Source organism: Sceloporus occidentalis, unplaced genomic scaffold (genome assembly GCF_023333645.1).
Source record: "Sceloporus occidentalis isolate IW3139 unplaced genomic scaffold, rSceOcc1.0.p SCAF_360, whole genome shotgun sequence".
Classification (NCBI taxonomy): Eukaryota; Metazoa; Chordata; class Lepidosauria; order Squamata; family Phrynosomatidae; genus Sceloporus; species Sceloporus occidentalis.
The window spans coordinates 273,308-417,486 of NW_028317340.1; the positions used below are offsets into that span (position 1 = coordinate 273,308).

The window sequence follows — 144,179 nt, forward strand, 5'->3', positions numbered from 1 at the left end:
AATACGGTATATTTGTCAGAATTACTGGCAGGTTACAGATAACTGATGAATATTAAAATTTATTTAAGTATTTAATTAAAATCTGTACTTCTAGTTCAATTAGAAAAAACTATATATATATATATATATATAATTTCTTTTGTGGGGTATTTTCTTTTTTATATACATTAGGATTGATAATGATTGGAAACTCTGTTCTGTGAGACTCCACAATTGGTTAATCATTGGTTTACAATGCATGCAGTAATGCACTGCGACAATTAAAGTAATTTACTTACAGTGAAATTTGGGATTTATAATGTTGGTAGAAACTGATTGTGCTTTAAACAGCACCTTTCTTTATATTTTACTTTGAATTTAGCAGTATCGGCACCCCTGAGAGATTCAGCAGCACAACTGCAAATGAGCTGCACCTCATGAATCCCCAGGTTGGTAGTTGTGAGAATATCTATTGAGTCTCGGCACAGTTACCAGGTTGGAAGCATAAGCTTTGTAAATAGAGCTGATCACGCTTAGTAGTTGTATTCAGTCTAGCGATGCAACAGCTGTATTTGACAGGTAGTTGTAAAACAATTAGTGATCTGAAATCCATGTCGAGAAGGGAATTCTGATTACAGACCACATGGGGGTGCAGAGAGACCAAATATTCAAAATGACCCTTAAAACATTGCACACTCATCCACATTTGGTATTTTATGTGTACTTGTACATTGTTCCTATTTATACATGAATTATGCACAAAATATGCCCGGAGATTAATGCTGATCTCTATTACCATAGAACTTTAACAATTATGTAGGAACTTGGGTGCCTGGAACACTTAAAGGGGTAGTCTACATTCCCTAACAGCCCCACTAAATAAGAATGCGTATTAAAGTACTTTAATATGCATTCTTCTAAAACAAGAAAAAACCTAAGCACTTGCCAGAGGTAGAAGATGTAGCCCTATACTTGCCCTTTCCCACTGTGGTCCAATGATTGTTGCATTGATTGGTTGCTTGAAGCAGCCAATCAGTGGCAGGAAAGCACCATCTGCAGATACGCACTGAGGGTCTGAACAGACCCCTACCCACGATGTTGCTGAGCTGGTGTTGGATCTGACAGGTGGTAAGTAAATCTTCTGCATGGAGATTATTAGTAGTGTTATTTGGTACAGCAGATGTATTTGACAGGTAGTTTTAAAACAAATAGTGATCTGAAGTTCACAGAGCAAAACATTCTGATTACGGATCACAGGGGGTACAGAAAGACCAGCTATTCAGAATAGCTCACTTATTACATTTTTTTAACGTTGTATACATGTTGAAGAGTTCCACTCATTGGTGCGCATGTGCAGAAGACCCATTTATCTATGTAACTGCAACAGTAGGCGTTATTACACACCAGCTAATCGGAGCCTGATATTTTTTTGAAGTACTGCTACACTGGGAATGTTTTAAATGCAAATCTTACACAGCATCATAAAGCATCGACTAGCACCAGAACCAGTTCTCTATATATACCTACAACATTCTTCTAATGAAACACCAACATCCCATTTGGGCCTGCCCACCAACCCGTCTAGAGTATGAACCTGCAAGCAGGATCCTCATCTTGTTTCATTTGGTCCCTGTGTGTGTGATACATTTAAGTAAACCGGGTTTCGTAGATTATAGGGACAGTTTAGTGTCACTGACTACCTCACTAAAGAAGAAGAGGTTGTGTGCTCGTGTGTGTGTGTGCACGTGTTTGGTGTTAGAGTGAATGTATGGGTATTAGTATGAATGTGTGTTTGTCGGGGGTACACATATTTACAGTCTTGAAGCCACTGAGGAACTGCTCCTCAGTTCTCCTATCTTTGAGTTCACCTACTTTTTAGTACATTTTAGATCGCTATAAATTTGTTCTGTCACCTATAAATGGGCACCAATAATGATAGAATATTCCACACATTAATTAAAGTATAGGCTATATGTAAGATCACAAATACACCAGCAACAGTGAGAACATAGTCATCATCTTTGGCAAAGTAAAAGTAGGCCAATGTGAGAGCGCTTTAAACTTTCATCTTTTAAAGGAAAGTTCTTTGAGCATAATATTCAGAGCCGTATACACCAGTGTAGGTTAGCATTGACATAAATTTGGTTGTATTCAATTTTGCTCCAATAAACATCCTGTGGCTGTAGACCTGGAGGCTGCCATTGTACTAATTTGGATGACTTTCCCAGCTCAAACACCACACTCTGCTGATTCTTTATGGCAGTGCTAATGAAGTCTGTTTCTCCATAGAGTTCGGTTAATCAGAGTGTCATGCTGAGTGATTAAAGCCGAGTTATTCTGTTGTTTACCGCAGGCAGTAAAAAGTCAGGGTGTTTTTCTAGTAGATTGGGCAAAGACCACAAGCCTAGAACACATACAAATGGTTAACATACAGCAGCTTGAAACATTATTTTATGCAAAAACATTGTTAAAAAAGAAAACTGCACCATGTCTTTAAAACCAATTATTTTAGTATTAAAAATGGGGGGACATACCATTTAAAGATTTTTTTCATTCCATGATAATTTGAAAATTATTTCTGCAGGCAAATATGCCTCCTTGACTTTGTTTATAGTGATGGCATTACTTGTGGCACTCTGAGAAGGGCAGGGGTTCACCAGTCCCTGAGTGCATCCCATGGACTATGCTATTGTCATTAGCATGTTTGATCAAAACCCCCAAAAAGCTGAAAATATAATGATGGCCTGGGGTATGACCACCATAAAAGTCTCATTGTTAAAGAAGAACATTGATAATGAAGTTTCTACTTGGACAGTTATTAAGCACAAGATATAACTATGCCCAGAGAGTAACGCCAATCTCTGTTACCATCAAATTTCAGCAGTGGTACAACCACATCTTTTTTTGTAGGAAATCTAACATTTGGCTGAATGGAACATTTCAGGGGATAGTTTACTGTCCCTAAAAGCCCTACTAAAGTAGAATGTTTATGTGTTTATGTACTTTAATATGCATTCTCGCAAAAACTCCATGGCCCAACAATTCTTGCAACTGATTGGCTGCTTGCAACCACTGTATGGCAGGAAAGCGCTCTCATTCAAATCCATTGTAGCGCTTTCTGCACGTACACACTGGGGTCTGAACAGCCAGGGCTGACGGTGACTGATGGTAAGTATAGCATGTGCTTGGAGATGTGTTTTTTCTGAACACATTTATTTCACAGGAACCAGATGGCCAAATGCATACAAGTGGGTTCTGCAGAATTCCCCCATGCATTTGCAAGCGGAACACCATGAACACTTTAAGGGGCTTTATATGTATCACAGTGCCTATGATGGCTGGAGTAACTACCTTAGTACCCAGGTCTTTACTTCACCAACAGAGATGTACTGAAATATCTGAAAGAGGACCCTTCCACTTTTGTTATTTCCTATAGTACCATTTGATCAGGGCCGGCCTTAGGGGTGTGCGACCTGTGTGGCCGCACAGGGCGCCATGGCAACAGGGGCGCCTGCCCGGGACATAAATGAAAACATCGTTTTTTTTTTTAACTTTATTTAACATCCTCCATGTTAAATAAAGTTTTTTTTACTTTATTTAACATGGAGGATGTTAAATAAAGTTAAAACAAACAAAAAACCCCCCGATGTTTTAATTTAAGTCCCGGGCAGAACGGGAAGACGGACGCCTCCCACCGCAGGACTCAACAAGGTAAGTAAGGATAATGAGAAGGGGCAGAGGGGGGGAGGCAGTGAGAAGGGGCAGAGGGGGGGAAGGCAGTGAGAAGGGGCAGAGGAGGGAAGGCAGTGAGAAGGGGCAGAGGTGGTAGATAGTGATAAAGGGGGAGAGGGGATAGATAGTGATAAGATTTTTTTCCTTTCTTTTTTTGGGATGGGGGGGCGCCAGAGGAGTAGTCCGCACAGGGCGCCAGCACACCTAAGGCCGGCTCTGCATGTGATCACCATTTAAAGAAATTATCTTCTGATACCTTTCTTTACTATCACTCTCACTTTTGTTCAATACCCTCAGCAGAGAGGAGCTGCTGTGGAGTCCCCGCTGAGGTCAATAAAGGCTTAACTCAGGAGCACAACAAAAGGGAATCTCGCTGAATTAGAGTTGCTGGTGTATGAGGACGTTGATGGCCCCTACTCACCCTTGAAATGCCAAGTCCGCCTTCCATTACTTTATTAAATACCAAAAGTTGCTAGTATTTCATTTTGAGACTGTATAAAATAAATATGTGATGGAAAATACATTTTCCGTATATGAACAAACTCACCTGGGTACAACAAGAACTGTAGGCTGCAGTTTAAATTATTTCTCGCAATAATAAAAGTGTCAAGTGTGTGTGGTGATATTATCCCCAACTCTTTTATACACTTAGTGGACCATGAAACAGTCTCAGATGATTAAAAAAAAAAAAATATATATATATATATATATATATTCACTTTAATACACTAGTCTCTGTAGAGAGATTTACGGTATTTATCAATTTATCATACCTCAGTATATGAACCCTTAAAGACTTCATAAAAGAAACGAGGGCCACCATCAGAAACGTTTAGGAACAGAATCACCCTAAATCCCACATTTCTCCATGGGTTTTTTTAAAGCTGTTTGTTCCCACGATACAACATACTTTAAATTAAAGACACCCTCTTTTCAACAGGGTCCTTCATTTAAAAAAAAGGCCCCCCCCTTTCCTCCAGGGCCACCCATGTTAAAGAACTACCAGTCCCTCCTGGCCCCCTGGTCTCTCTAAATTAAAAAATAGTATTCAAGGTAGCAATTTAGGAGAAGTGCACCGCTCCCTGGGCCACATTCAAGCCCAGACTGGGGTAACACTAATTGCTGTGCTATACACATTTCACTTTGTTTAAACGCCTGTTAATCTGTCATTTGTAATCCAGTTATAAAAGGAAAATCAACATCGGAAGCGGGGACAGACATCTAGGGCAGCAAACTAGAGCATTTCATGCATGAAGTACGTGTCAAAGAGAATCAAGATTCACCCCGACTCTTTATTTTCACAGGATGGAGGGAGAAGGTGAATACGTGGATGCGCAAGGGCTGAGATGGAGAGGAGCATTTTATGACAAAGCTGCGCCAGGACTGAAGCTAAAATTGGAAATGTAGCTTGTATCAGAACAAATTACTTTGTACCTTTGGGGTTTTGTGGTACTTGGTTTAAATCACCTGAATGCTTAGTGATTTAAAGAAGGTTAATTGCAAAAAAAAAATGGCCGACTGCAGTTTACCAAATACCAACAGGAGATGATTCTGAACTCCCCAAGTACCTTCAGCACAAGTTAAGTCATCTACTGTGATGTCTTATTATAATACACAATGTGCAGCAGATGCCGTCTACATCAATAATACATTTCTCAAGGATCGGAGGCTGGTCTGAGGGAGAAGAATGCATTATTTCCACGCTGTCAGAACATTATTACATTTCCTATAGCTGTTTGAATTAATAGAGATGCTTATGAAAAATACATACTGCAGAGTATTTGAAACAATGCACCTCGTGCTATACATTTTAAAGATTGTCCCCTGTAAACCTTCTCTTCCTGCAGCACTAGATCACCTGAGACTGGCGCACATATCTCCGACACTTGAATTTCATAATCTATGATTGGTGGCATCAGCTACTTTTATTTTTATTCTTATTGCATATGTAGTTAAAGCATATTATCGCAGAAATAAACTGACCTGTCTGTGTCAAGGATTAGGGAATTGTACATTATTCTAGGTATACAGAGGGAATGAAGTTTGATTTGGAAACCATATGCAGTTAGTAACAGATGGTGTCTCTGACCTGCTTCTCTCATTTGGCTGCACTATGTTCTAAACTGCAACAGACTCAGACTGTGTGTTTGATACATAAATAAATATATATATATAGATAGATAGATAGATAGATATATATATACTGTACAAACACACACTACCATTCAAAAGTTTGGGGTCCCTTATAGAAAACAAGATAATTTCTAGCTGTGCTAACATAATTGCAAAAGTGTTTTCTATTGATCAATTATCCTTTTAAACTCGGATCAGTTTAAACTCGGATCAGTGAACACAACGTTCCATTTTAACACAGGAATAATGTGAGTGATAAAGGGCCTTTGTATGCTTATGAAGATAATCCATTAAAAGTCAGCTGTTTAGTTATTTACAATATTAACAACATCTACACTGTGTTTCTGATCCATCTCATTTTTTCTTAATGGACAACATTTGCATTTCTTTCAAAACCAACCTAGTATGTGTATATATATAATGAAACACAAAGAAAAGTATAGAGAATTCTGCTTGTACACCTTGTGTAGTTCTTCAAGACTGCAGAGGAAATAATCTTGATTAGCTTTATATAGTTTCAATAAGATAACACATGCGGTAACACATGCTCGTTTTTTGCTTGAGAAAATCGTTTATGCTCCCAACCTCATTTGATTTTACATAGAGCTTTTTCGAGTGGCCAGAATGCTGGAGCCACATACGCCGATAAGCCATAACATTATGTCCACTGACAGGTGAATAACACTGATGATCTTGTTATCATGGCACCTGTCAGTGTGGGGGGGGGATATATTAGGCAGCTAGTGAACATTTCATCATCAAAGCTTATGTGTTAGAAGCAAGAAAAATGGCCAAGCATAAGGATCTGAGCGACTTTGACAAGGGACAATTTGTGATAACTATGTCAGAGCATCTCCAAAACTGTGGAGCATCTTGTGGTGTGTTCCCAGTCGGCAGTGGTCAGTACCGAAAGTGGTCCAAGGAAGGAAAAGCAATGAACCGGCAGCAGGGTCATGGGCAGCCAAGGCTCATTGATGCACATATATATATACAATATAATTGCATGTATAAGTAAGAAACCATACAATGTTATACTATTTGAAATGATGTACATAAAACCAGTTAGGAAAATCCTGATAAAAATATTCCGACCTCTGGAGAACTGTGGTTCTTGGCCATGCTCGGAGTTGAGGCTTGCATCTGTTTGTGTAGCAGGTCATTGCTTCAGAAGCTTCAGTAGTGACTGGCGAGGGCAAAGGTGTGGTGCAGTGCAGCAGTAAACAGGGAGGAGGTCCTGTAATGTGTGCTGGGATCCTCTTTAGCATCTCATCACTGTGCTCCCAACACTATTAAAATGCATTAATTGCAGGCTTTCGGTTTGTAGCATTAGATTTATATCTATTAAAATGCACGTTGTGAGCGCAGATAATCAGGCATGATCGTATACTGTAGGTGTTCGCCATTTATACATCTTTTTTTTTATCACTTATCAGATTTTGCAGCAAAAAAAATGTAAATGCTGTTAACCCATTCCCTGCCAGCACTTTGTTCATCCTGGTGCAGAATTCTGACAGCAGCAGTGTAAGAGTTACGAATTAGGAATGAACTTTCCCAGGACTTGTGACTTGAGGGAGTAGACAGAGCAGCCTTGTTCAGTGTCTGTGTTCTCCTGCCTCCCGAAGTGAGCACACAGATTTGATTGCTGAATCTGAAGGTTATGTAACAAGAAGAGGAGTACGTTAGTTCCTCTTGCCTCTGAAACCAATGAGTAGCTTGTGACAGTTCTAGCCCAAGAGCATTGATATGGAGGAGGGTTGCAGTCCTCCTTCTCTCTTTACATGCACCTCCAGTTAAGACAAAGCTGTCCACAAAAGCGAACCTTGAACCGCACACAAGTGACCTATGGTGAGTTTTCCTTTAATTATTGTTTTTCTTATTGCTAGCCATCATTTAAAAATCACAACAGCCGAATTGATCATAACCTTGACCAAAGTATTTTGAAATAATATTTAACTTCATGCTTTTTTTAAAAAGAAAAAAATCAAATTTGATATTTTTAATCCAGCGACATCCTGGCATGCAAAGGTTTCATAAAAATTCATATACATTCACACTTGTGCATACATATGTAATATCATCATTTTAAAAGTGGTTGTGTATGAACATATTTTAATATATTTGTGTGTTTTTCTATAAGAAAAAGCGATATAGCCTTATAAGCCAAGAGAGAAAGGAGTCTTTATTTGAACTATTTTGTTTTAGTTTCCTACTTTATAAGACAAGATGCAGATTTACACTAGAAGGTGGTCCTGGTACAGTTTTAGGGGTAAATGCCGCTTCTCATTGTAGAGTTGAAATTGTTTTTGAATTAATGCCAGTCTAGAGACATGCTTTCTGCTTTGCCTGCTGCATGCTTTCTTCGTCAAACGCAGGTTGGTCTTTTTTTATACTCGGCTTTACTGGTGTACAGCTAATAGTGTCAGGTGTAGTGCTATTTTAGCAAAATCATTCATTTTTTTTAGTTTTCTAAAAACTAGCTAATTAAAATCACACAAAAATCGTGATTATAATGAGATATTCCTTAATGGAACAATTTTGGATTTGTTGGAATGTGCTTTTTTCTTTAGTATGAGTTCAATGCTAATATTTCAACAAAGTTACTAACATACCGTTATAAGTAGAAGTTCTACGTTGTAGCTGGCATCTCAATACCATGCCGATTTCCTCACGTTTGACAAGATTCAATGTCAATGTCAACTGATTTATTAATAACAATGTAAACGTAGAAGGTGCTGACCAGGCCCAAAGTGGAACATAAAAATTGTTAGTTGAGTGGTTTCAGTAACTCACATGAACATTCAGTTACACTCGACATACTAAACTCATGGTAAGAAGTCTCCTTGGACTCTTGCAAGTTGTAGTGTTGGAATCATAGTATAAGGACTGAACATGGTCTCTCACTAAATTAAGTTCTTTCATCTTGGGGGTTTATTCACTAACCTGTAAATTTAAAGGTTTCATGTAGCTGACTTGAAATGCATCATAAAAGACAAGGTGAGCCTGTGGTTTTTTTTTGCAGATTGGTGAATTTGTCTAATTGGACTTAAGTATGGTACTTATGAGATAAACTCACTTACTAGGTTACTATACGACAATGCATAGATATGTAAATGAAATGAAATATTGCAGCTGTAAACCCATAGTTTAATGAATAAACCCATATATGTCAGAGATAATCTATGCATTAAATTTATATTTTGTTACTTACCGGTATATGAAATTAATTACTGGTTGTACAAAGACACACTCTCAGGTCAGAGCGGAAAACTTGACGTGGGTGATTTGAAATTGTTATAATCATGTCCAACAAACTTTTAGAAAGAAAGACAGTTATCTGAAGAGGAGATGGACAGGGGATTTGGGTTTTAAAGGGAGGCCGCCCCTCCTAAACAGGGACAAAGAGAGCAAGGGAGACCTCGGAAATTGGACAAGGGGCAACAGTACATCTTTAGGTGTGCCAAGAGTTGCTCATCCCCGCACTAGACCATCACAGATCAGATCAATTAATTCATTTTTAGTTTTCCTATAAAATATGAAACTTTACTTCAAAATACTGCTTAATTATTTTAAATAATTCAGTGTAACATTTTATAGTTACAACAAGGAATTTAATTCACTATCCCTATTTTATTTATTTTTTTAAAACCCACACCAACCACATACTGCTAGTTGCCATGTAGAAGTTTGGAAATACGCAGCAATATTTCTGGAAAACAATCCTTCAGTCCCTGCAGATTTTGCATCTTCATTCCCCGAATTTCCTGTGTATTTAATCACTAGTGTCTCAAAAGAATGCTGAATGTTTACATTATCCCAGCATGGAGGTTAAAACTTGTATTACGCTGAGACATCCATTTTTGAAGAACTCTTAACCTGCATCTCATATTATATTGATCAAAAGCTAATATTTAACAAACAGAACCTCAAGGGAACATGAATTCTCTATTTGGTGTATATAAATACTTAGAGGATATTTTCAAACCTTTTCTGGTCAGATATTAGGTGAATGTTTGGACGTGAGTTAAAGATGCTGTTCCAATTAGACACAAATGTTACTTTCTTGTATATTAAACAAATAAACCTTGTCAGATCTCCAGTTTTGCTCTTTTAATCACATAAAAAGTAACATAAAAAGCATGAGAAGCATTCGCAAATGTGTGGCAACAACCTAGTACTGCTTGATTTTGTGTGACATGACAAATAAGTGTTCCTGATAAAAGTTTTGATAAAGAACTGATAAAGATTTATTTCTGGGCGGGTATTCAGCAGTACGAGAAATTATGTTTTAATGCCGCAAGTAAATGCCAGCCAGGATTGTGAAGCCACATGTTGGGCTTGAGGCCAACTCAAGCCTATGCTGGTTCACAAAGGTACAGAGAAACATGATGGGTTTCCTTATGCAGTGGGTGAACTTGTCTTAACAAGCTGAGCCCATGGTCTGGCTTGGCTCCAGCTCAGCTTGTAACTTACTCAGCTTCTAACTTATACCAGTTCCCACTTACATCATTAACCAGATCTTGAATTACATCACGGCAGATTCACAAATTCATCATATTTCCTTCTCATGAGTATGCTTTTTTTGATATTCACTTTAAACAACCATACCTTTTGTATTTTATGGACATGCTTTGAAGAACACATAGCTCTAGAGCTTGTGTAAAGCTTTATATTGGAGGATATTTAATGTTAACTTTATCACCTTTCCTTTGTACTTTACTTTCTGTGTCAGACCTTAGGTCAGCAATATAACCCATTGATTTCCATGTAAAAGACATATCTACCTTATATCGTTGAGGCTCATATCATCGTTTTCCCCAGAACCTTGCCAGAATGTAAGACTGAAGACTTGTACTCACATATAATGTTCATTGAAGGCATCTACAATACAGTATATAAATGTACTTTTACAAAATGTATCCTTTGTGGTTGCCAATGCTTGTTTCCCCCAATCCCTTGTACATGGATACCTGGAGGTTCCTCTGCTTTCAGTGATCTTGTGGGAGCAAGGAGATCACTGCCTGCCGCTTGTAGACTCTTATGCTGCATTAGGACCTGGGACTCTTAGAAATCCCAAGGGATTCTAGCATCTCTTTTAGTTGCAAGATAGTTATATATTCATTAAAATAAATCCATATAAAATCAGGACACCACTGCCATATCAGTTAAAAAAATATAGTGGAACGCAGCCAACCCAAAGCAATTATCTAAAACAGAATCTAGGGACTTATCTGAAATTAAAGACTACTTTATTAAAAAGGCAATTTACAGCAAAACAGAAGATAAGTTTTAAAGGTCAAACACTACAAAAGTATGTATGGGTAAGACTTAATATATTTCACTAACTCTAAATTATTGTTCATTTATTGTATGGAAAGTTGAACACGATTATTGTATTGTTAAGACATTTGTTCAGAACTTCAGGGGCTAAACATGCTCCTGGATCCTTCTTTGAAACACTGATGTCCCCTGTAAATAGTTTACTTCACACTAGACAAGATGCCTCCTGTGAATATACATATATCTAGGCATAGTAAGTGCAGCGAAATTAAATACTATATTATGCTTAATGCCACATGTATTGCAATCTTACTGCTAAATGCTAGTTTAATGGGAATAAATGTGAATCAACCCAAACAGATAATCACAATGTTGTATATGTCACAATATGTATACAATACACAGTTAGCAACTATGGGGGATGCAGCTATTAGGCCTCAAATATCACAGATGAGTCAACAGCTCTGCGCCCCCAGAATCTGTTGTTTTTTGGGGGATTCACATGGATCCCACAGCGTCCCATTGATCTGAACATCATAGACATAGACAGCGCCAGGTATGTCGTCACAATCAGTCACTATGCGTAGACCAGTTATGGAGCAGATGAGAAAGGTCTGCATCTTTCAAGCCGCAGGCATACCTGGGAACTTTCCAGGGTAGGTCGCTGGAGAGCTCCCTCTTCTGGAGGAGTGGTTTCATGTGGTGGTCTGGCTTGCTATGCATTAGGGGGGTAGGATGGGAGGTAAATTGGCCTGGGAGGAGGCATGATGCAATGCCTCACCACCCTCTGGTTGAAACAGAATGGTGGGCCAAAAACCCAGGGAGTTCTTAATTATGGCCTCCTGTTTCCTTACTACCCCACCAATAATAGCCCTCATGTGAACCTGGTGTAATCCAAAATTGACTTACATTCATCAATAAATAGCAAGTTTACTTTAGGTGAAAGGGGTGCTCTGTCTTTCTATGACACACTTTATTTTTTTTTTGTAAAATTCAATTTGAATTACCCATCATTTTGTGTTGGCGCCGACTGAGCAGAATCTGTAGGGACTAACATAGGCCAGTAAAAGAATGGCACAAAGCCACAATATCCCTAGCAACCTTGTGTGAATTTCTTTTTTCAGGGTTTCCCTCTGAGGTGAAGGCTGCCACTTAGCCCGTGGTTTCCTGATCCTTTCAAGTTTATAATCATAATTCACAATTCACGCTGAACCTATTACATTTATTAATTAGAGCGAAAATATTGAGAGGCTATCTGAGCTACTACTCCAGAGGTGCACAACAGTGGTGGTACTCATCTCATATTGTTCAGTCAATATGTGTCGCCGTTAGAGTAGGGTGAATAATTAGCAAAAATGCTTCCACAAGGGTTACTATAAAAAGCAGACATCTTCACCAGTTTCTGTGGAAGCAACGACAAGTCTGAAAGTGGTGCATATTTAGGTAGTAAAATATCAGGACAAGAATTTTCCTAAAGGAATTTGTCCAGGTAGGAAAGTGCTACTTTCTATTTTGCTGTACATAGGTTGAGCGATTTTTTTCATTAAGACAAGCAATCATCAGGCCTCCTGGACAGAAACTGGATAGAATTAGATGACAATACATTTATTTATATAGTGTCAGCAGATTCCATGCTACTGTTACAATTAGGAAAAGTAAAATATTTAATGAAGACAATTTAAAATGACAACAATATCAACACATGTTAAAACATACTGGTACAGAAGGACAAGAGGACTCTTCCATCGCTAGCTTACATTCTATTTTGTGGTTGAGGGTGTGATGAGACAGTAGGAGAGGACTGCTTGGGTGAAGATGAGTTGATTGTAGCAAGAGTGTTATGGAGAACAGTGATGACTTTGCAGGTGGGCATGGCAGATGGCTTATTTAGGATGCTGGTTGAGAGTATTAGGAGGAAAGGTCTTATGCTTCTCCAAAAGGATGTGTTTTTTTTGAGCGTTCAGTGCTACCCAATCCCTGCACATCGATAGCTACTTTTTGCCCTTTTACCTACCCATCTGCCACCACTTACACACCACGATCAGCCCCTCTTCAAATGGCCTTGGTGACCTGGAGAAGAGACCTCTTCAAAAACACATTGCAATAGTAGCCATACCTAAAATTGGGTTTGCCTTACATTTTACAGGATCGATAGCAAAGACAATTGATTTGATTTAATTTGCGGAATTTATGTAGAGAACAGCAAACACTTTGTGTAAAATAGCAAACGTAACTCCAAATTGTTATTTTTTATTACATTTGTGAATATGCAGTCTCTTCCACAACAAGCCCTGCTGATTCAAGCTGCAAATCTTCTAATATGTATGAATAAAAAAACTACTTTTTACTATTACTGTAGTACTTTGATTACAAAAAGAAACCAGATGTTTGATTTGCTAATATCTTAAAAAGTGTTAAATAATCAATTTAGAAAACAGATGATTTTCCTACTTGGAAAAGGTACCTTGCTGGTATTTGAATCTGTAGTTTGGAGTAGCCGTATTAGTCCAGTGTCCAGAAATGCTTTTGCCTTGATATAGGGAGGACTCCCGAATACAGTTAGTCCAATTAAAAAGGTATTACAAGATTCTGCAACATTCTGTTATTTTGCATTGGTATTTGAATCGAAACAAAATTTTGTTATCATTCTAGTAAGTATTAGAATGTTGCAACTGTTTACTTCAAGTTGCACATCGACAAGAAAGGCCGTCAGTAGTTAACCAATAGAAATTCATTCTTATGGTGATTTGAATTCATTTTTATTCTTTTGGACATTAAAAAGTAAGTCACTAGGATTGAAACCAGCCATCAAAGAGGTCCTACATCCCATTTATAAACAGAACTCAAATTTAACTAGCATGTTGCTGCATGTGAGTTCAAAAGTTGTTTTGTTCTTCTACATAAAGCTCAATAATAAATAATTTATACTTTTTCTAAAAACAGGAATTGGATCTCATGAAACACCATTGAACTCACATGCTAGTTACTGCTGCCCCATAAGATGCTTTCAGAGAACAGTATAGCTGTGTGTGAATGGAGCATCTGAGGTATGTCTTGTCAGACGCAGGGCGAAAAAGCTATGGACTCAAACAAGCAAGAAGGTAACATTTTTCCAATTACCTTCAGTCAATGTATCACTTGTTTTATAAATGCGGATGTCAGATCAATTTGAATAAAAAATGGCAATAAAGCTGCGAAGTTGCATTTAAGACATTTTATTAAATACACTTTAAAATGCAAAATTGTAATAATACTCTGCTTTGCTGTTTGTAGTATCTTGTCCATTGGAAGGAGCAATTATGTCATTTTATTATTCCAAATTGTGGCCCTTTAAACATCGACCTATTTAAAACAAATCTACTAGGGAAGAAAGAGAAGTGAATGGCAGCCGTAGGAAGCTGGATGGAATATGGATGTACAAATAAGACTACAAAGTTGCATTCATAACTACATATTTAATATAGTGATCCAGCTGTTGTCCCTCTGGTATTGGATTGAAGATTGTTCACCAAAAAATACTAAGGCATAACTATTGGGGATTCCTTTTCACTATGTTGCTAAGCCCGCCACTATGTCCCAGTACCCCAAGTTTGGCGAGTCCTAATTTTCCATAGCCATATTGCTTAACAAGGAGATGAGGTACTGTATTGCATTTTAGCCCAATGAGACTGGGAATACGTTAATTAATCATTAGTTAAGGGAGTCATTATTTCCTTACTTCTTGGGCTACATACTTTAGAGATATAAATGATCACAGGATTTGAATCTGAAAAATGTTATATTGCATTCTATGGGGTAATTTGATTAGCAGAAATATATTGATCTCAGATAACTTAACCTACCCCTGAATTAACTTCTCCCTATGTAGGTCACCTGCATTTAGTTTTAGTGATATACGGTGGTCAGCATTAAAATAGAAAACGGTAAACCATACAAGCCGAGTTGAAGATTAAAAATAAAAAGGTCCCCCCAAGTCTTACATTACATTTAGTTATAAAGCGCCAGCAGATTCCGCAGAGCTGTTACAGTCAGAAGAACAATTTATAAACACATACAATAACAAACTGGTGCAAAGGAGAAGAGGGCCCTGCTCTTGCGAGCTTACAATCTAGTCGGTGGTTGAGGGGGAAGTGAGACAATAGGAGAGGACTGCTTGGATGGGGATGAGTTGATCTGGTTCTGATGATGTGTTGAAGCTGTTGATTATTCAGATGGCTTGATTATGATGATGGTTGGGAGTACTGGGAAGGAATGTTGTACGCTTCCCTGAACAGGAGGGTTTTCAGATTTTGAAAGTTGCGTACGAGGCAGAAAGTCTGAAGGAACGGAGAAGAGAATTCCACAGGAGGGGTGCGGCGCGGGTGAAATCCTGAATACGAGAGTGGGAAGAGGTAACAACAGTAGAAGATAGCAGTAGGTCGTGAGAGGAGTGAAGAGGGCGGGTAGGGGTGTATTTGGATAGGAGGATAGATATGTAGGGTGGTGCCGAGTTGTTGAGGGCTCTATAGGTCAGGGTTAGAAGTATAAATTTGATTCTGAAGGGTATGGGGAGCCAATGAAGTGATTGGCATAGCGGAGAAGTGGATGAGGAGCGGCGGCAGAGAAAAATTAATCTGGCTGCAGTGTTGAAGATGGATTGAAGCGGCGATACTGTATGAGTAGTGTGTAACTCAGTAACTGATTCGTATTTATGTGGTATGAACAATAAGATCATATAATTAAAGGTGAATGCTAACATATAGAAGAACAATTTCCTTCTGTGAGTTTATGCGTCCCACACATGTGCTGGTCTGCATCGAGTGAAATGTACCTGGGATAAGAAGCTGATGTGGTCATTTTATTGGTATGACCCATAGACTGACTTTAAGAAACTACACATTTTAAGTATATAGCAATATATGTTAATTCAGTGAAATAATTTATGTTTTTATTGTAATTTCTTTTTTTTCCTTACAGGAGTGACAGAAAATGCACCAGTAAGCACTCTGCCAGCACAAATATATCAGGTAACATGGGCAATATTAATGTGTACCCCTATTTCCATATAACATATTAAAGTGCAAATAGTGTGCAGTATCTCAGGATAACCCTACGTTATACGTATAGTCTTCAGCTAATATTGTATTAGTTGGTATATTATTAGAAGTTGTTCCTTAAGCTATGTGCATCACAATAATCTGCATGTTATGACCAACAGTATACATGACGTGATGTATTGTCGATTACTATGGAATATGAAGGGCCAACCTGTATCTCCTGTAGGAAGGGTTTAATTGGTCCTGCATTGTTCCTAGTAAATAAAGAACGATATCTTTAAAGTCCTCTTATGAAGCAGCCTTTCTTAATCAATAGTTATCAATGATGAGATGGTGACTAGACCTGATGAAGGCCAGCACACCCAGCCACCCACTGGTCCTACCATGCTGATGGGATTCCTCTTCATCAATTCCTGTCTTTTTACAAATCTCAATAATATGGGGTCATAATCTTGGCTCCCTGCCTCAGCACTGCAAAACATAATATGGAAGTCTGGGATAGCTGAAACACAGACCTCAGTATTGTAAAAGGGCCAATGAAGGACAAAATGTACATCTGGGGTTGTTGAGGAAATTTGCCTCATGTTTTGGTTCTAGACTTCCCTTTTGGGCAGGATCAGCAATATATATATTATATATATATATTTTGATATAAGTTGTGTTTTTCTCTGTAATGGCAAAAGAGAACAAACAATTTGAGATGCTTCCAAGTGGGGGCACACCGTAGGACAGGCTGTTAAGCAGTTCTCTGTTCTTGGTGAGCATCTCATACTCTTTTTGTATTGCATTTCACCCTTTGGGGAGCTTTTGGGGTTCACCCCAAGTGTAAAGGCGAGTCCAGACGTGGACCCCCTTTCTCTATTGTGCTAAGAGGGATACCAACCTTACCCCAATGATAATGCCAAGGAAGGAACTTGCCTCACGTTTTGGTTCTGGACTGACCTTTTTCACAGGATCAGACTGATATGTAGATGGACATTTTTTCTCTATAATGGCACAACAAAGCTTAGATAAATCTCTAAACACCCAAGTTGGTGAATACTCTTATCACCTATTAACATTAATGACCAGTGTTTGTGATTAATATATACAACAATAGGAAGTAATGAAGCAGCTAGAAAGTATATGTGGAGAAGTGGATGATGCAAAAGTGATAGGTTTACTTTGTTAAAGGCAAGAAACTGGAAAGTATATGAGATAAATGTTGTAATTTATATATGTAAATTCTGTTTGGAGGCTGCATTTACATGCCAATAGCTGAACAGAAATATACCTGAGGTGGCTAGAACATAAAAAAGAAGCATGAAAACATTCTAGAGAACAGTGATCATGACAAGAGGTCTAGAAGAAAGAATTAAGTTTTTAACGCTTTTAAAGGGACTTAACCCAATTCAGAGCACCTATTCCCAAAAGGGCAATAATGCACCAAATGAAATGAGTTGGATGTAGCTTCTTTATTAATAAGTGTTGTTTTAGTTGCAGGTTTTAGCCTCTGAACTGAAGTCTGGATTCACAGAGGCGATGCAGGAGCTGTCCCGGATACAGCATGGAGAATATGGTCTAGAGGAAAAGGTTAAGAGCTGCCGCTGTCCCATGGAAGAGAAGGTCACAGAGATGAAGAACTCACTCAACAACCTAAAGGTTATTTCAGAAGTGCCATCTGTCTGTATACAAATATCATGCTCCAAGGATTGCGTTAGTATCTATTAGACTTGGGCACCAGGGGGCTCTTCGTGTTTGTCTTTGTACTCGTCTTTGGAGAAAAAAAAACCTTCGTATTCCGCGAATATTCGCCCGTTCCTGTCTTCTTTTCGGGCGAATATTCGTGGACATTTCTCCCGGCTGCGTAGCAGGGGTTAATACGGGGTTAAGAACACATCGGAGCAGCAGCAGCAGCAGATGCATTTGCGCCGTGAAGGTACGTGTGTGCGACTCTATTGGTCGCCGGAAGGGGGCTGGTCTGGCATCAACAAATGAATTGCAGAACTGCAGAATGCACCTCATTAGTTGATGGCAGGCGATCCCCCTGCCGAAACGACCAATAGAGTTACACACACGTACCGAGGTGTACTGTACACAAAATGACCTAGACAAATGCTCCAAGGAACTTGGCCTCCGTTTATCATACACAGTCACACATCCATAGATGTTTAATAAAAGAATAGGGATTCATTTTTAAATTGATTTTGGACCACTTGTAATACATGCCTAACATTTGCTACCTATTTATAATGGCATACTTTGCAACAACCCAACTTTTACTGGACAGGACTGGAAAAAAGAAGGACTGTCCACAAAAATGTTGGGTGTGTTGGCAGGTATGCGAATGGAAAAATGTTGGACAAGAACGAAAAAATAGCTTAGGGTTAAAGTACGGTTATTTTTAAGATTATTAGCAGTGCACTGTTTTGGTTAGAGATGTATTATGTCTAAATAATAATTTAATTTTAATTTTAATGGATTTATTTAATTTTATTTTAAAGTTATATTTATTATTATTTACTTTATTATATTTATTTAATGTTGTAGTGCTACCCTACCCAGCTATACCTATGTGCACTAGCATACCTAGTTTAGCTAAATTTGATGGGACAGGAAAAAAGCAGGACTGTCCCTGAAAAAGTTGGGTCTGTTGGCAGCTATGTGAATGGAAAAATGTTATAGGGTGAAGTGTGAGTTATAGCGTTAATGCTAGTGAGTGTAGAAGTGAAGGCCAGGGCATATAACTGTGTTATATGTGTTATTGTGTGTGTTATGTTTGGTAGGTTGTGTATCAGATGGAAAAAAATGAAATGGAAATGGAAAAGGAAATGGAAAAGGCGAATGAGTGGGCAATTGGCGACCCACTCACCTGTTTCACCCCAGGGCAAAGCATCCAAACAACTGTCAGTCCTAGACGTTTGGCAGCGGACTTCCAGTGCTCAGACACAAGGCCCTAGCGTAAACTGGCTACTCCGGCGGAGGTAGCAGGCGTTGCCACACCGCAAATAGACGCAGCCAGGGGGGAGAAACTGCCCTTACCATTAGGGACATTTTGGGCATGACTCTAGCCAGGAAGCGAACTGGCAGAAAAGAGACGCTGGCACCAGCAGAAGCAGCATTGGGAAAGGTGAATGAGTGGGCAATTGACGACCCGCTCACCTGTTCCACCCCAGAGCAAAGCATCCAAACACTGTCAGTCCTAGACGTTTGGCAGCGGACTTCCAGAGCTCAGACACAAGGCCCTAGCGTAAGCTGGCTACACCGGCGGAGGTAGCAGGCGTTGCCACACCGCAAACAGACGCAGCCAGGGGGGAGAAACTGCCCTTACCATTAGGGACATTTTGGGCATGACTCTAGCCAGGAAGCGAACTGGCAGAAAAGAGACGCAGGCACCAGCAGCAGCAGCAGCAGCATTGGGAAAGGTGAATGAGTGGGCAATTGACGACCCTCTCACCTGTTTCACCCCAGGGCAAAGCACCCAAACACTGTCAGTCCTAGACGTTTGGCAGCGGACTTCCAGAGCTCAGACACAAGGCCCTAGCGTAAGCTGGCTACACCGGTGGAGGTAGCAGGTGTTGCCACACCGCAAACAGACGCAGCCACGGGGGAGAAACTGCCCTTACCATTAGGGACATTTTAGGCATGACTCTAGCCAGGAAGCGAACTGGCAGAAAAGAGACGCTGGCACCACCACCACCAGCAGCAGCAGCATTGGGAAAGGCGAATGAGTGGGCAATTGACGACCCGCTCACCTGTTCCACCCCAGAGCAAAGCATCCAAACACTGTCAGTCCTAGACGTTTGGCAGCGGACTTCCAGAGCTCAGACACAAGGCCCTAGCGTAAGCTGGCTACACAGGCGGAGGTAGCAGACGTTGCCACACCGCAAACAGACGCAGCCAGGGGGAGAAACTACCTTGAACATTTTGGACATTTGAGGCATGACACTAGCCAGGAAGCGAACTGGCAGAGAAGAGACGCTGGCACCACCACCACCACCAGCAGCAGCAGCAGCATTGGGAAAGTTGAATGAGTGGGCAATTGACGACCCGCTCACCTGTTTCACCCCAGGGCAAAGCATCAAAGTCTGTCAGTCCATGGCGTTTGGCAGCGGACTTCCAGAGCTCAGACACTAGGCCCTAGCGTAAATTGGTTACACCGGCGGAGGTAGCAGACGTTGCCACACCACAAACACGTGCAACCAGGGGGAGAAACTACCTTAAACATTTTGGACATTTGAGGCATGACACTAGCCAGGAAGCGAACTGGCAGAGAAGAGACACTGGCACCACAACCAGCAGCAGCAGCAGCATTGGGAAAGGCGAATGAGTGGGCAATTGACGACCCGCTGACCTGTTTCACCCCAGGGCAAAGCATCAAAGTCTGTCAGTCCATGGCGTTTGGGAGCGGACTTCCAGAACTCAGACACTAGGCCCTAGCGTAAATTGGCTACACCGGCGGAGGTAGCAGAGGTTGCCACACCACAAACACGTGCAACCAGGGGGAGAAACTACCTTAAACATTAGAGAAAGAAAATTAACCTTCCAAGCTAAGAGCTGGGTAACCCGACTTGGGCAGATTGAATTTAAGAAAGGCAATCTGCTCCATCAGATGAGGTGCCATGCGTGAGCGCTGTGGACTCAGTATGTTTCCAGTCATAGAAGACACGCGCTCACTTTGAACAGTGGTTGGCGGACATGATAGAAGCTGCTGCACAACCCGTGAGAGTGCAGGCCACACACTCTTCTTTTCATCCCAGTAGCTAAGAGGATCAACATTAGGTGCAGAAGGAACTTCACAGAGGTAAAGTTTGACCATTTCAGCAGCACTACTCTCCTTTCTGCTGCTAGCTCTGTCAGATGGTCCAACTATACTCCCAAGTGCCTCTTCCCAAAACGCAGCTGCTCCACCCAGCTGTCTGCTGCTGATGCTGCTGCTAGGAGTAGCAGACCACATAATCTCTTCCTCCTCCTGCACCTCTCCCTCCTCGGACAGCATTCCCATTTTACGCTGCCAGTCACGCACCTTGTTGACCAATTGCTCCCGGTAGATACTGAGAACATTGAATTTCAAAGCTAGCTTTCCCTTAATTCTTGGATCGCAAAGGCACGCTAGCATCATTTCGGGACTCTCTTCCATGCGTTTGCGAAGGTGTACTTTTAGCAGATGCTTCAGCTTCCTGACTATGGCTGCTACGTCAGGATGTAGAGTGCCACCTTGAACAGCCTCACGGTTTTCAAGGAACACATCCATCTTGCTGCCTAGATAAGAGAACACTGGGATTACCTGGGCCAGACTGGCAGTGTTTGAGCTTAAATTTTCAGTGGCATCCCTGAATGGTTTAAGGACTGCCACTAGCTGGGCGATCACTGTCCAATCCTCCCTATTCAATGGAGAGGTAATCCCAATATTATGCTCTGAGGCAAGATTATGGATTGCCCTCTGCTGCTCCAAAATCCTCTCTAGCATGTCTAACGTGGAGTTCCACCGTGTACTGACATCCTGACGTAGGCAGTGTACGGGAAGACCTGACCTCTCTTGCTCTTCCCTCAAAAGTTGGCTAGCCTTAACACTATGGTGAAAGTGCCCAGCGATCTTTCTGCAGCGGGACAGAACTACTGCTGCCACATTAGTTCCTTCTGACATTGCTGCCTTCACTACAAGATGGATGATGTGGGGTGCACAGCGCACACCAACAATATGACCATCTCGCAGCGCTTTCACCATATTGGCACCTCCGTCAGTTACCACAAAACCAACTTCAACATTGGTGCCCGCCTCTGCTCCCACCCAAAGGCTAAACATTTTCCTCATCGCATGCAGAATATTTTGGGAAGTGTGCTTTTCATCCATCACTTCTGCATGGAGAAGGAATGATCTGTAGCCTGCTGCAGCAGCTTCCTTGGGCACACCGGGCTGCCACCAGTGTGCTGTCAAAGACAGCAAAACAGTTAGCTTCACTGCTTGCTGAAACACACAGCACTTATGCGGCTGCACTCACTAGCCCAACAAGTTCACTTCACTGATGGACTGAGGTGAGCAAAACACTAAGGGTACTTTTAATAAAATTAAAATAAAATGTAAAATAAATGAGAAAATCTTTGCAAAAACAGTTAACGTCACTGCTTGCTGATCAAAAAAGAACACAGCACTTATGCGGCTGCACTCACTAGCCCAACAAGTTCACTTCACTGATGGACTGAGGCAGAGCCGGCCTTAGGCGTTGTGGTCACTCCTGTTTGCAGGGCCGGCCGAAGACTTAACGTCGCCTGGGGCGAAGTTTAAAATGCCGCCCCCCGCCGACGCCGGGGGGGGGCGGCATTATCTACCCCACCCCCACTGGTACTTACCCTTAAACAGTCCTGCGGCGAGTCTCCCTGTGCTGCCACGGTGCCGGCTTGTAATGCTGAGCGCCGGAAATTTCACGTCACTTCCGGCGCTCTGCATTACAAGCCGGCACCGAGGCCGAACAGGTAAACTCGCCGCAGAGGAGAGAGAGAGGGGCGCCGAGCGGGTAAGCGAAAACCACTCGGTGCCCCTCTCTCTCTCCTCCGCTTCAAAAAAAAAAAAAAAACCGCTTGCAAAGTGCCGCCCCTTCTGAAGTGCCGCCTGGGGCAATTGCCCCAGTCGGCTCCATTGTAGGGCCGGCCCTGCCTGTTTGAAATTTTGGCGGCTGCGCGGCAAAAACGAAGACGCTCCCTATAATGATAATTTTGCAGGAGAGGAAAATCCCCTAGACATGGGGCAACCCCTTTCAACTGATGGTCAAACGAGAAGACGGTACAGTCTACAGACACTGAAATATGGATCACAGGGTGGCTGGGAGGGCATATGAGCACACTATAGGGCTCAACATGAGCAATCTGATCAGAGTTGCATTGACCACCCGATGCATGAGTTTGATCACCACTGGAAGATACAACACAAACATAGGAACTTTTCCTTGAAGTTGAGATCGCAATGTTTACTTAGAGACCTCACGGGGCCTGAGAAGATAACTTAGGTGTAACTTTTTGCCACCACGGGCGATGCAGACCTGTGGCTCTGGTCAAGTGATTTATGTGCACAAGGAGTGTGTATCAGGTCGAATTCAGAGAAAATACTTCATTTAACTTGTTCAGGCTGTTGCTCCGAACAGAAGGCCGGTGAACGTGCTTTACAACACACAGTGCTTTACACTGTGTGTTTATAACCAAACCTCATTATTTTATTAATTAACAATGTTAAGTTTGTTCACGCTCCATTTACTTATAAGCATTACCAGTACACAAGTACATACAGGGTGCTAGGTTGTGGGATTAGGAAGGCTCCAGGTAACCCCATGCGATTAAGCCTTTGACACTCTACTAATACAAGTCCGTTTTTGCTGATTTCTGCTGTCACAGTTGACAGCATATGGGTTTATGTTTGGTATCCATAGCGTGAATTCAATATTCCCTAGTCAGCTACAGGGCTTTAATGATTTGTCAACATGGCATGAGCACTTCCCGTGCTGCAAGGAGGGAACTCCACTAGAACATGCTGAGAGGGTTTTGCCTACACTAACTCTTCTGAAATCTTACAGAATGGCAGATATAATTAAGATAGTATCTCTCAATGCCAGGTGATCATACCTGGGAACTCTCCAGGTTTGACCCGGAGATTGCCGGATGAAGCACCGCTTCTCCGGTCTTGACACGCCCCACTCCCCGCCCATTTTCTCTTTAAATGGGGCTGTTTCCGCTGCCGTCAGCTAATCACTTCATTAAATCGGAGTAGGCATGCTGTCTGAAATTAGGGATGGGGGTACTTTTTTCTTTTTAAGGTTTTGTTGTGGTTTCTCGTTCTTTCTTTTGGGTTTGTTTATTAATAGATACTTGCAGCGGTGTACTAGGGGGGAGGCGGTCCACCGCTGGTGCCACTCATCAGGGAGATGCACACTGGCACATAGAGTTCCCAAGTCTTCCAGAAATTCCCTCTCTCTTAATGTCTTCCTAACGTCTCCTCCTACCACTTCTGTGTCCCTGATTTAGGTTAAATGGATAGATGTGCATGTAGAAATACGTTCTACATGGTATTGCCAAAGAAGACGGGAAGAAATGTATACCCACTTTTATGAACATGTATGCATTTGTTACCCACCTGTACCTTGTTTCAGTCAAATGTGCTTGATTGATGGAGAACTTCTTGTTATATTGCACAATATTGTAAAAAATCCATAGAAATACATTCCAGAAAAACATACCCTATAATTCCCATTACCTTCTGGCAACAATAACTAATGTTAGTAAAGTCTCACTTCTCATTTCACTTCAGTTTAGACCTTTAGTAGTTTCAAGATCCTAATGTATATAACCACGCAAAGCATTTCTCTGAGACAGACTAAGCAACTATGTTACGGCTAGGATTTCCATAAAGTAGGGTGCCATTTTTTAGGGCTCCACAAGTGATTAAGCAGTTGTTATTTATATATCACTGAATTAAACAGATAGATTTTTAAGGAGGCACGTATGTGCATTTTCCTTCATCACTATCATTTTCCTTTTTCAGGAAGAGGTCAACACAGCAATGGCAATGATCCATGCAATAATAGCCAAACAGGAGGAAATGCAGCAGAAAATCGAACAGCTTCAGCAGGAAAAGAGAAGAGAGTCTAGGAAAGTAAAAAACAAGTGAGTGGCACTTTTCAGGAACATTTACTATCATGATTAGTAATATTATTATTTATTAATTTAAATAGTGTTGTCATATTCCATAGCACTGTACAATACATCCAGTTATGATTTCACTATGGAAAAATCTGTTTGACTTTACTTAATAGATCCCATTGTCACCTGTTCAGCTGATTGCATTCTGAATTTCAATATTAAATGTTTCAAGAAATTGTTTCCAATCAAGTGACCATTCGGTGTTGTCTACAACAGGTGAATAGTTTTGGTACCTTGGCCCTTTTAGGCTACATTTTTATCACATTGGGCCGCAATTATAAAGAGCAATTCTGGAGATACAATGCAAATTAAGCAATTAGCAGGGGCATTCCATGGTGACTTCTTCCCATTTAGAACCATAATTACCAAAGATGGACCATTGTTTACAGAATTAACGTTTGTCTGGGGAGGGCTGAGAACCCAAAACCTTTGGACCAAATCAAACCTTGAATCAAATCAGGATACTATGAACCCTAAAACAAATCTCCAAATTATATCTTAGAAACAGAACATTGTCATGGAAACATTAGATTAATCAGATATGAGTACCTAACCTATGACTGCCTCTTACTATACTTACACCCATACCAAGCCTCATACTCACCACCAACTCAACATCCTTACTCCTCCAGTGGTCCACTTGGTTGTTCTTGCCCCCAGGCCAAAAGGTTCCAGCCCTTCTCCCCAGCACCGTCTCCTTAGCCCCTACTTCTCACCATCTTTTTCTTGTTGCCTGTGTCTGCCTTGTGGTAGATGGATCAAAGGGCATGAGGTGCTACATGCCCCTACCGCTTTGCCATCATGTAGTCATGAACCACAAGAAGAGTGCTGGCAGCCAATTCAATGTTTTTTTTGCTCATAGTAATGAGAGTTTTAAGAAAATGTAATTTTTCAGAAATAGTTTAATTTAGAAAATTCTGTAACTAGTGTAGTACTAGTGTAATCACCTTAGCAATAGGACAGAGAGACTGGTTTACTAAAGTTAGGCCATGGTCACTGACAGAATTTTATTTTTTTTGTAAATATAATTTTTATTAGTTTTCAAGGAACAACAGAAGGACAGGGAAAAAGGGAGAGGGCAAAAAGGGAAATAGGGAGGAGGAGTACAGGTGGATAGGACGGACGGGAGGAGGGCACAAGGAGATAAAACTGGGCACAAATACCCGACGCAGCGGGCAAAGGCAATACAGAATCAAATGTAACACCGGCATCTGGACAGCCATGTAGACACAGCGGTCCTTACAGAGTGGGAATAACAAGCAGGCTTATCAGAGCATGAGCAAACAAGAAACGGCGGCGTCCAAGGAAATAAAGGCGGCGTGATAAGGCATAATACATAGGACAAGTAGACCTCCCCACCAGCCACCAGGGAGGGAAAAAGGAATCAAGGCAAGGAACCAGAGGGAACAGCAAGAGGGAAAAGAAGGAGACAAACACACAGACAAGACACCAGGAAGAGAGAGAGAGAGAGAAAGAGAGAGAGAGGGAGAAAAAAACAAACAAAAAAAACCACAGGGACGGAGGTCCCACCCGGCACCCAGCAGCTCACAGCACAAAGTAGCGGTATCACTGCAGCAGGAGAGATTTAGTAAGAGGGTCCGCCAAGAACGAGAGCCAGTGAAACCACGTCCGGAGATATTGCGCATGACGGTCCTCAGATTGCAGCACCAGCTCCTCAAACACCCTGATTGACTCGACCCGTTCGATCCATTCGCGAAAGGAGGGCGGAGAAGCGTCCTTCCAGTGGAGCGGTATAAGCGACCGTGCAGCAGATAGTAAATGACGGGTCACCGACTTTTTGAAGCCAGCAATGGACTGAGAGGTATGACTGAGCAAGTAAAAACTAGGCAGGAACGGTGGAGGGTCATCCGAAAGGCGCTGAACCGTCTCATGGGCACTCGACCAGAACGGAGCAATCTTAGAACAGTCCCACCAGATATGGAGTAGAGTACCAGGAGCAACACCACAGCGCCAGCACTTGTCAGAGGAGTCGGGAAAAGCTCTATGGAGCGCCACAGGCGTCATGTACCAGTGGGTAAGAAGTTTGTAGGAAGTCTCCTGCGCCTTCGTTTGTCTGGAGCACTTGTGGATCAGAAGAAAGATCTTGTCCCAATCAGACTGGTCCAGCGTAATGTGCAACATCTGTTCCCATAGACTTTGAAAACGTAATGGCTCGGCTCTCGGGTGCTGAAGTATGAGTTGGTAAAGTAGGGAAACACCATGCGCCGGGAGTTCAGATCTGGTGCACAGTGATTCAAAACGAGTAGGAGCCCTAGCGGGCGTGCCGGACCCCAGGAGGGACGAGAAATAACTGGAGAGTGACAGAATTTTAATACACTTATGTCCAAATGACCAAAAGCTCATGACCAAAGCTCATTTCAATTTAAAGAATCCACTACATCATTTTGAAATAAAGCCTTTAAATGTATAATATAATTAGGTTTGAAATAAGCAGCACTGATATAACCTGGTTTCTCATGTACCCTGCTTCGAATTCCCTTGTGTTTATGAAAATAGGTCATTAACTTTATAAAAGTTAGTTCAATTTGCTACAAGTAAGAATAAGTGTTTTAGAGAATTGAAAGAGAAGTTAAAGGCCAAATTGCTGAATGTTGGAAGACACAGGTTAGCAATTTGTATGCAATTTATTTTTAGGCTAATTATTAAAATTTAACATAACTGTGAAAATTCAGGCCTTATTGGTCCTAATTAAAAGAAAATCTCAGCGGGAAGTGACACATCATTCATGTTTTTTTAATTAAAATTTTCTAATTCATTGTATTGAACATTGTTAATACATTTAAAGAATCAGGAAAAAAATACACAGTAAAGCACATTGTAATTTGTGAAACCTTTGTGCTGAAGTAGGAAATTCAAAGAATGAAAAAAATGTGTTATTTTTTTTGGAATCTGTGTGGTGAAGGGCAATTTGATTTTAGATTGTGCTTGTCTTGTTCACGGCAAGCAAAATCAATTTGAAAAATATTTTTGTTTTCTTTTTTGCCTTATTTGTTTTTGGATAACTAATTTGGTTTCCCAACCATACGATTTGGATATTTTTGATTCAGAGACAAAATTAAGGGGCCATTCCCAAAGCTTCACCTTCTGGACTCGCCTTTTATTTACACCAGCAGCATTTCAAGGTTTAAGAAGAGATACAGATTCAATTTTGCATTGCAGGACCACCAGCAACAGCAGCAATACGCCAATGAATACACACATCCACCAGCATGCTACAGGACTGAATTTCTCTCAAAATTGTACTGTTTTGGTGACTTGACCCCTCAGACTAAGAAAGAAAATAAAGCATTAGCAGCAGTAGTAGTAGGGCACTGGACAGTAGACTCATCCATCCCCATGTTACAGGTTCCCCAGAGGAAGGAAAAATATTAAGCAGCAGAGGCATGACAGAGGGCAAGCTCTGCCAGACATGGACACATCCAGATTGTACAGGGTTGTACAGGACAAACTTTCCTCCAATATTAGATTCCCCTCCTTCCCCTCCCGCAGAGGTAGGGCAGGGCACAGAGTGGGCACAGGCAGACAGACAGATCCAGCCACAGTAGCAGATACAGGGCTGGGCACAAGGCAAGCTCTGCCAGACAGAAACACCCAGATTGTACAGGATTGTATAAAGCTACATTCTCCCCAATATTAGAAAAAAATGACCCCCCAGAATAAGGAAGGAGATTGAGGCACAGAGACATACCCAGTCACAAGACAGAATATCATCCGCATATTAGAAAAAAGAAGAATAATTTATTTATGGAAAGACATTGAGGTGCAGAGGCAGGAAGGGCACATGGCAGTCACTAGAAGGCAGACACATCTAGTTACATGACTGAACTACACAACCAATATGAGAAAAAAAGAAGAAATGATTCCTCACAGTAAGGAAGAAGACTGAGCCGCAGCGGCAGGGAAGGGCATAGGGCAAGCACTGCCAAACATACACATTCAAATTGTACAGGATTGTACAGGACCAAATTTCCCCAACGTTAGTAAAAAGAAAAAACTTTTTTCCCTGGACTAGGAAGAAGACTGAGCCACAGCAGGAGAGGCAAGCAGGGCACAGGGCAAGCTGCCAGACAGACACATCCCGATTGTACAGGACTAATATTAGAAAAAAGAATAGGTAGTGAGATTGAGCAGCAGAGGCAGGGCAGGCACTGGCAGACAGACTGAATTTCCCATCATATTAGAAAAAAGACCTAGAATTGATCCCCCAGAGCAAGGAAAGGGCATTGAGGCACAGGGCAGGGCAGTCGTTGGTAAGTGTAAGCAAGCAAAAGTGAGAGTGTATATTCATTTATTTATGTTTCTGAGGGTGACGTGAATGGATAAACATGTTCCCAGGAGCCCAGAAGATCTTAATTCAGCTTTGCTAAAGCAACTTCTAGCTTTTGTCTTCATCTCATTTTTTGGAACAATTGTTTTATTTGCTTTCATTTTGTCCCAGAACAATACAGAAAGAAGAACATATGTCTCAAACTCATATACCACAGAACAGTTCTATACAGCCTTCAAATCACCCTGAACCAATGCTGATTAATCACCACTATAACGATCTGATGCACAGTTCCCTGTATGAGAAAGGTAATCATGCAATTTTTTTTATTTTCTATCATTGTTTTTCTGTTGGCCCCAGTTTAATATTCAACACATCTTCATTGTTTAGTGTTTTGGATTTTACCGTTGTTTTCCACCAGAAGACAGGAGTGCACTGGATGCTTTATGTTTGCCTTTCCAACGTGCTCTAGACCCAAATGGGGTATAACCATTAGTGCTACCTTTATTTTTGATTCTTAAATGATAAATATCACAACAAATGGTATTCATCAGTCACATTCCAAAATAAGGAGTCATCTCAGAATCAAAACTCCAATGTTTGGTTGGCAATGTCTCTTTGGGCATTTATAAGTGAGAAATTGTAGCTATTTTTTAACTGTCTTTATCTTAAACAAAAGATTTTGTAACCATTATCTGTAACTTTTGTTTTTGCTTGTTGCGTAAACAACAGACAATCTTTACCACATTTGTATTCTGGGTTTCCATTGTATTGGCTTCACAAAATAATCCCAAAGGTTTATTTTCATACATAATTTAACTAGTTTTAAGGTTTCCAAGTTAGCAATGCAGTAAATTCCTTCCATGATAATCTTCTTTCTAGAAACACCCCTCTGATTCATGTAAATTTTCTCTATAGTTTGACAATTTATTCCCTCCAGGTTTACACATAGAAAGTAACACATTTAGGAAAGCCACGATTCATAATGCTATTTCTGATTCTAATGCTAGTTCGTCATATAGAAAACCCAAAGGGCCAATAAATTCCATGCCTCTGAGTATGTTGAGATGAATCATTTTTTTAAATTGTTTCATGCTAGGAGTGGCATTGAACAAATCATAAATGTTTAGTCTTTTGTGTGCAATAGACCAGATGGCGCCTTTAGAGTTATTCCACGTAATGGAGATTCTCAGGCTGTAGACCACCTTTACTCCCAACTACGATTTATATTTAACAGAGTGTAGTAGATATTATTAGCAGGCTTACTCTATTTTGTATTACTATCTATAAGAGGACAAGCCATTTTGCTATGAAGTTACTGATACTGACAGATATATGCTCAAATCAGCGTAACCACTAAAACTTATTTTTGTACCTTTGGATTCTGTAAAGTTTGTTACATATGCCCAGACATTCTAATAATTACTCAATGCATAATAATGTTTCATCACTAGAGGGTCAGGGGTTTAGATGTAATGTAAGAAAGTTTTACTTTACTGAGAGGGTGATAGACAAATGAAACAGCCTCCCTTCAGATGTGGTAGATGCTTATACATTAAGGGAATTTAAACATTTTTGGCATAGACATAAATCAAGGACTAATTAAAACACAAGTCTTACATCTGGAAATATTAGCAGATTAGATGAGCCAAATGATCTTATCTACCAATTATCTATCTATCTATCTATCTATCTATCTATCTATCTATCTATCTATCTATCTATTATATGATTGGTAGGAGGAAGTGTGGGTGAGGAGAAGGGAGAAACTTCTAGCACACAAACTTGACTAGATAATGCTAGTTCTTTCTCATTAGGACATGGGTCTCCAGAACAATGGCACTGATGTGAAAGCAACAATACAAGCCGTATGTATTTACAAGAAATAGCTTCATCTTAGGTGTGAATCTAAATCAGCAAATATTCAGCTGATTGTCAAGTGTGACATTGTAGTAGTATCAGTGATAATTATATTACTATTATTTAAGTGCTAGAGATTAGTGTTTATAGAGTTTGCCAGGCTGTGTTATGTAGTCTTTGCTGTGGTTGACTTATTCCAATCCTATTGCACTTGCTCCAGTCTGCTACTGACTACAAGAACTATTTTCTCTTTGTTCCTAACAAGCTGTTACTTGCATCCCCACAGTACCTGTGTCCAGATCAGGGAATGCCAGTGAGAGCAATCTGATGGGCGCTACTACAAGCACACGTGAGTAGAAAGCAGTCTCAGGCTAGTTCTCTGTAATGAAAGAAGTGAGCATAATTGAGGCACTCGCAAGTGAGGTCAGCATTGCCAGAGATAGTGTAAAACACCATGGAGTTACAGCCGTGTGTAAAAGAACATACACCCTCTTTGAATTCTATAGTTTTACATATCAGGACATAATAACAATCATCCGTTCCTTAATTCCTATGGAAGCAGTAAGGGCATACTTTGTTCTCCACACATGGCTTCTCCATTTTGCCTTTATTTTGTATATCATCAAGAGCTAAAAATACACACAGCTGTCAGGATCAATAGAAGATCCAGTTTCAAAGTATCCTGGTAAGGGACAATGGATCATCCTCTGATAGGCAGAGTAGCAGGAAACACAGGAATAAGAGATTATCTAAGGATTATATGGAGAAACAGAGAAGGGATGAAAAATAAAACAAGAAGCTCACCTGAGGCAGACTAAAACAAAGGACATACATAAAGCAGCGGGACATGGCGGTTAGGACAGGAACAGCAATGTTAAATCAAATGAACATAATGACATGCACATTGCGGAAAACATGGTGGTGAGCATTGGTTCCATTACATAATTCAGGCATTTGCTTAAGTTTCTTTAATGAAAATATTCATTCCCTTCCAAATATAGTAGATTTGTGAATCTTGCTTTCTCTATTACATGCTATATTTGTTTTATGTAAAAAATCAGCTCGGCCATCTCATGAAGAGACTGAAGACAGCTACAGTTCATCTAACATAGTTGAAGCACAATCACGGGTATACATGCCATCCCTTATCTGGAGACAGCCTAAAGAGGGAAGAGAATGGGATGAAGAGCATTCTCCCAAAGAACAAGGAGGTTGTCCAAGAGAAATGACCCAGAATAGAAATGCTCCTATGGACAATGTGCTAAGTGAACCTGCTGTTTTCGGTAATATAAATAAGGACATATGGTGGACTGATGTTGAATGTCTTTTTTTTGCAGTAAAACTCTCTAAAGCTAAATTCTGTATTCTTTTTTTTGTAAACCCTATCTTTCTCTCCATTTAGACCCTGTCAATATCTCCAGGAACTTTCCAGTGTTATTTACTGATGAACCCTTTCTTTCTGGTAAAATCTGTTCTTGTTTTCTTTTCCAGGTAACCAATGCATCTTCCTACAGGTGAACCCTGTACCTGTATTTCTCTTCAGGTAGATTAAGGGTATCATCTAGGCAAACCTTGAGTTTCCTCTGAAGTTAAAATTTGTTTATTTATTTTCAGGTAAATCTTGTCTTTGTAATGTTGGAGGCAATCTCAGTCTCACATTTGCAGGCGAACCATAGTTTTTCTAAATGTTGGTCTTCCTTGGTGAACCCCATTTTTGTCTTCATGTAGACCATGTCTTTATCTCCAGAAATATCCAGCTTTGTGTACTCATTTGCCTTCAATTTCTTTCTAGGTAATCCTAGTGTTCCATTGCAATAATTCTTGTCTTTTTCTACTAATGATCACCATATTTTTATTTAGCTACACCAACTTTTACCTCCTGGTAAATCTTCCTCTACGGGTAATCCTATATCTTCTAACTATGTCTGTTAAACTCTACCTAACCATCCAGGTAAATTTTGATATGTTTCAGGTGACATTTTCCTAAATTTCCCAATATACTTTTCCTTCTTTCTGTATAAGCTTTACCTATCCTGTTTAACCTTGCATCTATTGAAGATCTTCTATCAAGAAAAGCCTTTCCTAGTTGGGGTTTTGTTTTGGATAGCTAAACTCAGACATTGTTTATTTGTGATTTGAATGATTTTTGTTTTAAAGCACGACGACAAAATGGTGCTAAAGACCTCCTAGAATCCGAGCGGAAATATGTCCTGAACCTGTCTCATATTCTGAAGATTCGTTCCACATTACAAGGGTCTGAAATAAAGAAGACCAGCAAACAAAGAAGGTAGCTTGCCTACCTGAAAACATACCCCCTCTATTTATACTCATCTCATTCCCTTTGCTAGAAAACCCATTCAACTCTTATCCTTGTGCAGTGCTATGGTGAAAATACAAGCTGAATGGAATCAGAAAAGTTACCTTAGTGACATGCTGTAAAGTATCCTCAAATTTAATGACCTGTATGAAGCAGCTGTATTATAGTTTGAAGTTAAAGGGATAAACTGTGTCATCTCCTGACATCATAATGACATAATTAAACACATACTGTTTGTGCCTAACTTTACAAAGATATCATTTAACATGTATGAGTCTAACGTCATACTAACCTTGCTAACATGTATATGCCTGACTTTACAGTAACGTAACATGCATGCTTCTGATTTCACAGTGGCTTTATTTAAAATGTCATTTTATGCTCTTGAGCCCAAATGGACCTGATCTTAAAAAGGCTGGTCCATAAATCCAACATGTATCTTCCCATTTTCTTAACCATTTATAAGCTCTGTGTAACGTTTTCCTTCCAGTGAATTCTGACACTGTACCGATATTATTAATATTTGAATGAACCTTCAAGGGTCACTTTTTGTTCATTTCTCAGTTTCTTTCCCAGTTCATTGCGGTATCTGATCCAGCATCACCTGGACTTGCTCCACATACTACAGGACAGAGTTCTTAAATGGTCCCGTCAGGGAATCCTGGGAGACATATTCCTGAAATTAACCAATGACGAGGTACGATACAGAGTAGTGTTTTATTTAATTCCCTACGTATGACCCACCATCTGTATGGTCTGCCATCATCCTCTGCTTTTACAACTCCTCTCGCTCTTATTTTTTTTAAGATGTCTTAGATTACATTTATTTATAAAGCGCCAGCAGATTACGTAGGGCTGTTACAATCAGTAAAATAATTCAAAATCATACAAAAGCATACTGGTACAAAAGGAGAAGAGGGCTCTGCTCTTGAGAGTTTACAATCTAGTCATCACAACTTGAATCTCTGTGCACAATATATATATATATATATATATATATATATATATATATATACCGGTATATATATATATATATATATATATATAAACACGACTTAAAAAGATTTTGTTGTATTTAAGTTGTCTTCTGTAATTTAATATCTAATGAATATAGTAAAACATAATTGTGTATCAAGATAATTGTGAATTGTGTAAGTATCATCCTTATCTATGGTTTTGTCTGTTTTTTCTTTCAAGAACAATTTTTTGGACTACTATGTTGCTTACTTAAAGGACCTACCAGAGAGTATTTCCGTGATTCATATTGTGGTTCTAAAAGAGGTAAGGAAATTATAGTCACAAGAGGTGGGCAGAAAGAGGCATAGCATGGTAGGAGATAATAGCGTGATAAGGCTAACATGTTAACATGATAACAGGGCCCTGCCTGAGAGTTGTCAGAGTTGGACATGTGTCCCCTGCTGCTCCTTCCTGCGGACTTCTTTGCCTATGTGTAGAGTGCATCAAACCACATCAAAATCAGGCTATTTTCCTAATGCATGTTACAAATTACATTAATTAATTCATTAATTCTCAATAACGTATTGAAAGGTTTTTACTGCTTTATATTTTATGGTTTAGGCAGAAGAAGATATTAAATCGGATCTGTATATACTGCTATTTCATGTTGTCCAGCGTATCCCAGAATACCTCATTCTACTACAGGTAGGTTTGCTGAATATTTACATATACAGTAGTTAGTTTACCAGTCATCTTTCTAGAACATTAATCAGTGCAATTAAAGGGTCATATTGGTAGATCCTGAACTATAGACATGCTTTGGCATGACGAAGGTGCATGTGCTAAAGGCCTTACCAGGCTGCTGTCGGGCAAATGCCTATTGGACTGGTGTCTAATGACAACCCCTACATACCTTTATTGACCCTTATGTGGCAGATCCCATCTTTTAGTGTCCAGCTGCTCACTGGACACTCATAGTCATACACTGCAAATGTACAAGGACATAGTGTACTGTCATTTTATCAGCCACTGACCTTAAAGTGCGAGGGATAATTTTAACCCCCAGTTTGTGAAATGCAAATTGGCTATTGATAAATCATTCGCTGATTCCACTTGAGTATTTATTTAAATGGACCTGTCCACAAAAATGTGAATGTCAAGGTCCACTACAAGAAAGAAGTAGTTCTGGCTATTTATCTTGAGGTTGAAAATGTATATTGAAATGTCCACATGATGCAACTGGCAAAGTGGCAATTGTCAAGCCAATGTTAATCCCACAAGGGTAGTTCGTTTGCAGTAACAGGAGTAATTATTGCATTTTTCACCGGCGTACGCAGAACCTGCTGACAGGTATGGATAGATGCTCATATGTGCTTGCTTTCCTATTCAGAATATCCTAAAATACACTGAACAGGACCATCCAGATTATTACTTACTCCTAGTGTGTGTACAGCGGCTTCGAGTTTTCATCTCTCACTACAGTGTCCTGTTTCAATACAATGAAGATCTGCTAATTCAGAAGAGGAAAAAATTAAAGAAGTATGTATGCAATAAGTTATATTTTTTATTTTTTTTATATTTTTAAAGAAAATCCTTTAATGGTCCTAGAATCGCGTAACAGATCCAAAATAAGACCATGACACACATCCCTCCACAGAGGTCAGGAGGCTCCCATAAAGCCTTAGACACAAGGCATTCTTTTGGCATAAAAAACTTTAGCCATGTGTGTCCCCTGCGTCATCCTGTATCCTCTGCACATGGATGAATATGGAGTTTTCTTTAATTTTATATTGTTTCATGTGATCTTAGCTAACGCTGTTTATTTTTAACCTTTAATGGTCTTGTATAACAGACCCCTGCACTTACATATCCACAGGTATCAGTCATTGAATATCAAAATGAATTTAGAAAAGGTACATACATTGATTTGATCAATTAGCACATTGAAATGCGTTTATCATAATGATAATGCATTCATCCTTGTTTGTGATGCTCCTTTTTACGCTTCTAGATCCTCATTGATCAAGCTTTATAAAGGGTTAGCATCCCAGTGCTCTGGATCTAGCCAGGAAATTCTTCCCAGTCTGAGCAGTGTCTCCAAGGTTAAGGAGAACACGACTCCGCCTGATGAGACAGTACAGCCTTACCAAACTGCTCCAGGTTCCAGCTCATCAATTACGTAAGTCTCTTTTTCACATAAGAGAACAGCAAGTTATTCCACTAAGCCTCTTTTGGAAAGAAAATATCATATGCATTTTAAGTAGTCTACCTCAAAAAGTTACACAGGTACATTTATTTCAGCAATATTAGTAAAAAATAAATACAGTGATGTGAACAAGGGAGGGCTGGCACCCAAAGGCCCAGGGGGCAAGTCAAGTCAAGTGGCCCATTGTGCCACCGAATCAGCCCACCATACATGCCGATCTTTTCCTGATTTTCTAACGCATATTGATTATAAAAATACAAATATGATTCAAATGTGGTTTAACATAAGTAAATTTAATAGCAACAAAGGATGGTAAAAAAAAAAAGCAAAACCTAATGTCCCCCTGATGCTCAGCCAGTTAAATGTCCCCCATGATACTGGCTGAGGATTATGGGAAGTATAGTACATAGCAGCAGGGAAATTGTATTATTTAAAATTGAAGTGTTCGGGAAGTAGGGGAAAAAAACTGTTTCACAGCACTGTATATGCAGAAATAATTGATTGTACAGTGTCATCTAAAAAGATATATTATCAAAAATAAAATGATAAAACAAATATTTTCTTTAACACATATATGCAGGTGCCCGAAAGCATTATGTAATGCAGAAACGATAACTGGCAGTTCCCTTTTTATAGATTTAATATTTTACGTGAGCCGTTCACTGACATCAATAGAGAACTAACTGTGAGGGTATTGTTGCCTAGTTCAGACATAACCGTTGTAAAAAAAAACAAAAAAAAAACGTGATTATTATATGTTAGGTAAGGATATTAATTTTGATTTTTTTTTACAGATTGTCCATTAGAATCATACTATAATTCATCCATATGAAACATCTTGAAAATACATATTAAACTATGTATAGAAAAGATGAAAAAGTAATGTTATTGATCTTAAAAATTATACAAAAAATTATCGGTCTTTATTGTATATTAATATTGGGCTGCTGATGATAGTTTTATAATATCTGTAATCTCCCTTATATTTTCATCATGAAGGCATATGGTGCCCCATATTAAAAAGAGCAGGCAGACACCTGTGGAAAACATACAGTCCTTAAAGTCATCTGAATGGGATATCGATGGCAAGAAACATAATAGGTCTGAGAATATGTTGGCCCACACTCCATTCCCTGGATCAGACCAAGAAGTTAATTCTCTAATGACACCTCTACAGTCAATACCAGAGATGGAGTATGAAAGCACTTCTATGGATGCAATGCTTAACATGGAAAGGTCGATGAGGACCTCATCTAATATATTACCTGATGGAAATTTCGCCCCAAGCTATGAGGAGTATGAATATGGTGGTTCAATAATAGGTGTATCAGCTCCATATGAAGAAGAGACATTTCCAAACCGACCCCTGTTTGAGTCCTGTTCCGCTGGATCTTCAGAGTCCAGTCTTGATATCTGTTTTTTGAGGCCTATCAACTTTACACTTGAGTCAAATAGGACTGAATGTGCCATGCAGCCCTTGGCCAGAAATTGTCTTTCTCCTGTGAGTAACAGCAGCTATAGGCATGAAGGTATTCATGTGAAAAACAAGCCTCTTAGTAGGTCTCTAAAAGAATTTCCACGGAATCAAGAAACTGTGTCCACCACCCGGATGTACAGCACCAGAAGCACCAATCCCAGTCGGATGCAGTTCAGACAAGAAAGAGACAGCCAATCCCATGGTCTTTCCGCCACAACTCGAAACTCACAGAGACACTTTTATATCCCCCAGAGGCCTCACTGTGAGAGCAGGTCTCTTTTAGAGGTAAGAAACCAAACAGTATGAATCAATTATAAACTCAAAATAAAGATGCTAAAAAAAAGTTAGGACACCCTCTCCTCCAGGTAGCTCCAAACTCCACTACACAAGCAATCAAACAACTTCAGTCACTAGATAACCAAATGTAGTATATTTGTATGAAAACAGTGACATTGTGTACTACATTGAGCACTTGTCTTAATCTAAATATAGTGTAAACCCTGGCTGGTACACAATTAGGCCCATGCTCCCAAGGTATGGTCCTGGGATTGGGGACACCCTTTAATGGTGGACTCTGGAATGTGTTGCGAGTTTACACTGACTCTGTATTACATTCTGGAAAAACATGGCCCTCCTAGCTAGAATCACATGTTCTATGATTTCCCTTCTTTGCGATCCCTCCTTTCTAAGGAAGTCTTTATGTACTAGGACACCACTGTCCATAACAAGACTTGTAGAAGTCATTGGTGCATAGCAAGCATTTAATGGCCCACAAAGTCAGTTTGCAGCCTACCCATACCATGGGAATGTCACTTTTTTTACCAAAACTCACTAAATCAGTTGTCATACTAAAATGTTAATTTAAAAATCATAGCTTGCTAAATTTCCCCTTATATCCAAAATTAATTTGGGTTTTCTTGTTTATGCTAGGGTTTATTGGACACAAGTGCTATGTTCGTATAACTATATTTACATACATGGGCCCCGATTCAGTGACGCATCTAGTTTCTAGTTTTTGGAGAAGAAAGAATGAGCTCCAAATAGTTGCTCACTAGTCACTGACTCAAATCGCAGGGCACATAGTTACATAACATGCACTAATCACTCAACCTTGTGTACATGTTCACTGAATGTAATGCACAACAAATACTATTTTCAATACATAATTACCTGATTAAACAAGCAGATCAAATCAAACTTTGGGCAGCCAATTCAGATCAAAGCACTTGCGCACCTAGGTTCAATTAAGGTACACTAGCAGTAAAAATGGGTCCAAATACTCTCATACTGAACTGAAACTCATACAAGAGACAAAAGGTTTGGGGTCACTTAGCAATTTCCTTGTTTTTGAAAGAAAAGCAAAATTTGTATATTAAAATAACATCAAATAGATCAGAAATAAAGAATAGATGTTGTTAATGTTGTAACTGACTATTGTAGCTGGAAACAGCTGTTTTTTAATGGAATATCTTCATAGGTGAACAGAGGCCCTTTATCACTCCCATCACTACTGTGTTCCAATGGCACATTGTGTTCACTAATCGGAGTTTAAGTTTAAAAAGCTAATTGATCATTAAAAAACTCTCTCACAATTTTATTAACACACTTATGCAACCAGGTTATTGTGAGGTTTTTTTCAGATTTCAGCTGTTCATGTTATAGGTCACAGTAAAGTTGGAAAAAGTTCTGACATGATTTATATTTGTCTCATTCTTTAAAATCACCAGTAGCGTAACTACCGGGGTCGCAGGGGACCGAACCCTGGAGTGCTGCCAGTCAGGGGGGCCCAAGGGGTGCCGAGCGGCTGTTTTCAGCAACCGCTCTTAGCCCTTCTGTCTCCTCTGCTCCCCGCCGTGCCGCAGTGGTGGGAGCGTGAGGCGTCTGTCTCGAGTGCCAGCGCTCAGCAGTGATGCAGAGCAGCGAGACAGAGGCATTGCGCCCCCACCACAGGACTGCATGGTAAGTAACCTACAAAGGGGGAGAGGGTAGATAGTGAGAAGTGGGGGTAGGGAGAGGGTAGATAGTGAGAAGGGGGGTAGGGAGAGGGTAGATAGTGAGAAGGGGGGTACGGAGAGGGTAGATGGTGAGAAGGGGCGTTAGGGAGAGGGTAGATAGTGAGAAGGGGTGTAGATAGTGAGAAGGGGTAGGGTAGATAGTGAGAAGGGGATAGGGTGAGGGTAGATGGTGAGAAGGGTGTAGGGTAGATAGTGAGAAGGGGGTAGGGTGAGGGTAGATAGTGAGAAGGGGGTAGGGTAGATAGTGAGAAGGAGGTAGGGTAGATAGTGAGAAGGGGGTAGGGAGAGGGTAGATAGTGAGAAGGGGGGTAGGGAGAGGGTAGATAGTGAGAAGGGGTGTAGATAGGGTAGAAGGGGGTAGGGTAGATAGTGAGAAGGGGGTAGGGCGAGGGTAGATAGTGAGAAGGGGGTAGGGTGAGGGTAGATAGTGAGAAGGGGTAGGGTAGATAGTGAGAAGGGGGTAGGGTGAGGGTAGATAGTGAGAAGGGGGTAGGGTGAGGGTAGATAGTGAGAAGGGGGTAGGGTAGATAGTGAGAAGGGGGTAGGGTAGATAGTGAGAAGGGGGTAGGGAGAGGGTAGATAGTGAGAAGGGGGGTAGGGAGAGGGTAGATAATGAGAGGTAGCGTCTGTTCCTTTAACGTTTTACCTTAACACAGTTAGCTTAGACTTTGCCTATCATTTCTGAAATTTTTCTGATTTACATAGATACTTTAGTCCCCAGTTGTGCCATAAAAAGTTCCTGATGTGGTTATTTTAAAGTATACTTTTGTAGAAATGCTGGCATTCAGAAAACAGGACTCATAAAACAAAAAAGACTAGAAAGTATCTAGATTCTACCCCTGATAATATGACTTGAGACAGATCATAAGATGGCAAACACAATGCATTATTCCCCCATCAATGATGGAAGCGGACATAACTGTACTTTTAAAACTTGGTAAGGATCCAGCCGTTGTGAGTCATATAGACCTATATCTCTTTTAGGTGCCAATGTGAAAGTCTTAGCTAAAATACTTTACTGCTACATTATATAAAGTCCTACACAGATTGATTTAGGTAGATTAGAGTGTTTTTTATACCAGGTCAATCTACAGCAGTTAACTTGAGAAGACTTTTTTTCTTTAATGCAGTTACCACAGTATGATAACTCAGCTCAGTTGATTGTTTCATTGGATGCTACTAAGGCTTTAATTCAGTGGAATGGAATTTCTTATGGGCAAAAAATTGTGTTTTGGCAAATTTTTTAATGATTGGATTAAGTTTTCATATTAAAATCCTAAAGCAAGAATAAGAACTCTTAATAAGAACAATTAAGTCTCAGATTGTTTTTATTTAGGTAGAGGGACAAGGGAGGGGTGTCCTCTTTCCCCAGCTTAGTTTTCTCTGGTAATTGAACCTCTGGCAAATTGCATAAGGCTATTACCATAATATTCCAGGGTGAAAAAATTTGATCAGAATGGTGATTTTACCTCAAATTATTTACCTTTTGTACCTGTCCCAATCTCTCAAACTATTATTTTAAAGGTTTGTGGTATTTTAAATTCATTTATTTTTTATTTATTATGAAAAAAGTCTTATTAATTTTCTGAACTAGAACTCCAGTATATACGATGCTATTATTCATTTAAAAATGAAAAAAAAAATTCCGAGGCAGATTTGTTTCATTAGATTTTTTAGTTATGGTAAAATATTTTTAACTCATCACTTTAGGATATCCATATGGATGGAAATGCAAGATTTTACCAAAAAGATGAAACTGAGCAAACATCTTTCAGTGAGCACCACTCAAGGTCAGATCAGAAGGGTGGTTTCCGGAGTTCCTTCCGCAAGCTATTTAAAAAGAAGTGAGTAGTATGAGAATGTCAGATTTTATTTTAACCAACCTTAAACTACATATTTCATAATGTTTTTTTCAAAATTCCTAGATTATCTCCATGATATACTTCCTATGGAATCTCAATTCTGTTTATAGAGAAAAACCCAGACAGAGAGAGTTGTGTGAAAGTACACCCTCTTTGAATTCTATGGTTTTACATTTCAGGACATAATTACAATCATCTGTTCCTTAACAGGTTTAAAAATTAGCTAAATACAAGCTCAGTTGAACAACACATGATACATTGCACCGTGTCATGATTTATTCAACAAAAATAAAGCCAAAATGGAGAAGCCATCTGTGAAAAACTAACCACACCTTATGATTCAATAGGTTGTAGGACCACCTTTAGCAGCAAAAAGTAATCATTTTCTATATTGCTTTATCAGTCTATCACATCTTTGTGGAGGAATTTTGGCCCATTCTTCTTTAAAACATTGCTTCAGTTCATTGAGCTTTGCAAGCATGTGTTTATGCACAGCTCTCTTAAGGTCCCACCACAGCATTATAATTGAGTTGAGGTCTGGACTTTGACTGGGCCATTGCAACACCATGATTATTTTCTTTTTCAGCCATTCTGTTGTAGATTTGCTCATGTTATTGGGATCATTGTCCTGTTGCATGACCAAATTCCAGCCTAGCTTTAGCTATTGGGCAGATGGGCTCACATTTGACTCCTTTGAATAGTTTGGTATACAGAGGAGTTCATGGTCACCTCAATGACTGCAAGGTTCTCAGGTCCTGTGGCTGCAAATTCTTTACCCCATTTACCACCGTGCTTGACAGTTGATATGAGGTATTTGTGTTGATATGATGCGTGGTGGCTCTGTGCATTATGGCAAGACATCTCTACTTTGGTCTTGTCTGTCCAAAGGACATTGTTCCAGAAGTCTTGTGGTTTGTTTTGATGTAACTTTGCAAACCTAAGCTGTGCTGCCATGTCCTTTTTAGAGAGAAGATGCTTTCTCCTGGCAACCCTTCCAAAAAATATACTTGTTCAGTCTTATTAAAATTGTACTGTCATGAACTTTAACAGTAAACATGCTGAGGGCTTTAGTATCTCTGATGTAACTCTTGAGAATTGCACAGTCTGATCTTGGGGTCAATTTGCTGAGACATCCACTTCTAAGAAGATTGGCAACTGTCTTGAATGTTTTCCACTTTTGAATAATCTTTCTTACTGTAGAATAATGGACTTTACATTTTACACTTATAACCCTTCCCAGATTGATAGGCAGCAACGATTGCTTCTCTAAGATCACTGATGTCTTTCCTCCTTGGCATTGTGTTAAAACTGCTAAAACTTTGACTTTTATAGAGGTGGTCAAACTTGCTGGTGATCAATTAACCAAGGGCATTTGGTGAGCAGCACTTGTCTGCTACTTAGCATCTTAATTTCTATGGAAGCAGTAAGGGTGTACTTAGTTTTTCACACATGGCTTCTCCATTTTGGCTTTACTTTTGTTGAATAAATCATCATACGGTGCAATGTGTCATGTGTTGTTGTTCGCACGATGGTTTCACTTACACCGCATAACCCATAAAATGTACAATATTTTCTCACCTCTTTAGTGGTGCTTAAGGACTGCCCTAAGTCCTAGTGCTTGAGGATACCCCTTGTATTAAATTCTATTTTAGCCTGAAAAGTTTGAGGGGTCTATTTCTAGAGCTACTGAGTTTAAACAATCCATCAGTTTAAATTAGAAAACTAAATTAAATTTACACACATTTAAATGAATTACCATGAAAGTTTGATTAATTAAAACCGATTTGTGTCTTTCCTGTATTCTGAGATTTTAGGTCATGTGGAGTAGAAAACAAAGAGAAAACAAGTGAAAAGTCATCAATAGACCAGTCACCAACAAGACAAGACATCTTCAGAGCACATTCTGCCCTGATCAACGAGCTTGACCGAGGAACTGCTGTGTGATAGATATCTGCGTTCAGACTGGAGCTTTGTAAGGGTTTAGAGATACCCAGGAGAGAATTATCCATTCTCAAAATTGGTATACAGTTACACAGTTCTTCCTACAAGTTAGGGAGATCTCCCAAACATAAGATATGACTTGTAGATCACCCTAAATTGATCTGTGATGCTAATCATGAATCACCTGTTTTACCCATCAAAGTTGGATATCTTGTTCGTCAACTTTAGTCAGCCATATAAAATGTGAGTATATATGTACATAGGCACATACAACATGAAGACCTTAGCATGAACCTGTGTGTAAACTACATGATGCACCCATTACAACCAATAGTGTAGGTTACAAAGACCATTGCACTGTCATTGTAACTCCTATGTTTCTATGAAGTAAAAAGGGCATTGTGAGCGCTTACACTGGTTGATGAACAAAGAATGAAAATGCTTGAAGAATGAAAATGAGAGAGAGAGAGAGAGAGAGAGAGAGAGAAAGAAAGAAAACTAGGGAAACCTATTGCATTTTAGCTAGTCATTTGCATCAGTAGAGGTAGGTGAAACGTTCCCCTGAATATCAAAAACAGCTCTAGTGGAAAGTGTTGTTTTTCTAACTTCTCGGCAGGGGAGCAATTGCCCTGATTTGAACATTCCAGGCCACTACCAAAGGGCCTTTTCTACATATAGCCACTAGGGCTTGCAGTTGCCTGGTCAACATTTGATATAGAACCAAAGATGGCAGCATTTCAGAAAAATGAGGATACACTTATTGTTGTTCTTTATATGCTTATAAATTATAATACCTATAAAGGTTTATAAGAAGGCTGGGTAAGTTAACTTGTGCTCCACCATCATAGATAGACGATTCTTTACCAGGGGATTCTACCCTCTGATAGACGGGGGATTTCATTACAGGGTTCTCTCTCTGTAATTTTTGATGAGAAATGGCTTGACCAGTCCCATTTTTTTTGAACACCAAAACATCATTTTTGGTGTTTTAGGTGTGCTACAGGGAATTTTTCTTATTTTATTATAAGGTTGAACTAACTGCAATTAAAATCCAATTGATTTAATGTCTTCACTTAATCTCTTAGTAATCTGATGCTTTAGGTGTTACATTTTGACTACTATGCATAGTCTTATATTTTATTAGTTAGCTATATGAAACAACCCTGATGTAGGAATCCTTTTCTTTTGTGATTAATTAAAAGTTAAGTTTTAATCTTTTTGACAATAATTACTTAGCTTTTTGTTTTTGTAATATGTTGTTTGTGACATATCAAAAACTATTCATCATCAAGCAAGGATCTGTGGGTAATTCTTTATATGGAATTACCCCGGTATGAATCAGAGTCTTATGCTGAACTTTTTAGTGATGCATATAGGGGTTTTCATTTAAGAGCTCGTAAGGGCATTAATTGTTTTCTTTAACTTGTGAAAAGCATATGTTTTACAATGTACCATATATACTAAGGGCTAAATTAGTCACATCTTTTTTTCATGTTATGGGTTAACATCTTACATTAAAATATTCTTGTCTAAAACAGCAAAATTGTATTTAAATTAACATAATCGTATTTATTGCAACTATAAAATATTATTTTTAGTTTTTCCTATTTAATAAGAAACTATTTCTCCAATGTGAAAATATTTAAAATTAATAATACCAGGGCACAAATCCTAAATACTAAATTCTGTTTATCAGTCACACGGCTTGTACAGTTCATAAACATCCAGTTTAAACAGCAGATCTGGCATTAAATGGTAAAATTTCTTTAACATATAATCTTTCCATGTTCCTGATATATAGTATAGTATAATCTCTCTTACACTCCCTGTAACCACAGTACCCTTATAGGTTTGTTCTATTTACTTATTTTTGTATATATATAATACATATATATATACCGTATTGGCTCGGATATAGGCTGCACTTTTTCCCCCCACTTTAAGTCTTTAAAGTGGGGGTGCGGCCTATATTCGGGGTCTAGCGCCCGACAGGCAGCGGGGTTAGGATACAGATCCCCCGCAGCGGTGCAGGGGACCTGCATCCTACTCCCCGATACGCTCAGACAGCCTCCCCTGCCAGCACTTCCCACGGGGGGGGGGGTGCCGGCACGGGAGGTTGTCTAACCGCACGATGCGTTTTACCTCTGGCCCCCCGCCTGACTTACCGGAGCAGACTCCCGGGTGTCTTGCGGGGCCGGCGGGGGACATCTACGCAATACGCGTATACAACTTCCGGTGCCGGCACATCCGGCACCGGAAGTTGTATACGCGTATTGCGTAGATGTCCCCCGCCGGCCTCGCAAGACACCCGGGAGTCAGCTCCGGTAAGTCGGGGGGCAGAGGAGGACAGTGGCAGCATATCTCGGGGAGGGAGGAGGACAGTGGCAGCATATCTCGGGGGGGGGGCAGAGTGGCAGCATGTTTTTTTGGTGCTTTTTTAAAGAAAAAAACTTTTTCTTTAAAAAAGCACCAAACTTTTAGGGTGCGGCCTATATACGGGGGCGGCCTATATCCGAGCCAATACGGTATATATATAGACAAGTTATCGGAGGGGAAAACCAGATACAGGTAGTATTAAAAACCCATTGAGCTGTAGGTTGAGCACATCAGCCATAGTTTCATGAACATTTCCCATGTTACTGACCAGCACATGTAAAGTGCCGCTCCCTGCGGTATGTGGGAAGTATAATCTCACCTAACAGTTATACATCCCACATACTACAGGGAGAAAGAAGGTAGAAAATGTTTGTTTGCCCTACAAAAAAAAGCAAAGATCCACAATGTGGGTCTTGTACTTAACACTATAGTAATCAATGAAATGTTCCAGTCCACAGGAACCTACAACTGAAATGATTGTTCATATTAACTGACAAGGTGGCATTATGGAAAACACAAAACTGGGAATTATGTTAGTGAATTTTCACCAAAAATAGATTTTGCCCATATCATTTCTTTTAGACCGTAAGCTCATGGGTGGGGCCATCAGAAGCCCACCAGGATCTTTGTATAAAAGTACCATACAGCTAGATGGCAAGCTCATGGGCAGGGTCCTTGACTCATGTTGTATTTGTATGTGTGTTCCTTTGTTATTTATTTGTTAACTACCCCATCTTTAAATTGTACAGCACTGTGTAATATGTTACTGCTTGGTAAATAAAAGATGATAATAATAATTATATTTGTAGCCTATGGAAAACATTTTACAATAAATCTGTATCTATGCCATCATGGGCACTGTAGCTGGCTGTACAGCCCAGTTGGGAGCAGCAGTGAAAAATGTAGGGCAATGATTTTGCAAGAATCAAAAGACAATAGGCCTAGGCAGGACTGGTCATCTACATGTGTTTGGTTGGTAGCTATACTTTAAGACATTATTATTAATAGAATTTACCTACAATAAAATTATAGTTTTATCGTTTTGAGTCTTTTTGAAGCAACAGGTCCATTTTATAACCTTCAACCTGCAATCACGATCATTGATGTTGGTAATGTTTAAAATAAACCTTTGTGCAGTATGGCCTCTGACGATTTTATCACTTGCACATTATTATTGCCCAAATAGAAATATTTAAATAATCATTGTTCTAAGCCTGTTGATTTAATTGTCTGGGATATCATTTGGAATATGGAATATGGTGCTGGCAGTGCGATAAAGAACAATAAAACAGCTCTTTAAAAAGTGAAAGAGTCTACTCTTGGTATTTCTGGCTTCAAAATATTTGATAAAGGCACAGATCTTTCTTGACTAAAAATGTCATGTTTGTATTCCTACATTTACTCTTTAAGTACTTAAGATTTAGATTTTTGGGGGATTTGTTTGTGTTCACTCTATCTTCCTCTTTCGTGCTTTGGTTAAAAATCAGCTTTCCCGCTAAACCTGGGGACACAACAATACACAGAGCTACAAGATGACATGCATCTAATTTTAAATACTATAATATACCGTATTTTTCGCTCCATAAGACGCAGTTTTTTTCCTCCCAAAGTAGGATGAAAAATCAGCCGCGTCTTATGGAGCGAAGATGCAGGCAGGGAGGGGGGGGGGCAACGATATACCGTATTGGCTCGAATATAGGCCGCACTTTTTTCCCCCACTTTAAGACTTTAAAGTGGGGGTGCGGCCTATATTCGGGGTCTAGCGCCCGACGCCCGGGACATGCAGTCCCGGGCGCCGGGCAGGCAGCGGGGTTAGGATACAGATCCCCCGCAGCGGTGCAGGGGACCTGCATCCTACTCCCCGATACGCTCAGACAGCCTCCCCTGCCAGCACTTACCACGGGGGGGGGTGCCGGCACGGGAGGTTGTCTAAGCGCATCGTGCGGATGCGTTTTACCTCTGCACCCCCCGCGGACTTACCGGAGCAGACTCCCGGGTGTCTTGCGGGGTCGGCGGGGGACGTCTACGCAATACAACTTCCAGTGCCGGATGTGCCGCACCGGAAGTTGTATTGCGTAGATGTCCCCCGCCGGCCCCGCAAGACACCCGGGAGTCTGCTCCGGTAAGTTGGGGAGGGGGGGGCAGAGGGGGACAGTGGCAGCGTATCTCGGGGAGGGAGGACAGTGGTAGCATATCTCGGGGAGGGAGGACAGTGGCAGCGTATCTCGGGGAGGGAGGACAGTGGTAGCATATCTCGGGGAGGGAGGACAGTGGCAGCATATCTCGGGGAGGGAGGACAGTGGCAGCGTATCTCGGGGAGGGAGGACAGTGGCAGCGTATCTCGGGGAGGGAGGACAGTGGCAGCATATCTCGGGGAGGGAGGACAGTGGCAGCGTATCTCGGGGAGGGAGGACAGTGGTAGCATATCTCGGGGGGCGGGGGGGGCAGAGTGGCAGTATGTTTTTTGGTGCTTTTTTAAAGAAAAAAACTTTTTCTTTAAAAAAGCACCAAACTTTTAGGGTGCGGCCTATATACGGGGGCGGCCTATATCCGAGCCAATACGGTACTCACCAAAAGTGTCCCGGACAGTCTCTGTCTCGCTTCGCCGTCCAGGGGAGGTCTTCATCTGGAGACCACCGCCTCTGTCGCCGCCTCTCCTCTTCTCTGGTCCGTTGCGACGGCTAAGGGCGGACTGGATGGAGAGGACGGGGGGATTTGACGCAAGCGCCGTGTCACGTATGGCGCCGGCGCATGCGCAGTACGGCGCTTGTAGTCCAACTACACTTCCCATCATGTCTGACCAGCTTTTTTCTGTGCAGGCATGACGGGAGGATGATGTCCTTTTTTTATAGCCTATTTTTTAGCTCAAAATATTTTTTCCTTTTTTTTCTCCTCTAAAATCTAGGTGCGTCTTATCAGCAGGTGCGTCTTATAGAGCAAAAAATACGGTATATGATATGACCATCACACCAATATGAGCTTGTTGGACATTCCATTCTAAGACCTTGGGCATTAATATGGAGTCCCCCACCCCAGCTACTGTACAACTGCCTCTTCTCTTCTAGGATACACAAGGTAGCCTGGCTCGCAAATCAGCATTCCAAGCCATCCCAAATTTGTTCTATGGGTTTAAACTCAGGGCTCTGTCCAGGCCACTCAAGTTTCACCACACAAGGCTCTTCAAACCATGTCTTTATGAACCTTGATTTGTGTGCAGGGGCTGGTCCGGCTTGCCATATTACATTAAAAAAAAAGTGTTAAAGTAGCTCCGGCCGGCGGCATTAGCACGCATCGGCCGTTTAGATTACATTCCCAGCAATCTGATGGCCGCATAGTGATGGGAGCAGCGTGAGGGGTGAAAGCTCCGCCCCCTCGCACTCAGACTGCTGGAGCACCGGATGTCGGGTCGGTGACTTCCCGTCAGCATAGAGAACAGTGTGCAGCTACCAGAGGACGGAAGTGAAGAGAAGTAGAAGGTCAGTAAACTAATGTATTTTTTGTACAAACTGTATATTTTTTTGTATTTGTTAAAAACAAAAGAAATCGGCATGTGTGTGTATGTAAGTGTGTCCCCCTATATGCCACTCTGCCTCCAGAAATGCCTTATACCCCCCTATATGCCACTTGTCCCATGATATGCCTTTTAACCCCCTATATGCCAGAGAGGCATATAGGGGTATAAGGCATTTCTGGATGCAGAGTGACATATAGGGGGTCAAAAGGCATATCTGGAGGCAGAGTGGCATATAGGGGATTAAAAGGCATATCATGGGGCAGAGTGGCATATAGGAGGGTATAAAGCATATCGGGGAGGCAGAGTGGCATATAGGGGGGCATAAGGCTTTTTTGGAGGCAGAGTGCCCCATGATATGCCTTTTAACCCCCTTTATGCCACTCTGTCTCCAGAAATGCCTTTTAACCCCTATATACCACTCTGCCTCTATAAATGCCTTTTAACCCCTATATACCACTGTCTCTATAAATGCCTTTTAACCCCCTATATGCTACTCTGCCTCCAGAAATGCCTTATACCCACTTATATGCCACTCTGTCCCATTATATGCCTTTTAACCAGAGTGGCGTATAGGGGTATAAGGCATTTCTGGAGGCAGAGAGGCATATAGGGGGTTAAAAGGCATATCAGGGGGCAGAGTGGCAAGCCTGGGGCAGATGTGCATAACTGGGGGGGGGCAGGTTGGCGAATAAAAGGAAATAACAAAAAAAAAATGTAGATAGAAGGGGGTAGGGATAGGGTCGCCTGAGAAGGGGGGGGGAGAGGGGGTAGATGGTGTGAGAGGAGGGTAGATTGGGTTGGGGGGGGCCTTAACAGATTCTCGCACCGGGGCCCTGAGGCTTCTAGTTACGCCCCTGAACATTACCCTTCATTGGAACTAAGAAGTCTAGCCCAATTTTTGCTAATTGAATTGCCGTTCTACTAGGACAACTCATCTAAATTTGACATTGTCCATAATTATAAGCATTGTATTATCCATATTGACTTCCAAGTTATTCTAAATTACTACCACTTTTTGTAGTTTTTAACTTTTCTTGAGGTCATTTTTAAGTTATTTATTGATTGATAGAGGGCCATCTAAATACCTAGATTTTTATTCTGCAACTTTGATATCCATCGGAGATATAGCCCGGCCAAGTGTATATTTTGGGGTAAAGACTGGGATCCCTCTGTCAGCCCATGTAGTAAATTCTCACACACTTCCTGGACTCTACCAGCACTGTAACCCTGCAGTTCTTCTCTGTAAAGCTACTATCACAGGCACCTTAGGGAAATGTTTAAAACATGTCTAACTTTTGAAAAGAGCGCAAGAGGAAAAAAGTAATTCATAAGGGATATGCATATATCAAGACAATTAGGATGAGAAAATCTGAGATACAATTTTGTGCATGTATGAGCTTTTAAAACGTATGCGCCCACAAAAATGGACCAAAAACGATTTGCATGAATATTTCGTTTTTGGTCTATTTGTTTTCGGACATATTTTATTTCGGAAATTAAATTATCACTCACACTCATTCATTCTCTGAAAGTCTCCCTATCATCTGCACCCATGTTTCCTTGCCATGCAGCTCTGTTTCTTCACTTGTATCTTCTTGTTCTTCTGTCTTCTTTCTTTGTCCACTTCTCCTGGTGAACTTCCGCGAAAGCACGTATGCTCCAGGCACACTTTCTCCCCAATTGGCGGAACGAGGAGAGGCTGTCCCGGTGTCTCCGATCTTTCGCAGAAGATTCAGAGCTCTTTGCTTCGTTTAAGTTTGTTTCATTGAGGGTCCATCCCTCCTTTACAGAGATACTTCCAAAATGAATTTGTACAAATCCGAATGCACATCTAATAGACAACTTTACACTTGGACAATTACAAGTATTGTGTATGAGACTAGTGGTCCTCACAAGCACCTATAATTTCACAGTTCCAGTACTTCCATGCATCGATACACACAGGTCAGTTTAATAGCTTGACAGATCAATTAGTATCAAGATTAATCTTAATTAAAATTAATCTATGCATTGTGAGGGTTGCTGAGGGAAGGAGATGCTTAATAATGCAGCCCTGAGGACCAGAGGTTGGACCTACTACGTTTGGTTTGAGGGTTTAGACATGCACCAAGTGCTATCGTGGTTTGTATTTACAGACTAGAGTTTGACACCCATGTTTTACTTTAGAAACGTATTCACAAATGTTGGGACAATTTCTTGCTTCCTGTGTATGGAAATATAAATTACACAGGGTCCTCAAAAACATAAAACCCAATCATTTGGGCTACAATTTCATACTTTGAGGCTAATATGATTATGCAAAGACCTTCTTTTGTGAAGACTAATAAAGATTAAAACATTGGATTTCTTTGGATATAATTTGCTGTACAACAGTCAAGTGAACGCCCTGCGTCTCTGCTTGTTCTTGGAGGGGATATCTGTTCCGGCAGCACGTCACCGTCTAATTTTGTTGCAAGTTTGTTGGGAGAAACATTGAGCGAGAAGCCTAATCCGTTTGAGCTATTTATCACAATTTGTGACTAGCACATTTAAAATGAATGCAGCATCTTTAAGAGGGCCTCTTGCTAACTATGCCCATTCTAGAAGGAACAGAAGAATGACAATTCAGCAGGATTAGGGTAGATGATGTGTGCAGTAGACTTAAGTCTTTATACTTTCACAATATTATGCAATCCGTAGAAGAAAGAAACAAACACGATCGTGGACACTTGATATCTTGGCACATTTTTCTGTATTAATTGCTTGGATATCTCTCAAGTGGATAAGTGGACCAATAGCTGTTATTATATAACTGTATGTCCTAGTATGATCATTACTGAATGAGTGGCAAAACACAAAATATCCAAAACCAGCATTTTTTTTTTTATAATACAAAAGAACACAGAAAACGCCCCACAAAGCTTTGCCCTAAAGAGCCAGTAAATGTTATTTTTAACACTTAAGAAAACCACTTAGCAAATATTACTTATATAACTGCCTAGTTTCTCTCGCCATTAGTAACGGCGGCAGCCATGTCCATCCACACTATCAAATCCTCACTGTTACAAGCGAGGATCAGACATGGCGAACGCACAATATCGTTCTTATGCTGCCTTTGGAATCAGCAGTGCATAAGTTTATCTATTTTTTTAACTCAAACGTTTAAGGTAACAGTGAAAACCTGACTTTTGTATGTGAATTTTTCTTAATTGCTCGTTCACTGGCTCTTTAATGATTGGACAATCATCTGTCTCAAGGCAAAAAAAAAAAAGTAACTATGCATTCTTTCTAGCAAGATTCCTTTCTCCCCCAAATGTAACTGGCACCATCATTTTTATGTAAAAAGGAAAAAAAACGGTGAAGCAGGTACGAAAATATCCATGGAACGTTTGTAAACTGAACTGCAATACAGCACTTTACCTTTATAAAGTTAGGTACTACAGATCTTCACTACAGTCCCACACACGATATGACACAAATCACTTTAATCCTTCAAGTGTCAAGGTTCAAAGCCCGTTTGACATCTGGGGAACCCAAACTGGCATAAAGCAGAGGAAAATGTATGGCTACAACCTTTCATTTGTGTGTGTATGTACGCAAACACACACAAAAAGTGCATAACATTCTCTTTTCAAACTCCCTGTCTTTAAACGGCCTCGCCAGAGGTGAAATGGTAAACATCTCCACTACCTCCTTGACAAATTACATAGTACTGCACGATCAATAGTCTTTTATTTGTATTTTGCGGTGTAATTGTCATCTCACAGGAACTGGAATAAAACATGTTGTCCCTTTTTATCTCTTTAATTCAGTTTATATTCATTGCATTCTTTTCAGTATACAGTTTATCTTTTCATGACTGTTTTGCTTCCAAAGTCAAGTTTTTTTGTTTGCTTTTTTTTCTCTTTCTTTCTTTCTTTCTTTCTTAGTGTTTACAATACACTGTTTGTATTACAACGAGTTTGTGTTTTCCAAGAGGGGAGGGCCATCTCTGTGAATGGATGGATGTGGAGGCTCCCTTTTGTAAGTTTTTGGTGGCAGCTTTGGGATTGGCTGAGAAGTGCTTTGTCTGGGTGGGACAGGAGGCCCAGTGGTGGAAGAGAGTTCGATATCTTGAGCTATTAAGGGGGGAGATGGCAGATGTTTTCTTGTCCCGTGAGGGGATGGAGTCTGTGGAGGAGGTGGGGTAAATGGTGATGGGCTGTATGGGAAGAAGGTATTGTGATGTTCACCTTTCCGACCCAGGGGAGGAGGTTGAAGGTGTAATGGAGAGCTGGAAAAGACATCTGGTGTACGCACTGGTTCTCGTGGTGGTAAAAGTGGGGGGCTATCTGGTGGATCAGAGACTGATAGGCGATCGGACATCTGGTACCTTGGAGAGTAAACCTTAGATGTGGGTTGACGAGGTGGAATTGCAGGAGGGCTGTCCAAATGTTTAGACATCATCTGAAACGCACACAAAACAACAAGAAATTAGAACCATCAATAGATTTCCTGTATATTAATAAAACATTTTATGGCCCTGATGAGATTTCACATGCATACCACACATTTTTTTAAATTATAAGACTAAATTAACCTAAACCAATGCCAAATCCTATCACATGTAAAACTGGAATGGGTAAGAACCCAGTCCACTATCTTTGCAGCCCATTTTCTTGACAACCTGGTTTTAAAAGGGTAACATACAAGGCAACAACTGGTCTATATACATAGGTATTAAAGCTATACACAAAGGTAATCAAAGTGGAGACCAGAAAGAATAAACCAAGAGATTTTTTTTTTCTTTCATAACAGAACTGAATTCAAGTTTATAGTTGCTTAACCTTATCATAATGGGCAACAGCTTGGCCCATATTAAATGGCCCATATTAATTTTAACCGGCAAATCCAGATCTGCTCATAGTCCAGTTTGCCTAATTTGTATTGCTAATGATTAAGGGATTTAATGCAGAGAATTAAATATATTTTACTTAAGCAATAAAAATATTATTAGTGTAGACCTTTAATTAAGGTTTTTATTCCACCTTATAAAAATGAAGGTGGATGAAAGGCAAGAAAACCCTTGACTTACTTTTGATGGTGATGACTCAGTTGGAGCAGACTCCGGCCGTCTTCGAGGTGGAACAGGTGGAGGAACTTGCATCTCTTCAGAGTTCTTAATAAAGCTTATAGAAGATATTGAAGCAGAGCCTACGGAACATTTTCAAGACATTGGAATCACATGTAAGCAAATGAGCTATTTACTGAACTATAACAATCCTTATACATGACTGAACAATGTATGCATTTGTATAGAAGTAATAACTGCAAATGGATAATTCAAAAGAGCTAAATGTATCATGAAAAATCAAATGTTACCATACAGAAGACTGGGGTCGTGCAACTAAATACTATTTGGGCCGCCATCAATGTTGGGTAAGCTGCAGTGTGCAAATGGTGCTTTTTAAGACACCATATTACATTTAAAAAGATAACAGTGACAATCATGCAGAGCTATAGATGAAATGTACATTGTTGCATTGTTTTTAATTATTATTTTTTTTGGAACAATTTATAACTTCTTCCTTCTTGGCTACATTGTGTACATACGAGAGTGAAAGGGACTGGAGAGGTCGGAATCAAAGACACTGCACACGTCGGTGGTGCTGGTTGCTGCAGATGGAGGAGGTGGCGTCAGGGGGGTCCGAGGAGAGTTTGGAGCAGATGCTGCACAATCAATTTCGCTTTCGGGGATGCGGCTGTAACTGATTTTCCTTGGCTCTTGTTGTAAAGGTGTTGGGTGTCGCATTGTACCCGGCCTGGGGTTGGATGGACGCACACCAGGAGACTTAAGCGAATAAGTGTACTTTTTTGGCTGCCAAGAAAAAAAAATACATTGTACATGTTAACCTAATGCACAGAATAACATAATAAGACTACAGAAGATCATCCCAAAGGGGTAACAATTAACTAATCTAAAAGCATTGCATTATACTTTGAGAGTACTAGTTGAACGTCCTCACACTTTTATACCCTACATATCCACAGTGTCCACATAGAACAAAGTTTTTTGCATTGGGTGGTGGTAACTTATCTACAGAGAAATTATATTTCATTTATTTTTAAAGTGACAATTCTCCGTCGAAGCACCAACAGGCTGTAGAGGCTAGCCAACAGCGGCACAACCATTCTTTCAAACATATCATCTTACTAATGTAAAAAACGCTAAAAATTGTGTTCAGTAACACTATCGGTCTCTCCACCAAATGCCGTGATGGTTACGACTAGCTACAAAAGAGACTTATTATGCGGCTGCTGAACCCCAACACACAGACTTCAATAGCTACTTACAAATCTGGGCAGCGTCTTTGCATTTCGTGGCTCTATTTCCAAAGACTTTTTAAACAAATAATCTTCAAACTCCTTTTCTGCAGTGTTTCCCATTGGGTTCAGATTTTCAAAGAATCTCTAAAACAACAAACAACCACAACAAAAATGACAGAGTTTATTATGAATGGAGTAGATGCTAGAGCTGGAGGATTTGATTATAACAAAGGCAACTAAGGCAATCCCTTAGGGCTTGGAGAATGACTTCTTGGCTGTTGCAGCCATGGTGCTCATACAGGGAAACATTGTGAGGGACCAGGCATAACCCAGAGGCCTCATCACACATCGGTAAAAACCTACCTGAAATAGTTTTCTAGCCTAAAACATCGGGGTAATGTTTTCAGAACTATTACCAAAGCCATACAAGACAGTAGAAGCTTACAAGAGACTCAAGGGAGGACAGATTTGGGTTTCTGTCAGACTGGGCTGGCTTTCTATCTATCATATAAAGAATATATAGTAGGAATGGGCTGCACTTCCATTATAAGAGGACTGGCCAGAATCCTTGTAGGAGTTTTCAAAGAAAGAAACGGTTCTTCAAATGACTTAATTTCTCATAGCATTTTTAAAGACCCTTTGGCTAACGCAAGACACTTTGCAAGCAACTATAAGCATTTTAAACCTTTTTTTTCCGGTGTGCATCTCACATACATAAGCATTTAGTTGAGTTTAGTTTCTTTGAGAAACTATACCATTGCTCGACTTACTCGGATATCAGGTTCAACTTGTAAGCAATAAGGTTGATTCTGGTACTGCTGGATCTCGCCAGTGATTTCCGCCACTTTCCTCCTCTTGCTGAAGTTCACTAGTTCTTTCCCATGTCTTTTCAGAAAATCAGGGTTGCCTTCTTCTGTTTTTAAAATATTTGTCAAATAAATTCCTAGGATAAAAACAAGATTTATCAGCCAAAAGAACTGTATGTGAATACTCCTTGCAGCAACCAGAATACGCATTCAAAAGCACTGCAAGGAGCCTTTCATGGTATAATAATGTATATGGCGCCATAATCTGTAGCATTGTACAATGGGTAAACAGTACCAGTCCATTTTTTTTTTATTTTTTTTTATCAAGCCGACCTCCTTTAAATCTTTTTTTTTTCTTCACGTTACCATTAAAAGCACTTAACATCAGCGAAGTGCATTTATATGATTCTCAAAACCACACTCCATTATTTCTAACCTATCATGAAATTGATCTCATGTAACAGACGACCTTTCCTATTTGTTCAGTGACAATGCTTAATGTAATAAAAGAACTGACAAACACTGGTAATCAGATGGTCCATGAGCGATGAAGGCCTAAATAAGACAATATACCAGGTATAATTACGGCTAATGGGAATTCTAGTCCTTTTAGTCCATGCGCTATTTAACATTGCAGCTGACAACTATATGTGTGACTGCTGAACGGAAACATTTCCCTTACAAGTTAGTCCATAAAACGCATACATTGCACTGCACCTACCGCAGAAAGGCACACATGGTGGATTAATGGACCTGAGTTTAGCCAAATATTTCTTCTGATGATCTTCGCTCAGTTCATGAGCTTCTTCTAAAATTTTCCTTTGGCGGCTCTGGACTTGCTGGACAAAAAAAAAAGAATATTGAACAAGATACTTTTAGGGTGCATTTGATACAGGGCATAAACGAGAGCCATACAGGACTTATTAAAACACATTTCACCATTTTAAAAGTGGAGCCCCATTAGCCAAACCATTCTGTACCAGTTAAAAATCTGAACTAGTCAACGAGGCTTAATTTACCTAAAGAGGACAGCCAATAGATTGTTCGCCAGAAGTTTCATGACAAACTCCTATGTTTCTCACCCATGGCACGCCAAGTATCATGGGAGATGACTACGGTCTACAGGTGAAGAACTACCAGTAGCCTAAACCTGTTAATTTCAATTCTCCTTGATCTGTCTTCTCATCTTTATTCCAACTCTCCATTTAAGCCGTTTCACTAATGCCTTACACTCTTTACTCTTCTATTTTTCTGCTCTCTGTTCCTCCTCTTCTAAGCTTATACCTAAACGTAATACTCGGATGGATACTCAAGCTAGCTTCAAGGAACAATCAAGAGCAGAGTGGCCTTTGAGCACAATGGAGAGGCCGTTTATTACATTGTTTGACAGTCAAAGGCCACTCAGTAGGCATTTTTCTTTTTCCACTCTATTACTGAAACAATTCTTGTAGTTGGAAATGGAATGTGCTCCCTGTTACAGTGTATAATGGAAGGATTCCCCCTTGAAACGCAGGAGATACCATTTAAACGACTAGAATTCTATAAAAAAACTTTTTATAATAATAATGCATAGTTACTTTATTATCTATCATGCCCAAAAGTAACATTACCTAGGGAATTAACCACATGAGAGTGATCAGTTCTAGAAAAGTGGATGGGTGTGGTAGGGTATACTGGAATTTTTTACACTTCTAAGTCAACTTTATCACTTACTTCAAAGGTGTTATCCAGTCTGTAAATGGGTGATGAGTTCATCGCACTTACAACTTCAAGTACACCATTAAAGTTGTTTAACTCTTGAAAGACCTGGAGTATTTCAATGATCCGACTCACAACCACCACTCTTTCTTCTAGGTTTTCGGTTTCTACAATACACCTGAAACAGAGAATGTGGAAAAACATACTGATTTATGACGAAAACCAGGCATTACGAGTTGGGCAATATTTACAACCATCCTTATTTAAAGTAGTAGTTAAATTTCATGTAACTGAACAGCTGAGATATGATTACATGCACTTTCAAGTGGAACCCATTTGGTCACCTTTCACAATTATGTTAGGGATATTGTATGGAAGAAATCTGAACAATTTGGACCTCACAAGCAACCAGAATTAAAGGTTGTAATTAGCTGCCCGAGTACAAGTTAGATAAGAGATCCTTTAGGGAAAGATAAAAAATGTTTCATTACTTTACATAAAGAAGATCAAGAATCACTAAGGCTTTGCACTAAATAAACGCTAAATGGAAAATCTGGTGGCCATACAATTTGAAAATCTGGTGGCCATGCTATTTGAAAATCTGGTGGCCATGCTATTTGAAGGTGCTAAGCTTTGGCTTGGGAAAATACGCTACAGAAAAAAAGTTGTCAGAAGGACTAGTCACAACACAACTCCTATAAGCACCACATTAAACACATTAAAAACAATACTGAGCATACATCAATCAAAAGGAAACACTCAGAATCCTTAGGATCAATGTCTACTGAAGACCCTATTATATTATATTATAAATTCTAATGCATTTTACCAGCCAGGGATGTCATTTAGTTTGTATGCACTGATGCTTTGCTATAGCTCAAATTACAGAGAAATACAGAAGTTGACGGCAGATGAGGACCATTCTGTCCATCCGGTCTGCCCTTCCTGATGTACAGATCCCAGCCTCAATCAGTCCTTGGTCTTGTCTTATTCTAAGATACTTTATGCCTATCCCATCCGTGTTTAAATTCTCCCACTGTATTAGCCTCTATCACTTGTTCAGTAAAGCATAAGAAAAAAAATCAGCTCTTGGATAATAAGCCAATATCCAACCATTTAAAGTGGTCAGGGCCGATGTCACACTATGTATTATTTCCCTTTTTCCATATTTGTATGTGTATGCATGCTGACTTGATAAAAGCCACAGCATGCTGATGGGTGAAGTTTCTAGCTGATGGCAAACAGAGTGATAAAATCCAGATAAAAAGACAATAGGTATCTTTAAATTAGGGCTGCAACTAATGATTATTTTAATAATCGATTAGTTGGCCGATTATTTTTTCAATTAATCGATTAATCGGATAAAAAATGCAATTTTTTTTTAATTTAAAATAATGTAATAAAAAACGTACAATTTACACTTTCATCTCTTTATCACAATGGCCTCTCGCTATTCACCTTTTTATTTTACTGACATAATAATAAAAGCTACAAGAACCCAAACACGGTGTTTCTCAAACTAGGTTTAAATACAAAGTTATTAGTAAATATTAATTCATATGTTAACTATTTTTCATATTTAATAAAAACTGAGAAAAAAGCCTTGTTTATATTTTCTTTTATTTACCAAACTGCCCCCGGTTATGCACATCTGACCCCCAGCTTGCCACTCTGCCCCATATATGCCTTATACCTCTTATATGCCAGAGATTCCACTGTGCCCCCGATATGCCTTATACTCCTTATATGCCAGTGATATCCAACTGAGCCCCCTGATATACCTTTTACCCCAGATATGTCTTATGCCCCCCTGATATGCCTTATAACTTCCAATATGCCACTCGCCCCCATTTATGCCTTATACCTCCCTATATGCCACTGTGCACCGTGTTATGCCACTCCGCTCCCCATAAATGCCCTGCACCACCCTGAAATTCTCCCTGATTCACCACTCTGCCTCCCCCAGATATGCCACTCTGAAATTCATTATACCCCCCATACACCACTCTACCTCCCCTATACACCACTCTAACTCCCCCAGATATGCCATTCTGCCTCCCTGAAATTCGTTATACCCCCCATACACCACTATAACTCACCCATACTCCACTCTGCCTCCTCCCCCCTCCCATACTCCACTCTGCCTCCTCCCCCCTCCCATATTCCACTCTGCCTCCTCCCCCCTCCCATACTCCACTCTGCCTCCTCCCCCCTCCCATACTCCACTCTGCCTCCTACCCCCCTCCCATACACCACTCTGCCTCCCCCCTCCCATACTCCACTCTGCCTCCTCCCCCCTCCCATACTCCACTCTGCCTCCTCCCCCCTCCCATACTCCACTCTGCCTCCTCCCCCCCCATACCCCACTCTGCCTCCTCCCATACTCCACTCTGCCTCCTCCCCCCTCCCATACTCCACTCTGCCTCCACCCCCCTCCCATACACCACTCTGGTTCCTCCCCCTCCCATACTCCACTATGGCTCCTCCCCCTTCCCATACTCCACTCTGCCTCCTGTCAGCAACGGAGGTTCACAAGACACAAGGGAGCCGGGTAGAGAGGCAGAGTGGCGTATGGGAGGGGGAGGAGCCAGAGTGGTGTATGGGAGGGTGGCTCCCATACACCCCTCTGACTCCTCCCTGCTCCCATACACCACTCTGCCTCTCTACCCGGCCTCAGCGTAAGTGAAGGGCAGTAACGGAGGCTGTCTGTGCGATGCAGACCCCCACCAGTTGACAGAGAGGATGATCCTCTGCAGGAGACCTCGATTCTCTGTCAGCCAGTGGGGCTCTGCACGATGCGCACAGACAGTCTCCGTTACTCACCTTCACTTACGCTGAGGCTTCTATGAAGCTGCAGTGAAAGTGCCTGTCAGCAACGGAGGTTCCCAAAATACCAGGGAGTCGGGAGAGAGGCAGAGCAGTGTATGGGAGGGGGGAGGAGTCAGAGGGGTGTATGGGAGTGGGGAGAGAGACGGAGGTGAGAGACCGGCCGACAGCGAGGGGAATCCAGGTCCCCTGCAGCGTTGCGGGGTATCTGGATTCTAGTGTTATAATCCGATCTCTGTTTGAGGTCGGATTATATAAGGATAAAATCGATAAAAATTGACAACGATTTTCATTATCGATTTTATCGATTAGTTGTTTCAGCCCTACTTTAAATAATCTTTACACCATGGTCACTATTGTCTTAATGTCGGTAAAGACCCTAAAGCACAATGGGCAAAGGGAAAAAAACATAATATAAACATACATCTTCCCATTCAATTGGAAACTTCTATACCCACGGGCAACGAGTCAGAAATGAATGGTGAAGGAAAGGATCAGTAACATCAGACAGGTATTATTTGTATATATGCATATAGTGTAAATATATTGGTTTTATATTGGGGATTGTATCTAACCTTGCATTGCTTACAATGTGTAATTAAAGGGAAACAAACTAAATGCTGTTGATTTGTGGATAGTCTATTAATCTGTTGATTTAGAATGAAGCGGAGTTTCTTGTGCCGAACTCTGTAATATAGTGTAAAATGGATACATATAAAATGGATACATATATAGTGTAAATCTGGATACATATACACACACACACACACACATATTATATATATCTATATATTAGGGCTGCAACTAACGATTATTTTCATAATCGATTAGTTGGCCGATTATTTTTTCGATTAATCGGATAAAAAAAATGAATGTAAATTTTTCATTTATTTAAAATAATGTAATAAACAAATTATATTAAATACAAACAGCATAATAAAAAAACTTTGATAAAATGCATTTCTTGCCTTTATTTCGCAACCAGCCCCCCCAATTTATGCACGTTTGAGCCCAGGCTTGCCACGCTGCCTCCCAGACATGCCACGCTGCCCCCCACATATACCATTCCACTCTGCCTCCCACATATGCCACTCCACTCTGCCTCCCACATATGCCACTCCACGCTGCCCCCCACATATACCACTCCACTCTGCCTCCCACATATGCCACTCCACGCTGCCTCCCACATATGCCACTCCACGCTGCCTCCCACATATGTCACTGTGCCTGATATACCTTATACCCGATACACCACTCCATCCTCCCCAGACATGCCACACTGCCTCCCAGACATGCCACACTGCCCTCCCCACATATGCCACTCCACTCTACCCCCAGATATGCCACTCCACTCTACCCCCAGATATGCCACTGTGGCCCCAGATCTGCCTTATACACCCTGATACACCACTCTGTCCTCCCCAGACATGCCACACTGCCCTCCCCACATATGCCTTATATACCCTATATGCCTTATACCCCCAGATATGTCACTCCGTCCTCCCCAGATATGCCTTATACCCCCCAGATATCTCATAGTCCCCACATAGAGTCACAGACCATACTTTTATAAATAAGTACTGGGTTAATCTTCACTGCCCCCAGGATTTAGATTCCCCTTAGTTTGCCCCCCTTTATCTCTAACTGCGCCTTAAGTTAACTTTAATAAATTAATAAAATTAACCCTCAGTCCTCATCATTAAATTAACCCTAAACACCCCATTAACCATAACTGCCCCTAAATTAACCCTAAAGACCCCATCAACCACAGCATCCCCTAAATTAACCCTAAAGACCCCATGAACCACAACAGCCCCTAAATTAACCCTAAACATACCATTAACCAAAACTGCCTCAAATTAACCCCAAACACCCCATTAACCACAGCTGCTCCTAAATTAACCCTAAACACACCATTAACCATAGCTGCCCCTAAATTAACCCTAAACACCCTATTAACCATAACTGTCCCTAAATTAACCCTAAACACCCCATTAACCATAACTGCCCCTAAATGAACCCTAAACACCCCATTAACCATAACAGCCCCTAAATTAACTCCCACCTCCCCTAACTTTCAGTAGCCCAAATATTAATGTTATACTTACAGTTAGATGAGTGTCACAGCCATGTGGTTCTGGCCTTCTGGGAGAAGGAAGGGGGCGGGGCCAGTTGTCACAGTGATTACAGGGAGGGGCTGGTAAGTAGGAGCTGCTGCTGTGAGTCACTGAAACGGTTTATATAATGAGGGGTATTTTTCAGAGCGTTTGCTCTGAAAAAACCCTCATTTAATAATCGATAAAAATCGATTCAACTAATCGATAATGAAATTCGTTGGCAACGATTTTCATTATCGATTATCGATTTTATCGATTAGTTGTTGCAGCCCTACTATATATATATTCACATACATATGTTATTCATTCATATATGCATCTGTTGATGGATAACTTTTAAACACATAGAACACTTATACATCCAACCCTTTTAAAATAATTACTATACATGTTTCCTATAGACTAAAGATAAAATTTAAGAAACAACATTTTAGAATAAATTAGTTCTACATAAACAGATCGTTACTTTCTTGTCATATTTAGGAGATCATTTCCTAATCTCAAATGAGTGGGTATTTTCAGCAATGTTACGTGCCCAGCATTACGTAAAAAACACTATCCATTCCCTGCGATTGCAATTAACAATAGAACTATTTGTTTCCACGACCATGGTTTTGTATAAAAAACATATTTATTTTTTAAATTGTTAAAGCTCACAAACCGTTGAGAGCGCACAACCTCAAGAGACCTTCAATAATAAATAGTTTGACTTATTACCACAACATTAAACAACATCACTTAGAAAAAGTCTACAACAATAGCAAGAGGATGTGGAAAATATGGGAACCGTGTACTATAATAGTAGCGTGTGATTTACTAAGCTTCCAGGTATTAACTTCGGGTAAACAGTTTCCAAAGTGGTCCCATTCACAAGTTCCTCTCGGTCCCTTAAGGCCGCGGGTGAAAACACAAGCATTACACAGCCAAAGCGTTGGCGGACAGCCATTAATGCACATTACGATGAAGTACAAACAACTCGACACAGAAGTAAACGAGATAACAACCGCTATGTTCTACATTACACCAGTTCTTCCAAAACAGGCTACATTGGCCAGAAGCCCACAATATGTGCCGTTAATCTCACCGAGATGCATAAGGGAGACGTCTGTCCCTAAAAATGTGTACTTTTTCTTACTTTTGTCATGCGCCAAAATGGCTACGCGGTGTAACTTCCAAACCGAGTTTTTAAAAGCCTTTCTTGGAGCAGAAAACCAGAACACAATAAGAGAGCAACCACCATAACGTGTGAGGGTGAACAGAAAACCTGCACTTTTGGGGTTACCAAGGAACCCAACAGAGAAACCTGAGAAGCGTGAAGCCAAGGACCGCCATATTAGATGGAGCCTGCAGCCAATAGGTGACGAGAATAGTTGGACCATGACGGAGGAGAGCAGCTGCAGCAGGGAAGCTTCTTCCGTGTCAGGCGTGAGCTTTATTTTGGTTTTGAAAGAATGCATATTAAAGCACACAGGGGCATTAACTGTCCCTTTGATGTCATCGACATCCGACCACAGTTCATAGGCGACACAAAGATCAGATAGAACGATATTGTATAAATCAATATTAAAAAACGCAATCATGTTGTTATCATTTGTCTTATTCCACAAAAAGCAAACATCTTTCTTTTTCTTTTTGGAGAACTTACTTTTCAAACCACAAAGTGAGGTTAGTTGTGTGTCTGATCATTTTTAGGAGGTTGGGAGAATTGACCTCTTTATCTTCCTTTGTCCATACGCTTCCTACAAGTTCAGATGACTGCACAGCCCTATACGGAATAAAATAAGACGGTAAACGCTTGTAACCGTTGACGCAGTATCTGTTGCGTTACGAGAAGCAGTAAATAAAACAAGCCGCTGTTCTAAGCTACTTACTTGTAACAACAAAAGGTTACAAAAGCTAAAAGCGCATAATACATGCTACCATGGGCTGAGACCCGTGTCCCTCACATATAAGCTCCGTGTACGCCAATTAGGAGGAAAGAAAAGCCTGGTTTCTCCTCAAAATTATATGTCAACATCTGGAGCAGTCAGAACTATAACCAACTGCCAAACTTAGCAGAAGCACATTTGATTTTGCACATAGCGCAATTCGTTAAATATTAGTAAGTGCTACAACCAATAATAAACTATAAAGAAGTGTATTTTTATTTCTAAATATGAACCATACCTGTAAAGGTCAGACTCAAGCAAAGTCAGCTGTCGGGCGATTTCTATCGGATGCAATGTGAGTAAGTCGAAATTCTGGCTGGATCGGCTGAGGTGCCACTCTATGGCAGGAGGCAAGCTTTCAAACGTTATATTGTGGCTAGGTCCATTGGCTTGAGCCTGTTTTTTGCGTTGAATGATTTTCGTGATAGATTCTACCCACTTTTTCATGGCTTTACCTGGAAAACAAGAGATGTATGCCTACCTATATTTTTTTTTGAGCAGCTTAAAACATTTGTGAGAACGCGTTTTCCTCTACTGACAAAAGCCAATTCCGTTTCACACAAACACAGGCGTCTCCTCATACCTCTCACTGTTCCAATAAACTCTTCCAGTCGTAGCAACAGATCTGGGTCTCGTTCAAAGTCATAGAAATGATGTTCTACCCAATGCCGACAAACATTCAACACTCTAAGAAGGAACAAGTGAATTACGCAATGAGCAACAATCCAATTGTAAGAATATCTCAAAGATTTCAATCTTAAAAATGTGTAAAAAAAAAAAAGTACTAGAAAAATAAGTTTTCCAGTTGCCTGGAAAAATAAGAAGCCTCTGTATAGAAAATAAAACACATTCAGAAAACGTAGAAGAGACGGATGCTCACCGTAACTGTACTGGCTGCACATACTCCTTACGAAACCTCTTCAGCTCTGCACTAAGGGGCTGGTCGCCATTCTCCATCGCGATGCGATCTGCTTCACTAGGTTCCGGTTCTGGTATCTCAAACCTTTGTGAGGTAAACGCAGGGATTTGGGGAAAAGTCAACAAGACACAAAAACCTAATCGGTTGGATTTGAAAGAAAATCTCAATTTTTTCCCCCCACTATTGTTACACTAAAAAAAATTGTCGTCTTTTTTTTTTTTTTTTTAAGCCATTCCAGATTTAAAATAATAATCTTTTCAGACAGCTGCATATTAGTGATTTGTGTCCCAGCTGTGATCTACAAACATATGCCATAACAAATGGGTGACCGTATTCCAAGAGCTTGATAACTTTGCAAATAAGTGACTATTTCATCGATAACCACGAATGAGAGCAAAAAGACAAAGAATGACTTAGGAAAATTAAGGGCCAAGAGACGATAAGTCAAAGACGGACGCGTGATACAGTTTGGTCAACAATTAGCATGCGTTCATGGACCGTTTTTCCTTAACATACCTTTCTATGAGAAGGCTTAAAAGTTCCTGAGGCTTGCAAAAAGATCTGTATGTTGTAAGAAACGTTCGAACGAAGTTGGGATCTGGGGAAGTAAAACAACAAAGACTTGGTTTAATTGAATGTCAAGTTTTTTTCCCACGTACCAGTAGGACCAAAAGAAAAACTGTAAATAGGTAATGCTTCGATGGCTTGATGCATGTACCGGCAGCAGTGCAGGCTCCTGCATGTGTCCTATTCTTCATAATAAAAGAGAAATCCCCCTGTTTTCAATGGCTAACCTACATGCATTATATGAAGTGATAATATATCGCATATGGTCTCAGCTCATTTTGATGCAAAGTATGCAGCAAAAATGCATAAAAAGTAACTACATAACAGTGCAAAGGCTGACAAAAAGGAAAAAAAGTAATCTCTTCAGGCCAAATACTGTATGAAGCAATCACCAGACAAATAAATGGATCGTACCAATTAATTTGGGATTTTATCTGAAATAAAGGGCGTTCTAAATACAAATCATTGTAAACTGGATAAAATAAATGTCAATGTTACACATTCTGGTCTCATGACTAAGATAATGTTTACGTGCTCAACAGCAGAGGAACATGCTACTTAAAGGGGCAGTTTAATGTCACCGGGAGCCCCACCAAAGAATGCATAAGTATAGTAAGTATACCACGTGCATTGAGATGTAAACGGGCAAAAACATTAAACTGAGGGGGATTCTGCAGAACACCCATATGTGTTTGCAAAGGGCATAGAACAAGAATGAAAAGGGACCATGAGGTTATCATATGCATTAATGTGCATTTGATGGTTGACGTGCCCCTATAGCACCCCCAGCTGACCAGATAAGGGCACGAGCAAATGCTTTAAACTACTCAAAAGGGTGGAACAGAAGGTCCCTGTGCCACATATGCCCCATGCCCAGTGCCAGGCAAACTATAGGCACCCCTTAGCACAAAAATGATTTGATATCTGCAGAAGCCAGGAGAGTTGCTATTGTAGTGCAAATTCGCCTATGAGTATGCATGGTATGACGCTAAACCAATATTTAAATATGCATCCACTAATATGCACGTTAGATTTTAGATCATTAGTTGTTATTGTGTAACCGACGTAATCCCCCCCGTCTCCCATTTCCTGCTGCATGCTCCATTTCCTGCGTGAATTTTGTGTGTACTACACATAGGAAGGCAGAAAATTCCTCTGTATCGAAACAAGTCGTAATAAACTTTAATCTGAAAAGTGATTGTGAAACAAAAAAGAAAACATGTAAACCATTTCATTATTTTTTGGCACTGTCAACACATTGAAAGCCTGACTTTACAGGGAAACATGTTACATCCATTCTCAACTTCAGAGGCGAGTCGTGGAAGAGGACTGGATCAAATTTATACTGCTAATTTTAAAAAAAAATGTATATTTGATAAAATGTATCCAATAATATATAATAAAAAATGTAAAAACTGCTGCAGAGAAGCTGCAGATCGGGGGCGTCCATCACACCACTGAGGATAGCGGCTGCAGAGCCACACTTTCTATCCCAGATAATCACGTGTGTTTTTTATATTTCCTTTCTGAAGAACGCACACTGAAGTACTCAGAGGGCTGCCAGGGACACCAAGTTGTCACTTTAAGCTATTAAAATAAGCAGTATGCACATATTAAAAACCCAATGTATAAGTATCTTGGCAGCAGCAATTTTATTTTTCAGTTCTATGGATCTGCTGGGAGTATTACTCCACTTTTGGCCATGTTACATTTTTTTGTTTTTCGGAGACAATCCTACTCTAGAACAAGAGGGATGAGGAAGAACATTACATAAGAGGAAGCTTGCTTTGTCACCAGAGATCACAACTTGGTCTTAGCTGGTCTCCCTTATACCAGTCTTGTCCCCCCCCCCCCATACAATCCATCATGAATGCTGCTTTGAGGCCTAACACCTCTCCGCCAATCTCTTCACAGACTGTCTATACACTTTGGCATTCAGCACTCGCCTACAAAGCTCTCCACAGCAGCTCCCCTGCCTATACCCTATTTCTGCCTCTCACGCTCATACACAAGGCTTTTCAAGAGCTTCCCAATCTTACTGAAAGTCCTGCCTCATACTCTCCCCTGGTCTCCAGTCCCTCAAAAAAAAAAAAAAAATCTCCTGAGGCCCCCCTCTTCACTGAAGCAGACAGGTTAATGCATCCCCTCCCAACTATAACTTCTAAGTCACACTGTGGCTGTCAGGTTTCTCCCACCATATCATCTTACTCCTTAGTCAACCTGTACATAACATGTATGCAACACAGGTACACAGTTTTGAGGATCGTCTATCTAAAACACCTGCACTTTCCTCTCTTGTGTACACCAATCTCCTTCTAGAGCGTGTCCTCTTTTGAGAAGGGCCCTCCACACTTTTTAATGTGATGCATTACTTGTTATGTCTTGCTTATCCTTTGTACAGTGCGTCATAATCTAATGGCTCTATGTATCAAATATTTCCATATTTGTGTACTGAAACTGAGAACCCAACAGAGCTGCACTAATGGTATATTTTGTTAGTATAATGCAGGGTGATGGGGTGGGAGAGAAGAGCTGCTTAACCCCCAACCTATGAAGTTTACTGGGTACAATAGGTCTTCTTCAGTATTCTTCTATTTGAAAGGGACACAGGATCCCAAATCGTGGATTTAATTCAGCTAAGCGAGCAGTGGCCGATTTGCCAACATAGTTTATGCTAGGAAGCAGCTCTAGGTATATGCTGCATGCAGGCATCACTCAGGCACCGGAGGAAGATCTTCACACTCCCTCGTAGTGGAGTTTAAGATTGAACCATGTTGGCCTCATTAGGCCCAATGGCACACTAACCTGTTAAGGATCCTAATAGGCCATCAAGCCAAAATGGGCCAATGGGTTCCCCATACATTACAGTATATACTGAATCGGAGGAAAGGGCTTCACAGAAACATTAAGCCTGCTAATTTGTTCACCTTTGTGTGAAGCCATTTTAGATGAAAGCAAACAATAGTGGCCTCCAATTAGCTCCAAACAACCCCCCTTGAATTCCTTAAGAAAAGGAAACAGACATCACGCTGACGCACACATGTTATTTTTGCATTCAAAAAGAGAACCAGAAATAGACTTGCTGAGACTAAGGAGAACAATAGTTGGTAGGAGAAAGTCAGGACCCAAACAGCAGTTCTTGGGAGGGCAATTAATTAGAGAGGACAAGATAGCAGACAGGTCATTTCCTAGTACTGGAGCTACGGGACCTACTCATTAAGGAAACAGCATTTCTCTGAAATGGAGTTTCTAATAATAAGGCAACAAATGCAAAGCTCTGCTTTATGGGTGGGGAGGGGACAACCCGCTGCTTCCGTTATCGTCAATTCCACGCACAGTGCCAAGAAGACAAATTGCACTGCAAACAGGTTTGGGAATGAATGTTGCTTTTGGATATGAGCCATAACATAGTTTGTCCACAGTTTTGTTTTCTTCTAGAATAGTATTTACAATAAAAAAGGACATATACCGCTAGTAATGTAAAAGACATACACGTTGCAAGAAAAGCATGAATTACTTTTACTATATAAATATTACTTTTTACATGAAATATTTTTTCCATTTATTTAATTTTGCCATGTTTGAGAATATTGAAATTGTGCTTTTTCCTCCCCTTTATTCTTTGCCTATGGCTGTCTAGCAGTGCAGGCACCTCGGTATAGGCATGCCGTTATGTTGGGGAGCAGGGACATGCAAGAGGTGAGTGCAGGAAACAGCCGTCGCTTTGCACTAACTTCATGCAATGTTTAATTTTCACACTTTTGCCAGTAAAACGTGCATAAAAGACCTATTTTTGCAGGGGGGATGGATGTTTAAAGTTGAGTTTCTTTTACAAAAAGTCCTAAGTCAACCCTACATAAATCCAAAAGATTAGTAGTTATCTATCAAATGAGCCTTTCTTGTGGGGGTGAGGCCTTCATAAACCTCCACACATGGAAGAGAAAAAGGTGTCTACACCTAGTTGGACACTCATGGTGGTTTGAAAGAGGAGTTGCTTCGGTATATCTCTCCACGCCAACAACTGCTATATGACATATGAGATGCTCATATAGCAGGCCCTAGAGAAATTGGAAGATGGTATCCAGCAGAGAGCGAGCCACTATGAGCAAACCCCTTTAGAGGACCACTGAACGACAGAAAATAACAGCAACATTTTTCCACAATCTATAGACAGGTTATTTGATAAATGATATTGTATTCCATATAAACAGAAAAGGCTATATATTTTGCCCATGAGACAAATAGAAGACAATTGTTGTGATCTGCACATATAACACTAAAAAGTATTCCGATTTTGAAGTTCTCAAAGTCAACCTTATAGGTCGAAATACAGGTCAATGGCTTCTCAATGAACACATGACTATGCAAAACGCATCAACTGATTTCTCAGTTATAAATGGTCCTAGTTAGAAGTACTAACTTCTGGAAAAAGTGGTGGTAACCGGAATAGTCTCCCGTCGGAAAAGGTAAGGACCAATCCACTGTTGGCAAAAAAGACAACTGGCTTGTGCCTACTGTCACAACAAGGTTCTGTGATGTGTAAAGTTTGACTAGCAATTTGTTTAGCACAAGGAGTAGAAATTGGACTTTAAACACCAATGTACATAACAGCCCAAATTATATTTGCCTTCATGACACACAAACCTCATAATCCTCTTATCTCTACAAATCAGGAACTGCTCACACCCAATAAACTAATTAAAGCACCATATAATCAGCTACCTGATTGCAATGAAACAACCGAGTTAATTAAATCTCCCAGAATCCTTACAGAAGCTAAGCTTGGTATTTGAAATAAGGGATGACAGGGAATACCATACCTGCATACATGTGGTAAGTTAACCTCTCGATGAGTTTCACTACAGTCCCGGCCTTGATGATGGGGATCCCAGACTTGGGCTGAACATTTTCTTCAAACACAATATTCTCCTCAGAGTCGGGCTCGGAAAACCTGTACACCTTGGGACTCGGGAGCCTCAATTGCTCCTCCTTTTCTTCTTGTAACATAGTCACATCCAACATTCGTTCTAAGGTACTTCGGTACTGCAGGGATATTAAGGCAGCCATCCAATTGTTTTTCTCCTCTGCTGATTTAGCAGCAAATATAACACTGTTCTCGTCTTTTAAAATGATCTCAAAGGCATGTCTGTACTCATTAGTGTCATCCTTATCGTTGATCTGTACCTTCCGCATAAAGAACTTCTCCTTCAAACGATAGTCTGCATTGCTGGCACCCGGTAGCCTTGGTTGTCCATGATTGGACTTACAACAGATCATCAATCCATCAAAAAGGAATATGTGTCTCTCGTGTTTGGCACCAACGCGGGTCAAGGCACCCTCCATGATGAACTCATTGCAACACTGTCCGATGTCCTTACCTTCCCATCCATCAATGTTTTTTTGAATCTCATTCATTTTCTTAATGGCCAGCTGTTTTCCCTTCATTTGCTGACTATAAAACCGACAAGCAGATTCACTGTTGAATGTAAAGATAGACCAAGTCAATACGTCAATGATATGAAACGGGCAGGTGTAATATCAGATTACCATATTGTTTTGATCCTCTGACATCATTTTACATATAAATCTCATCTGAAGTCACCACAGACGTTTGCACTTTCCTGGGGAGGTTAACTTGCATCATCACGTATGCATTACATAGAAAAAGCATGTATTGCTATATACAGAAATTGCTCTAGGAATTGGAACATAGAACAGAGAACAAGTCCCAATGCTATGTTTTGCTTAGTGATTTCTGCGTCCCAAGTGCATTATTTCACATTTATCAACGTTAAACAGCTGCTACACCCTAGACCTTTCTTCTAATTTTTTTAAATCAGTAGCCATTTAGCTTATTCCTCCACAAACGTCTTGCAGGAATGTCTGCAAAAATACATCTTACCTTTGTTTACACATTTTTGATAATGACAGTATATATATATATATATATATATATATATATATATATATATATATATATATATTTAGTATTGTTAACATGTCATCAACATTTGTAAACTATACATCTTTAAACCACATTGCATAATAAAACACATGCTTGGTATAGATAAATTCAGATGACTATTGACCATTATTACATCAACTAATCTAATTTAGTGTCCATACACAATTTAGACACAAGGTTTGCAATTCTTCTCAATATTAAGAATAAAATCAAATTGTGAATATTACACGTCTAATTTATATACAGCATTGTAGAAACACAGAACCTACGCCTATATTTAAAACAGAAACGATAACTTAGTTTGAATGCTGTCGAGTCTGGGAATGCCTGAAACTGTAGCATACAATGACAGCTAAATACGAAAGGCTTCCACACAAGAACAATATATTGGCTTTAATGTCCTTTCCTTTAGAAACAAAAGGCAGGATCTGGGCACTCCCGAGGTACACCATTCTCTACACTCTATGTACACTGACCACCCCAAAATGTCAAAACAAATGAAGCACTTCAATTACTGTCAGAAACTGCAAATAAGAATGTTGTTAACTCACAGACGAGACCAAAATGTTAAAGAAAACAAACGTATTTGGAATATTTGTCACAATAAATTCTACTTTATAGCCAACACAAAGTGCATATATATATCATGTAATGCAACTTATGTTTTCCTAAAATAATATAATATAAAATATGTATAAATTAACTTGTAATAGCTATACATATTTTTCTATTAAGAAGGAAAGAAAAAAAAAAAAAAGGTACAAAAATAGATTTAAAAATCATTCAGGTTGGGGGGGGGTATTGCTTGCAGACTACAGGACCACTGTATAAGGCTAGGAAAATTTATACAGAATATAGGAGCAGACGGTGTGATCTAGGAGCCAGAGAGACATTTCTCAAAGATATCATTATAAAGTAGCACAGACAGATTAAAATCTTAGCCATATTTACCGGGATCTTGGGGTCTGTTCAGTTATATAAATTAACAATAAAAATTGTGTCAGACTAAACATTTGGGTTAGCACTAAAATGAAAAAAGTATACATATTGTACATGTTTATATTAACCAAAGCCAGAAATTCTGCAAGGAAAGCGTAAGGAACAAGTTTCTATCGACACAAACAAATAAACTGTCTTTTTTTTTTTTTTGGCAAGAGGCATAAAGCCGGGTGTGTGACTTACCTCAAACGTCTCTTTGCGAGGCTCTTGGAGCATATCCTCTCCATGCTGCTCTGAAGGTTTAGCAAGGCGGTTATCGATTGCTTTAAACATTCTTTGTCTTCCTCATCTTCACTCTTCTCCTCTAATTGCTACAAAGATGAAAGAGGAAAAACAATGTCGACGCGTTCCTCTCAAGCAGGGGAAAAGGAAGCCTGTTAATCTCCGTACGCGAGAGAGTAGCCTCCACTGTACACACAACGAGTGTATGCCGGTGAAGACTACACAACGCTGCTGAACAATGGAGCTGGCTGAGCCATGCCTTTCCTTATTAGAATATAATTATATATATTAATAGTTAATGTTTAAAGGGGCAATGAGGGGAGAAAATCCCTTTTTTGTGCAGGTAGATAGGGGGTAGCACTAAGTAAACTTGGTTACCCTTGAAGAATAATCTTTTGCTTTGTTCTTCTCACATCGTACGACGGTTGTCTACCTGAATAGTCATGAGAACTGTGCGCGGTTCCTCGGCTGAAAATCCCGACTAAATCGTCATTTTTTATTGCTGTGTTTTTGCAGTTGTTTTACACAGAAGGTAATGAGTCAGCAGGGGGGACTCGGATCACAATGTATGTCTATAAAGATATTTGTGCTTCCACCCAAGCTTTCTATTGTTTACAGCAATGGCATCAGATACAATCTAAATAGCTTTTATTAGCTCCTTCGTGACCTTAAGACTTGCTATTACATCGTGAAAAAGAAATGGTTGCAGTAACCGCAAGAATATTAAAGTTTGCAGAATGCAACCATGCGTTCCCAGCGGAGCTCCACACGAACCAATGGAGCTGGCCACAGCCATGCGAGTCCTTTTTTACTCCAGTGTCAGTCTGACCCTCTTTCATTGGTTTAAAAATGTATTTATTGTATTATTTCTAATATTTGTCCTGCAGTTGCCATAAACATAAGGAAATTTTATAATTAGCAACCACAATTACTTAGAATCATAACAAATCAAAATAGTGAACTATTCCGCTTTTTAACCGCAAAACTCATATTGCTGGAAACCATAAAAAGGCTACTTTGGTGCTTTCAATTAGGCTGGAATAAATTTCTTTATTTTAGGTTTGTTTTTGGGTCATTTCCGATCCAGTTTACCAACTATAGCATACTTAGCCTCAAAGTGACCCATCACAATTAAAACCCTTACCTTTATGAATTCAAAGTAGTGCAGGCAGTAGTAAACAGGAGCGAGGAGGAGTCGTGGCAAAACATACTGTACAGCTTCTTTAAAGCCTTCCCCTATGGACTAAAGAGAGTAACATGGTAATTGGTGAGGGAAATCATTCTATTAAAGGGGTACGACCTCAAGAGGGGATTGTCACACCTAGGGCTGCAACAACGAATCGATAAAATCGATAATAATCGATTATGAAAATCGTTGTCAACGATTTTCATAATCGATTAGTTGAATCGATTTTTATCGATTTATAAAATTATGTTTTTCAGAGCAAACGCTCTGAAAAACTCCCGTCCTTCTATAATCCGATCTCAAATAGAGATCGGATTATAACTGTAGAATCCAGACCCCCCGCAAAGCTGCAGAAGACCTGGATCCTCTCTGCCACCCGGTGAGGGTCTGTGCAAAACACACAGACATCCTCCGCTTCTCCCCTTCCGCTTCTCCCCTCCACTTCCGCCGGGGCTTCTATTACTGAACCCGGCGTCATGTGACCTTCCGGTGCTGTTTCCATCATGGCAGCCCCAACGGAAGCGGAGGGGAGAAGCGGCTGTCTTCGCGCATCACACAGACCCCTACCGGCTGCCGGAGAGGATCCAGGTCCCGCTGCAGCGCCTGCTGGGGATTTGGATTTTAGTGCGCGATGTGCGCAACCTCGCTACTTCATCTCACTGCCACTTCCACCTGCCCCACCAGGGGTTAATATATCAACAGAAGAAAAACAGGACAAGTAAGCAGCACTGGGTAAGTATTATCTTTATTTTTATGCTCATTTGCCCTGTGTTTCTTCTGTTGATATATTAACCCCTGGTGGGGCAGGTAGAATTTTTGCGGGATCTATTAATTATGTGCATTTGTGTTTTTTTTTTATGTCTATAATATTTGATTTATTGTCCATATATTTATATATATTTATATTGTATTGTGTATTTTTTTTTGTCTATATTTAATAAATATAAAAAAACAATTTTAGTGATGTCAGTTTTTCTTATATCGGGGGGGAATAAGACATATCAGGGGGGACAGTGGCATAAAGGGGCTATAAGGTGTATCAGGGGGGACAGTGGCATAAAGGGGCTATAAGGTGTATCAGGGGGGACAGTGGCATAAAGGCGCTATAAGGCATATCAGGGGGCACAGTGGCATCTCAGTGGCATATAGGGGTAAAAGGCATATCGGGACATGGTGGCATATAGGGGGCTATAAGGCATATCAGGAGGGCACAGTGGCATATCGGGGCACTGTGGCATATATGGGGCTATAAGGCATATCAGGGGGCACAGTGGCATATAGGGGGCTATAAGGCATATCAGGAGGGGTATAATGCATATCAGGGGACAGAGTGGCATATAGGAGGTATCCCCTTATACCTCCTATATGCCACTCTGTCCCCTGATATGCCTTATACCCCTCCTGATATGCATTTCTGGGACAGAGAGGCAAGCTGGGGGTGAGATGTGCATAACTGGGCAAAAATAGTTTACATGAATATTTACTAGTAAAGCTTTTTTTGGTATTTTTTGAGTTCTTGTTAAAATATAGCTTTAATTATTATGTCAGTAAAATAAGAAGGCGAATCGTGAAATGCCATTGTAAATTATACGTTTTTATTTAAAATAAACGAAAAATTTGCATATTGTTTTTTTTACCCGATTAATCGATTAATCGAAAAAATATTCGGCCAACTAATCGATTATGAAAATAATCGTTAGTTGCAGCCCTAGTCACACCGCAGATTGCCCATAATCCTAAAGTTTACACTTACATACACAACGTATTCATCAAGCTCTTTTCTCCTTTCACACAGGTATTAATTTAAAAGACGACCCGGCCCCATCAAACCCATTTAGCCCATGCCTACCATACTTTGGTTAATTGTAGCCTTCCAACGGAATCTACACTAAGGCACCCATGGGAGATTACATTTGCATGAAACATGCTGCCTGTGCCTTTGGGGATTGACAGTGCTGAAAAAGCAGAATAACTTAAACATTAAATAAAGACAATAATAACGCAAACGACAGATGGTTTTCAGAACTGTGTCGAACTAAAGATTTATCACAGGTGCGGAAGTTCCTTTAAGCAAGGACAATGCTCAAAAACAAAATTTCTTCAATTTCCAGGTGCCCAGTGGCAATCAGACCCCCTGAGCTGGAAACGGTGAGCCCTCTTTCCGAGAGAAACAATGTTCTCTATCTACTCACTAAAGACTGGGTAATCAGCTGAGTTAAATGTTATATTAGACGAGTTATCACTAAAGGTAAAGGTCGAATAGCTGTTATGTTGAGCGCGTGCTTCCAATTCAATAGCCGCAAGTTACAACCATGATCATGTTGCTGTACATCTAATAAATTTGACTCACACACTTTCTCACATTTTTGGATTCAAACACACCATAAAAGGCATAACGGACTACTTTCTCCACTACCTTTCCCTGACATGCCAAGAGAATGGTCTGGTTTGGCTTTAGCCAAGAGACGCAACAAGTTATTGTCTGGATTATAACAAAGCAGAGATTAACCAACAAAAAAGTATAAAGTGAGCATATATCCTAGGGTTTAATCCATGATAAAAATTATGACTATGCCACGCTTCACAAAGATTCACAGTGATGTATCTCTACCTGTAGATAAAGAGCTGCACCGGGCTTTGACAGCTGACCAAGGAAATGATCATGAAAACCTGGCCGCAGAATATCCTGAGCATAAGACTCATACGGGTCAAAGGCAAGCTCCTGAAACGACAAATGAACAGCATTAAAAAAATAATAATTTTAAAAAATGTAAATCATTAAGCTCACTTGAGACCTTCGATTGCTACTGTTGTCGAAGGCAAATTGGGATCTAAATAATCATACTGTAATGATTCAGGGCACTGGTGGATTCCCTTTCCTCTACCATGCTCATAATGATAAACAATGCTCCTACTAAAACGGAATAGAACTTTGTGATTTTAAACAAATCTTGTAAATCACGTACGATTTCTAAAAATAGAAAGTAATAAAATCCCGGACTGGCGTTATACTATTGTTTGCCAATGGAGTGATATATAAAAAAAAAAAAATCTTCACAGAAGTCCAGCTTATTTTCTTTGTTAATAGTTCAACAATCTAAATTTTTTGCACATACAGGTTCAGTAAAGCTATTTTTAGTATAACCAGATGCACCAGAAGTCAATGAGTAAGACAGTACCTGAAGGGAGTTAATGATAAGTGTGCTGGCGCCCCCTTGTGGCTAATGGTAATACGCAAAAGGTCAAAGACGGGATACAAATAAGTTGATTAAGGGTTGCGATGGAGATTTAGAGCTACAATCTATTGTGTCCAGCAGCTACCTAGCCTACCTCACTAGAGGATTTGGTTGCACTGCTTTGGTGATTTGCTTTTTTTTTTTTTTTTTTTTTTTTTAAACAGTTCATGAGGTCACCTGGGTGCCAAAGTGCTCCAGCTTCACATCAGATCCCGTATCATAATGATATGACCTTGTTTCTCTCATTAAACACAATTAGCTGGGTATCTCATGGCAGGGCAGTGTGGAGGAATTCCACATAAAATGGAAAAAAATAATAAAAGACTTACCTAAACTCCCTGCGCATCTTACTCAATATCCCATTAGCTACACATACATTCAATACATGCAACAACAAGCAAGTCTGCTTTTCTGGTTTCTAGTGGGTTTCTTTAACTCACCTCTGCTAAATCCTCAAAGCAAGTTTCTTTAACTCACCTCTGCTAAATCCTCAAAGCAACTTCCAACTAATGGGTGAGGGCTTCCTTCATCCGTCATTTCCACAGTGTCTTCAATAAGGCCCAGAAGCTTCACACTAAGTTCGTGGATATCAATGATTCGGCTGAATATATTTTCCACATCCTAAGAGAGATATCGATTCGGGATGTAAATATAAGCAGGTACAGAAGAACCCAATATTATCCAATCTAGCTATGGATTCTCACTATAAGCGCTGTAGAATATATTAAACAGAGATCCCATGTGTCATACCATATGCTCATACATGAGTGACGTGTATGCAAAGAGATGGTCGGATTGACTCACAAACATTGTCCTTTGTAAATGTGACAGCTGAGAGGTTCCATTAAACTTCCATTGTGTCCCTTTTGGAAAGCCAAAGGGGGGGGGGGTTCTGCAGAATTTTCTCTATTTTGAAGAATGCATACTAAAATACTAAAAGAAGGATGCATATCAAAGTAAGTAAAGTGTCCCTTTATCTAATATTGCACATGAATCTCTCTGAGGTGTGGATTTTCCTGAAGCAGACCCTACTCAACCTGCTTTAGAGGCAAATATCTAATATCTATCGGATAGATACTCACATGATGCGAAAATAATTTTGAGCTGGAGGCGAATGGTTCTCGGAACACTTTGATGATGAGGTTGAGTTCCCTTATGTACTGTCTAATTTCTGCCATAAAAGACTTGACAAGGTCGTAGTACATTTGTTCCCCTAAAGCAGACGGCTCTTCCTCGGCTAAGGACAGGACACTTATGTCTTCTTCATCTTGATGGAACATATCCATCAAAACCTGCATGCAGGAAAAATTACAGTATTTAGATGTAGCTTACACAAACAGAAGCATAGGTAATATTAATATATTCTGTATACCAACCCAGGATATATAAAGAGACCATTTAAAGGTTAACACCTTCATAGTATTGTCTGGTCAGAGGCTGCAGATAAAAGCTCAATAAAAGTAATAATAATAAGGTGCAACTGAGGGAAAAGGGCCACTTGGTGCAAATAAAAGTGATAACACCATGATCACAGCGATGTAACGTTGAATAATACTCCAGCGATAGTTTTTACACAACTTCAAAACAGACAGTGGTCACCCAATCCTAAACACTTCGCCGTCAATCACAATGAGAAATTACACAAATAGAATTGTTCTGTTTCAAATAAGCGAACCTTCGAGTTCATTCCTTTGATCAACGTCTTGACCAGCCAGGGATTTGAAGCCGTTTAATAAGTAACCACCACCGCCGTCAAACGTTTCTCAAAACACGGATTCCACTGTAGGTTGTGTACAATGCTTTAACCCCTTGATGACAATTGCCGGTCCGGGCACGTCACGGAAAAACATGTCGTTAACGACAAATGACGTGCCAGTACCGTCATTTGTTAAAACGGGTAAAAAAAAAAAATTAAAAAAAAATTAAAAAAAAAAATCGATCCGTGATCGATTTTTTTACCCAAACGGCGTTGCTGTAATGCCTCGACCTCGAGGCATTCAGCCACGCCATGATCGGAATCAGGGGCCATGTCTGGCCCCTCCCCGGGGCGTCAACATCCGCCATACAATGAGCGTTTAGGAGGCGATCAACGATCACCTCCTAAACTTAAGTGGTGTCGCTGGAATGCCTCGATCAGGAGGCATCCAGCGACACCAAACACTTACCTCTTGATGGACTGTGACCGCTCCGGAGAGCAGCTGCCGGTGATCTTCGCCATCAGCAAGATGGCGGCGGCCCGGGAAAAAAAATAATAAAGATGAAAAGGTTCGCTAGACGGTCTCCTGACCCTCTAGAGAACTCTGGCTCCACTTGCAGGTTGATTACAGGTACTGCATTCAACCATGCAAGTCAATGGAGCCCAGCTTTCTAATCACAGTGTGATTAGAAAAAATTAAAAATAAAATAAAATTAATAATTAGAAAAAAAATAGTAAAAAACCAGTAAAATGTAAAAATAATTTCCCTCTGATGTCACTATCAGGGGAACCTTCAAGTTGAAAAAAAATGTTTTAAAAAAGGCAAAAAAAAATTAAAATATACATATAAAAAATATATTTTTGTGAGCAAGTCCTAAAATTAGCACATTAGCTTAAAACAATTCTCGCATGGAAAGAGTTAAAATACTGGCATATTAAATGCCCATGGGGTGTCTACTTTTAAAAAATGTACGATTTGATGGGGTAAATTGAATTGGCCGGATTCAACAATGTCCCAATTAACATAGGGGGAAGGATGGCCACACATCTAATTTCCAATTAGAAAAATGCACACGTACCAAATGTGGCCTTTTAGTTCCCCCCAAAAATGACAAACCCATGCATGTGGGGTATCACTGTACTCAGGAGATGTTGCTGAACACATATTGGGGTGTCGTGTGACAGCGGCATATACCAGTACATACATAAAGTGTGGGAAAAATACACACACAAAAATACTACTGCAAACTTTGAAAAAATGCTGGTGGTAAAATGTGTGCATGCAAAGAGTTAAAATACCAGCATTTAAAATACCCTGGGGTGTCTAGTTTTTAAAAATATATGGTTTTGTTGGGCACACTCAAATGGCCCAGCTCAAAGATGTACCAAATAGGGCATGGGCAGTGGATCCCCAAATGCCAAAGTTCAACATTGAAAAATGTGCATGCCCCAAATGTGGCCCTTTTGCCCCCAAACAGCCAGGCAAAATCATTCATGTGGGGTATCACTGCGCTCATGAGATGTTGCTGAACACATATTGGGATGTTTTGTGATAGTGACATATACGATAACTTTTTAATTTATACCTGAAGTAAAATGTGTGTGAAAAAACAAATGCAAAAAAATGACTACCACAAAGTTTGACAAAGACTGGTGGTAGATATGGTGCATGGAAAGAGTTAAAATACCAGCATTTAAAATACCCTAGGGTGTCTAGTTTTCAAAAATATATGGTTTTGTTGGGCACACTGAAATGGCCCGGCTCAAAGATGTACCAAATAGGACATGGGCAGTGGATCCCCAAATGCCAAAGTTCAACATTGAAAATGCGCATGCCCCAAATGTGGCCCTTTTGCCCCCAAACAGCCAGGCAAAATCATTCATGTGAGGTATCGCTTTACTCAGGATATGTTGCTAAACACATATTGGGGTGTTTTATGATAGTGACATATACCAGAACCTGTTTATTCATACCTAAAGTAAAATGTGTGTGAAAAAACAAATGCAAAAAAAATGACTACCATAAAGTTTGACAAAGGCTGATGGTAGAATAAGTGCTTGTAAAGGGTTAAAATACTAGCATTTGGAATACCCTGGGCTGTCTAGTTTTCAAAAATATATGACTTGATGGGGTAAATTGCATTGGCCGGCTTCAAAGATACCCGAAATGGCACATGGGGGGAAGAATTACCAGATTTGGAAAAAATGGCTTTGAAATAGCAAAACGCTACCTGTACTTTTTGCCCCATAATGTGTAGAAAAAAGCAAAAAAAACCATAAAAATATTGCGTATTTCTAAACTCAGGACAAATAGTAGAATCTATTTAGCAGGTTTTTTCATTACCTTTTATAGATGAGTAAAAGATTTTTCAACTAAAAGTTAGAAACAGTCATTTTTTTCTAAATTTTTCACCATATTTTATACTTTTTTTAATAGTAAATAATATGATACAATCAAAACCATGTCATCTAAAGAAAGCCCTTCTTGTCCTGAAAAAAACAATATCTAATGTGTGTGGGTTCAGTAAACGGGAAAGAAGAAAATTACAACTAAACACGAGCAGCGCAGAAATGAGCAACGAAGGGTACAAAAAGTAAAATCAGCCTTTGTCACGAAGGGGTTAATAAGTAACCACCACCGCCGTCACAACAAACGTTTCTCAAAACACGGATTCCACTGTAGGTTGTGTACAATGCTTTAAACAATACAGGCAAGGATTGGTGCAACTAAGACAGTTGCCCCTTTTGCCCTATTGTTAATCTGACCCCTCCCCGAATTTTGCATTTATGCAGGAAAGCACTTCACATGTAAGAAAAAAAAAATTTCTCTCTCATTTTTAGTGTATATCTCGTGTGAGGAAGTTTTGAGGAGCGATGGGTTCATTCATCCATGATGTACCAATCCAGTTTGTGAAGGTTCAGTAGGACCCACATAGATTTCATCGTAAAAGTATTTTTTTTTTTTGTAGCCAACAAATCTTCTTAGTTCTCACTAAAAACGGCCTTGCTTCTTCAGATAAGGAAAACTTGACAGGCCTTTCAGAACCAATCTGCGCCTCTTACATACGGCTCTACATTAATGATATGTACATCACGTCAGCAAAGCAAAGCTGTCACGTATTCGATTGATTTGTGTCAGCACGCCTCCTTCCAATCTGGACTGGGTATGGTGTTGGAAACGTAGAACACAACAACTTGTGTCTTTAGCACAGCCATCATTTTTAAAAAAGTGTGTTCATTATGTATGGATTTAAAGAATGACATCGGAATTCAACATATGGATTATACGCTATATGCTGTGATCAGCCAACTGAACCTACGCATTTTCCCAATAAACACTCAAATGAGTAATGTTACTGGCAATTAAATATTATTATTATTCACACTATTTCTTGTTATGTATTCATTTATATAGCGCCATCATATTCCACAGCGGTGGATAACGAAGTACCAAGACATAACAAGTAGTATATAACAATTTTCACAATTTTCAGCAATGACGGAAACAAAACGGATCGAAGAAAAAAATATCACTCAACAGAAACTGGTTCTTACCTTATCAACGCACATAGCAACTTTGATGTCTTGTTTTGTAATTTCATAATGCCGTATATTCCGTACATAATTCCCAGCAAGTTTTAATATATCCGCAGAAATGTATTCTAATACTGCCACTATGTAAACAGATACTTGGTGATCAATTTTATAACCTAAGACCTCCTAGGGAGAGAAAAAACCCAACATGTATATTTAATAAAGTTATATATATGCAAATATGCTTTTATAGAGAAGTAATGTTCATATTGCAGTGAAAATAGTAATATGACCGTGCCTGATATACACTGCACTTTACTGGGCATTTGCCTCCCCCTGGTTCATACAGCAAGGGCATTGAGACATGCACGAGATAGGCGTACAGCTATCCTGAATCTAAGACAAGACCAACCACTGATTCACAGGAAAACCGGGCAGACTAGTTCTCAGTTCATCGTAAAATTCTGTGATTCTATGACACAAACCGAGCCGTATTCAGCCCCATTCACAGGGACCACTCTCAGCCACACTGACACAGACACACTAACCACTCACAGCCACACAGACACACTCACTCATCACAAGCAGTAGTCCCATCTACACACAGATCACAAAGAGCTAACATCTCTCCTCTCTCTCAGGTACACTTTCGCGAACGCATGCTCACACCTCAAACACTTCCAGGCAAGTGTTGCTTGCTTAAACAACCATGCGGCCTTTCCCCGAACATTGATTTATACTTAAGACTACCGTATGAAGTATTCTTATGTAGGGGCAAATAAATGTTTATTTTAGCTGTACTTATCTCTGTACTTATAGCCGCAGAAGGTTGTATCAAATAATAAATTCCTTTTGTAGATTTCAGTGGGACTGCGTCCGTACCAGCACTGATTGCTAGGGAAAGTACAGGAGACATAATTCCCGCCTTTTACGCCTTACCTTTAACAAAGGATGTATTTTATCTACAGGTAGAGATAATGGATTTCTCCGCTTTTTCTTTTCAATAGATGACTGAGCATCAGCAATTGCCCACTTATCAATGGGATGGGGGAAGGTTTTCTGAACACGCTCCTGTGAATAGAAAAATAAAGAATTACTTATTTCCCTACAAAAAAAGTTCAATGTTAAAAGGAAGCGATCGTCGTTGATGGAACAGGGCCAAAAAGAGGAAACCATAAATATTCCTTTACAATGTATTTGCTGGTCTGTAAAATGTACTGTTAGTTTGTTTCCTTTGAATTTGCATGAAGGTACAAGAACACGCTAATGGAAGATTACACTCCAGAACGTGTTTGATATGAATCGCACGACTCCTGATATCACAGTGCTTTCTGTGGTACAGTAAGTGGGGTCTGACATGCACTTTGTCAACTGTTTAATACAATAATGCCACCTTTGCCAGGTTTAAAACATTTTTTATTCTGTTCACTCGTTTGGCATTTTGTTAAATGATAAAAAATAAACTATTAACATGCCTATCTTTGAAAGCATTCCTACTTTACAGCATTTTTTCACGCCTACCTAGAACTTTTGCACAGTACTGTATACTGTATAAAAGACCAGAAGGTGGCAGTAAAACATCACGCGTGTGACACAACTATGATAACAATAACAAGAAATACTCAAACCTATTACACAAGTCATACCAAAGGAACAAAATGGCCCTAGATGGCCATTAGATGTAATTGTGTGGTCTATTAACCAAATGACTGACAGAGCTTTGACCAACACAATGACCACTTCAACCACTTGGTCTATCGTTGGTCACAACTTCAAGACACCACTACTAAAACAGACACCCCGCCATTTCAACCAGAACGCATGGCCCTGGTCTACATTTTGGAAAACTCACTGAAGCTTAAGAGGTTAGAACATGTTAGGGCAAGGTAGAAGGTTTGCCACCATTTTAGGTACCCAACTCTATATCTATACTCCAAGCTCAGCTGATTGAACACTGATTAGTTTTTACCCATCATGATTTGTTTCCTCCAAGGGTGACAGAATATGAAGCCAATATGAAGCTTTTTAACTGTCAACAACAGAGTATATATTGGACCTCAACAAGGAAAATAAGTAAAGCCAGAAACTTGAATATAATCTCCATCATTACATCTGAATCTTTGTCAAGTAGAAAGAGAAGAAGAAAAAAAAGCATGCCTGGCTCTTTATATAAATAATAATTTAAGAGTTCACCCTTCATAAGATTGAGGACAACTCATTACTAAGGACTATCTAAGCCCACAGTGAATTAAACTCTAAACGTTTATACCGCTTATCAAGGATAAAGAAAACTATCAACCAGGGCTTTCTTTCCGCGATGACCTGGTTCTAAGGTTTTAATTACATAAACATCTGCTGCAGTAATGGTAAGGTGTCCAGATATAGAGCAAATACATATGGACACAATACTATACCTATATCAAAATACCATATTTGCTCGATTATAAGACAACCCTGATTATAAAACGACCCCCCAAATCTGAATATTAATTTAGGAAAAAAACCAAAATGCCTGAATATAAGACTACCCTATAGGAAAAAAGTTTTACCAGTAAATATTAATTCATGTAAACTATTTTTTCATATTTAATAAAAGCTATGATTGAGAAAAATATATATTTTTTTGTTTCCTTTTATTTGCCAACCTGCCCCCCCCAGTTATGCACATCTGCCCCCAGGCTTGCCACTCTGCCCTCAGAAATGCCTTATACCCCCCTATTTGCCACTCTGCCCCATGATGTGCCTTTTAACCCTCTATATGCCACTCTGCCTCCAGAAATGTCTTATACCATCCTATATGCCACTGTGCCCCATGATATGCCTTTTAACCCCCTATATGCCCCTCTGCCCCATGATATGCCTTATACCCCTATATGCCACTCTGGCATATAGGGGGTTAAAAGGCATATCATGGGGCTGAGGGGCATATAGGGGGTTAAAATGCATTTCTGCAGGTATATATATATATATATATATATATAATATATATATATATATATACACTGCTAACAGCAATCACACTCCCATCGAGCCAAGGCAGCCAGTACATGCTGGAACCTGGGGATGTTGGAAGTGTGATTACAGCCTCCCTATGCCATGCTACCACCACCACCCCCCTTACACATCCATGCTATCACACACACACACTCATTCACAAACATTTAAATACTCATTCATTTCATTAATCACACATACGCTCAACCCCCCACCCCCTTACCTGAACTGCAGATCTCCCACTCGCAGACTTCTGCAGGGGCCCGGCTGTGCGAGCAACTTCTCTGGCCCCGCCCCCAGAGGAAGGAGGGGGAGGTAGATTATGTGAGGACTCTGCTAGCTTCCTGTTCTCCTGCTGCTAGTAGCAGAGCCGCTGCTCGCGACCAAAGCCCGGTAAGCAGCACGGCCCCAGCAGAATGAGGTCTGATTAGAAGACGACCTCGATTATAAGACGAGGGGTATTTTTCAGAGCATTTGCGCTGGAAAAAACCTCGTCTTATAATCGAGCAAATACGGTACTAGATCACATACTTCAGAAATGGCTTTAAGATTTTATAGAATTAAACAAATGAGAGTCAGGGCAGTTCTCTTCATTGGGGATTTCCCATGGATTCAGTCAGCCGGAGTAACCAGGAATATACGTCTCATTTTCCCTTCAGAATTAATCAATTTAACCAATTTTTGCTGCCACATTTTGGAATGTGCAACGTGAACAAAATCAGAACCATATTGGAGAGCTAGTTTTTCCATTAATGTAAAAAAAAAACCCCAAAACAATTATTATTATAGTACAATAAAGCCGCGGAATAAGGCTATAATAAGAAAGTTAGACATACAAGCAATGTGACTTAATGGCTCAAAAAAAGCAAGGTTGTTTAAACTGCTTGCAAAGACAATGCTAATCATATGGACTATAGAACATTTCTATGGTGTGCTGAAGGGGCAATGTGATATTAACTGAAAAATGTTGAGTTTGGGAAAGTAAGAGTTAAGAGTTTAAAGGTGCAGTTCAACCTAATTCTGTAACTAAACGCAGACACATCATTCCTTGCCCTGCTCGATGCCTGTAACCGTTTTGGGAATAATTAGTGTGTATAAAAGGCATCGACGGGCATCAAAAAAGTGAAAATCTCGTTAAAACTACTACGTTGTTTTTATGTGATTAAGCCAGTTTAATGAATGAAATGACAGCTCTAAAATAAAGTTTATTTGCTTAACATGCTAGAAAGCACAATTCATGTTTGGAATAGCACATTTAAAAGCACAGTACATCTAACTATACTTTCTAATAACGCAAGTCGAAAAAGGGACCCAGACTTTTTATTTTTCGCTATAATGAATTAGTGAATTGTTAAAACAAATATAAAAAGGAAAAAAAATAAAAAGCCAGATTTCCAGGATGCTTAGTAATGCTCAGTGAACTAAACTGCTGGTAGGAATATGGAATAATAGAGTACATGGAGCAATAATGCCAAAGCTATCCCATCTTGGTAAAATTTGTTGATTTTTATGCGTCTTTCGATATTGCCACTTTCTTCTCATAAAAGATCGCAAATTATTTTTGTAATAACTTTTGCTTTAAGTAATATTCGTTATGGTTTGTGCCCCATCAGCTGGGTTTGTGCATAACATCGGTAGTGCTTTATACTGCAAGCCAATCCTTGAAAGGTAAGAAAGTTATCGTTATCTAAAAAAAACCAAAAAAAACGTCTGATATATTTTGTATGAATCTAACATGGAAGAATATCAAAATATAGAGACATGAACCCCCAAATTGATCCCACATGGCAAATTTTCATTTTGCAGACGATGCTATTTTATAGAACACCACATTTACGGCTATTAAGAAATGTGCAGGGAATACGCTGTGTTAGCAGAAACTGCGAAGAACACATTTTCTTGCTGCAAAACACCAGGACCTTGATGGATTTTGGCCGCTTACCACCACAGTCGCTGGAAATAGAATAAAATGCAGTACTTTTAAGTGGCATCTTTATGAGCGGATCAATATATGAACTATTTCTGAGTACCTCAACATCCAGGACACTGCGGGGCTGTGCTTGGCAGAGCATACTTAGCAGCTGCAAAATTAACTCTTCAACATACTGGAGAGCATCCTCTGCTGATGAGAGATTAGGGTGAACTTGCTTTTGAACCTACAAGGATAACAAAAAAAGGAGAGAGTTAACAATGATGTGATAATGCGTTAGAGATAGGTGCAATACAGGATCACACGTCTATATTTACCATGTGCATATCAAAATATAGAGAATTAGAGGAGGTGGGGGACGATACCTCGAACAAGAAGGTCAAAGTAGGAACGTAAACTAACTTATTTAGTAGGTTCACCATTTTGATTTACTCGGGTATGGAGTCTTGATTGTGGTCATCTCTGCAGTTCTGCCACAATCCAAGACAAGGCTGGCTAACTTGACATGGACAATCCAAGACAAGGCTGGCTAACTTGACATGGACAATCCAAGACAAGGCTGGCTAACTTGACATGGACAATCCAAGACAAGGCTGGGTAACTTGACATGGGTCAATAGCAGCAGCTGAAAAGCCGTACTGTCAGCATCCTATAGTGACAGAGTAGGAGAACAGCAGATAATCTAACGCAGTTGTTCTTAACCTTTTTGGTGCCACACCTCCCTTGTGAAATATGGTATGACCCACGCCTCTCATGTTTTAATGGCCCAAAACGTAGGCTTAGGTAGGATGGAGTCAGTCCAAACCTCCATAGAGGAGACTTACCCCACAGGTTACGAACCCCAGATCTAATGGGTTAATAACCTGCACTGCTATTTATAGCTTTATTAATATTATTTTCTTACAATATTATTGAGGTGTCGCCTATTGCAAGACACTAAAATCATGATGATCACCCAATAGTGGAGACCAGATGCCAATGGTGTATGAAACCACACGGGTGGAAAGAAACCATACGCATGAGTTAAACATTTCATACTCATAAACCAAAGCATTTTGATGCAGATGCAAGTCACTGTGCAGAAAGTGCTAAAACTACAGCAACTTTGCTTTGTGTTCTATTGTGCACAGAGGTTTACACAATTAACTGTCTATTTAACCCTTTAAAAATCACTACTGCCTCTCTAGAAACCTCCTCAGGGATATTTATTTTATTTAGAAAGGGTTTTACCAGGAAGAATAGATTGATATTTCTCTCGTTTTCTGAGATACGGAAAAGCAGAGGGAGAAAACTACAATAGGCACGGTGTAAATAGGAGTGTGTAGCCTAACAACATGATATTGGATGCTGAGATGAGGTCTGATGGTACAGATGATTAATGGCCCTTAAATGGTTAATGGTGCCATGTCTCCTAAAAACATGTTATTCAATAATGATGAGCAGGAGACCTAATGATGAGACTGACACTAATAGTTTGAGTTTGTGGTCAGATGTCGTTCTCTTATAGTATTGTTCTGATAACAGAGCTCACAGAACCCAACACCAGCTGAGTGAATGCAGCAGAGGGGTAAGGAGGCCGACACGAGATGTCTGAGTCAAAAGGATCCAGATAACATACTATAGAAGCTATATGTGCAGATCATACATAATGGATTCTGGACCATGACGGAACATATTACCGTATTTGCTCGATTATAAGACGACCCTGATTATAAGACGACCCCCCAAATCTGAATATTAATTTAGGAAAAAAAGAAAAAGCCTGAATATAAGACGACCCTATAGGAAAAAAGTTTTACCAGTAAATGTTAATTCATGTAAACTATTTTTTTTTTAATAAAAGCTATGACTGAGAAAAATATTTTGGTTTTATTTCCTTCTATTTTCCAACCTGCCCCCCAGTTATGCACATCTGCCCCAGAAATGCCTTATACCCCCTATATGCCACTGTGCCCCATGATATGCCTTTTAACCCTCTAAATGCCACTGTGCCCCATGATATACCTTTTAACCCTATATGCCACTGTGCCCCATGATATGCCTTTTGACCCCCTATGTGCCACTGTGCCTCCAGAAATGCCTTATACCCCTATATGCCACTCTGGCATTTAGAGGGTTAAAAGGCATATTATGGGGAAGAGTGGCATATAGGGAGGTTTAAGGCATTCAGGAGGCAGAGTGGCGTATAGAGGGTTAAAAAGGCATTTCTGGAGGCAGAGTGGCATTAAGGGAGTTAAAAGGCATTTCACAGAGCACTCTGCCTCCAGAAATGCCTTATGCCCCCCATTTAACACTCCCCCGCCCCCCCCCCCTCCAACTTACCGGTGCTTCTGACTCCCGTCATGTAGCCGGGGCAGCGTGTAGATCCCACGCACTTCCGCTGCAGCCAGAAGGAGGCGTGGCTAGCAGCGGAGGTTGTCTGCGTCCAGAGTTCTCTGATCTCTGACAGTCAGGGAAGGTCTGCGCGATGGACGCATTCAACCCCCGCTGCTAGCCACACCTCCTTCCTGCTGCAGGGGAAGTTGTCTACGCGAATCGCGTAGACATCTACACGCTGCCCCAGCTAAACACCGGGAACTCAGAAGTACCGGTAAGTGGGGGGGGGGGGGAGACAGGATGATCCAGGTCCCCTGCAGCTGCGGGGGATCTGGATCTTAGTCGTCTCATAGTAAGACCTATTTGAGGTCTGATTATAAGACGACCCCAATTATAAGACGAGGGGTATTTTTCAGAACCTCGTCTTATAATCGAGCAAATACGGTATATCAGATCATGTAATATCAGGTTTTTGCCTTATATATATTAATAAACAGCTGCATGTTAGCCATTTGTATGTTCTAGCTCTGTTAACATATCCTAATCTACTAGACAAAAGCCTTAACCCTGATCAATCTTCTTTGCGGTAAACAGACTGGTTCAGTCTTAATCACCCAGCCGGATACTCTAATGGATGCCTACGGAGGAATGGACTTCATTAACGTTGTCATAAAGAATCAGCTCAATGTGGGGCTTGGCAGAGAAAGCAATCCAAAATATCACATGACTGACAGCAATGGCAGCCTCCAGGTCTGCTAACATGAAACTGCTATCTTAAACTTAAAACAATGTATAGGGCTGGATAATAAGCATTATTATTTTCAGTATTGCGTTATTCTCGGCATTACACCATTTTATAATATACTGCAGTCCTTTGATGCACCAGCGAGAGTTGCATAAGCCAATGTACGCATATACTTAACCTTTAAAATACTCGACTTCACATGACCCAATGCCAGGGGCTATTCTCATACGCTGAGAAAGCCTTGACATTTTGATGGAGTATTGATTTTAATGAAGGAGCAACACTTCTTGCATTCACACGACGTATCGCCAGGTCGGACAGATAGCACACATTCTGTAAACGTTCTCTAGGTTTGCTTTACGTTACCTGGGCCACATAAGGAATTTTTTTTACAGAGCACTTTACAGTTTATAGTTAAGTATATGAGCGGACACAAAGTAGATAAAGGGAATGTAATTTAACGAGCAAATGGTTCTATTGAATGTGAATATTTATTTATTATATGAGATGGCTGACATTTCTTTAAGCTAAAAGGATGGACTAATGCCACTTAGAAATGAGGCAGACAATAAGACCTTTTAGAGAGCAGCCAAAGCAAAACGTGTACAGCTAAATATCGAGTTTTTCACTCCTGATATTGTACCGTTTGCTGCAAACGAATGTGGCAAGATGTTTGGCAACCCTCATAGAATGGCCATTGAATTAAAAAACTAAAACATAGACATAAAAGAAAAAAAGATTACGCAGCTGCTACCAATCCACACGTTCAACATGTGTGGTATACAAGGACACTGCCCAACATTGCTCTACATATGAAGAATAACCTGCATATCAGAGCAGAACAAACAGGGAGAAACAAGCCCCACTTTTGTAGCCGACTACAGTAGATTAAGTTTAAAAGTTACTATTAAAGGAACACTTCAGCCATCATATGCACTGGGACAATTTTAATTGGGATGCTTTCAAGCCACCGATTGGCCGCTGCAAGTAGCCAATCAGTGATGTGAATTATCACACCATGGAGGAGGTGCTCACAAAGTACTTTAATATGAAATCAGCTGTAAGTCCATCTGGGACATTAAAGTATCCCTTAGGCAGTTTGCATAAGAAAAAGTGCCACGGCTACATGCTTTCTGGGATTTGCCAAGCCCTATGAAATAGGTAGTCGCTTTAGGTCAGTGCATTTATAAAGTGTTAACTCTTATATCATCATTCATTTATATATATCATTATATATAGCGCCAACACTTTACGCAGGGCTTCTTACCATGGATATATTCAGGGTATATAATAGAATTGACTAAGACAAACCAATACAATAGGTGGAGAGAGCCCTGCTTATACTAAAGGACCTTGTGCGCACGCACCATTCTGCAGGTAGCTGTACAAAATTCAGTTGCTCAAAGTCAAGTGCCTGTTTGAATGCCAAGTGAAGTCACAAAAAAAAAAACAAACATCAAATACCAGAGGTGGTATTTACTCTGTGGTCCCACTGATGGTACACCAAGAACAAGAACCTTGTGGGCACTGGGATAAGGAGGAATTTATAAGACCTAATGTACAAATTGTTAATTTATTCCGGAAGCACCCTGAAAAGACTGCATCTTCTAGTAGGACATAACAGAAAAGTGGTCAACAAAACAAATACTCTGTTTCGACTCCATTTTCACAAATGTTGCTAAAGCATACAGACGGGCTCGCCTTCAAGGAAGACTCTGTCCAACTGCAAACAGTAACACATTAAGAATGTGTTTACACCTCTGTCTGTCTGTGTGGTTTTTATGGTTACAACTGTCTTCTTACGGAAGGTCACGTGGCCAGTTGCAATTCCAGGAATGCAATTTTGCCATCTCATAGGTCTGTAAACGAGTAGGAAAGACACTTTGAAAACAACATGTTTTTTCGCTGCTATGAAGAAGTGATAGGAAACCCTAAAGTCATTCTGTGAACCCCGAGATAACGGCCACTAGTCAGTTCTAGTTTTTATTGCTAATCTTTGAAGTTTTACATAAGAAATTGGAGATCAGTTTCTTTGAAAAGTCACATAAATAGTTAATTCTGCTTATTTTTCATGGTGGCAAGCTGCCTCTTGGAGTCGGTGTATTAATCTGATACAGGGGGGGTCTGGCACCAAATCCTTCGGTCATGCTCTAAAACGTGAATTAGGCAGAAAACGTATCACTATTCAAGAGTGTATTAAAATACAGGTGAGTGGTGATGTAATTTATAAAGATTGCATTTTACAAACAATTCATGGAGAAAACCAGGTAATTCTGAAAGGGCTCATTTACTTTTTCTTGCCACTGTGTAGCTACGTTTCCAACTGGATTTTTGTAATGTTAGGTCACCCCTGATTTATATCCCATGGGTAGAATATTCCACATGGATAGGTTTTAATTCTGTAAAGGGAACAAAATGCTTCCGCACATACATTTTTATTATTTGTGAACTTTGGATTGGTGGCAAATTTACATTTGTAGTGGGAGGCACACAAGGTGTTTGGGCACCTATTTTTATATTAAAACACTTTCATCATTTTTTCCATTTTATTATTATTATTATTTTTTTACGCTTTGCACTTTTTTTCCCTGGAGATATTCTCAGGGGTCTCTTTTGGATGGTACCCCTTATGATGTTATGGTGGCATCACTGGAGTCTTTTTTTTAAATTTAATTTTCTTATTTCAGTTTTTTTGACTTGACACTTTCAATGCCACTTATCACTCAGTGATCAGCAAGCAGGGCTCCGTTGCCCTGCATTGCTGATCACAGTACCTGTGATCTGTCTGCAGGGGGAGCTCATCAGATTCAGTTTTAGGTCTGGATAAACCTCCCGGGAACCTTTTTACATTTAATATTGTTTTTGGCACCGTCAGGACTGACACAGCCGCCAGAGAATGCTCGAACTTCTGACAGGGGAGACCCCAGGCTGTTGAAAGTAATTGATATTCTTGCAATACATGTTTGTTAGTTACTTCCCCAAACAGGCCCCAATTACAGTAAGTAGAGCAGCAATATATTGCCTAACCTATTTACTTTTTGTAATTGAGATGTGTGTATTAGACTAGAAAGAAAAAAAAACCAGGAAATTGATTCTAACACTGTTCAATGGTGATGGAGGAGATACAGAAATAACTATTCTGCTTTCTTTTCAGAAAATTGCTGTAACCGTAGAAATTCCACCATGCGCAAGGAGCTGTACCAGTCGATTATCGCACCCAAACAAAACTTTTTCCTTTACTCTTTACTGCAACTGTCATCAAATCTATTTAGAGCCATATAATACTTCACATCTAAAGATACTAGGGATGGTTCGATTTTTAAAGAGAAGCTTAAGAATTTTAGAATTACCCATAATTTGGGGCTTTTTTGTTATTAGTATAATTATTCTAGAGAGCGTAAAAGTTGAGACAGTGGCAGCATGTGGCAGAATCAGAATCTTATCCGTCTGCGGATCTTTAAAATATTAAAGCTCAATGAAAAACAATGCAAATATTAAGAAATACTTAATACTTAAGAAAGTTAAGAAATCTCTGCTAATAGTACATACATTTGGAGTGCTTTTAATACAAATAATAATGTTTATCTTTGCCTGTCCTAAAAAGTAAGTGTTATTCCTATAAATATTAAGGTATTACCACTAACCAGAGTACAGTTTTGCATTTAATAAAAAAACCTAATATACAAAACTGGCCTTAAATTGGGCATCCCTCTTTTATGGGGTAAATGAAAGTGCCCCTTACCCCACCAGAGTACACCATTGTGCAGAATCAGTTTCCTCTATTTTCTTTTTTGATATTATTATTATTATTGATTCATTTGCAAAGTGTCACATTCCACAGCGCTATAAGACGGGTAAAAAGGACACAAGTAGTTTATAAGATTATGTGTTATTTTGGGGAAGAATAGCAGTTTTGTGGCGTAAGGCAATGGGAATCTGAATCTGCACTTTTTGATGACATCACCATTCTATGTTTAGAGAGCAAAGTCACTGCTTACAATGGAACGTAGTGGCACTTAGCTATAAACCGCTTGTCAGCACATATTACAAATTGCTTTACAAAATCGTGGTCCTAAGCACAAAAAAATGCAAAACACAAAAGGAGCAATCAGGCAGATCGGCCTGGAAATTCCAGCAAAGGATTTTCTATAATGGAGAAGTCCCATACGGTAGAAGCACAAGAAGATCGGAATACGCTGGGAAGCGCTTCCCCGTATGTACTGAACGAAGCCTATATCCCAATCTTAAATAGGCCAGATTAACCAGTTAAAGCCACGCAAAAATGAAACCACTGACTGCATGCAAATGAGTCATGGGAACGGCAATAGCGAGCGCTCTTTCCCACAGAAAAGCCCTGCGCACATCAAATTCCAACCGTGTTTCCAATGCCAAGTTCAGATCATCTTTCATTTGCTTTACTGCAAATAAAAACTCAAAACACGCTGCCTTTGCAGAGCAAAGCTCGGCTCTCGGAGTAACCTGCAGGCGTTTTTTGTGGGAAAAGCGTTTGTGTTATTCCGATAGCGGCACGTGCGCTCCAAATCAAATGGGGAAAGCCTCCATTTATTTACTTCTGGAGATAAACAACCCCTGCAGTATTTAAGACAATGTCTGCACTTATTATTTTATTAAGATTTTTTTCAGAAAACCTAATTTAACCATTTACTAGTTAAATCTCCTGTCATGGACACTTTAATAAAAGTGTTAATTCATTAGGTGCATAAGAGATGGGAAACCTTGCTGGTTCCCTGCGCAAGACTCACTTCTACATGCAAATCAACTTCACTGACGGGTAGACAGTCCCATATAGATTATTATTATTTACATATTTATGAAGATAGAGGCAACGTATGATATAGATTCAGAATTTGAGGAGCATGAAAGCCACTGTACAGACCAACCAAAAGCCCTACATGCCCAATCCCCTGCCTCAAAGCTGCTCCAGCTGATTATTTATTCTGCATTTCAGAGCGGTAGAGACTGATGTGGCCCCGAGACACCTGGTTTAGAGACAGATGTGGCCCCGAGACACCTGGTTTAGAGACAGATCTGGCCCCGAGACACCTGGTTTAGAGATGTAGGGAAGACACTATGTCCCCCTCAGCCCTTGCAGCATCATTTGTCGGTAGTGGTGGGTTGACCTGACATGTTCCAGCTCCATGAGACAAGCTGCTAACCGGCTGGTACTTCAAGCAGTCTCTTCTTTCCTAATTTTTTTTTTTTTTTTGTAAATCTAGGTTTGGAGAAAAAAATCTGCATAGTCACTTCCATACATAGATAGTACATTACATTATAATTTAATAGGAATTTAAAGTATTATTCAATATAAGCTAAACCGCTTAGACACAGCGATACAATTTGGTAGTCCTGGTTTCGGGATTTCTGGGCTAGTGGGATTGTGCCCTGCTGAAAGTGTCCTGCTAGGTGGTCAATCCGTTAAGGGGGGCGACATATCAGCTACTGCTTCCAGCGTTGTATTGGTTCGTGAATCCGTTACACAGTTTTGTTCCAGTATAACCTATTGTCAAATACGGCAGCAAAAACTAATCCAAGAAGAAGACAGGTTCCCGTTTCACTGGAAAACTAAATTAGGCAACATTTATACTAGATGAAGCGCACCCCTTCCTCTTCTAGTACTTGTATTAGTCAAGACTTGGCCATCATGCTGAAGCTCTCATCAAAGTAGATCACAAATAAGGTGGGGTCGATCAGAACATGGTATTAAAAAGGCACCGGCAGTTTCCCCCCCCCCCTTAAATCCTAAATAATACTACAAAGGGGCCCTGTTCTACACGAGAAAGACTTGTTATTTATTATTATATAGGTGATTTATTTATGGGGCTTGCTGCTAGGTGTGATGGGTGGTCAGAGGTGTTACATGCGTATGATTGTTGTGAGATGGGTATTTTCTACCTATTTTACATTCTTTATCATAATTTGGGGGTTTAACCCCCTCCACATGTCAGATGGGATTTCCATTTATTTATTATCGTTATATCACGTGACAGTTTGCCTTACAGCAGTTGGCCTGGCTTCCCAGAGAAGGACCCCTCCAGCCTTTTCATCTATAAATGAATTAGTCATTTTGCTCATACAACGTAGAAACGGCGGACCGCTGTTTACCTAAAAAGTCCCAGTGACATTTCGGGGTTGAAGAGAAGAGTCGTGCCGTATGAATTTCTTTTCACGGAAAGATCGCAACTATACATAGAAAACCAAAATAGAAGCGCGCAGTCACATAAGGACAACCAGGGAGAATCAAACAGGACAAACCGTAGAGAAGTAACATGCAATTACGGATACAAAGGAAAACATCTCATTTGCTTTAGTGCTGCCATTCCGACGATGCTGGCTTACGCTGAAAACCCGGCGACATCGTCTGAAGAGCAGAATTATGGCAATTACTCGAAGCTTGCCTCCGAAAAGAAGTGAAGAATATCTTAGCGGCTTTGACACGGCAACACCTCCCTAGGGAGCTCCAAAAGCCTTACATTTATATTGTATACTATTCGTTCAAGCGACTCGTATACACCTCAAATAGGATTCACATGCAACAAAATAATATTAGAAACAGAACCTCTCGTGGTTTTTAATTACCGTATTTGCTCGATTATAAGACATCCCCCCACAATTTGAATATTCATTTAGGAAATAAAGAAAAAGCCTGAATAGGAAAAAAAGTTTTACTAGTAAATATTAATTCACATGTAAACAATTTTTTTCATATTTAATGTTTTTTTCCTTTTATTTGACAACCTGCCCCCAGTTAACATCTGCCCCCCAGATATGCCTTATACCCCCCCTATATGCCTTCTGCCTCACTGATATGCCACTCTGCCTCCAGAAAACCATTATACCCCCATGCCACTCTTACTTACCCCCCATATCCCCCGACTTACCGATGCATGCCTAGACTTGTCCCCCGTTGTGTCTAGTGGGGCAGCCGGTGGAGGTCTGTGCGATCCGCGTAGACAACCTCTGCATGCTTCTGGCACTTCTGACGGGGCTTCTATGACTGAGCACCGGAAGGTCATGTCACATCGGTGCTCTGTCAAAGAAGTCCCAGCGGAAGTGCCAGTAGCAGCGGAGGTTGTCTGTGCGCATCCTGCAAACGTTCACCGGCTGCGTGGTGCGCACAGACAACCTCCGCTGCTGTCGGCACTTCTATGGTGGAGCAACGGAAGTCATGTGTTGCCGGCGCTCATATAAGCCCACCAGAGGCAGCAGTGGAGGTTACCAGAGAGGAGGATCAGGACCTTAGTCTTGTAGTCAGAACTCTATTTGAGGTCTGTTTATAAGGCGACCTTGAATATAGGACGAGGGATATTTTTCAGAGCAAATAAGGTACTATAAAGATCGAAAATGCTTGAAGTAGCCAATCAGTGGCAGGAAACTGCTGCTATTAGAGGGAATGGGAGCACTTTCCATGCATGCGCACAGCATATCGAAGCGGACTGGCAGCAACGCATCTCCTGCATAGCAAGTATCTGGGTGGTAGGGAAATGGGTAAATTCATATGGGGGGATTAATGTACGGGGGCATTAAAGTACATATGGCAGCTAGAGCACAACACAATAGAGCGCGAATTTCAGCTTTATGGTCTTTGAATGCTTAATGGAGAATCTGCATTTGAAGGCTGCTATGGAAGATTTAGTTTGTATAAACGATTTAGGTTTTATAGTACTAAGACAAAACAAATCTGCGGTTACATTAACCCTTTCACGACAAAGCCTGTACATATACAGGCTCACAATACATTGTCCTTAATGGCTTTAAGGACAGCCCGTTGGCATTAAGGGGTTAAAACATATTCCTCCTAATGCATATTTAATACCCTGTATTCCCCTCTACCATTTCTGCTGGGAGGTTGTTCTATTTATCTACCATCCTCTCATAACTTCATAACTCTTCTTCAGTTGTTTTGTACCCTAAAACCTGCAGCTCCCCCCCCCCACACACACTTTGTCATATGGTTATTCAACCACGATTTTCTTTATTTTTATAGTGTATCTACACACAAAATATATTATGTTTCTTCAAGGGCATTCTTTTAAAAGCACTTTACATGTATTGTCCGCTGTTTAGTGTGAATAATGTATATATTTGAAAAAACGTACATATTTAAAATGTGGGTTTTTTTCCCTCATGATTTTCCTAGGAAAACTCTTAGTAAAAATGGATATAACCATATTGGCCAATAATTATATATATATATATATATATATATATATATATATATATATATATATATATATATATATATATATGATTGAGCGGTTTCTTCCATCTGAGGAAGACTGCGTCATATTATACAACGGTGCCAAGATAGACTTAAAGCAAAACCAGATATTCCAAAGTTAGCAACGCCGTCACGGTAAACATGCAAACACACGAACGCCACAAGAAATACCAGATCTGTACAAGTGCAAAATAGCAGAAAAAAAGCTGGCAGCAAAATACAAAACATCATTAACAAGGAATCTGATAAGATAAATCCTATGACTGCCAGGCGGCATCCTGAAAATAACACAAAAAAAAAAATCAGATTTCAATGATAAGCAAACTAATCCAGTGCCTTATTTCTTGGGGTCACTACCCAAGGGATGACCCAGGGCAATGCCCTCAGCTACGCCCTGATACCTACAAAGGACTTCATCCTTGGCCAAAATATATAACATGGAGGTCTGCAACTTGTTCAAATGAACCCATTTCATGGGTTGCTATCCTCAACCAGCCCAATAGGCAATGCATCCCAAGTGAAGTAGCCCCGTGGCTGCCATCCCTGGAGCTGCAGCCCTAGGTAAGAATACACCACTGTCAAAACAAAGGAGACACATGCACAAGAATCTAAGGCTTAACGTATTTAACCTAAAAGAGGACTCAAGTCCTTTTTGTATGTTAATTGCATACTGGAGCACACTTTTATAAGCAAATGGGTCCAGGTTAATTATAAGAGTTGAAAATGAGACTGTCTCGTTTACTCCTCCCCAGCTGCCTCCATGGCATCCCGCCGTACACTTCTCGCACACGCTCAGCAGAACTCCCATTCTAGTCAAAGGCAGCTGAGCGCTCGGTCAAATCATTGGAGCGGCGACAGCCAATCACACGCATGCTATCTGAACGCTAATGTTTTCCGTTCTAAATGGATTCCAATCCGCGTTGGAAAAAATAAGACTAGTTTCTTTAATAACGCGCAGTTCCAGAGTTCTACGGTTAAAGCAATTTTTGTCTAATTTTTATTATATTATAATAATATAAATTATAATAAACGCTAGCGATGCATGAACAACGGTTCCACTGTTCCCTCTTTATACTCCTATATCAAACTCCTTCATCAAGCGTTATGCAAAACATAGCTTTACTTATGCCACTAAACCTAAGGAAATGATGCTTGGTTGGAAATAGCACTATTTATACAGCCTCCCCCAGAGAACTCACAGCAAAGCAGAAATGCCCGGGAACGGCTAACCAGATGAGCGACAGCAGTTATGTAAGCGAGGCTGGCCATTTATTAGAGAACTTCATAATTATGCCTGATTTCGAGAGGGTTACGTCTCATTTGCGCAAGTGGGCTCTGCCGGAACAGTATGCGGCAGGGCATTAGCCTATTGCTCTCGCTTTTAACACCAGGCGTCGTATAACAAGCATGCCCATGAAGATACCAATGGTCTTGTTAGGAGCAAAGTCACCTAAGATGTTACCCTCGGCTTGTAACCTATTTTTAAGCATTTTTTACATATATAACATGTCTTTTTCCTCAATCCGAAAAAAGGTCCAGCTTATTCTTAGCCACATTTACTGTAAGTAGCATTCAGAATCTAACCTAGAGAACGTTATCTGGTGAACTTGGTAGATGTGAAGCTGACGGAGGAAAACGAAGAGTGCTAGAATTCAATTATTTTACAGGGAAGTTCCGGGGTTGACAAAGGCCCTGTTTGGCCGAAACATTGCTTTTTTTTTGCTCTCTCTTAAATAAAGTATCCTAAAGATTGGAAGCTGTTTGGAGTGCTGGGATTCATTTTCTTCCTTTTAATATAAAACATAGGTCATTTTAGAATGCACTTCTGAAGTTATTTTTTTTTTTTTTAAATTTTGCAATAACCCACTCTAATTTACCAAGGAATCCAGGAAATATTGTATTACATTGTATTTATGGTTATACAAACACCAAAATCTTTTTACTAATGGTTTACTAAAGCCTATGAATGGGTTAACGTCATTAGGAATGCTGCTGTACTCAAGATCCCAGGTGATGCTGTCCCTTACACTGTAATAAAGTGATTTGTTTTGCTACACCCTGCACTCTAAAGCCCTGACTGGTAACAGACAGCATCTTGCCAAAGTAAGCAGAGCCCAGTGACGCGTTCAGAAATCCAAACACCATGGCCAGAGTTTAAACAATCTCATGGGAATGGCTTTGTTCAGGGTCTCCACTTGCAAACGATGCATGTGCAATGCCTCAAACATAAGCGTTCACTCTGAAATATATCTCACATATGCACTGGTCAACCTTGGGAAGCGTGGAGAACTGCAGCTCTTCTTTGTAACCACATTTTATTCCTGCACTGAAGAGCCTGTGATGGATTCACACAAGTAACTTCTGCTCTGAGGTGGCCTGGCACAGCGATCTCTATAACTCGATTCCTTACATTGACATATTGTGAGCGAAGATCTGTAGGCCATTCTAAAATGGCCATAGTGCTACCAGAGGCCTCTATGACTTGCTTCAATCATGTGGTCATATGGTGAGCAGAGATCTCAGACTTTCTCCCTAACATGGTCATCCAGCGTGTAGAGATCTCTAGGACTTGCTCCCTCACATGGCCATACAGTGAGCGGAGATCTCCATGGCTTGCTCCCTCACATGGCCATACAGTGAGCGGAGATCTCCATGGCTTGCTCCCTCACATGGCCATACAGTGAGCGGAGATCTCCATGGCTTGCTCCCTCACAAGGTCATACAGCGAGCAGAGATCTCCATGACTTGCTCCCTCACATGGCCATACAGTGAGCGGAGATCTCTATGACTTGCTCCCTCACATGGCCATACAGTGAGCGGAGATCTCTATGACTTGCTCCCTCACAAGGTCCTACAGCGAGTAGAGATCTCTATGTCTTGCTTCCGTGCATGGTCATACAGCGAGTGATATCTATGACATGCTCCCTCCACATAGTTGCGTCCTGCTCATACAAAGCTCTGGACATAGTATCAAGTCCTGACACGCTGCACGATGCAGCTACCTAATGAGGCATATGATAAATCTGCACGAGGGGAGCGCAGAGTTCAATGCCCTTGTGGGAGGCACCAATAATTAAATGTCAAAATAAAGATCTGTACAATAATATTACTAGAATATCATTGCTCTACTAACACTGCGATTTGGAGGAATTGGAAGTGCCTACCAAAGAAACCAAGAGACTGTTCAAATTTTAATTTAAAATTAATGTCTTAATCCGCATTCACTAAACTTTACAAACCAGTTGAACATGTCTGCCCATGATATAATTATTTAGCTTCCTCCTTCTTACACAGGGGTGTAAGAAACAACTAATAAGGGTCCAGCAAATACATCCTTGCTAGTTTTTTTTGCAGTTGTATAGGTGTGCAGATATAATATGTCGTAGGGCCAGGACGAGAAACATTTAAGAAGGGAAGGAGTCCCGTTTTGCGGTGGGTCTCCGTTGCAGCATTACCAGTCCAAACCAAACTGCACCGGGGCGAGTAAAAGCCAGCACTACTGGGGGTAAAAAGCAAGTACTGAATTTGAAGCCACACTTTTCAATTTAATTATTCTATTTTTATTCTGTATTTTTGGGATGCGGGGACTAATCAGACAGAAAACTGTATGTATATACGTGAGGCCGCCAACAAGATATATATAAACCATATCCGTGAACTACAAAGCCATGCACATTACTCACATTTAAAGGATTTGAAGCTGACACTATAGATGTGCTATGTCTTAAGACTAAGTGTCTAAAACACTAACATTTACAATATCATCAAGCCTAATGGATCCTCTAGGGTGCGTACTGACACTCTGTGGCTGAGAGACTAACATACAACTGGCCATTATGTGCAAGCATTGTGTGACACAACACACACGATTACTGACCATCTCACACATAGTTTAAGCTATATACATATATATATATATATAGCTAAACTGACAAAGCAGATTAACAGAGAAAGCCAACATACTATGTACAATATTTCATAATACTTGACTTATTCCCTTTTGCGTTCTGCTCTTACCATGACATGAACCCCGAGGTAAACATGAATGATGCACCCAGAGAGTACCGCATTTACTCGATTATAAGAAGACGACCCCCCAAAATCTGAATATTAATTTAGGAAAAAAAGAAAAAGCCTGAATATAAGACGACCCTATAGGAAAAAAGTTTTACCAGTAAATGTTAATTCATGTAAACTATTACATTTTTTTATAAAAGCTATGATTGAGAAAAATATTTTTTTGTTTTTATTTCCTTGTATTTTCCAACCTGCCCTCCAGTTACGCACATCTGCCCCCAGGCTTGCCACTCCAATATGGCACTGTGGCCCATGATATGCCTTTTAACCCTCTATGTGCCACTCTGCCTCCAGAAATGCCTTATACCCCTATATGCCACTCTGGCATTTAGGGGGTTAAAAGGCATATTATGGGGCAGAGTGGCATATAGGGAGGTATAAGGCATTTCAGAAGGCAGAGTGGCATTCAGGGGGTTAAAAGGCATTTCATAGAGCACTCTGCCTCCAGAAATGCCCTATGCCCCCATTTAACACTCCCCCCCACACACACACTTACCGGGGCTTCCAATTTCCTGCTGTATACCGGGGCAGCAGTCTTCCTTCTGTCTCCCCCCCCATTTAACACTCCCCCACCCCACACACACTTACTGGTGCTTAAAATTTCCTGCTGTATACCGGGGCAGCAGTCTTCCTTACGCTGCAGCCGGAAGGAGGTGTGGCTAGCAGCGGGGGTTGTCTGCGTCCATCGCGCAGACCTTCCCCGACTGTCGGTGCCGGTGCGGGGAACTCTGATCTCTGACAGTCAGGGAAGGTCTGCGCGATGGACGCAGACAACCCCCGCTGCTAGCCACACCTCCATCCGGCTGCAGCGGAAGTTGTCTACGCAGATCGCGTGGACGTCAACCCGCTGCCCCGGTATACAGCAGGAAAATGGAAGCACCGGTAAGTGTGTGTGGGGTGGGTTGGGGAAGAGACAGAAGGATCCAGGTCCCCTGCAGCGGTGCGGGGGATCTGGATCTTAGTCTCATAGTCAGACCTCTATTTGAGGTCTGATTATAAGACGACCCCGATTAGAAGACGAGGGGTATTTTTCAGAGCATTTGCTCTGAAAAAAACCTCGTCTTATAATCGAGCAAATATGGTATTTTATTTTTAGTTTATTGGGGGTGATGGCGCTGCAGATAGCAGGCAGCGTCTAGCTGTACACTCTTCTTGCTTCCATAGTTAACGGACAGGTTGCTACAAACACGTCTAGACCTCATGGGTGAAAATAGCTCAAGCTGTATTCAGAGGAGAAACATACTATCACAAGAGACTGTTTGGTTACATATTTTTAATAAAGTGCGAGTATGCAGACAAGCAGGCACCAACTCTGCTTTAAACACGAAACTCGCAGAAAAAGTCTTTGAGCGGCAGGTTTTAGGAATGAACACGTTACCGTCATACCGCAGAAACTAGTTGATCTCCTCCAGATAACATTGACCCTAAATTTGTATTGCAGTTACTGCTGTGAGTGGGAGTTGGCTTGAGCAACACATTAAATGATGTTACTCCAATGGCACACAGAGCAACAACTCCTTGAGTTAGCATAGAAGATACCTTTTGTATACATTAGCATATTCATTTTAACTAAAATGCAACATGATAGGCATCCCTTTCAGTAACATCTTCATATTACCCACTCGTGCGACCTTTGCCCATTGACAGAAACTAGCAACGCTGAGCAAAAAAAACAACAAATGGGCATATATCTTTACATTGCAGGTCAGCGGTAGAACAAATTTCCAGATGTTTAGTTGAAAACCTGCAGTTTCCTGTGAATTACAATGTCAAAGAGCCATCAATGAGCATAGCCCATCGACATATACAGGCATATCCCACATTAACGTACACAATGGGGTCCGGAGCATGTATGTAAAACAAAAATGTACTTAATGTTTCTAGTCAACATGGCAACCAGGCACCGGGGGTTTGTTCAGCCCTGGCTTAAACAAAGCAAACTCTTTCAGAAAACACAAAAGCAAAAAAAAAACAACAAAAAAAGTAATTTCAAGGCACACGCCATCCATAATCTGAACCCCTGCCCTACACATTTGCCCCCTTTACTCACCCCCCCCCCAGTTCCTTGGGTTGCAGATGTGTTTGGTGACCGTCAGCGAGTGTGAACCTATATTTACCAACAGCCAGCTTTTAGCTTCTCCTAAAGGTAAGTGTGTGGTTTTGTTTGTTTTGTTTACCTTACTTACAAAATACTTTTTCTAATCAATGTATTGTTGAGGATGCCAGATCTTAGGCTTTGGTGACTAACGCAACGTTCTCAAAAGAAATGTAAAAAGTATCTACAAAAATATGCATGTAAACTCTTTACCACAGTTCACAGCAGACCGTGGCGCCTGGCAAAATGTCTTAAATCCAAGAGCAACATAGGGTATGCCTTGAAAAAATGGGATTTTACCTTCACAATTTTCCAAAAACCCAGAAGCCCCTTTGGAGCAGCAGCAAGTACAGCCGTATATAAAGTTGTCCTTCTGTTGCTGTGTTTCTAATGACTGAATCATTGTTCTGCTTGTTCCTTGGCTTTCCCTTATCAATAGGCACAGAGCTGAAGAACAACAGAAGCTTGATCTCAGTCCTGCTTGCCACGCTTGGTGGACCTTTTCAAGTCATAGTAGTTTGTGTCCAAACTGACCAAGGCTTAACCAAGTCTCAGTTTCTGATAAAAGCTTTACACCATCGCTGCAATGACATTGATGAGAAAATGAAGCACGGATTTGTTTTGATGGCTTCAATGGCAGGTTGAGTAATTTGCGGCCCATTTCCATTTTTAACATACCAAATAGCACATTTTGATAATGTTCTTAAGCGCGTGTATACCACTCGAAATATACACTAAAGGTTCTAAGAGATTAAAAGAAACAATTATGGGACAACGGGCTAGATTGTCAATTGACAAACTTATCACTAGTAATTGAATAGAAATCCTTCCATAGACTGGCTTTTTTTTTTTTTTTTTTTTATTACGTCGAGCCAAAAAATTTAATCTAGAAATAAAAATGTAATATTGTGATATTTAATTATCGATCATTACAAGGGGCTCATCCATATGCAGTAACTTGCAGAAAGTAACTTGCTTCAAACTTCCTAACAGAAGATGTGGTAGTGATTTCCATTGCAGAAATAACTTTGCCTCTAATGTACCTTGATGATCGATAAGCCCGCACAAGGTGGTGCGAGGAACATAAAATGAATGAGAACTCTCCCAGCTTTAAGAGCACATCCTGATGGAGGCGACAATAATAAGATTGTATTTGCTTTTTATAGAACGACCATAATAATGGCCTGTGTCAGGTAGTCTAGAGCGGACCATCAAGACTGGCACAGACCATGCTTTTCCTAAACTAAGCGACTCTGGCAGGAATCATGGAGACAAAAACCCAGCCCCATGCAGCTCAGTATTAAACAGAAACATTGACGTGCCGGCTGAAGAGGAGGAAGCAGCATATCTTCACAGCTAATGCAGTTCTGAATGCAGTGTAAGGAGGCTAAAGGGCAGGTTTGTTTCCCTTCTAGCAACGTCATCAAGACTTTAGGTCACATGCAGGAAAGGGCTTAAAATGCACATGTCAATTTCAAGTTCTTGTGCTTTTCGTTATGTTATATAAAATGAATATACGTTGCTCCTGAAACCATTTGGAAGAAAAACAAATTGCAATATTCACATAAAAACTAAAACCAACAGCGACTACATCAAAACAAAGCTCATGGCTTATGAGAACGGTTCATTTCAGCCAATCCACTACTGCTTTCTCATTGGCTGGTTTCTGGTCAGGACAATATCATGAGTTTCACAGTCACACCTGGTCAAGGTTTTTTTTTTCCTTTTCTTTTTATATAAAATCAGTTACGAGTCAACGCATGTAGAAATTGCCGACAAGAAACCCGACGTGCCTTTCTGCTGCACATTTTTTTATTCTAACTTGACGCATCGCACTGGCATTTCTTTCATCACACGGAAGGTGAGCTGGTTTTTGATGTAGGTGGCAAAACAGTCTAAATCGGAATTTGAATAAAATAATCAAGGACTACAAACAGTTGAGGTTTTCAGCTCAGATTTGAATGTGTTATAGGTACGTCCATCTCATGGTCAGTCAAAAGGTTAAGGAGAACCTTCAGCCTTCTCTTAATACTGTAACCAGAGACCTGGTGCACTGGGATCTTCCAGGTGTCACACGGTTTGTGGGGCCATTCTTAAGATGAATATTCCTACACAGCGTGCCCACCCACAACCCATCCTCTTTCTTTGCCTTCCTTACTTCTCAGTTTGTAAAATATGTCAGGATCTAAACAGAGTAGACTGAGGTGCCAAATTATCACTATACTCAAATTATGGGGGGGGGGGGCTGGGTCTCCACATCTAATATCATTAAACTGGTTCTACTAGCGTGATCAAGTGGTCCCAGTGTCATATTCACAAAGACATTAGGATCCACCTTTACACCTCCACAACATACATACGCTTCCCCAAAGCCCCTGATAAATCTACACTGGGACAGAGACTGATTCCATTGACCTGTCCGCGATAGCGCAAGATCTCCTAGTTGACACACTGTAGCACTATACGTGTTATCACAGGAGACATCTTACTAATTGATGAGATAGTATAGCCAGCCCCCACCAAATATCTCCATCTCATACACAACTCTGTAGGAGATGCCAATCCTCAATAGGTAGCACATGGCGGGATTATACCTTTTTCAAAATGTTTAGTTATGCATACTGGTTGTAATCTAGGCACTCGTAAACATGGATTTGATGAATAATCTAACCCACCACACAGCCAGGCCATAAGAGAGATACCAACGATGTATTCTGTTGAATCTTGCCACATCTCAGATACCTACCATTCGGAATAGGAAATGGATCCTCGCTCTTAAGAACTGGATATGAAAGGTGAAAAGCACACATTAGGAGAAACTTTACTCCTTCAAAAACAAGTATTACAGGTATTTTGCTGCTTTGGTGCCATGGTTGAATTTCTCATCTACTTATCGCACGCCACTAGACTTCTCAGCAGATGATCCCAGAAAAAGACAGCCCCACCCCAAGAACCTCACGGATGATACTGTTTCCCAATACCAAAGTCTTACTCATGCTATGTGTGCGCCACTGCCTTGTATATGGCATTGGGTCTGTAGGAGAATAGCTATTTCCTCGCTTTAGACTCAACAAACGAGGAATAACCAAGGCCACTTTCCCGGTATATATTCTTTTTATTGTGATACACTATACATTGTGTATTCTTGTGCTCATATTTTCATTATTTCCTTTTTTTCCCATTTTGGTAATTGTTAATGGCTGAACTGTTGCTTCACTGTTAAAAATTATACAAAAAGGTTAAGGACATCCATCTCAATATCAATCCATGTTTACAGATGATCGTCACGCGGATCATCACAGTTCTTCTGGCTGAATCTTGAAATACAATTCAGTAGATTGAGAAACAGGGTTTAACCCAGAGGATCCACATCTTTCATGATATGACCAAGTAGGACATATTCAATTCCAGGGCTCCAAATCCCAAGAGGCAGGGCGCCATGGATCTTACAATTGTGGTGTTGGCATTAAAGTTTTTGTTTTATTTGATATTGACTTTTATAGATACATCCCTTCCTGGCTCCAAAACGCAATATAGATTGTCCAGTTTTGGTCTACTTGAGTATTTATAGGCTACCCAGGTATTGTGTGTGTCTAGAAACGCTCAAGCCCAATCTGTTGGCTATGTATATCCTGCAGTCGGTATTGTTAGCAAGGGACTGCCAAAATTTATTCTACACTGTTCATGTAAACATGAACCTACAGCCAAGTTTGTGTTTTCTTGTCATTTGTAATACAAGTATAGCACTGGCAAACATGTAAAGGGAGCTGTGTAGAAAACACACAAATCCGAGTGTCACTGACTGGATCGCAGATGCTAACTGCCTTCAACATTTGGTCTCACAGCAAGTCCACAAGATCTCATTATGCCTTGCACTAACCCACCTGGAAGTCCAGCGAGAAAACATAAAATACAAGTGCACTTCAGGTTGTACTAAACAACGTTACCGAATAACCTTATGAGCGCAAATTATTCGCATTCTCGGAAGTTACACTTAAGGATATCGCACCCTAAAGATTCAGACCATGTGCAGCAGGTGACGAACCGTTATCTACCTGTCAAAAGCTGTATATGCTGAACAATATAGTCAAAATCCTAAACAATTCAGATGAGCAACAAAAAAAAAAAAAATCCAACTGGTTTTATATTTTGATAGAAAAATCTGTTATTTTCCCATCTATACTAACGAAGTAACAGTACATATTGAGTTCTTCCATTGTGTCCCGGTGTAATATGAGATGAGCGTCAGGAAGATCAACCAAAACGCATAACAATATTGAATGTTTTCTTTACTTATAGTGTTGGACATCTGTATCTGAGACCAGTATAAAATGCAGAAGAATTGATGCATATACGATATATATACACATAATTATATATACATACACATATGACTATACGACAATGGAATGGAATTCACACAGTACTTATCTGGCTGCTAATCTGTTAATGCAAGACAAACAACAACTGTACGAATAATAAAAAAAAAAAAAAATTACCATCATAAAAACGCCATTACAAATTATAACACCGGGCAGCTTGCGCAGCCTGCTTCAAACTCGCAGCCTACGCGGTCTTAAAAGTTATCTTGTATTAAGGTAGTCCAGCAATAACTAAACCAGAAGTTAGCTGTGTGTCGGGACGCTAAACCAATAAACCTCTGCATGGAGGATTAGCAGGGCTCTTTTCAACTTCTGACAAGCAGACACAGCAACTCTGAAGATCAGGTCTTCGAAGACCAAGTGAAAGCTCCTACAGGAGAGTTAGCGACCCTGAGCTAAAACAGCTTGAAGAGCAGTGCCTGGACATAAGCTGCAGTCAAATAAAGGGAAGAAAGATGATATTTGGAGATGGAAAGGGAAAACCAAGTCAACAGAAATTGGAACAGGGGCATTTTTTATAACATGGCCATTTAGAACTAACTATAAATGCAGAGGTTCTGAACCCCAGACACAAGCGACCCCAGTCTCTGAAATGCTAAAAGGCTTATTTATGGACTTACTTCCTTCTTGAAGAAACTTAAAGCATAATTGAACAAAGAGGTAAACGGATTCCTTTCAACCTACACAACTTACCCTATGTAAACATGATGCAATTCCCATGAAAATATCTTACGTTACGGCACAGAAAAAAAAATCCAGCCAGACACCAATACTTATTTATCAGCGGCCTTCCAACCAGCAGACCTGATTTGAACGGAAGTGAACACCGACGTGCTAATAGACATAAGTAAAAGCACCAATGTGCTTTTTCAAGAATATGGGGATGAAAAACTACGCATGGCCGCAGTTTAAGTACTTCTCGTATTATGTCTCAGATACAGGAACAAACCTTCAAATATTTCACAGCAACTTCTACAATCAAAAGGACAACAGAACATTGTTTCTGCCAAAACATTTACATAATGATACAACACACACACACACATATTAGTGTTATGGAACCAATATTGCCTATATATGACCACCCCAGGCCTATTTTCATGTAAAATGTATCTTCCTTATGCCATTGGTTACTCTACTAAAAGCAAGAAGCCAAGCTCCCACTGAAACCTATGAGAGAGCCAATGTATGTTAGCTAAACATTGGTGTTGACTTCAACAGGAGTGCAAGAGACCAAGCACAGGAAGTGTACTTAAATATGCTTCCTGCTTACCTTTCCTTGTTTCACTAAAACGCTTGTTGTGCTCTGTGTAGCAAAGGGATTTTGTCACTTTTGGAGCACCATAAGCATACAGGATCATTGGTTTCAGTAAAAGAAGCCAGGAAGGGGATGAAATGAGACAAGTCTGTCACAAGTTTGTTAAGCAAGAGTGCTGGTTACCATACCGGCCCTGCAGAACATAACTTTGCTGTTTTTACAAATAACTTTCTCTGATCTACAATGGATATTCATCCACGATGCTAGCAACAGCCACGTCAAATCAAGGAAAACAGCTCACCTTAAATACAGACCTTGCACACCAATGCCGGCATGGTTACACAGCTCGGAAGTTTACCTTCTAAAGGGTAATTTGGGCTGGTCGTGATTTAGAAAAGTGACCATTAATATCAGAATGCAATAACTTAAACGTAACAAGGCTGATGATTAAAATAACTTGCAAGCACATTCTAGCCATTCCTGCTACTAGCAATAAAATAGAATTAAATCCATTTTCCTTAAAAGAATAAAACAGATTTTTTTAAAGACATCTTTCTAAATATGCCTAATTTTTATATACCGTATATATATATAATAAGTAATAATAAGAAACAATGCAAAAAAAAAACAATTCTTATTAATGGTTTATATAGTGACATCCTATTTTATCACATAACAATTTGATCAAAAGAAACAAAACGATGAGGAGGGTCCTTACAATTTAGAACAAGGTGAGGGTATATTACACAAAAGGTGCAAATGATTGAGGTGGATCAGTCACACCACGTCATCCCAGTGTAAACATTATGAGACTTGAAACACAGAAAGTCAGACCATGTAATAGCTGTTTCGGGAGAATATTATGTATGTATTACATACATCATGGGCTTTAACAAGATATCGCCAAGTGTATGTTTCCAGGATCTATACAGGTTAACAGAACTTGTGCAAGCTTTTCGTTATTGGTGATTTACTGGCCAATCTTTCTACACCAAGGACAAAAATGAAACAAAAAGAAACATCTTTCCTTGTAAGTCTTTATGGACAAAGGTGAGGTCACGCAAGTATTTCCTATGATAATGATTAAATATATATTATTTATACAGCAGCAACAACAATGTACACAGTGCTTCTTGCAGTACATATATTTAAAGTGTTTGTTAAGGATCCTCTTTTAGAAGCCGGTGTGCTAAGAGTTAATAGAACCGTCCAGGCATTCTGCGGAGACTTTTTTTTTTTTGGCGTATTTCGGTCGTACAAAAAACGCCTAAAAGAAAACATGGCACAACTTGACAAATTCAATAGATTCAATTTCACAGGAAAATACAAACAACACAGACCTCCCATCAGAATATATTACGGTAACGGGGCGAAGGACGGTTCCAGTAACCTCAAGTCAGTCTCTTTAGCAATTGTGAGGTTATCAGGTTGGGCAACTGCACCATTTCAACATTACGGGAACAGATTCGGCCTCTAAGGAGCACTAAATAGTGACAAAAGCCCTCCATGATAAAGACCATGTAAAGCAAAAGTGACACTAATGTCAACATGAGCATGTGAAAATTACTGAATAATTGAGCTTTTTGGGCAAATTTTGATATAATGTCATTGCAGTGCAAGTAGGGTTGGGGATAGGTTATTCTTAATGGATGATAAATTATATTTAACACCTGTAAATAAATATTCTCCTCTGTACAGTGCTAAAACAGGACCACCACAACATATACGCTAGCAAGCAACTGCGTGTTATCTATAGGATTTTGGGGAAAAAAAATGAAAGTTTTAACAAATTTGGGGGAAACCAATGGTGCATGGATCGCAATAACATTTATTTTGTAATATCACAATTTAACATAACTTATTACAATTGAGTGGGCAGAATAGCACGATAGCATCATACTGCTGTGAATCATGCTTCAGGCATGCTCGGCGTTAAACATGCATGTTGGAGCTAGGAAATAACAGCGGTTATATTGGCTACAGGTCACAGACCACAAAAACAAAACTCAAAAGTGAAGTTTATGGCACAGTCCCATTCGTATGAGAGAGAACACATGGGTCCCAGCAGACTAAGCATTCAGGCTGTGCCTTACTGGGACCATACAAGACGTTTCCCTCCCCATCAACGCCAATGAAACCGGGCATCGAACTTCAAGACAATTAGCAGACCCGCTTATTTAGACTCCGCAGCGACCCAATAATGCCCTTCTGCACATACTTTACTCACGTTTCAACGCGTCGTGCGGTTAATGGGTTAGCAAATAATCGCCCCATTCTTTAGAGGACACCCTCCTTTCTCAACACATCCAGAAGCAACCCCTTAGCCCCACAATCAGGGGCATCAGAATCCCATAGGTAAGTTGAGATGACCCAAAGGGGGTCTATTCATTAATGGTGAGTTGGGTTGGGACCAACCCAACACTGGGTGCCTTGACTTCACTATACATTATGAAGAGCCAACGCCAATGAACTTCTGCTCCAGGAAGAGCATGACTGGCCCTGTAAATGTATTGTAAATGTCTTTATACAGGCCCAGGTCAGATCGTCTTGCTGGCAAAACAGCGAGTGATGGCCCTTCATGATGAATAAACTCTTCCGACAACTCTACCTTTAGTGAATATAACCCAAAAGCAACACACAATATACTCTGCATGCACTATTGTAATCGCATTGAAGTAGAAGTATGAGTCTGCAAGTAATCCACCAACAACTTGGAAGAGATCTTACAACCATCCTTAACTTCTCACCTTCTGCAGGGAGGCTACCAGCAGACCCCTCCATTTAGGGGCATTTTCTTCGCTGAAGAAATCGTACTGAAGTTGGGGTGCCTGCATGACTTAAGCCTTGGGGAGCCTGGGGGTAAGATAATCCTGTTCGTCTGATTGCCAGGAAGAAACAGGCACCTTGCAAGGTGAAGAAGGCTTGGTCCAGGAGCGGGGGGGGGGGGCAGGTTAGATCCACTTTCCTTTGGAGGCAACTGTGGCCGGTATCAAGGCAGCAAACTGTCCATACGTTTGGGGCCGCATATGGAGGGAGCAGGTACACACAGCACCCCTTTGGAAGGAGGGAGAGGAGGGGGGCGGCTCATGGACACCGCTAGGACCTGACAGCTGCCTGTACATATATGACAGCTGTGTGTATACATACAGCCAGGAGAGGGGGTGGGGTTGGCCTGGAGATGCTGGGCCAAGGGGTGTCAGTTACCCCCAATTACAATGGGTGACACCCTCTACTGATCTCCAGTGAGAAGACAGGCCGCACTGTGGATACGGGCTCAGCACCGAGGCTGTCCTGCCCTGTCGGGCCCAAAAGCTGCAGATCACTCGCGGGTCACCTCTTCCACGGGACATGGAGAGAGACAGAGCGCAGACACCCCGGCTCCCCTCCCTCCTGTCTGCTCCTCCGTCGCCCCTCCTTACTCACAGGCCGCCTTTCCTCTCCGCTTGCGGACCGCAGAGCAAGCGTGTTGAGAAACTGGCGAAAGAGCGCGCCCGCTGCGTCACTTTGTTATTGGAAGGTCTGTTGTTATTGTTGTTGTTGGTGAGTTTATCCCTAGCTCTCTCCCTCTCCCGACAGTTGCGCTCAGCGGCCGTTGGAAGAGGCTCGCACTGCGCCTGCGCAATTTTGGGAGGAGAGACGGACAGCCTGCCGCCGTCATGTGACCAGAACCCCTCACCACGTCCCTTCTCTATTTTCTTCAGCCACAAGTGCTGATTTTTTTTTTGAAACAGCTTTATTGCTACTAGATGACAGACGCCTTTCAAGTAATATAGATGTGCAATGGAATATAGTTATGTAAATGCACCAGACCTTGAATTGCCCTTTGATATGAAGTGCAGTCAGTCACTCTTTCATCCCTTGATGGCCCTTATTTCGGAGAGCTCAAAATATTTGCCAACAAATGAAACTGTGATATAAAGTTTGTTATTAAATGCTTTATATGGATTGTCATCAATGTGTCACATAAACACTTTTTAAGCTGCAAATCCTGCCACCTCATGTAAAAAAAAAAAGTGTCCCTCTTTGGTCATTTATACTGTTGGTGACAGAGGTTGGGATGATTATATGGCACTGGTGCTTTAAGGCCAGCAGCCTCCAAGTGACGTATGTGCAACCTCCAGCTGAATTCACACAGTGTTTTGTTATGGTTTTATGCACACCGCGCAGTTGGTCATATTTAACCGGTAGCAGCACCCGATCTACCGCTTCATGGAGTGTTGTCAGCCACCGGCCAACCAGTATACCTGAGAACTAGCAGGCAATGGCTCCCCATAGACCTCTTTGGGTAGCCTGATGCATCGGTGGGTGGGGCCAACCCCAACCACTTTATATTTGTATGGAGATGGGAGGGGGAAATAACTATGGGCAGGGAGTGGGCGTCTCAAGTGCTGTGAGCCGAAGCATTTCAGCAGGTCAGCCCACCGGGCACTTCCCCAGTGTGACACATGGCCAGTTCAGGCCTAGTTGGTTGGAATGGTATACTAATTAAATGCAAATAGTTTACAAAGAAAGGTTTCATTTTTACACCTATTGTTAGTGGACGTTGTCATACTCAACTTATTGTTATGTTGTGCAACTCACTATGAGACAGGAATAATTGAGGCAGTAAATAATGAAGAAGGGGCAAAGTGTAATATGTAGGGTTTTAAGTTTTATAATAATTAATGCATAGTAACATAGTTACCCCTCCTGCTTTTGATCCAAAAGAAAGCAAAAAAAGCCCAATTAGAGTATTTTTTTGATTTTGCCACTTTAGGCAAAAAACTCCTTTGTGACTCCAAAAGGCAATCAGATTTCTCCTTGAATGACGAAATTCCAAAATATTGATGTTTATTCTATCATTGATGGCCCTCTATGTTCTGCTTTTCTAAGGAAAAAAAATCTAGTTTCACAATTTCCTTTTTAAGAACCGGTGTCACAATTGCACTGCATATCCAAGGAGGCAAGATGATATCCTCCTCCCGAGAATCAATACCCCCTGTTTTTTACATGCCAATATCCTATTGGCCTTTGCAGCTGCTGACTGACATTGAGCACTGTTGTCTGTTGCCTACTCCTTAGTAGTTTTTTCCCAGGGAGATACCATTTAAAGTATACACTGAATTGTTATTACTTCCCATAATCAATAACTTTACATTTGTTTGTATTGAATTTCATTGCCTGTCCAGCCCCCCACTCTGTCTAAATCCTCCGGCAGGGAAGCAACACCAAGACTAGACTGTACTATCCTACCTAACTTTGCATCATCAGCAAAAACTGAGATGTGGCTCTCAATTAGGGCTGCAACTAACGATTATTTTAATAATCGATTAGTTGGCCGATTATTTTTCGATTAATCGATTAATCGGATAAAAAAAACAATATGCAAATTTTTAGTTTATTTAAAATAATTTAATGAACTGGATGTTAAAAAACAACTTAAAATTTACATTAACATTCTTATTTTGTTATGCTGTAATAAAAAAACAATATTTTCAAAGTACAAAAACCCAAACACAATATTTATGAAACAAAATAACCCCAAACATTCTGAAAAGAGGTGGACTATTACTGTTCAAGAAACTTTGCCCCAGCCCTGGCACTTTGCACCCAGCACTTTGCACCCAGCCCTGGCACTTTGCACCCAGCACTTTGCACTGTGCCCCTGCACCCAGTCTCCAACTCTGCCCTGCACCCAGCCCTGCCCCCACATTCTGCCCTGCCCCCACACTCACACCCTGCACCCACTCTGCCCTGCACCCACACTCACACCCTGCCCTGCATCCACACCCCCACTCTGCCCTGCACCCAGTCTCCCACTCTGCCCTGCACCCCCACTCTGCCCTGCACCCAGTCTCCTGCCCTGCCCCCACACTCACACCCTGCCCTGCACCCCCACCCCCACTCTGCCCTGCACCCCCACCCCCACTCTGCCCTGCACTCAGTCTCCTACCCTGGCCTGCCCCCCCACCCCCACTCTGCCCTGCATCCCCTGAAACCCCACCCCCACCCCCGCGAATCGCTCTGTGCGAATGGAGCCACTCGCACAGAGCGAACCGCTCTGTGCGAACGGAGCCACTCGCACAGAGCGAACCACTCTGTGCGAACGGAGCCACTCGCACAGAGCGAACCGCTCTGTGCGAACGGAGCCACTCGCACAGAGCGATTCGCACAGACATGAAGAATACTTACCTCCGGAACGCGTCACATCCGTCACACAGTGCAGAGCGTGTAGCGGAAGCAGGGAACGCTCGCGGAGGTAAGTAAAAGGAGCCAACAACGAATCGATCACTCGATTAATCGATAACGGAAATCGTCGACAACGATTTCCGTTATCGATTATTATCGATTTTATCGATTCGTTGTTTCAGCCCTACTCTCAATGCAATACTGGAGATCATTCCAGTTTGGAATTTTCCATTTACAACCACTCTTTGCATTCTATCTTTTAGCCGATGTCCAATCCAAGTGCATACATTTGCCCTTAAGCCTATTTCTGACAGTTTGTACAGTAGCCGTTTGTGTGGAACCACATTCTGCTACTCATATTTACCAGCATGCATTGATCAATGCTAAAGGCTAAGGTTGAATTAAGAGACAGAACGTTATTAAATAGGTAATTCTTAGAATGCACATGTTTTTATATGGTTACCACCAAGAACGGTTTTTATTATTGTCCATTTAAATGGATAGCATAAGGTCCCTTACTTCCTTTCCAAAAATCAATGCATATTAAAGTAATCTATGAGCGGTAAGTATATAACGTGAAGGAAGATATGGTTGGCAAAACGCATTTCCTGCATGGAAAATAACTAGGATGGACAAAGAATTCCTCCATGCATTTGCAAGGGGGAAACGCCAGGGGCGTAACTACAAACTACAGGGCCCTGGTGCGAAAATTGCCACAGGGCCCCCCAACTTCACTAAGCAATATATCCCACAGTGCCACCTTTTCCTTAAACCACTTGTGAGGGCTGCCTTTTCCCCCAAACAGCTAGTCTGTGCCAGCATTGCCCTCAATCAGCTTGTCTGTGCCATTATTATCCCCAAACAACTTGTCTGGGCCTTCTTTGTCCCCTCCACAACAAACACTCTGGCACACATATGTAAACACACACACAAATTACACATGCTAACACACACACTTGCTCATACTCACTAACACACATGTACACGTTCATTCTAACACACTCCCTCCCTCTCACACCACTCATGCTAACACACACTCCATCTCATACCACTTATACATACCTGCTCAAAAACACTTACACATCCATGCTCACACACTCAAACATGGACATAGAAGCATACATAAATGTAGAAAGTGACAGCAGATAAGAACCATTCGGCCCATCTAGTCTATCAACCCATCCAGTCTGTCCAACTGGAGACACCCATGCTCACACGCTTATGCAGTAGCGTACCTAGCGGGGGGCGGGGGCGGGGCGGTCCGCACCGGGTACCGCTCATCAGGGGGGTGCCAACTTGCCGGCACCCCTCCAGAGACGGACAGTAATGTCCGCCGCTGGAGGAGCAGGCTCGCAAGGTAGCGGTATCAGAGGTCTTTAGCAGACCTCCGGCTCCCTTGAGTGATTTTAAGCCGGGTTCAACCCTTGAACCCGGCTTAAAACCACTCAAGGGAGCCGGAGGTCTGTTAAAGACCTCCGATATCGCTCCCTTGCGATCCGCGCGGCAACAGCTGCTGTGCGCCGGGATTTGTTGTCAGATCCCGGCGCACAACACTGAAGCCGCGCCCACTGCCGTCCGTGCCCTCTGACCCGGAAGAAGACAGAAGAACTGAAGAAGAGGAGGAAAAGAAGCTGTAAGGAGAAAAGAGGAAAGGTAGGAAAGCATTCAGTGAGTGAGAGTTGATTGGTATATGTGTGGATTGGTATGTGTGGATTGGTATATGTGTGGATTGGTATATGTCTGTATTGGTGTATGCGTGGATTGGTATGTGTGGATGTATATGTGTGGATTGGTATGTGTGGATTAGTATATGTGTGGATTGGTATGTGTGGATTGGTATGTGTGGATTGGTATATGTGTGGATTAGTATATGTGTGGATTGGTATATGTGTGGATTGGTATATATGGATTGGTATGTGTGGATTAGTATATATCTGGATTGGTATATGTCTGGATTGGTATATGTGTGGATTGGTATGTGTGTGGGTTGGTATGTGTGTGGATTGGTATGTGTGGATTAGTATGTGTGGATTGGTATATGTGTGGATTGGTGTGTGTGTGGATTGGTGTGTGTGTGTGGATTGGTGTGTGTGTGTGGATTGGTATGTGTGTGGATTGGTATATGTGCGGATTGGTAAGTGTGTGAGAGTGATGGGTGTTATGCTGTACCATTTCCAATGTATTTTTCATTATATAATTATGCTCTAGTACATCATAACTCCCATCACTCTATACTGTTCCATACAGTGGCAGAGCTGGGAGACAGAGGCCTTGCACCCCCACCGCAGGACTCCTGAAAGGTAAGTGAACTTCAAGGTGGGAGAGGGTAGATAGTTAGGAGGGGGTAGATAGGGAGAAGGGAGTGAGACGGGGGGATAGGGGGTAGATAGGGAGAAGGGAGTGAGAAGGGAGTGAGAAGGGGTAGGTAGGACAAAAGGGAGTGAGAAGGGGTAGATAGGGCAATCATACTCCTATCATGCCAAGTCTGCGAGTACATCCTGGAATCTGGGTATGCCTGGGCATGATAGAAATGTGATTGCTGTTAACAATCATATATATATATATATATATATATATATATTAATATTGTTATTTAATTGTTTTGTCCTATTTTGGTGTGTTACTTACTTGAAATAAAAATGTTAGATTTTTTTTTATGGTGTGGGGGGGCCATATTCGGTTTCGGCCAGGTAAATGCTGCATTTTCGGTTTCAGTCCAGAATTCGTTTCGGTGCATCCCTACTACTAATGAAGTGGTAGGCCTACACCACATCAATGTTTGGCTTAGTATATAGTGATAGGAGTTATGCTGCACTATTGTCAATGTCTGGCTCAATGTATAGTGATAGGGATTACGCTGTACCACCGTCAATGTGTGCCTCAGTATATAGTGATAGGTGTTATGTTGTACCACCGTCATTGTCTGCCTCAGTATATATTGGTAGGTGTTATGCTGTACCACCATCAATTTCTGCCTCAATATATAGTGATAAGTGTTATGCTGTACCACCGTCAATGTCTGCCTCAGTATATAATGATAACAGTAAGTGTTATGCTGTACCACCTTCAGTGTCTGCGCCGGTATATAACGGTAGAAGCTATGCAGTTTTAAAGTGTGTGTGTGTGGGGGGGTGCCACATACAGGATCCGCCCCAGGTGCCAAATACTCTAGGTACGCCCCTGCGCTTATGCATAGACATTCATGCTCACATACACTTTTTTTAGGCATCTAGAGCAGTCCAGGTAGAAAGGCCCCTTTCTAAACTAGTTTGAACTGGTACAAGGAGACAGGAACGAGTGGTTTCAGGGGACGGGCCCCATCGCAGTTGCGAACACTGTGATCTTTGCAGTTATGACCCTGGACACAGCATTAATTTAAAGGGACCTCTCAGCTATCATACACATTAAGGTGCATATAGTTTCACTTTACTTGTTTAATGAAATACCATCTGACTATACAATGTGTACATATGACTATATTAACAAGTAGTCCAAATCTGCCTAATTTTAAACCTTGACTTATCAGAGTAATTGCTTTGTATGAAGCAAAGCGCATTGTGAACTGACCTTGAGAAGAGGAAATTATGAGAAATGTGCCATGAACTCAGCTGCACCAGAGCCAATTCCCCATTCAGGTCACAAAAGTGCAGCTACTGTGTAATTAAAAAAAAAATAAGTCAACATTAATTACTAAGTCAATGTTATTCAACACTGTAATGGGAGTGGGGCCAATACCATATATACTTTAAAAACATTTACAGGGGGCTAAATGCTTTGAAATTACAATATATAATACAATAAAACTAATTGAGTATTAATCTGCATGAATGGTTGTAGCCCTTTTTTCGACTGACTATGTATGTAGCTGGTACTCTGGGGGTTAAAAGTTATAGATAAGTGATAGAAGCACAACCTTGGGAGGAAATACAATTTTGAAAAGAATATCACCCTTTTTGCACAGCTGGTGCACCTGTTTTTTGACTGCAACTCCCAATTCCATCATCATTTCCATCAGTTTTAGAGTTGTAGTCCTCAACACCTATCTTACCTTTTTATGAAAGGGTTGGACAGGTTTGTCCAGCCTAAATATATTTTTGTCTTTCCAATTCTGATGGCACTGTGGCAAGTCGCTATGTTAGGCTGACAAGCAGCAATTGGAGGCTTTGTGTTTAGTGTAAATGTGCGTGATTTTGTGTGGTGCATACTGATCTCTTCCAAGGTGAGCCTTTTGATTCTACATGCCAGATCAAGATCAGGGAAGGATTGAATCATGACATACCTTGCCATCACGAAAGGTTTATGGCCCTCTAATTTCATCACTGGAGTTCCCAGTGCCATAACGCTGCTCCCGCAACCCAGAGTTTCCCTTTAGTAACCTGGAATAGTTCTCAGGTATGCTAATTTTGTTATGTCAGCCCAATCTTATAATCACCCTAAATGCTTATCAATACTGCCTTGTAGTAAACAATTAATCAAGAGGGACTCTCTGACTCATGTAAATCTATGAAGGAAAGGACCTCGTTAGATAAACAGGATTTCATTATTATTGTCATAGAGAACCAGCTATGTGTGGTGTTTGAGCCGGGAAAGTTACCCAAAATATCATATGACTGACAACAACGACAGCCTCGAGGTCTACCGACAGATGTAGTAGCCATGTTTTATATCAGGTCATTGCTAACCTACAATACTCTATATGGCACTGTATTAAGAAAAATTTCCATGGAACTTCTCCTTAAGTAAAACTCATTTTTCTCCAAATGGTAAACACAACATTTTATTTCAAGCTCAAAGAAAAATAGTTTTCGTTGGGACTTCCTCTTTAAGAGCACATAGGGAGACAGTGGGATATGACATCCATTCTTGAAATTTTTTGAAGTCTTGCCAGCTATGTAAGACGTGTTATCACAGGAAAGAATAACTGCTATTGCTTGCATAAAGAATGACATTGCTGCAGTTAGGATATGTCATCTTTATATGCATTGCAACTATTGTACAGCTCATTGATCAGTCGTGAAGAACCCACGCACAAATACCTAACCTCCAAACATCTTTAGTATAAGGAGATGTTTATTCTTCTTTCCTTAATGTGGTTGAAATTTGTACAAAGAAGTTATCAGTAATTTCCAGATCAAAAGGTATCTGGTCACCTAATATTTGTCTATCGCTCAGCATTGTATGGGTTTAGGTTCCCTGCTTGATTGCTGATTCTCCAAACACAAGTTCTGATGCATGCTAATTAGCATACCTGGGAACTTCCCAGGGTTCTCTACTCTGAGCGCTCCTTCTTCTCGGGGAGCGGCTTTGTGAGGGTCCAGTGCTAGCCACCCATAGCGCCAAGGTTAGCCCCAGATAGCTTTCAGTTGAAGGAGAAGTGTGCCGGACTAGGAGGGAAATGGGCTTGGAGCAGATATGGCCAAAAGTAACTGACCCAGGGAAGCAACACTTCACTCAGAGACTCCGGGTCAAACCTGGACAGATACCAGGTATTAGCTATTAATCTTTTGGAATGGTGTCAGGGAAAGGCAGGGATGTCCTTCAACTACAACCCTTATCACATAAAAAGAACATGGTTGTCAATCTCACATGATCCTGCTGATGTGTTAGCAATATGGTTTAAAATATTTTCTATGTGAGAATAACAAAGTCAATTGTTAATTAAAAAGAATATATTTACAGCTCACTGACACTGAAGAAAAATGTTTTACCTCTATGATTACTAGAGGTTTAGCTGGCATAGTTGGAAGACCCTCTCGTCCATCTATTTGTGGAGGACAGTCATACATTAACCTAGTATATTGTGATATGATCTGTCACAATCCATGTCCCAGGGTAGGTGAGAAAATCACATCTCGGTTTAGGTAAATTTGGCCACATAAGTATGAAATGAAAAAAAAAATATATGTTGCATGTATATTTGGGGGAATGAACATACAGGTATTTATTGAATTTAAAAATATGTAAAATATGCATGTGTGGGTAGTGAAATATGCTACACCTCTTTCCCTAAATAGCTTCTAAAATTAACATTCCGTACATTACAGAGGCCCGCTAAAGATGTTGACTGAGTTGTTCCAATTAATCATTTGTCTACATTTATTGTAGTAAAATTTGCATTATATCATGATGGAAATCTTGTGTGTATAAGTTGTATGGACAACATCTATACATATTTACGAAAAAGCCACAATTGCCTTTATTTTTCTCATGTAGTGACCAATTTAATTACCGTGTTGGTAACCCCAGGAGTCATAGAGGGTTATGTATATAAAAGTGATTCTGGTGCAAACTTTGAAAAGTGGTCTTATAACTTATGACAGTAACCAATTGGCACACCAGGGAATTGACCTGGAGATCTCCGGGTGAAGCACCGCTTCTCCGGTTCACCGGGCCTACACCCGAATCCTCGGGTCGTGGGAGCAGGGTCTTGACACGCCCGCTTCCTGCCCATTTCCCGCCCACCAACATCAGCAGGACCACCCACCAACATCATCGTGACCGCCTGCTGACGTCAGGGGGCAGTCCTGGCTGCGTCCCGCAAGGGAAGGCTCCTGGTAGCCAGAGCTCAGAAGTTCCCAGGTATGCCAATTGGTCCAATTAGCAGGGGTATTTCACTGCTATGGTGATAAGACCAGTTTTCAAACTTTAAATCAGAAAAGTCATATAGGATGTCTCACTAAATCATACATACATAGTAGCACAGTTATTTAGATTAAGAAAAAAGACACAAGTCCATTAAGTTCAACCTTGCTGTTGATCCAGAAGGCAAAGCTGCAACTGCCTTCCTCTTCCATGATCTGAAATCAATTCAAGATGGACGGGCAACGGGGTAAATGTAAATGGGAAGATTCTCCAGAAGGGAGGTGGCACCCTGACCATATGCATCAAAATGTAAATAATGGCTGGAGTGTCCCTTTAATTAATAGTACCTTAAGCAGTACTTCTGTTATCTGGCTAATCATTTCATACCGTGAAAGTTATGTATAAAGAACAGTTCAAAGTGCTAAATGTGGAGAAGCAATGGAATATTTCTGCACGTCGAACAATATGCACCATAACTACCTTAAATAATTCTGACTCTTTTATATAAAATTACATTATATTCAAAGAACGCCAGCAGATTCTGTAGCACAATAGTGGGAGATGTGAAAGATAAACATAACATTAAAACCAGACAATTTACATTAACATAAACACATTAAGATATACTGGTGTGGACAAAGAAGAGGCCCTGTCACTGTGAGCTTACACTCTATTACAGGGCTGTCCAACCTGCGGCCCTCCAGGTGCTGCAGGACTACATCTCCCACAATGCTCTTTCAGCTAAGGGGCTGGCTGAGGATTATGGGAGTTGTAGTCCAGCTGCAACAGCTGGAGGGCCGCAGGTTGGACGCCCCTGCTCTATTAGGAGGCTGAGGGGGGATGAGAAAGAGTTCTTCTGTTGTTCATCTGTTCAAGACCAATGTCTTGTTTACGAACCTAACACGCTTACTGTTAATGTACCAATGATAATGCGTCCCAGATACCCGATTTAACATCACTTTACGTATTGCATTCACATCTGCTCTTTTAGGTAACCGATATTAAAATTGTCAGGCAATGAATACATGCTGTCACAGAGTGGAAAGTACACTCATAACATAGTGGAAACAGTACTATTCACTATGCAGAATAGGAATCTAAAACACTGATAAAGAAGATAAAGAATCATAATCAATTCAGGAAGTCCAAAGGGTTTCTTCATCTGTGTAGATTCTATAACTTCAAAGATGAATAATAGAAAGATAGTCAGAGTTTATATATACTCCAATGCATGTACTTAAAGGGACATATGCTAAATAAGAGAAGGTATCTATAGAACAAGATGTTGGTGACCATAGGAGAACAGATACTATAAGAAAGCCATGTTTTCTTTAAATATATTTACATTAGGAACGAGTGAAACATGAGTGCTAAAAAAACATGTGTTTCTGATCATGTGACCAGGGCCGGACTGGGAATAAAAACCAGCACTGGAGATAACTGAATACCAGCCCCATACTTCATGGTGCCGTTATTGTGCATACGACACATGTGAGGAGTCCCGGCCCAAATGTTAGAATTCCCAGTATAGTTGAAGAACAAATTCGTCATAAAAAAGATGCATTTGAAAACACAGTCGTTAATATCACTGTGACAGTTGATATCATGCAATGGGTTATATAAGCCAAATAAGTATGAAATTAACCATTTTCAAGTTTACTTAAATCACTTTCAGAGTAGATGATAAACAGGCAAATAAACTTTAGTTCGCCTAAAATAATTAGAGCTATAAATGTGCAAAATGATTTGTTAAACAGCCTGCTAAATAATGCAAATTATTCTTTAGAGGTTAACATGTGCAAAACATTAACAATAATTAATTTATAACAGTCACAATAAACCTTTAATGTCCCAAATATTTGTCTAAGCTGTATTGCAACAGTCCAAAAACATTCATAGGTCAAAATATGCAAATATCTTTGGCACGTCATAAAGTAGAACTGCCTTGTAAGTGAACAGATCAACTGCTTATGACATGCTAACCCTGCATTGTGTGTATACATCAAATGGAAACCCAATGGAAACATAGAGATCAACTGCATATCACATGCAAACCCTGTACTGTGTGTAGCGATCAAATGAGAAACATACAGATTAAATGAAATGTCTATAGTATTTTTAATAAATATCATAACAAGATCTACAATTTTAATTAAAAAAAAAATTATATATGTGTATAGTGCTTAGAGACGGTACGCGTTGTCACTGTTCCTAATCTGCCGATTAACTATGCCAATCGCTCCATTGGCTTCCCATACTCGCCAGAATCAAATTCAAACTTCTGACATATAGAGCCCTTAACCACTCTGCACCCTTCTATATCTCTACCATCCTATCCAAAAACACCCATAACTGCCCTCTTTGTTCCTCTCACAACCTGCAACTCTCTTCTACCATCATGCACTCCTGCATTCAGGATTTCACTCGTGCTGCACCCCATCCTGACTCAACAAACTCATCCCCATTCAAGCAGTCCTCTCCTAATATTCACCTCCCCTCAACCACCAACTAGATTGTAAGCTCACAAGAGTAGGACCCATTTCTCCTTTTATTGTGTGTTATTTAAAAGCATTATACTGACTCTTGTAACAAGGCTACAGAATCTGCTGGAGCTATATAAATAAAGGTAACTTAATTATGTGTAAGTGTATGGAGCTGGAATGGCTGTGTGTGTACGTATGTGCAAGTGTATGGTCGTGCAGTGGCTGTGTGTGTGTATATAAGGTGTTAGAATGTGTGTGTGTGAACGTATGTATAAGGTGTTAGATAACGTGTGATATCTGATGGAAATGTTTCCTGATATAAAGTGCAAATCCACCCTGACACCTCGTGGCACTTTTGAAACAGTTTTGGTTTTATTCACATGGGGATAATGATGAAGTAAGAGGACCTGTTAAAGGGACAGTAAACTGTCTTCATTGCCATTATTTTTCAAATGTTTTTAACCCTTTTGCGGCCAATGACGAATGAAAACATGTCCCTACAGGATGAATGACCTGGTACATCATTGGTTAAAAACTCTCCCATGTTGCTGTGATTGCGGGGTCACTGCTGTTACTGACAACGCTGATTCTCCGGGTCAACACCCGACATCAGCGGTTAGTCCACCAAGGGTAGGCTCCAAGTAGCCGGCGCCCAAAAGCTCCGATGTATGGGTATTACATGTGTAAATAAGGTTTTGAAAAAAGCCGTACTTGTCCTGAAAAATAATTATAATAAAAATATATATAAGATGAGAAAGAGGGAAATAACAGGTGAAGAAAGCCTTTAAATAGCCTTTAAAACTTTTAAATAGCCCTTGTGCTTAAAGGGTTTAAGTATTTGGTAATTTATTAAAAGTTAATAGATCTGTAGGGTACCGCTTTATATATGTCTGTGCAATGTGTGAGACGTATATAATGTTTAAAAGATGGCTAAAGAGGTCACTTTAGGATTAACCTGGTGCAAAGTTTGAAAAGTGGTCGCATCACCATAACCAAAGGAATGTTTCCTGCTGATTGGACCAGGCCGCTGGTTGCCATGGTCTTTTCTCTGTTGGGTGCAAGTATAAGGCTAGGTTTCCACTTGGGTTTTTGTCCTGCGTTTTTTTCTTGATGAAAAACGCCAAGAAAACTGCCACTGCATTTTGGCGTATTTTCTGGAGTTTTTTCTGGCGTTTTAGCCTTTCTGTGGAAATTTAGCTTTTTTGACCTTAGCCAGTTTTTCTAGCCTTTACACGTTGGAATTTTCACCCAGCTCAAAGGGATTAGGATAAATGGCAAGTATCTGCCCCCTCCTGATATCATTTTCTTGGTAGAGTTCTACTTAAACACGCCCCGGCGGACCCTTTTGTCTCTTTTCTGTGGTTTGTAAGGCATGCTTTATTCCGAATGTCTGCTCCTCTAGGAAGATTGGCCCCAAATGATGGTGCAAATTGTTTGCTGTTGCTTTTGGCACGCAGGATCCAGTTGGGTATGTTTGTTTGTAATGGCATGTTTGTTCCAAATGGTGTAAAATTCAATATGAACTTTGTTTTTGTGTGAAACTGTTTGTTTCCAGCCTATTTCTCGTAGGACACACAGATACTGGGTCCATCCTCTGCATTGTAATTAGTGATGTCTGGATCATGAACGAATCGTTCATTTGATCCGATTCTTTTTAGTGATCCGGATGAATCGGTTCAGTAGACTGAACGATTTATTTGTAGCAGTGCCAGTTCAGTCTGTGAATCATGCAGCTGTAACCTGATCCTAGAGTGAGTCATCTGCAGAGCACTCAGACACAGACTCTGGGGTCAGGCTACAGCTCATTAACCCCTTAACGACCTTTGCCGGTTCAGGACCGTCACCGTCAAAAAATTAAATAAGCTTAGAAAGTGATTAACGATCACTTTCTTCGCTTAAACGGCGTTACTGTAATGCCTCGATGTCGAGGCGTTCAGCAATGCCGAGATCGGCATCGGGGGCCATGTCTGGCCCCTCCCCGGGGCATCAACAGCCGCCATACATTGTATGGCGGCGGACGCCCGTTTTAAAATCGTTGATCGCCTCCTAAACTTAAATGGTGTCGCTGGAATGCCTCGATAAGGAGGCATCCAGCGACACCAAACACTTACCTCTGGATGGGCTGTGACCGCTCCGGAGAGCGGTCACAGCCGCAGCTGCCAGTGATCTTCGCCATCAGCAAGATGGCGGCGGCCCGGGGAAAAAAACAATAAAGATGAAAGAGTTCGCTAGATGGTCTCCAGACCCTCTAGAGAACTCTGGCTCCACTTGCAGGTTGAATAACCCTAAATACTCCATTGACCATAACTGCCCCTAAATTAATTGCATGTACTCCAGATAAATTACCTAATAAATTGGTATGGTTGATGGGGTCTTTAGTGTTAATTTAGGGGCATTCATGGTTGATGGGGTGTTTAGGGTTAATTTAGGGGCAGTTATGGTTGATGGGGTGTTTAGGGTTAATTTAGGGGCAGTTATGGTTGATGGGGTGTTTAGGGTTAATTTTAGGGGCAGTTATACTTAATGGGGTGTTAAGGGTTAATTTTAGGGGCAGTCATGGTTGATGGGGTGTTAAGGGTTAATTTTATGGGTAAATCAAATTTTATTATCTTTTCAAAGGTGTTGGGGAGAGATACAGAAAGGAAAAAGGGAGGGGGGGACAAAGTACATTGCAAGAAAGTACATTACATCAGGACTCCCAACACAACATCGAGCATGAGAGGACCCATGAGGTAGCAACAAGCCACGGGACCAGGCATAGATCCGGTAGAGATAAAACATGTAGTAATGGAGAAATCTCAGTGTCCAGGGGAGAGAAGGCGCACACAGGCGAGAGCGGCTGCACCCACGAAAAGCATGCAACGGCGCCAACTGCACGTGAAGCAGAGGCGACGAAGTTTAATGTGTAATAATCAGTGGGGCCACCCAAATGAGGTGAACCGATCCCGGGACCAAGTATAAGGCTGGTCGAGGTGAGTACGTGACAATAAGGAATCGAGGCAGCACGAAGGAAAGGACCTGCACAATACAGAGTAGAGCATATGGGCAGTATGGAGAAGGGGAGCTTGATCGCATGGCAGAGATGGTAGCTATCAAGGGCAGGGAAAGGGAGGCATAGGAAAGGGAAGAGGAGGGGGGGATAACAGATGGATGGGAAGACGGGGAGGACGAAGGGAGAACAAGAGGGAGGGAAGAGAGGGGAGAAAAGAGAAAAAAAAAATGGGGGAAAAAAGAGAGAAAGAACGGGAGATCAGCTTAGATGGCGAGACAGGAGAAGCAAAGGGTTTAGGTAAGCAGGGAACGAGCCAGAGGGCCAGACACAAAGTCCAACCAGTAGAACCATGTTTTCTGATATCTCTCAATCGCTCCGGTCGCTGAGAGGTGGAACTCCTCCAAAACCCGGGCCTGTTCCACCCGGAGAATCCATTCCTTAAGAGTAGGCGGGTTGGCGTCACCCCAGTGCAGAGGGATCAGCGCCTTTGCCGCCGTAAGGAGGTGGCGGAGAACTGACTTCCGGAACCAGGAGGTGGAATACTCCATGTGAGAAAGGAGAAAAAATTCCGGCGTAAACGGTATGGCTCTATCCGTAAAGTGATGCAATTGACGATGGATGGATTTCCAAAAGGGAACGATATGTGGGCAGTGCCACCACAGATGGAGAAGAGAGCCTGGGACAGCAGCAGATCTCCAGCAACTGTTCGGTACATCTGGGCGATATGCGGAGAGGACAGAGGGAGGCCGATACCAATTGGCCAGCAATTTATAAGACATGTCTTGATCTCTGTTACTCCTAGAGCAACGATGGGTGAGGACACAAACCTTCTCCCATTGCTCCGAGGAGAGGACAATCTGTAGCTCAGACTCCCATCGCCCCATAAAGGCTGTAAGATTCGGATCCCTGTAAGGGGTATGACAAGACGAGAATTGACAGAATAAGACAAATTAGGTGGAGAGAACCCTGCTCGCAAGCTTACAATCTTGAGGGAATGGGATGACACACATAAGGCACAGAGAAAGGTGAGAGGTAGTGTACTTTAGAAATGCATTGCTTAAGGAGTAAATGATAATAATGCTAACTATGGTAGAAGTTAAAGAAATATATCGCATGGCTTTATGTCACTTGGAGGAAATCGCAGGAATCCATAGCCAGACTGCAGTTTGTGTACCAGAAAGCAGCAGTAAAACTCCATCACGTTTGAGGTATTCTGTCCCTTCACAGCAGCTGTAGCATGGTCTGTCACGTGGGCTGCTGGTAACAGGAAGTGCTGCTAGGGGAATTAGTTCGTGCGGCTCTCACTGTGACCTCCTGAATGGGAGGTGTAAGTGATCGGTGAAGTTACCGTACGAGTCGCACAGCATCCAGCCTGCAGCTATGATGAATAAATATGTAGTTCGGGCCTCCGTGGTTGGAACGTTTATCGGGGGCGTCGTTTTGCTTAAGTGAGTATTGACAGGTTAGATACATGTGCATGAATTACGGTTTTTTTAAGTTTATGATATTGCTGTTACATATATATATATATATATATACTGTATGTGTGTAGTGGGTGACTTTATCTGCTTGTGTTGTTTGATGTCACGTAATCCAAAAGAACAGCAAATTAATTTTAGAAAGCAGTGTGTTTATCAGTGTTGTCAGACTTTGTTTAGCACCATTATGAAATAATTGCTTTAAAGATGCAGCGCAGATGAAGATCACAAACACATAAGGTGCTTTTCAGACAATATTTTAACGCCCATTATGATGCCATTCATATATATATATAAGCGCTATATAAATAAAATAATAATAATTTTACTTAAAATACCTTTGTTATGTATTCTTTACACACGCCAGCATCTGTGCTTAAATTCCAACCCCTAAAGAAAAAACTATAGAATTAGTTGAAGTCGTGTAATAACCTCATATTGTATATGTTAATATAGGGACTATGTGGGTGGTGGAAACTGTCCGAGTAAAGAAAACATTGATGGAAAGACGGCAATCGTAACTGGTGCGAATACAGGAATTGGTAAAGAAACCGCCATGGAACTCGCAAAGAGAGGTGAATAAGCAGAGCGTGATATGTAACTAAAGTTATATGTTTTGTAGTTAATTCATTACATTCTGATTACATCTGTCTCGTTTTCCTGCTTCTACTGAAGAAGGCAGCATACTTTAGTATGTCTTTCGATCGTGTACTGCAGCACTTCCATTGACGTTAATGAAAGTTGAGATCCCTTTGAAATTAATGACAGTTCTGATTTGCATACTTCCAAGGTGATCAATTAGCCGACATTTAACTTGCAGTTGAACTGCCTTCGAGGAGAGTGCAGCAGTGCATGTAGTATGCATGCTTCTTCAGTGGAAGCAGGCAAGATGACGGGGGTGGGGGGGGTCAACTCATTTTCTAATACCTATAAAAAAGGGAATGGATGCTGTAAAATGGACTCTGATATACATTAAAAAAGGAACTGGATGGTCCCTTTAACTTCATGCATCGATTTTATAATTTGCTAGTGACGTTTACACTACCCCCCCCCCTTAATTTTTACTATCAAGCACTCTGTATAATGTGCATTTAGTAGTATAGTTCTATTATGAAGCACAATCACAAAGCCGTTCATACCAGCAGCGATACTTTATATCCTTTTTTACTTTTTTTGTGTGGATTTGTAGGAGGCAAGGTTATTATGGCGTGTCGGGACATGGGAAAGTGTGAAGCAGCTGCTAAAGAAATCCGTGGTAAAACGCTAAATCACACCGTATTTGCCAAGCATCTGGATCTTGCATCTATTAAATCTATCAAGGAGTTTGCAAAGACTATACGAAACGGTAAGACGCCTGTACTGCTTGGCAATGGCTGATGGGCCTTATAGTTATTTATCGGACATGAACAATGGCTATATTACATAGTTTAGTGTTGATGTTACTGAACATAAATACAGTGGCTTAAATCCAAAACAGGGATATGTGCTTGTATTTTCTGTTAACAAAACATTCTCCTGAACAATATATGTATACCTCAAAGAAAAGAGTCATGTATTTAATTTGTTATTTTGTGTTTAATTTTTAAAATAGCTTTAACCCCCATACAATTTGCAAGGAAAAATCATCAGACACCCATATTACCTGTTTCATTGGCTTTACTGCAAGGTGACCTTACATTCATTACCAAACCCAGCCACAAGGGGGAGATATATTAAGAGCTTATGTATAGGTATTCATGTGCTTGCACAGAGTGGTTATCTTCATTTCCATACTGAAATCTCCAGTTTAATTTCAGAATATATACCGTATTTGCTCGATTTATAAGACAAGGTTTTTTCCAGAGCAAATGCTCGTCTTATAATCAGACCCCAAAAAAATGTCTGCTGGGGCCATGCTGCTTACCGGGCTTTGGTCGCGAGCAGCGTCTCTGCTACTAGCAGCAGGAGAACAGGAAGCTAGCACAGTCCTCACATAATCTACCTCCCCCCTCCTTCCTCTGGGGGCGGGGCCAGAGAAGTTGCTCGCGCAGCCGGGCCCCTGCAGAAGTCTGCGAGTGGGAGATCTGCAGTTCAGGTAAGGGGGTGGGGGAGGGTTTTTTGTGATTAATGTGTGAAGTATATGTGATTAATGGAATGAATGAGTATTTAAATGTTTGTGAATGAGTGTGTGTGTGATAGCATGGATGTTTAAGGGGGGTGGGGGTGGTAGCATGGCATAGGGAGGCCGTACTCACACTACTATCATCCCCAGGTTCCAGCATGTACTGGCTGCCTTGGCTTGATAGGAGTGTGATTGCTGTTAGCAGTATATATATATATATATATATTATATATACCTCCAGAAATGCATTTTAACCCCCTATATGCCACTCAGCCCCATGATATGCCTTTTAACCCCCTATATGCCAGAGTGGCATATAGGGGTATAAGGCATATCATGGGGCACAGTGGCATATAGGAGGGTATAAGACATTTCTGGAGGCAGAGTGGCATATAGAGGGTGAAAAGGCACATCATGGGGCAGAGTGGCAAATAGGGGGGTATAAGGCATTTATGGGGGCAGGTTGGCAAATAAAAGGAAATAAAAAAAATATATATATTTTTCTCAATCATAGCTTTTATTAAATATGAAAAAATAGTTTACATGAATTAATATTTACTAGTAAAACTTTTTTCCTATAGGGTAGTCTTATATTCAGGCTTTTTGTTTTTTTCCTAAATTAATATTTTGATTTTGGGGGGTCGTCTTATAATCGAGCAAATACGGTATTGTATATACTATAAAGCTTCAAACTAATAATGGGTTTTCTGACCTACCACACCATTCTTGTACAAACAAATATTTGTATATTTACTTCTTTTGCATATCTTCTGAAACTGCATGTTGTTTTTTGTGTGGTTTATGTAGAAGAAGAACACGTGGACATTCTTATTAACAATGCTGCAGTAATGAGGTGTCCTAAGTGGAAGACAGAGGATAATTTTGAGATGCAGTTTGGAGTAAACCATTTGGGTAAGCAAATACCTATTTATAAAAACTATATGACTACATGCTTACATTTGTAATCTTATACCATACAGTTCACCCATTCAGAATCTGCTTCTAATAATATCGTATGAGAACTACACAGACCTCCCTGTGTGCACTGGCTTGTTGTGGTTTCAATCAGGACAACTTTGTCACAAGTCACCTGATGGGCTACTGAAGGGTTAGTGGTGAGAAGAGGATTGGGTAAATTCAGTTCAAAAGAACCAAAGAGCAGTAGTTGCTCTGCATTACATTAAATCACATGCGGGTAGCCGGCATGTATAGACATTGTATACACACACAAAACTTGGGAGACATTGCCTTGCAAACGCATGGGCCATCCTGCAGAAACCCTTCTTGTGTTCAGCCAAACACATATCGTGTACAGAAAATATCTCCTTGCTTGTGATATGTTCACCGCTAGTCTGCTCCAGCTCTGGCTTAGTGATCTTCATGGGCGGGTGGGCTGATCTGACATAACCACCCTGCGTGCACTCCGTGGGAGCCTGAGATCACTCCCACGGAGTGATCCTGTAGGCTGAAAACGCGGTTGCAGGAAAACCAGCGATTGCGTCCCAGCTGCCACAGGCAGCTTCAGGGACAGGGGGAGAGGGTTCTTCGGTCTCCACATGAGTGTGGAGACCAGCCCCAACACCCCCCTGCTGCCTGATTGTTCCCTGAGAGCGACAGTGCAGCGTTAACCCCTTCAATGCCGCGATCGCGGCATTTTAGGGGTTAATTCCCGTTTTGTACAGGGGCTCTGCTGCTGGTGGTCTGCCTGGAAGCCCAGGCAGACCAGCAACAGCAAAAACGAGCCCCCACAAGCCCTTTGATGATTCCTGTAGGCATGGAAGCCTACAGCAGTCATCAAAGAGACTCCCCCCCTGCAATGGCTGGTCTATAGACCAGCAATTGCATCCCAGCTGCCAGAGGCAGCTTCAGGGACAGGGGGAGAGGGTTCTTTGGTCTCCCCATGAGTGTGGAGACCAGCCCCAACACCCCCCTGCTGCCTGATCGCTCCATGAGAGCGACAGTGCAGCGTTAACCCCTTCAATGCCACAATTGTGTATGACACATTCGTGGCATTGCAGGGGTTAACATTTGTCCCCACAAGCTTGTGGGGACTAAATATCCGTCAATGCTGTGCTCCAATGGAACATCAGCATCGAAAGAGTTAAAAAAACAGCACTGACCTGAAAGTCCAGGGTGCTTCCAGGTCAAATGCTGTGAGTTTAGTAAGTGGGCTGATGATGACCAGATCACTCCTGACCAACTGTTAGTTTTAAGAAAAATCCTGGCTCCTAACTTTTTTACCTGGCGCCTAGATTCACAACAAATTTGTCAAGCCCTGGTATATAATATATAATATACAGTATATATCATATAGGAACCAGGCATATATATATTATATGTGTGTGTAAAAGGCAGTTTGATTTTTAGGAGTCTTAGAAGAGGTCGATTTTCAGATACAAAAGCTGTATAGTGTGGATAGTAAATAAAATCTCAAAAATATTACTAACGTTGTTAGATTGTAATTGCTCTCCTTATGTTTTCCCTCCAGGTCATTTTCTCCTAACCAACCTGCTGCTCGAGAAGCTGAAGAAATCTGGGAATTCCCGCATCATCAACGTCTCTTCTCTGGCACACGTTGCAGGAGACATTGACTTTGATGATTTAAACTGGGAAAAAAAGAAATACAATACAAAGGCAGCCTATTGCCAAAGCAAGCTCGCAAATGTTCTCTTTACAAATGAACTGGCCAGGAGGCTGCAAGGTAAATTCCGTATGATTTAATTAATTTAAAAAGCTATGTCCTGAAACGTTCTCAAAAAGGGTTTATGGACGTGTACATAACACACGGGTTACATTATGTGCAGAATGTCCTCTTAATAGTGGCGTATACAGATCTATGCATTTAATACCATCACTGTTTAATCTTTAATGAGAGGGGGTAGGTGCCTATTACTATAGAGCCTCATTGCACTTTGCTGGACAAAACTTTTAGTTTTTGTTTGTTAAGCTAAATCAGGCGTTTGCCGGTAAGTTTGCTGGAGAGTTGTGATTTTTAACTCTTATTCACCATGAATTACCCTGCCTTGTCTTCTCTACAAAAATGTATACTTTTGGTGGGGGTATTTCGAGCTGGTGGGCTGCTAAACAGTACCAAATGAGACATAAGCGGCACAAAATAAAATATTGAAAATGTCAAATTGGAAAAGGGTATAGATGTTGCATTTTTTTGCCCCGTAATTTCCAAAAAACCCGCATGTTTGGGTATTTTAAAATTCAAGACACTTACATTAATATATTTTGTGGTATTTCAGTCAGCTAAACTGGTTTGGAGACTATTGCCAGGAAAATAGTACAAAAATATGTTTTTTGTTGGACTATAAACCTAAAAATGGTATCACAAGAAAGCTCTACTTGCCCTTGAAAAAAATATAGAATTTGTGTGGGTGCAAGAAACCTTAAAAAAGAGGATCATAGTCACGGAAACATGGTGTAAAAATGCAGAAAAAAGCTCAGGCACTAAACACCCAAAGAAGGCTAATTTAAATGAATTCACCAACCAGGGTTTTTCCAAGGTTAGATATTTAACTCGGCTGTATTGTTTTACAGCATTGGGACACAAAACATCCCCCTTCGTTGATAAACGATACAGCATGAATGCTTTATTTTCTGTTATAGAAAGATCCATGTTCTTGTGTACTTCATGCTTCTCTCTCTGCGGTTCCAAAACCTTGGAAAAGCTCTAATTTGATCAGAGAAAATCTAAATGTCAGACTGACCTCTGCATGGTAATTACGTGCAAGTAACTTGCATCAGCATCGCACAGCCGCGTGTTCTGTATAATAGTTGATGAATTAAAGCACATTTTTTGTTTTGGATCCAGGTACTCGAGTTACAGCTAATGCTCTACACCCAGGAGTTGCAGATACAGAATTGGGAAGGCATACGGGAATGCACAAATCTACTTTCTCAAGCACGGTGCTAGGTGAGTTCAATGAAGCGAACTTTATTATATGGCAGTGTGCTCGGGCTGTACCCAGATCGGTGAAGAAACGTCTGTTTGTGAGATCTAAACTCTTCCAAGAGAAGAGTAGCTCTGTTACTTACCTCCAAACAACATCCAGCACCAGCTAGGATCACCTGCTCATTGCATTTACACGTAACTTGCCCAGGTGGCTGGAGTCAGCATTGACCGACACTGGAATAAGAGGGATATAAGGGATTTAACGCCATTCCTCAGTATCCAGTGAGTATAAACATAGCTCTGTCCCTCTAATATTTTCTTGGTCTTCCATCATATACCAGCTCTTATGCCATTTCTCTGTCCTAATCTCATATTGTAATTTCTTATGCTTGGCCTTTAGCAACTGGAATTATAATATATGCCACTCTTCTCTCCGACAGCCTGGGTACCTGCACCTTCTTTTCTTCCCTCTGTTGAGAGGACTACCAATGTGGCAAAGGGGGGTAATTGCCCCATGGCCTATGGCAGCAGTGGGCCCCCAATTTATGTATTTGCCTGGACAGCACAACAGAAATACATTTGTGAGGTGGGGTCCAAGACAGTGGTTCTCTGGGTACACCCAGTCCCCTCACATGCAGCAGAGGAATAAGGAGAAAGACTAGGCAGACAATGCAGTAGAGCGGCAGGGAATGCTAGCTGAATGCTTCGTTGTATAGCGACGGATATTAGCAGTAAAAAGTGCTCATGCCGTTGTACAGATCGCTAGTGAGACTTCACTTGGAGTATTGTGTCTCCAGAAGGACATAGATATGCTAGAGAAAGTTCAGAGAAGGGCTACTAAAATGGCACATACAGCACAGTTCCTTTCCTTCTTTTCCCAGGACGGCTATCAGGCGGTGCACCCAGTATTTGTCACCCGGCCGTGACGTGCATTACGTGACCCGCGCTAATAAGGAGTCTGTGTATAGCGTCTGCATGTTTCTGCGTGCACAATGTTATTCTGTGTATCCCGTTGTGTACACAAAATGTTACTCCTCCGAACAACTAAAAAATATATGAAATGCTTTCAAAGTCCAATTGTAGACATATTATGTTTGTATTGCAGCCCCTCTCTTTTGGCTTCTGATCAAATCACCCAGACAAGCAGCGCAGCCCAGCGTCTATTTGGCAGTGGCCAACAATTTGGAAGGGGTATCCGGAAAATATTTCAATGGCCTCAAGGAGAACGAACCAGCTCCACAGGCTCTGGAAGAGGAGACGGCAAGGAGACTTTGGGAAGAAAGCGCCACACTGGTTCACCTTGACGATGCATTAAAAGATTGTGAGGCACAATAAGCCTTTAAGTAACAAACACATTACCTTCAGTGAAGGCTTACATCACAAACTGTTTTATTATAGAAAAAAATAATAAAACTTATTTTATTGACACGTTTGCATAAATATTTTGTTTTTGCGTGGATAATGAGGTTCACTTTTAGGACGTGATGCTTATGTTGGTTTTAAAACTTAATTTGCGGTAGGATTTTCTGCCCCTGGATATAATCTAGCCAGACTTTAATATTTTTCATTGCCAATAGGTCATGGTCATTTAATGCTTCATTGACGTTCTGTATCTAAGTACTAATGACGATATTTCTAATATAACTAAAGGATCTAGAATTGCTTTGGCTGCCTGTGTTTGGGCTGTACGGTGGCTCCATAGTGCAAATTTTCAGGCATAAAACTTTTGATGTTAACAACATGCCGGTCGCAGTTACCTCTGGATAACTAGTTTCATCTGTTAAGACGCACGTGTTCATTCTGAAAGTAGGTACATCTATACTTGTAACGTCGACCCATGACAGTGATCTGTAATAGCTTATAGACACTATATAAATGAAGGGGAAAAAAATCGAATCAAAGAAAAAAAAAGCTTCAAAGGGTGTCAAATTGGTGTATTACTTTAAAATAAAGACTTTAAACACAGCTGTAGTGAGAGATTTGGGAATTGCTGGACGAATCTAGTTCAAACTCCAAAATTAACATGATTTGAGAATAGCTGATTGGACATCGCCGTCCTACAACTACCGACAGAATGAAATCCAGATTTCTGAAGAATGAAATATAGCCAATTAGGTATCAGTGGAATATGTAATAACTAACACAGTACATACAATATGAACTTTCATATCCTTAGCTGTAAAGTAAAAAAGGGCTTTATTGGAGTATGTCTCCGCGCTGCCCCTCTATAATGCATCATGCGAAAGTGTGCGTATGTTTAATTTAAAGTCGCATTAGGACGTCCTGAAGCCTAATAAAACGTGAATTAAACGGCAAACCTCCTACGGGTCCAAGCCCGGAACAGCTTGTCACATAAATCACAGTCCGCTCGCCCTCACAATCGTCTAAAGCAATTCGTAAACCGGTGCAGCAGGAGCCGCCGTGCCGTAAACCTGCGGCTACTTTTTACTACGTCACAAAACGCAAACACTTCGCGACCGGGTTGTCTCGCAATAATAACGCTGCAAACTGTGGATTCTGTCGGTGTTTCGAACTCGGGTTTATAGCAGACACGCGAATCACAGCCGCGTAACTTTATTATACCCCTCTAAACCAATTCCAATAGCGTTAATTCCCCGCCACGTCATACGCCCCAGTCACGTGACTCGTCGCTCAGAAGCTGTCATTCCAGTAGCCAACCAATGAACGACTACTCGGTCGCCATGTCAACGTGTTCCTCCCCCCGCTCCTTGCTCTTTCCGGCACAGGGCTTCTCGCCATGGTGAGTTGTGTGCACCCGGGTTGGGAGGAGGAGGAGGAGGAGGAGGGGGGTCATGCCGGAGGTGTTGGGGGGTTGGAGTGGCTTTTGCACCCCCCGGACAGTTTATCTGTTCGCGGTGGTAGCAGATACCGCTTCCTGTAAAGGGGATTGAATGCTGGTGTCAATTAAAGGGACAGTGTCCTCACGAGGCTATTTTATAAATGAGTTACTCGCTTGGAGCCAATAAATAAAGATGGTTTCCTTGCATTGTCTTTTCTTGGGGATGTGTTTGTTTATTGGGGCCCCTTATAAGTGTATGAGCGCTTGGCCTTTACATAATGAATGGGAGTCCAGTAGGGATGTGTATAAGTGAATCTGTAACTGGTGTGTATGCAGCTGTTTATTGGGGGGGGGATTTAACTAATGTAAGGATGCAGGGACTCTGCATATAACACCTAAATGCAGTGTTTATGATGACCGGGTGCTTTGTGCCCTCTTCTTCCGCTAAACGGGTGTTCAACCGGACTTGATAGCGCGTCATCACGTTGTCTGCCTAGTGTGCTTTGGGCTAGACTGGAACGTGGATCCACAATAAACTATAATAACTAAGAACGTGCCTACATATTCTATGCTATGTTTATTGTATATTTCTATATATCATTTAATGCTTTACATTGATCCGTCGATGGATCTTAACTGATAAAAGGAAGAATGAGTATTTTAAACAACGTAAACCAAATTTAGAATGCTGATAGAAAAAAAGATATCTCAATAAATAATAAACAAGTTAGTCCCTAGCGTGGTAGAACATTCTACGTCTGTAAGCTTGTTTCAGTGTTTCTTGCTGACAAAGTATAAACCGATAAATTGTAGGCTATATTTAGTGCCAGAGGTGTGGATGGTAAATGAACCCAACAGGCGGCGTATGTGCTTGCTGTTTAGGGAATCAAGTATTGACATTTACATTTTTTCATTATTTGTCTTTCAATGAAGGGGACTATCTATCTGTTTCGGAAGACACAGCGTTCTCTACTGGGCAAGTTGACACAAGAGTTCCAACTGGTGACGGCAGACCGAAGAGTAAGTGAACTTTAACAAAGTATTCCCCTTTAACTTATGGTTGCCAATTTACACCTCCTCAGTAATAATAAGAATATCAAGCATTCAAATAAAGTGTTCACAATTTTTTTTGGTGCCATGTGACAGCAGCTTTGCTCCATTCATACTGTGGATCCTCATTGTTGTGAATGTCTAGGGCTCCTGTTGTATGTTATCTAAACTAAAGAGAGGCTTAGATGTCATGTAGGCAAGACCAAGGACGGAACAAGATGTGAAACCAAGGACGAAACAGGAACAATGGTTAAACTAGATGGACACGATGGTCCTTAACTGCCGTCAAATACTACTTTTTTATATATTGTATGATGTGTCTGCCTGATAACACAAAAAGGCCACTGCCAGCATTAAGCTTGACATAGAAGGAGCCATTGTACATTTGCACCCGTGCCTTTACACCACCACATTCTGCCTTGGCTTAGATGTATGACCATGGGACTAATAGTCCAGCTATATAAGTGCACACAAATTGAAAGAACCAAATGCTTGTTTACCATGGTACTCTCCCACTTTGTTTCATGTGAGTCTCTATAACAGATCGTCTGTTCTTTTCTCGTCTTTTTCTTTACAGTCCTGGAAAATATTGCTGTTTGGTGCAGTAAATGTGATATGCACGGGATTCTTGCTAACATGGTGCCACTCCACAAACAGTATGGGTATGTACTTCACAGATTTGGTTATGGAATAGACAGGAGTCAAGCGGAGTGAAAAATTATACTTTTAAGGGCTAACAGGGAGTAGAATATTTTAACGCAAGCATTCAAACCTCAGAGTCCTGAAAGCTGGCATTAAATACTACGCACACAACCATTAAAGGTATGCTTTTTACTCCGTATATAAGATTTCTTACAAAAGTACCTTTACTATTTCACTAGCAAACAAGGCCCCATCCTTTCTCTCTGGTTTTTAAATAAAAAATATTTTTCTTAAAATTAGTTTTTGTTTAAGTAATCGTTTTTTTTTCCGGCATTGTATATGGAAATTATCCTAACTGCAATCTAAGATGGCAATATGTAACCATAGCAACCCATTGAACTGTGCATTATAAGTATTTAAAATGTGACCCCAAAGTGATCAGTAATATTAAAAGTTAAAGCGACACAAAAGACTTTAGGGGGGTATCCTGTAAACATTTATTTTCCTTTATTCTTTTGATGATTCAGGTCTCTCTGGTTAAATTGACCCTCAAAGAGTGCAGTGCTGTATATTTTATAAGGTTGGGTCCAGGGCTTAGCATAGCCAGAATCTATCGGTGTGCAGCAATTAACACACTTGCATGTTTGTTGCGTCGCAGTTGTTGCAGTGAACGTGCTTATTTGTGCACATGACATGTTGGAGGCTGGTTGAGTAAATTTGATTCCCAGGAACGTATTAAATAGTATTTTTTTTCCTCCCCAGCTTTAACAGCGTATACCTATCTGACAATTTTCGATCTTTTCAGGTAAGCATTAAACGGCCAAGTGAGAAACCAGGAGCAAGTTCACTAAAGTGTTGGGACTTTGAAAGTTTTTTAAAAACAGTACTTTATTTCCTCCAATTAAACAAAAAATAGCATGTTAATTAAAATTAAAAAGGCAATGCTACTACTTTGTCAATACACTATTAAGTTAGTGGTTACAAAAAAGTTTGTTTACCGATATGTGTGTTTAATAAGTATATCAGGTGTTTTGATAAAATATTTATACATTAGTATGCTACCGGTTAGATGACTGTCTATTATTGTCATCTATATGTTCCGAATCAGAATTTTCCCTTTTGAATAAATAATTCCATGTATTATAAAGCATAATTTTGTATTTCCCTCTTTCCTATATTAAATTGAGTGGAGTAACCAGGTTTTTTTTTTCTCTCCCCCTTTTAGTCTAATAACGTGTTTGATAAGCTATTGGGTGACGACGAAGAAACCCAGCCACACATATTCCTTCGGGTATGTACTATATGTACTATACTAAACTTTGTAGTTGGTTCGGTAAGCCAATCCCCTCTTTTATCCTGTCAGAGTTCTACAATTTTCTATAATGGTTAATCAAAAGGTTACTATTGTCCGTGTGCATCATATAGCAACAGGATAAGTATTCCCTTTTAATGATGTAACTCCGTTTATCATAGGCTGGACACTGGTAGAATTTTAAGGGGTTCTTGTTGTTAAAAATGATATGGTGCCTCTTTGTAAAGGGTAACATATTACCTGTATGCTTTGGTAGGAAACATATTGTTCAAAAGTTGTCTTACGTTGAATTTTGATGTACTTATAAATCTCTGCTGTTTATTTTTCTTTTCAGATTTGAGAGGTTTGAAGTATTAGCTGTTTTCGCATCAACAGTCCTGGCCCAACTGGGTGCTCTTTTCATACTTAAAGAAAGGTAAAATTACATTGATTAGAATGTTTCAGATCTAAGCGGCAGAAAATGGCCAGTTAAATAGAAATAAAAAAATAAATAAAAATACAGCAGATAACCGTAGCTAAATGTGTGACCATTAGTGATAAAGCTCCTGTGTCTTCTGAATGATATGTAGATATATTTATACGTATTATTGTAGTCGAGGGGAGTTAGAAAAGGTGTGTTAGCATATGCTCAAAGTTTTTGTGTGTTTGCGTTGATGCCAGTAGTTAGTAGCTATTCAGTTCGTAAGACCATTCTAGCTGGCTACAGAAGTAACAATAAAATAAATTACACTAACTTAGTATTACCTTTATTTAACCCGGATTTTTTTTTGTTCTGTAGTGCTGAACGGTTGTTGGAGCAGCCAGAAATCCATACGTAAGATTTTTTTTTCCTCATTATAACATACCTGTTTATTGACTTGTAAACATTAGGATTAACAATTCTATAATGCCCCCCCGATAACTGACTAACTCTTAATGTACAGTTTGTTCAACTCTTTGATCTGTTAAATCTTTTATGGGTTTTAGAAAGCCTAAATTGTTGAAAAGAGCCATATATGTTGACTTTTATTTTA

The 144,179-nt window shown here is 40.7% G+C and overlaps 4 protein-coding genes across 4 annotated transcripts in view; 3 read left to right on the forward strand and 1 right to left on the reverse strand.

Annotated features, from left to right (window-relative positions):
• The first annotated feature begins 14,170 nt into the window (after positions 1 to 14,170).
• On the forward strand, positions 14,171 to 41,792 carry LOC149273790 (rho guanine nucleotide exchange factor 33-like). Its single transcript, XM_089506005.1, has 15 exons — positions 14,171 to 14,222; positions 16,078 to 16,127; positions 17,640 to 17,798; positions 24,667 to 24,788; positions 29,284 to 29,420; positions 31,238 to 31,321; positions 32,034 to 32,255; positions 33,130 to 33,259; positions 33,854 to 33,986; positions 34,487 to 34,570; positions 34,868 to 34,951; positions 35,637 to 35,785; positions 36,258 to 36,425; positions 37,452 to 38,214; positions 41,655 to 41,792. The coding sequence occupies exons 1-15, from the start codon at positions 14,171 to 14,173 to the stop codon at positions 41,790 to 41,792; spliced, it is 2,475 nt and encodes an 824-aa protein (XP_089362131.1).
• Positions 41,793 to 53,567: 11,775 nt separating this feature from the next.
• Positions 53,568 to 114,491, reverse strand: LOC149273791 (son of sevenless homolog 1-like). Its single transcript, XM_089506006.1, has 22 exons — positions 114,405 to 114,491; positions 88,646 to 88,771; positions 84,561 to 84,692; positions 83,643 to 83,807; positions 79,474 to 79,683; positions 78,869 to 79,012; positions 77,767 to 77,877; positions 75,114 to 75,212; positions 73,931 to 74,058; positions 71,604 to 72,259; positions 66,733 to 66,814; positions 66,178 to 66,300; positions 65,881 to 65,984; positions 65,536 to 65,752; positions 65,015 to 65,134; positions 58,442 to 58,604; positions 57,450 to 57,567; positions 56,693 to 56,865; positions 55,950 to 56,066; positions 55,209 to 55,473; positions 54,691 to 54,809; positions 53,568 to 54,062 (listed from the first exon to the last, which is right to left on the reverse strand). Exons 1-22 carry the CDS (start codon positions 114,489 to 114,491, stop codon positions 53,568 to 53,570), a joined length of 3,954 nt encoding a protein of 1,317 aa, XP_089362132.1.
• A 16,774-nt stretch (positions 114,492 to 131,265) lies between these two features.
• Positions 131,266 to 138,697, forward strand: RDH13 (retinol dehydrogenase 13). The gene is made up of 7 exons (XM_089506007.1): positions 131,266 to 131,330; positions 131,817 to 131,935; positions 132,550 to 132,705; positions 134,269 to 134,373; positions 135,950 to 136,162; positions 137,282 to 137,383; positions 138,468 to 138,697. Exons 1-7 carry the CDS (start codon positions 131,266 to 131,268, stop codon positions 138,695 to 138,697), a joined length of 990 nt encoding a protein of 329 aa, XP_089362133.1.
• Positions 138,698 to 141,089: 2,392 nt separating this feature from the next.
• Positions 141,090 to 144,179, forward strand: part of LOC149273793 (zinc transporter 6-A) — a 7,068-nt gene continuing 3,978 nt past the window's right edge. The window contains exons 1-6 of the mRNA XM_089506008.1: positions 141,090 to 141,182; positions 141,790 to 141,874; positions 142,617 to 142,659; positions 143,080 to 143,145; positions 143,501 to 143,581; positions 143,945 to 143,980. Coding sequence (XP_089362134.1) covers positions 141,090 to 141,182; positions 141,790 to 141,874; positions 142,617 to 142,659; positions 143,080 to 143,145; positions 143,501 to 143,581; positions 143,945 to 143,980 — 404 coding nt within the window. The remainder of the gene's footprint in view (positions 141,183 to 141,789; positions 141,875 to 142,616; positions 142,660 to 143,079; positions 143,146 to 143,500; positions 143,582 to 143,944; positions 143,981 to 144,179) is intronic.

What these genes read in the sequence shown, in the direction of transcription:
- LOC149273791 (XM_089506006.1), bottom strand. Translation starts at nt 114,491, where the DNA reads ATGCAGGCACCCCAACTTCAGTACGATTTCTTCAGCGAAGAAAATGCC. An exon ending in TTGCTATGTGCGTTGATAAG is followed by an intron (nt 79,684 to 83,642) that starts GTAAGAACCAGT and finishes TCCTGCATGCAG; the next exon opens with GTTTTGATGGATATGTTCCA. An exon ending in CAAAGACGCTGCCCAGATTT is followed by an intron (nt 55,474 to 55,949) that starts GTAAGTAGCTAT and finishes TTTTCTTGGCAG; the next exon opens with CCAAAAAAGTACACTTATTC.
- LOC149273790 (XM_089506005.1), top strand. Translation starts at nt 14,171, where the DNA reads ATGTCTTGTCAGACGCAGGGCGAAAAAGCTATGGACTCAAACAAGCAA. An exon ending in GGGCGCTACTACAAGCACAC is followed by an intron (nt 31,322 to 32,033) that starts GTGAGTAGAAAG and finishes GTAAAAAATCAG; the next exon opens with CTCGGCCATCTCATGAAGAG. An exon ending in GGTTCCAGCTCATCAATTAC is followed by an intron (nt 36,426 to 37,451) that starts GTAAGTCTCTTT and finishes TTCATCATGAAG; the next exon opens with GCATATGGTGCCCCATATTA.
- RDH13 (XM_089506007.1), top strand. Translation starts at nt 131,266, where the DNA reads ATGAATAAATATGTAGTTCGGGCCTCCGTGGTTGGAACGTTTATCGGG. An exon ending in GTTTGGAGTAAACCATTTGG is followed by an intron (nt 134,374 to 135,949) that starts GTAAGCAAATAC and finishes TTTTCCCTCCAG; the next exon opens with GTCATTTTCTCCTAACCAAC. An exon ending in ACTGGCCAGGAGGCTGCAAG is followed by an intron (nt 136,163 to 137,281) that starts GTAAATTCCGTA and finishes TTTTGGATCCAG; the next exon opens with GTACTCGAGTTACAGCTAAT.